Genomic DNA, 142636 nt, shown 5'->3' on the forward strand with positions numbered 1-142636 from the left:
AAGAAACCCTCAAGGACAGCGGGAGATGGCGGGGTGCATGTGTGGAACAGGGGGTGGCAGGATGCGTGTATGCAAATGAATGGGATGGCAGGATGTCTAGGACCAGGAGAGCTGCAGGCCCGGTGTGAAGGGGGTTGGGGAAACCATAAGCAGGTTACTTTCATTTTCCCAATGTGCATATGCACAACCGATGATAAAATTCTGCTTGAAGAAGACAAATAGGGCCCTTTAACTATAAAATGAAAACTCTAAGCCGTAAGGAAAAGCTGAACTTGCTTTCTTCGATTGGCCAAATCATTACCTTAGATGAAACATGTATTGATTAACTTCACAAAAATCATAATCCAAAGTGGACCTTCTCCATCAGGATATGAGGTGCAGGACAGAAGAAAACTGTAAAGTCACAAGTCTGGGGAATCTCAATAAAATTGCAGAATTGCATAGCTATAAAAACCTGTGGAGAAGTGTAGTAAAAATGCATATGCAAACGTACGTACTATGTAAACACAGATAAAAAGTGGAACAACATAAAAGGTGGATAAACCTGGAAACTGACGGCCGGGCTGCGTCTGCCCAGTCAGAGGCGTGCTGAGGGGCCACACAGCACTGTGAGGTCCGAGGAGGCCTTTCCCATCCGGGCCGCAGTAGCTCCTCACAGATGGAGCACAAAGCCCTCCGCGATCCCGGAGTCGCTCCTGGACTGCTCCTGGCTGGTGGACGCCAGCCTGGGCTCCCTTTCTGAGACCCTGCGTCCCCCAGCGGACAGCGCCTCAGACTTCTGGAAGTGTCCCTGACCGGCTGCCCGTGGACACCGCCGTGAGACAAGGGGTGAGGCCTCTTCCACTTGTCAAGCTTGGAAAGTACTATCTGGGCACAGTCCTAGATAGGGCGCCCCGATTCCTCCTCTAGGACCTCAGCCTGCATGTAAGACTTCAATGCCAGCCCCGCCAGACCAACACCAACTCCAGCCCCTGTCTTGGAGCGGGAGGAAAGGAGCAGGCGGGAGCGCCCTGGCCAGCCAGGCATGGAGGCGAGCAGAAACCCGGGCAAACTGCTGAATGTACGTCAGAGGGCATTTGTGCCCAGAGCCTCTGGCTGTGAGGAGAAGAGGCCGGTCTGCTTGGGGGCTGACAGCACCCTGCGGGCTCACATCAGTGCGTATAAAATCTGATGGCCCAGGGTACAGGCCCAATACTGCAGGAAAACCACCTGGTTTTGATGGACATGCACCTGTGGGCAAGTAAGTGTGAAGTATTAGGCACAACATGCCTGGCTTTGCAGAAGACCTGGTCTGAAAGCCGGGCCTGGACACACCTGGGCCGAGGCTGCACCTGGGGGACACCTTCTTCATTCCAGTAGCAGCAGGTGGCTTCAGAAGTGGCAAACTTGCCTGAGTAGTGGCCCGTCCCACCCTGCAGAGCATGCAGGACTACACTGCTGCCAGAAACTTGCTGGAGCCCCCGCTGTTCACTTCTTAGAAGAGATTTACTTGGACTCAGGCAGGCCACCCGGGGCTGGCGTAACAGCTCAGTGATGTCTCAGGCCCTCAGCTCTTCTAGCTTCCCACTCAGCCATCTCAGCCTGTCACTTTGGTCCTCATAGCCACAAAGTAGCTGCTGTCCCTCCCACCATCACACCTGATTCCCAGGGGCAAACGAGGAGGCGGCTCCAAAACTTCTCCCCAGGCTGTTCTGCCCACAGTGCTGTCTCACGGCCACCTGCCTGGAAGGTGTGTAAAGCCGAGCAGGGCAGCAGGCATCTGATCTGCCAACGGGAATGTTCTGTGCTGTTTAGAAACTGTAGGGTGAATCCTGAAGTTACAGTCAGCCCAGAGGTGAAGTCCGGGAACGAAGCCCCTCTCAGCCTCTCTCCACAGCAGCAGGCGCCCTGCAGGGTGGCTGGTCGTGGCCCAGTGGCTCTCCGGGCTGTGGAAGGCCCCAGAGAGGCAGTCAGTAACCATCGAAGGGGCTGTAGAAAGGGCACGGACAGAAGCATGAGGGGTAATTCACATGGAGCTGCACAGCCTACAGGGACACAGCAAGGGCTTCTCTGCGCCTGCCACCACCCTGTGCTCCAAGCGCGCCTGGGGCCTCGGCTCGTGTGTGTTCCGAGCTGTCCTGCGAGGTGGGGACTGCAGTCTGCCTGTGCGGATCCCATGGAAACTGGAGACCCAACTTCTCACAAGCGTGTGCATTGGGAGCATGTGGACAGCAGTGAGGCCAGCACGCAGCTCCCCATCTGTGCACTGGCCTCCCAACTGGTCTCTGTGTCCAGGGAATGTTCAGGAAGGTCTGCCTGCCTTCCATGTGTTCCCAAGTTCCCTTAGTGTCTGAAACTATGAGGCTTAAATCCTCGATGCAAAGGCCCTGCTCGTAAAACAGTATCACGATGAATAAGCAAAACAGTATCACGATGAATAAGTCTTTGGGGCAACCCCACCCCGCCCCCCACACAAGGTGAGGAGTGACCGGTAACGCCTCGGCCCCATCAGCGACAGTGGGCACCCTCAGTGTGTCTCACACCTGCCCCACCACACTGGGCCCAGGCGGGGCAGGGGCACACTGGAAGCAAATGGGCCTCTAGTCCTAAGGGGTGCCCTTTGGGGGCCTGCCTTGAATAATGTGGGGCACTGAGCATGAATTTCTTGGGCCACCACTCCAGATGCTGTTGGCCGACACCTGCCCACTGTTGGTGGGTTTGATGTCTTCACTGAGAAATCCATCTGATCGTGGGTTTCTCTGATTCCTGCTGGGCCCGTCAGGCTTGATTAGGACTAACAGGTCTCACGAGCTAGAAATTTGCACCTGATTACATGTTCCTGAATTACTCCAATACCTGAATAATAAAATCGAGCAAAGACCAGCTTTTTCCCCAGGGAAGTTACTACGATCAGAGTGTTGGAGTGGCATTTCCCTTAGTGCCAAAAAGGAGAAACTGTGTACAGCTGTTGATTAGGTTGAGGTGCCACCAAGTGAAATGAAGTGCTTGTGTGAACACAGGAGGGTGGCGATTGCACCTGCTGAGCCTGCCAGTTGCAGCACTGGGTGTCAGAAAGGCAAACATGCTTGTCCCAGCCGCCGGGTTGGTGTGGTCACACATTCAGGTCACCTGAGGCAGGTGTAGATGCTGGACAACCAAACACGGCTCGCAGGCAGCCCTTGGATTCCCAGCAAGCATGTGCCTCCTGCTGGGGCTGCGGGTCTGGTCCCACAGTGAAGGTCACCCACACAGCATCTTACCCAGCATGCACTGTGTGCTTGCTTGGGGCTGAGCACCAGGGGCTGGAACCTGCTGTCAGGTTTTGTGGGAGCTTTTGAGGTTAGTCTTCAGACAAGTTGCTGGGGGTAGGGGGTGGGGGGGCAGGAGATGGCCAGTGGGAGGCAAACACCAGTGGCGTGGGGTGGCCCCAGAGCCCCCAGCAGGGGAGGCAGTGAGCCCACAACACCCACACAGGACCTGGGGTGCAGATGGGAGGCAGAAAGGGAGAAGAATGTGGAGAAGAGAAGGGCTCACACCCCAGGGACGTGGCTGCAGGCTGGGGTCCGGGGCAGATGGCCAGGGAGAAGCCTGGGGTTGGGGGGGAGGACGGATGCTGTGGCTCCGGCTCAGTTGGGCACTGTTGCCTCGCTAGGGGTGGGGCCCAAGCACTGCCAGGACCAGAGGGGCAGAAGCCCCTTGGGAGAATTGGGACGTTGGTGCACCCTGATCCCCAGTGGCCACTGCACCCCCCTGAGGGCTTTGTCCCTCTGAAGCGTCTGCCAGCAGAAATTTAAGCCCGACTCCTGTGAGTTTTAGAAATTTATAAAGAAAGTAAACCAGACATTTGTTCCTCTTTATTGCAAGTAGATTCAAGTGTCCTGCTTAGATAATCTGCAGAGAAGTCCAATATGATTAATATTATCAAGTCATACTTTAGCTACAGAAACAAAAGTTAAAAACAGTAGCATATAAAATAAACTTTACAGAATTGTAAGATTTGGTTTAATTCACACTTTATTTTTTCAAAGCAGGTTAATGAATTATCAATTAAACATTAGTTAGGAGGCTGACTTACTATCTTAAATGCACTTACTATATTCAATAATTTAAAAATAAATTCCAGTATTTATGATGATGACAACTATGGGGACCACTCATGTTAAATACATTTTTGAAGATTCTCTTTCCTTACATTACATAATGAATGGACACTTTAAATGGCAATGCCAGATACAACATTATAACTTTAAGTCAGAGACAGTATACACATATTAAAATTCTGTATATTTCAACAAGATAAAAAATAAATCTATATAAACTGATTTTTCCTGCAAAAGTAGAATCACATCTTCCAACACATCTTCCCTAGAACTTCATTTACAGACAGAATAATTTTCATTCCCATTCACCTATCTTTGAGCTTAAAAAAAAAAAATGCATTTGCCAAATGATATTTTTCCTGTCTTTAAAGTTACAAAGGGGGGAAACTTCAAAACACAAGAACCTGCCTACCAAGCCGTCACACTGAGTTAATAAGTAACATTAATTCTAAAGATAAAATAGGCATGGTTACATGTGATCATTACATGCCTGTGCAAAACTGATGAACTTAGTGGTTTTAAAGAAAACGACTTGAGAAACTTGCTTTAGGCTGCACGGAACGTTTGGTTGACGGCCAACAATGTGAAAAAAGCTGTAACAGCAAGAATGAGACATTTATGTAGTTGGAGCTGCAAAATCTCATCAGGCCGAACTACAGCCCCACAAACCTGCTATGGCAGAAGCTGCCCGTCTCTGGCCTCCGCTCCCAGTCCCGTCTTGCAGGCCACACCTTCCCAGGCGTCTGGTCTGCTTCCCCCAAAGCACGTCAAATGGCACAGGAAGGGGCTGATTTGGGTTCCACAGGAGCTGCCACGGGAAGGACATCTCTCCTTCAGGATGTGTTCGGGGAGCTGGCAGCTGGGGGTGCAGGCGCTGCTTCCCGCCACCTGTCCTGAGGGTGGGGCTGCCAGCAGAGGCAGCTGGCCTTCCCGAGGAGACGGGGCGGGATCTGCCCCGCGCTGTGTCCAGCACCCCGTGTTAACCCCGGGCTGCCGCAGCGTCCTCAAGGCACAGACACAGAGGTGCCAGGGGCTCCCGGCAGGTCCCCTAGGTGCTCAGGGCCTGGGAAACAGCAGGTGTGTGTGCATGCCGGCTTGCATACGTGCACGTGGCTGTGAGCACACGGGGGTGAGAGCAAGGGGCTGCGACGTGACCAGAGCCCCATGTGCTCTACAGACGACCAGCTTCCCCAGGATGGAGCACACGGGTCAACGCAAGAGTCAGACCAACGCAGGAAAGGACGAATTAATTTAGTGACCATGTAGCCGTGAGCAAGATTTTCAGAGTGAAGAAAAATGCTTAAAGTTCATGTTACGTACTTTAAGATTAGCTTAAGGCAAGTAAATAGGAGCTACTGAGGGGTGGAATCAGCCCTGAGTCACACCTGGAATGTCATTCAGGGGGGCCCTTCTCTCCCCATCTTTCTTATCTCATGCCCCTCGTCTATTTCAAGTTATCAGCACAACCTCTGCTTTCCCAAACCATTTTTTAAGAGACATTACAGTGTTTAAAGGTTTAGTGACTTTTGCAACGAGACTTGAATTACCAGACACTAATGGGAGCTGCCCCAGTACAGGTGCAGGGAGGGTGCGAACCATCAAGCAAGAAGCTTCTATTTTAAGGCCGAAGGATGGAAATTACAAACAAAATAAAAAGCAGGTCAAATGGCAATGAACTGTGAGGAGTGAGCACAGACTGTCATGCACTGAACACGCCCTGCGACTTCAGCCGCCGCCAGGAACACGCAGCCGGCAGCCGTGGAGAGGAGACTCCATCTGAAAATTCACACTCATCAGATGCGGAGACATTCAGCCAAAACTGTCACCAGAATTTAAATATAAAGTGGCCAAAATGTCATCAACTTAAAAAACAAGCGCTTTAAAAACATATTTCAGAAGGTAGATATGGTAAGTTAACAAAGGAATCAAAGAGATATAAACAGGTATGAAAGTACTTCAGTGCAAAGGCAATTTAAGATTTCTAAAAAAATACATTACAAAGAATCTGTTAACTAAACATACAGAGAATCTGTCCCCCTACAGCTATTACATTTATACCCATTTTTGGTTCTTAAAAACAGCTGTAAAAATGTACACACTGTTGTTTTCAGGATCGAGCACGGACAAGGTGGCTGGGGCCCCATGCACAGAATGCGGGGTTGGGGGGGCGCGGCGAGGGGGGCCCGGGATGGAGCGCTGCCCTCCGCGCCCCGTCTGCTCCGGGCCAAATGCCTGTCACTCTAGTCTTTGGTATGGTGTTTATACCTCACCTTAGCTTCTCCAAACCACACCGTGTACATCATTCTTGCTGTTACTAACTCAGTTCAAAGCAGTGTTTGACAGGTGAAATTATACAATCAAGTTGTGAAATCTGAACTTTCAAAGGTACCTAACATCTCAGCCTCTCTGAAGCAGATTCACTCAGCAGCGCCCGCACCAGCCCCTGGCATGGACTCCTGCAGTGTGCAAGGTGCCTGCTTCTAGATGAAGCTTCTGGGGGACACTTTTCGAAAAAGGCATCGGCTTTAACACCTCAAGTTTGGATCTCAAACTGAAATGTCTTCTTGGCGGACCATTAAGGCTATGTCAGACAGGCTATTTCCACAAACAGGACACCAGTCCAGAAGCGGCAGGAACTGCACGACACGGCAGCCACGTGATGGCCTCCCCGCGCCAAATAAACACTGGACACAAAGCAGAGATCTGACAGAAACACGCAGGGCACAGCATGGTCGGACGTACAAGGTGGGCAGCAGTCTGGGACGGTGATATTGCTTCTTGGAGATCAGAGGCCCCTGTCGGCCTGGAAGGGTCCTGGAAGATGGACACAGGCCCTGGAGGCTGCCTCCCGAGGACACCGAAGGGGCTTGACCATCACAGGCAGGCGTGCACCCTAGACCCCGTGCTCCCCTTGAGGCCTGCGACACAACCGTTCCCCCAGAGCAGTGAACTGACGAGCTTGGCCACTGGGGGTGCGAAAATACCCCAAGACGTGTACAGAGGAAACCTTAATGGACGGTGCTCCCTATTCCTCGCCCACGAATACTCTTTGCAGAGGCAGCTGGGATCAGGAAAGGAGACAGGGAAACACCGACAGTCACCCGCCAACACAGGTGATGCCCCCTCAGAGGAGCGGACACCGAAGCAGACACGGGCCTAGACGTCAGCTTCACCACAGGGACGGTGCTGAACAGCAGGAGCAGAGTGGTCTACACGCTGATGGCAAAAGGACACACGATCAGGACGTCAGGCCCAGCCCAACCCAAAGCAGAGGTGGCGGGGGGCTCTGGAGGTCGGAGGGCAGAGGGATGCAGCTGGTCGTCCCCGGCGAGGGTGAGCCATGTCTGTGCTTACTGGTGGCCGTGGGGTGACTGCCTCCCACTCGAGCTGGACTGCCAGGCCCCACGCAGACCCTGTGCACGCCCTCCTTCCGGGAGCTCAACACATGACAAGGAAAGTGGTTCTCAAAGGCCTCAGCCAGCGGTCTGTCCATCAGCTGCCCCTGTGGGGCCCCGGAAGCAGGGTCTCCAGCTGGAAGGGTGCAGGTGGCTTGAGGGGCCAGTGATGGCAGGGAGGGCTGGCTGCTCCTCGGTGTCCCAGAACGTCAACATCACCTGTTTCGAGTGGGAGCCCCGCCACGCGGCTGAGGGGCAGGGGCTCTGCAGAGGCAAGAGGGGTGGGCTTTGAGAGGTGGTCCTGGCACCCCGTGCATGGGGCCTGTCAGACAGCAGAGAAGGCAGCTGGCCCAGGACCCTCCCCAGGCACCTGCGGCACTGCTCTGACACGGCTGCGGGGCCCAGACTCGGCTCCCCAGGTTTCCGGCCACCGTTCTAGGCAAGGGTCAGCGCATGCCCACCATCTGAGCCACAGCCACAGTGAATGCAGAGTGTTAAGTGTGTCCTGGTGGGAGGGCTGCCCTGCCGGCTCCATCGCCAGGCCACCGACGAGGTGTGCAAATGCACAAGCCTCCCTCCCAGAGGCCCAAGGCCCAAGTTTGATTCCTTTAATGCAGGAGTGGGAAACTACCCCGAGGCTGGGGCCACGCTGTGCCAACCTGGCGTGCCAGGCCCCCAGTTCTCCCTGTGCGCAGGCCAACATGGTCTGTGGGGGTTCATCCCAGCCCGAGGAGGCCGGCGATGTGTCTCAGACTTGCTAAGCCTGATGGGCAGGGAGGAGAATGGGCCCGCAGCACAGGAGGAACCTACGCTAAAGGAACAAACATCCCTGGAGTGCTTGTCCCCCTGGAAACCAAGCTCGGGATCCAGTGAGGCGGCCTCAGGCACGCAGCTCCACACCCAGCTGCTGGCCTGCTGGCCTGGCCGAGCCTCAGGGCAAGTCGTGCAACACTGCATTGTTTATTTCAAAACACGGTCTTTTCCTGACAGGCCTTTAGGACGAAGCCACTTCCACACCAAGGAAGATGGAGGAGGTTTGTTCAGGCAGACGGAGCACCCCGGGCAGGCGGCACCATGGGCATGCACCCATGTGGGGACGTGTGCCCACGCCCGTGCACACAGCACTCCACCACATGCGGCCCAGCCTGCTCAGCAGGTCACTTACCTGGGGCAGAAATACCCTTGTGTGTAAAAGGCATTTTTCTTATTGTGAGCCACTGTTCTGAAAAATGGCACAGCACAGCAAAACTTTGGAGGAAAAACAGTTTGGAAGGATCACAGCACACCCGGGAACCTGCCAGGCGGCACGGTGGACGCTGTTACCTATCCTGCTGCTAATTGCGCCTCGGCCGAAAGAGGTCCTTCAGAAGTGGCCTGTCCGTGCTGGGCGTGGCCTTGACCGATGCTTTGAGTCTCACGCTCTTCTGCAAGGCGAGGAAAGACACTGAGAGGGTTGCCCGGGGTCTGCTCTCTGGGTCGCTGTGCAGCCGGACCTGTTCCGGACCCCTCGGCATGAGGAGGACTTGCTGGGAAGTCTGTGCAAAACTCGGGGGTGGGGGTGGTGGGGTGGGCCCAGGGCAGTGGGTGTGGGAAGAGATGGCCATCCTATGAGAGCCCGCCTCCAGCAAAGGGCCAAGGGACGAGGACAGGAGGTCCCCAGGAAGAGCCTCGGGGCAGCGGTATGTTCAGAGCCCCGAGGCAGAACTGGTGGCTCGCCCAGAGGGGCCCTAGGTCCCTGTCCCTCCCTGTCTGTCTCTAGTCAAATAGCCGGTCCTGGCCTGAGGCCAGCATCCTGGAGGTCCAGGGTGTCGGGTGTCGCAGGTCACACGCTAAGGTGTTTGAGTCACACCCCCCAGCGCTCAGGAGCAAGAAGGGAATTTTAAGAGTCAAAGAACCACAAGCAGAATGTCTTCTGGCGAAGGGTGGAGAGAGGAGGGGGCAGGAGGTGCTGCTGGGTCCCCAGGGGGTCAGATATGAGAAACAAGTGTGACAGATACAGATACATATGAATACACATACGTGGCTTTATATGTATACATGTGCACATGTGTATAGGAAGCCTGGTACCTGTGAAGTTTTTTAATAGAACAGGTGAAAGGAAAGATATCCGTCCATTTAAAGTACAATATAGTCCGCATCAGGACCAGTCAAATGTTTATTCCTCCAGAGTTTTGCAGAGTCTGGGTGATTTTCCTGCCGCAGAGGTGGATGCCGTGCATGCTGGCTGCAGGGACTCTGGGGTGCAGCCCCGGGCCCCACGGGGCGCTCAGTGGCGACCTTCTCCCGGCAGCTGGAGCCCGGTCCCCACAAGGCCCAGGGGCAAGTCAACTCCTGATAAACTGCTCTCAGAGTTATTTTTAGCCCTGAGTTGGCATAATCAAATCACTTTCATAAGCATCGCCTGGGACTTATTAAAATATTTCTAATAATTTCATCCTAAATGTTTTCAAGTACATAAATAGTGAGATGAAATTATGTAATTTATTCTAACAAATTCTGATGGCACCAGATTAGAAAAATTGATTGCCAATGACTACTAGAACTTTAAAAAACGTGCCATCCTGTTAAAAAATAGTGTTTAAAATACATAGAAGAACTGTTGCTCAAAAAGGAAAAAAGCCTTTTTCTTGCTTTAAGCATTTTTCCCACCTAACAGGCTGCCTCTGTGAAGTAGTTTGACCAAACATGCGTTTTCAAAATGCCATTAATTTTGAGGCCCACGAATGCATATTCAGGTACAGGAGCAAACTGCTGGGAAGCAGACAGAAAACAGCCCCCAGACAACGCTTTGAATCTGAAATCCTGGCTCCGGATGACAGTCTCTGGTCCCAGGCAGTGCCCAGGGGAGAGGCTGTGCTGCTGAGAAATCAGCCATGGCACCCGTTTAAAACAAGGCCAAAGGCTTTTTCTAAAAACAATCAGATTTTTTTAAGTTAAAAGGGAATTTTGTAAAATATCTGATCCAAGCCCATCTCTTCTGCTTTGAGAACAGCCGTGAGGCTCGGCCAGCCCTGCCTCCCCTGAGTCACTCTGCAGGTCACGGGGCGCCACCGGGCGGCTGCAGGAAACTGTCTGCAGGATGGCCTCCCGGAGGGCAGTGCGAGCAGCCGGCCTCCGGGCTGCACAGAGAAGGCCTCCTGGAGGTCACCCTGCTCGCCCCTGGCCTGGGGACCCAGGAGCGGCCACCCCCCACCCCCAGCCTTTGTGTGACATCGGTCCCTGGCTGCGCCTGGGTAAAGATGCACGGGGGACCTGATACTTCCAATGGACGCCAAGAGAGACACTGGTTAATGGCACCAACGGAGAGCAGAGCACATGCGCTCCCCACACCTCCAGGTACAAGCCAGCCAGAACCCCCGATGCGGCGGCTCCACCGGGTGACAGGAAGCGAGGCTCTGGGCGGGACCAGCGAGCCCTCTGCAGTCCTGTGACCATAACCCCGACATGCAAGAAGACAGAAAGGCGTCACCTTGTTCCGTTAGAAACTCAGACCGCTGGAAGTCTGAGAGAGCATAAAGATGGTGGACTGCTCGACAGAAAGGCACTGGGTCTTGGCCTGCAGTCCCCGGAGGTTCAGGAGGGGCCACGCACATCGCCAAGCAAGGTGGTGGTGTTATTTAGGCAAAGAACCGGGGGACAGGGGCGTAGAGGGAAGAGAGAAACAGAGGCAGTGAGTCTGGTGTACACCCACCTGGCCCGGCACATCGCGCTGTCCTGCTCGGCACACACGGCGCTGTGACCGACCTCAAGGGCCACCCTCAGGCCTACCGCCCCGGCCCGCGGCAGAAGTCCCCTCCCGGACTGTTCCTGCCCTGCCACCGCCGCGTCAGGTACACCCGAGAAGTGGCGGCCTCGAACAGCTCGGGGAAAGTGTGCGCTCTCACTAACTCCGCGAGCTTGGCCGGCACTGAGGCAGGACCCACCAGGAACATCTTAAATTAGCACAAAGCTCTAAGAAAGCCCCCCTGCCAGCGTGAGTGGCAAATAGGAGGAGGCGGGGCCAATACAGGCCCCGTGAGACGTGGGGGCAGGGCTGCCTGCCCTCCATCCCAGACTGGCCAACAGCCCTTGGAGAGTGAGACCCCAGGGCCGTAAGTCTCACTGACTGACCCTCCGCTGGTCCTGGAATGTACAAACCATCTCTGCCCCGCACCCTCCCTCCCTACCCTCCACCTGCTCAGAAACGCCTCCCTGTGGCTGCCCTGCTGTGGCCCTCTGCCCGCTCACCAGGACCACCCCCTCCTTAGAGAGGCTCTGCTTTGCCAGGGGCAGATCACAGGGTTGGGGGTGGTGGGCGAGACCTCCCAGAGATCACAGGGTTGGGGGGTGTGCTCTCCCTGGGGGAGATCGCTGGGGGGGACAAACCCTCCCTGAGATTGCAGAGGGCAGTAGGGGCATGAATGACCTCCTGAGATCACGGGCAGGGGGCGAGTGGTTTTGGGAAACCCCAGTAACATGCAGCGATCTGCACTTTCACATCTCACATCCTGAATACAGAATCGATTTTTGGGAGTGTGGAAACCAGTAGTAACATAACTGCTAAAGTTTTGAGGCAAATTCACAATCTCTAAAAATAGTTAAGTTCACCTTAAAAGAAGTGATTCATTAAAAAAAGTATTTAGATTTACACAAAATGATTTGTCTTTCACACTGACTCGCTTGTCCCTTCCTAACTCTGCCCCCACTTCAGGGGCTGGCTGTTCAGGTCTGGATGCTGGTCGTCTGCGATTTGACCTGGGTCAATGTTTAAACCAGGAATCACCGTGGGCGTCATCAGGGACGCTGGGCCTGATCACCCTTCCCAGCCGGGACCTTTCCGCTGCCCTCCGACTATCACAGCCCCCCCTGAGCCCCGGGGCGGTGGCGCCACGCGGGCAGGTACCTGGGCCCTCTCGGTGGCACTGGGCCGCAGCTGTCTGCACAGGACTTTCCTGAGGACATCAGGAAGGAGGCCGGTGGTGACGAGCAGGATGATGGCCAGCCAGGCGGGGCCACTGGACAGCATCTGCATGAACACGTAGTACATCCTTTGATAATTGAGGATCGGCCTGGAGTGTGGAGGAGAGGAGACGACAGTCAGGCGGGGAGCCACGCGCGGCGGCCAGGCAGCCCTGCCCTCCGCTGCCCCGGCCTGCGCCAAGAGCTCTCTCGTCACGGCAGCTTTTACACTGTCGCCCCCATTCAGGCCGACTGCTTCGAATTGATTACATGGACAGTGGGATGCAGGACTTGCCCTGCCCGGCTGGGTGTTGTGAGTGGGAAAAGGAGGAAGGGATCCTGTGTAGTCAGACCCTCTGTTCAGTTTCACAATATCAAAAAAGATGTGAAAAGATGAACACAGTGATTGCTCTGTATCTCAGAAACACGGCCTGATCAACATCTATTAACAGGAGGAGATAAACACACATTTTGATAAGAACGTCTGGTTGACTACCTGAGCTCAAGCCATAAAAAAGCCTAACATTTTCTACACAATATGGGACATGAAATGACTTCCCTAGCAGGCAAATTATAATTCAAAGAAGCTGGTCTACTGGGCTTCATAACAGAAGCTGGGAAAGATGCGGCACTTAACAGTATGGGGGTGGCCCCTAGTTAGTTTCCTGAGTCCCCAACCACAGGCTCAGGAGCCAGTCACAAACTTTTCAGGATGAAGCCCAGGGAGTTCACGAGAAGCCGGGGTCCTGGGGGGCAGGTGTGGGAACCCGCAGGCCTCAAGGAGCATGCAGTGTGTGGCCTTGGCCACTAGAGGCTGCAGGGGACCATGTGCGGTGGCTGAGCCAAAAGTTGGGTGTGCAAATTGGGGGAACATTCCCCTGGCCTCCGTCTGGCCCAGGGCGAGGCCAGCATGCGAGCTGAAGGAGGCACTCTCAGGCCCTGCGCCGGCACCTCCCTTGTCCAGCCTTGGTCAGGGTGCGCTCTTCTCATGAGCTGGTGGGATGAATGTGGAAACTGCAGAAAACAGAGCTCGGCTGTGATGGGGGCAGGAACCCTGGCTGGGATGAGGTGGAGCTTCCCCATGGTGAGGTTCGAGGGCACACCAAAGAGGGCGATGAGCCACGGGGTTCTGAAGGATGAGTAAGAGCTCACCAGGCAGGCTGGCTGGAAAGGACATTCTTGACAGCATGGGCAAAGGATGCTTGCACACGAAGGTGTAAGAGCACCAGAACACAAGGCAAACACAGCCTCTTCTCCCTCGTCTGGAAGGACCCACTCCCTGCTCAGTGCAGGGCTGTGTAGCTGATCCTTGATGGCATCTGACAACAGGTCTGGGTCCTTCACGGCTCCAGGCCCGCTGTGGTCAGCTGGCTTGCCTCCAGCTGGACCTCCGTGGTCACAGAGGACTTAGTTCCACCAGGTCCCTGCCCCAGGGCTTTGGCACGTGCGGCCCCCTCCTTAGGAGCAGAGCTCTGCCCAACAGACACAGCCTTGGACCCAAGTCCAGCTCAGCCGGCAGCCCCTCAATCTGCCCTGTCACTGCTGGGTGGGGAACGTGGACTGAATGGGACACCGTGCAGTGAGCACTCTAGAACACGTTCATTAAATGTGACCTATTACGGGCTGGCCTTCTCCCAGGTTTCAGTTAAAATGAGACCTTTTGGGAAGCCTTTTCCGACCTGTGTTCTGAAATGGGTCCCTTGCTATAGTGTCTGGAGCTGCTCCTCACTTGACACGTGACTTACTACCAGCATCTGTCCCCCACCAAGGACATGGGGGCGAAGGAGCAGGGACCCCCCCAGGTGCCCAGGCCTGGTACGAGGCCTTGCACATGGGCATGAGGCTTACAGAATGCACTTTGAGCCCTTCTGGAAGGATAGTGCAGGACGCTGGGGGTGTAATACTCATATACCACTTGTCAAATTCATACCAGATTATTCCTCCCCAGAGGAGTGAAAAGACAATGTAGAACAGCAGGGACCCCCAGATGACGAAATGGTTTATCCACGTCCAGTAGTGGGTGTCCAGTGCCAGCTAAAAGAAAGAAGAGGGGATTAGCAGTGGCATTACTAGGAGCCTGGGAGTGAAAGCAGAGAGCAGCGCCAGAGACAGACCTCCACCGACCGAATCTCTGCGAAGCACCTATGTGAGACTGTGCAGGAAAAACGAAGCCACAGACTTTCAGTGGACGAAAAGGACATGACGCCATGGCTCTTCTACCCACGTTCCTAGAACCTCTCACCAGACCCTGGGAAATGTGCCCCAGAAGCCAAGGGGGCTCAGGGCAATGGTGCCAGCTGGTCGTGCTGCCCAGGCAGCTTCTCCTGGGTTTTCTTTGTGGTGCTTTTTAAGTCTCAGGTTGATAGGTGTTGGGACTCTCAAGATGTTGTATATAGAATTTCGCTTTGAAAGAGCTGAATTCCCCACGATACATTAGTTTTAATTTTATTGGGGGAGGGGCTGCTTGCCATTTAAGAATTACATCCTTGATGGCATCTGACAACCGGTCTCAGTCCTTCATGGCTCCAGGCCCGCTGTGGTCAGCCGGCTTGCCTCCAGCTGGACCTCCGTGGTCACAGAGGACTTAGTTCCACCAGGTCCCTGCCCCAGGGCTTTGGCACGTGCGGCCCCCTCCTTAGGAGCAGGGCTCTGCCCGACAGACACAGCCTTGGACCCAAGTGCGGCTCAGCCGGCAGCCCCTCAATCTGCCCTGTCACTGCTGGGTGGGGAACGTGGACTGAATGGGACACCGTGAGTGAGTTACTCTAGAACACGTTCATTAAATGTGACCTATTATGGCTGACCTTCTCCCAGGTTTCAGTTAAAATGAGACCTTTTGGGAAGCCTTCTCTGATTTCAATCTGCATCCCTTTATAAAGAAAAGGTTCCTTCCCTGACCAGCCTTGTGTGACCCTGGAAGCCTGTGTGTGGGGTCACGGGTGTGCAGTCTGCAGGGGGCCCATTTAGGTGGCGAGCAGATGACCCGAGGGAGGCCTGGGGCTCGTCGGGGCCGCGAGCAGTGGAGGCTCCCGGCCTCGGCGCTCACGGGCAGGGGGGCCCGCCGTGGCAGGGGCGCTGGCGGGAAGAGGAGGCACACCCAGGGGAGGGGTTACCTTCAGCGTGACCGTGAACACCATCACCGTGAACACCAGCGTGCCGAAGGTCCAGTTCCCGAATATCTGGGGGCAAAACAGTCCACGTCGTCACGTTAAGATGTGTTTTCCCTTCTTTACTCCCAAAACCATTAGAGATTCCGTCTCATTGCTCTCGCATGCTGACACTTCAGAACCCCCCGATTTGGGACTCTTACACCGTGGGGTGCCACCTCGAGGGCAGTGATGGGCTCAGAGCCCTCCTCGTGTGCACCTGGGACCGCCCGGCCCAGCCCCTAGAGCCCCCAAGAAGCATCAGTTCCAAGAGTGAGAACCGAGAGCAAAGCAGACGGCCAGGCTGGGGCGACAGGACTGACGCACCGCCTCTTCCGTCTCGTGCTCCGCAGGGCCACACAGTGTGGCTCCCCAGCCTGCTTAGTCCAAGACGAAGCCCAGGAGAGCTTGTGGCTCTCCTCCTTTGAACTCAAACCCCTGCCTGCTCCGGAAGAAAAACTGCTGTGGGGACGCTGTGCCACTGAGCAATTAGAGAAGGGCCATGCCATGTGTGGGTGACGCGATGGGGCTTTCCCCAGGAGAATCACAGGGAAGGGAGACGCCGACAGACGCACAAATGCACGAAGGCCACAGCCAGCCTGACGGCCGGAGCAACAACACACCCGCGGTCCCCGGAGGAGCCGCAGGGTGCAGGGGGGCGGCCACAAGGCGGAAGCACACACGAGTCACACCATGAGAAGAGCGCATCTCAGGACACACAGACACGGGCAGAGAAATACCTACTGCTCCCTTGGAGGGGAAATCCCAGCCATGGGATTCCACAGGAGCCATGTTCTTCAGGATTTCTAAGACCACCGAGAACTGGCCTATTTCTGGCTTGCCACGTGCTGTGAGCTGTGACTCTGAATGTTCCTAGTTCTTCTTTATGAGAAAGCAAAGCTTCATTTCACAAAGAATTAAAACGCTGGAAGGTGAATGGCCCTCTGCTATGGTCCGTTTTGAACCACAGACGTGCACGTAACTCAAATTAGGGGAGCATGTGGGCTGTATGTCTTCAGACATGCCTAGTGGTGCGGGAGCCTTCCTGTGGGAGTCCAGGAGAAAACCCTGCTTAGGGTGGGGGCAGTGCACACGTGGGCCCTATGGACGCTGTCCACACCCTTTTCTCTCACTTCATCACCACCCCAACTTGGCTTCTGCCTGCAGAACCACACGGCCCAGGACCCTCACCCGGAGGCGATCTGTGCCCTGGAGGACACCCGCAGTATGTGGACACGATTTTGGTTCTCATGACTGGTGGGAGGGGTGCTGTGTGCACTGGGCAGGCAGGGGCCAGGCTCCATGCAGGGACCCTTTGGCCCCAAACAGCCGCAGTGTCTGGGCTGGGCAACCTGGCATGCGCTCACCAGAGCACCCTTTGATGCTTAGGAAACTATAGGGCAGGGAATCTTTGTGACTCTGAGACCAGCTACAGCATGTCCACACCAGTGAAAGTGCTTGGCCAGGGGCCGCTGGAGAACAATGTGGCTGTTTTTCTCTCATTGGAAATCAGTTTTAACCAAACTAAACGCTGAGCCTGCAGGAAGGTGAGAGAACCCTGTGTGGGTGCATCTGTGGTCCTGGCAGCAGGGCCCTACACTGCCCACGCCCCACTGCCTCACATCCAGGCCCTGTGTTTGCCACCCCTGCTTGGTAGGCAACGTGGGAATCTTAAAAAAGTAATGTTAGATAACAGCAAAATGTGGGAAGGCAGCAGGCACAGCAGAGTGGTAGGGTATGACCCACAGCACCACGAACCAGGGACCAACTTCCAACCAGCTCCAAGGCCCTCATCCCTGCTTCTCCCAGGTGCTGCCAGGCTCCCCAGATTTGGTGGGTTACAGCAGACCTGGGAATACAAAGTGGGGCTCCCAATGCCTCGTGCAGTGAAGCGCACGGCCACAGCTGTCACTTCCACAGGTGCACAGCAACCAAGCACTCGGTCCCGAGGCAGAACTGGGGGTCTGGCTGTGAAGCCAGGGCAGCGCGGGCTGCTCTGCCGTCACCTGGCCCTCTGGTGGGCTGCTCTGGCTCACGGGGCGTGTGGTCATGTGAACCATGTAAACAGCCCTGTACCCTTCCCTATTTGCTTCAAGTGGGAACCCTGGGTGAAATTACTAATAGTCAATTTACTACTGAAATTGTTCGCCATCACTTCTGTGGGTTTTTGGAATGGGAGGTGGGATGGCTCAGGAGGCCTCCGGTCCACTTTCTGAAAGGGTTTGGGTGGCCCTTTCAGGAGATTCGGAAAAGCCCAGGGGCGGCCTTTCCCCGCAGGCCATCAGTCCTCCGGCCCCAGCGAGGCCTGCGTCTGGTTTCTAATGGGCGCTGGGCCTCCTGGGAGGGGCACCAGCTCGGGCACTCCAGCAGAATGTCCGCCAGGGCCCCCCCAGTGGGCCCAGGTCCGATCCCTGCCCCTCCTACTTGCCCTCCTCTGAGGATGAGTATCTGTAGAAAATATTTCTGCTCAAAAAAGTCCTCGAACCCAGATCAGGGTGATTTTTCTGTGTGAAAGTATTTCATCACAAATGTAAGTGTCCTCGCGGTCATAAACCAACGCTCCGCACGCCGGTGCTGCCCAGATCCCACCACACCTGTTGGGTCCGGGCACCGTTCATTCTGATTCCCAAACTTCACCTGTGCTTCTACTGTAACATGCTCCAAACTCTCAAGTGTTCATCTAGGAACAGACTGCTGTTCCACAATAATAAAATCATTATTGTTTATGGCATCAAAAAGGAGAAATAATTGTGCAGAAAATGCTCCATAAATGGCTTTCTCTTTTTAAAAAGTCACTGATGATTCTGCTGTTCCCTCAACACCATCCATCACCTATACAGTTCCTGTGGAATGACTTGGGTCCTGAAAACCTGGTCCTTCCCTCCTAAGGATCAACAGAATGGGGTGTCTGACCTGCTACCCCGGAACATACATTCTCACTCGGAAGGGGGAACTGCCTGCACGTGACACGCATCACAATCAGCAAACAGCCCTGCTGCCCACGAGCCGACGCTGCCACTGTCGTCCCGGGGCTGCCCCTTGATCCACAGGAGTTTTGCAGGTTTGCTCCAATTACTACAGAAGCAGCTACACTCCCACTTTCAGTTTCGTAAGCGACCCTAGAACACTTCCCTCCTCGACAAACGTGAACTGGAGAAGCAACGATCTAGGGTGGAGCAGCCCGTCCGGCAGCGCCCAGGCCCAGCGCCGGGCCCAGAGTCAGAACACCAGGCACTCGGCCTGGTCGCGCACTTGCCTGGCGTGGCCTGCGGTCGTCCCAGCCTTGTGGGGTGCCTGCCTGCCTAGTACACAGGATGAAGCGGTGCACGGTGTACCCCCGCTCCTCACACGGGGTTCCCCAGAGCCGCGGCTCTCACGGACGGTCCCCCCACAGCCGAGTCTGGGTTCTCCCGCTGACTGTCAGTGAGCCGCAGCCGATCTCTCCTCATAAGGGCCTAACTGTGTCACAGGACCAGAAGCCTTTCATGTCACAGGATGTGCGCTCAGTGTGTTGGACCTCTGTCCCCAGGCCAGCAAGCCCAGCAGAGCGACACCTGTCAAGGCCCTCGGCCCACGAGTGGCGAGGTGCCCCGGGCCTTTCTCAGCTGGAGCAGCGCAGGCAGCCTGCATTCTGTCTTGCTCAAATTCTAACTAGTGGTTTTGTTTCACAATGGCTGAGCAAAGGTGTGCAGGTGGTAGCGACAGGGGACACCGCAGAGCCACGGAACGTCATCCTTGAGTCAGCACTCAGGTTCTGCAGGAGCTCAAGGTGCCCTTGAGGACACGAGTGGGCGGGATGAGGGGCAGCAATCCCTGCACCCCATGGACCCGCAGCAGCCCGAGGCTGGACCAGGTCTGGCTGGACACGCACCACGGCTCCGGGCCCGGGCAGGAGGAGGTGCTGGCTGAGCAGCACCGGGAGGCCCCAGGGGCCTGCACCCCGTGCCCGCCATGCAGTCCGCCAGCACTCCCGCCGTCTGGGCGCCCCTTTCCCCGTGTAAGCCCACTTCAAAGGGGAGTTCTTGAGTGGAGCCCGTCACTTCACTGTGTGATACTGAGGTCACAGCGATCAAGAGCAGCACAGAGTGAACAGGTGCTGCAAACAGCACCCCGTGTCTCGGTTCTGACCAGCTGACCTTGTACAGGTCATATGATCCATCTGAGTTTCAGTCTCCTTGACTTTAACACCATGAAAACATCCGACTGAAAGAGCTATGGCAGTGAGAGAGGACGAGGGAGGGTACAGCCCGCCCACATGCCGGGTGAGGGACGCTCGCCGCGGTTCCACCACGGCACCGCGACCCTGGGGTCCGGCCTCCTCGCGACACATGCAAGGTGCTCATGGGAAGCCTGACCCACGAGGAAGCCGTGTAAAAGGTGCACATGAATGATAAGACTGTTCTCTTTAACTGCATTTACGGCCTGGTGGCGTCCAGGAATTATTCAGTTAAAATAAACTAACACTAAGAATAAATTCTAGAAAGTTGTAAAGTTTTAAAGAACCTAAAATAAATTCTCAGTTTAGCATGAGCTGACTGGTCATTATGATAGATTAACAGCACCTTTTAATGAGAAAGAGAATTAATCTGTGGGCAGACACACAGCATGGGGCTGAAGCAAAACTATGTTTCAATCTGACGCCGTGAAGGGAGAACAAGGTGGGAAGTAAGAAGGGGAGCAGAAGGGCATTCTGTTCGACAGGGAGCGGCACAACGCTGTTCACAAGTAGCCCTCGTCCACGCCAGTCGCCGTGCTTATCTACAAGGCCAGCGAGGTGCGGGGAGCAATCCCGAGGCACACTCTGTCCTCACGACGCCCCAGTCTGCCACCCGCAAGGCAGCGTCCCCACGGGGCCTCCCACGGCCCAGCATGTGGCCTCTTATTCAAGGTTACGGGATGTTCGAACATATCGATCCTGACACAGGAATTCAGAGAGAACACCACGGACACAGTGCGCACACACGTCTCTACCACGCGGCTAGTTCTAGAGGAGGGGCAGCACCAGTGACAGATGTCCACTGACAGACCACATACAAGCCACGTGTGAAAATATTTTCAAGAAATATTTTATTTATAAGCACTCCAAAAACAAGAAGGACAAATCCACACTCGTCTTACCGTGTGTGTGCTGGCAGTCACGATCTGGGTGGGAGGGTAGCGATTGGTGAAAAGGAAAAAGCAAGAAACAAATAAACCCCCAAAATCACACACACAACCAGAGCTGAGCATCTGTTAGAACTACAAACCGGCTCACTGCACGGGAAACAGAAGCTTAAGTACATGTGAAAAAATACTAAACTGCATTAAATATAAAATTAATTCCCATATCAGCAAGCCACAATCTGACTGAACCGCTGGGTAAAGCTAACGGTGGATTTAAGTCGTGCGCCTGAGGCCACTGTGGGGCCAGCACGTCCTCACGTGCAGCGTCCTTCACAGTGACTCGGCGGGCGGTGGCCACAGCACCAGGAGCCCTGGCCGTGCCCCCAGAAACACGCGGCCCTGCGGTCCCACGGGGTTCGGGGTTTGCTCCCACGTGGCCGACAGGACCCCATCCCGCACTGACCTGCCCCTTGCTGGTCACCGTCGTGTTCTCAAACATAAGGTAAGTCCCGAAGAAAAACACCAGGGCATCGAACACGCCTAAGGACGTCCAGTAAAGGAACACTCGCCAGCGGAGCAGAGCGTTCTTGGCGATGTCTCTGTGAGGGAAGAGGTGAGAACGCAGCGACTGAACTCCATCAAAAGCATCTGCGCATGTGGCTGACCACCCCCGCCTCCCCCAAGCTTTGCAGCAAGACCCCACCCGGAGGCGCCGGACTCGCGGCCCGAGCGGCTCCCTGACAACAGCTCAGCCACGTGGCGAAAGCGGGTCATGGAGAAACCCAGTCCGAGGCCCTGGACTGGACGGGTGCCCCACTCGGGGTCACCCCCACCCACGCAGAGCTCACTCCCTGGGGTTTGGGCCAGGGTGCTCCGATCCCACGGGGCCTCCTGGGCGGACCCCAGAGGGCCTCGGACTTTATCCCTCCCAGGGTGTCCCCCAGCGTCACACACTGACGCCCCCTGGCTGCCCACTCCAAGGCTGTCACTTTCCCGGTACCGCACCGGGTCCCCGAAAAGCCTTGGGCAGTAAGCACAGCAGAGCCCTCTTGGCAGGAATAGCCCTGTGGCGGCCCACAGGACGGGAGCAAGACGGGGGGCGGCCCCACAGACGAGGGGTGAACTGGACAGCGACGAGCCATCAGAGGCCGCAGCTCAGGAGGGGCGCATGCCCGACCAACCACAGCGACGACAAGGCGCAGGCTCGCCGCGCACCCCGACGGGACCTGTCACAGCTGCGAGCCTGCACCCATCAGCAGGGTGCCCTCCGACGGGCTTGCACACCTGCGTGCTCCTCAGTCTTCCTACACCTGTTCCTCTGCCGTCAGACGCACGGACAGGCTCTGCGCCTGCGGTGTCACCTGGGGTGACTGTCTGGGTCCCGCACGTCAGGACCCCCCAGAGTGGCTAAAATGCGGAGGAAGGCCGGCAGGCAGCCTAGGAAGGCCGGCAGGCAGCCTCGGCCTGTGTGTGCACTGGGACCACACATGCAAAGACCGCGCAGAACTGGCATGTGCACACACGGGCCAGCAAAGCTGCGAACCCCGAGTGAGGGCTGCAGGCCGTGCCTGGCGGTGGTGCCGCCCACATGGAGCGGCGGAGGTGGCCAGATAAAGGCTCACAGAACCTCTCTCTACCCTTACAGCTACACGCAGATCTAAAATTTTCTGAAATGAGAAGCTTAATTTAATAAGTCCCCAAACACAGTGACACACCGAGTGTGCCAGCAGTCCCGAGCTGGCTCTAAAACAGTGGGAGACATCTCTTCCTTATCACTTCCTTATCTCTTCCTTATTACTGGAAGATTTCAGCAGAACAGCACCAAGACCAGACCTGCTGACTCTTCTTTTTCTCCTCACTGAATAGAATACACTTGGGTCTTCAGGACAACCTCGCCATAAACCCCCTTCGGTGTGACACCCGTCCCGGGCCCTTTTGCAGCCAGACAAGCGAGGCTCAGCACGAACTGACAAGCACAACACAGGCCCTGGCCGAAGCCCGGAGTCCGTTCACTGAGCCCCCTCTCTGGTGGGGACGATACTGAAGGTTCGCGGCCGTCAGGCAGCTCGCAGGCTTCCGCGCCGGAGCCGGTTTTGGGGGCTCATACCTGTAGAGGGAAGGGTCCCTCCTGAGCGTGTCTATGCTGACATGCTGCTCCGTGAGGCTGTACAGGAGGATCGGCAGGGACGTGAAGCTGATGTTGTACAGCGTCAGGTAGGCGGTGTCGTACAAGGTCTGCAGGGGACAGCACCGCGTCCGCATAAACGTTTTCATGTTTTGCTTGGACACACACATCTCTAACTTGCAGAGACCTACAAGCACGGGTATTCTAAAAGGCATACAGGGCCGTCTTCCTACAGATGGAGGGGGACCAGCACACACTGCAGAGCCTCATGACGGCAACGGGTCAGGGTTACATGGTGGCCGACAGAGGGACCGACAGGGACCCGCCCCTTCAGCCACTGCAGACTCGCGATAGCGTAAAAGTCCCATCAAGGTCGCACTTCTCATCACCACCTTCAAGCTTCCACTTGCCCCAGTCCTGGTCCCCCGAGGGGCCTTCTCTCTTCTCCCCACTGGGGTGGGGCCAACCCTGAGGCTCCGGAGAGGATCTTAGATGTAGGGCCAAGCCTTCTGGCTACTGTCTGAGCCCGACACAGCTGCCCGGGGGCGGGGTGCACAAGGGCTCCCCGTGCAGGGCCTGGCCTGCACCCCACATGCCCGCCCCGCAGTGCAGCCACCGCATGCAGAACGTGGACACGGCTTGGCGGCTTCTGCCTTCTGGTGTCAGGACTTACCTGTTGTGAAAAGCCACAGAAGAACTGGTATAAAAACTGAGGGAAAATGAAGCAGACGTTCTGAAAGACAAGCCACAGCCCTGTTAGTTCAGGGGCACCCAGAGGGGGCGTCCAGCTCCCGGCTGTCCACGCGATGTCCCCTGAGCCGGGGAAGTGACCGTCCTGCGTGCTCACAGGGCAGGCTGCGGGCATGGACCCTGCCCGTGTGTTGGCGGCACGGTGATTCCACGTGAGCACGTTCTGCTTGCTCTGAGCACACGACCGAACGTGAAGTCGTTAAAGAGAAACGAGGCCGTGCAGGGGTTGGCACGGATGGGAGGGCCTCAGCCGTGGGGCGACTCAGGGGCGGCGTCAAGGAGTCCCGGACAAGGCCCCCCTCAGCTGCCCAGCTGCCATCTCCTGCTCCGTGTTAGGTCCTGGGCATGGGGTGGCTCTGGGGCTTCCTCTCAGGCTGGCCCGCGATGCCTTCCCAAGCTACTGTCCCAGCCCCAGGGTCCCCTCGCAGCAGACGCTGCACACCGAGGTGCGGGTCCTCAGGGCCTCCGTCGCCGTGCAATCGGGGCGCAGGGCGGGGACATGCTCCCTACCTTATAAAAGAAATACTGCACGAGCTCAGATATCCTAATGTAGTAAAAATGCCCGTGAACAAGCAGCATCTTCTTCAAATGCTTAAACTTCGGGATCGCGTAGTCACTGTTCCTTGCAGCCTGACGCCCTTCCTTCCCGATGACACCTGCGAGGGAGCGAACCCCTTCTCAACGCCGCGCACGCGCAAGTGGGGGGAGGCGGAGGGAGGCGCAGCCGGGCCACAGCCGGGAGGGTCCCAGGCGCCAACGCGCAGGCGCGCAGCGCCGCCCAAACGCCGGGTCTCGCCTCTCCGGATGTGCACGTGACCCCGACCACGCGGCTCACCGATGCCCACGTGGGCCTCCAAGATCATGCTGACGTCGTTCGCACCGTCACCGATCGCCAGCGTGATGGGGCGCTCTTTTGAAAGCTTGATTAATTTAACAATCTGGAAAAGAGACACATGCAGGATTTACCTTCTGTTTTCTTTTTGCTCAGGCTATTCACTAACGGGGTGGAAATAACACAGACGTGGTCAGTCAAGGAAAATGAAGAAATTACTCAGAGTGAGTTTTTTTGATCCTTGACAGATAAAATTTTTTTCATATTTAAAATAAAACAAAATAAGGCTAGAGCAGCTAAGGTATAATTATAATAAATTCAACTGAAAAGGGCTGGTATGCAAACTCTGAAGACAGATATGAATCATATGAAGTGGCTTCCAGTTACTGCTACACGCATGTGTGTGAGCACACGGGGGAGACGTGCAAACATACGGGGAAACTATCGGACACTTTATTCTGTTACAAAACACTGTTACTTCAAGCTATTTGACACTAAGCATCTAATTTTTGAAATAAGCTGTTCTTAATACTAACTTTCAGATTTGTCACATGTGCCAAGTCAAATCAAATCAAAATCTGACTGGACAATTGTACATTAATGATACCTAAATAAAAAATAATAAAAATAAAAATAAAAGAAAGAAACAAACAAAAATGTAACTGGACACAATTAATTTCCAAATGTTGAATCCATTTCTTTGAGATCTTTTTGCATTTATGCGCCTAAGCATAATGGTTCAAGATATGAAGACTGAAAAGATGAGGAAAAGAATGTGTGGACTGTTTTCATCTCAAGATAGGTCTCTTCTGATTTGTATAAAAATTCTCGAGTTAGGTAAGAACTTAAAAAAGCAAACAAGTAGGAGGGAGGGTGGGAGGGAGGCGTCTTTATCTCGGAATGTACACGGGTTCTGAGTCGGAGCTGCTTCTCCGAGAACTACGCCGGCCAGGTCCTGGTGGGACATTCCTAGTGACACTGTCATGTGGCAGATGAGTGCAGTACCCACGCAAGGGCACAGGGACAACCCCTTTGCACACGGTTTCCAGGCTTGTACTAAACCCCAAGGCCAGTGAGGAACTATGGGTCTCTCTGATGAACAATTCATGAGAAATCATCTTATGCGTCTGAAAAGTGGTTTCTCGAAGCTAGAACTGTTGTAGGAAAGACACCCTGTTCACAGCGGTTCCCGTACTGCTTTAAAAATGGGCAAAGGCACAGCTCCTGTGCGCTTGCACAAGGCCGAGCTTGGACTCTGGTGGCTGGGGGCCAGGTTCCAGATGAGTACCCTCCTGGGCACGTCACCCCACTTTCTGTTCTTACGCTTCCTCTGTGAAAGGGGCCGCACTCACCTCAGGGCGCTACCGTGACGGGCAGCTGGCTCCCGTCCGGGTCTGTGACACAGCTGGCACTCGGGGACGGAGCTGCCACCCTTCCCCATGACCAAGGACACCTCTAAGATACAGTCTCATTTTACAGAAGTCGCACAGGGACATCTCTCGGCCATTGCGCGGAAAGGGTCACCCATTTGACGGAGTCAGCTCTGACCAATCGTGACACGCACAGTGAGGTCCTGCCTGGCCTTAAACTATCACTTTTGCTGCTGTTTAAACAAAGCTGGTGCCTTGCTGGATTTCAGTAATGAGAGGCTGCAAGAACTAACTGGTGGTTTGGGGACCAAAACGCTGCCTGGCACTAGCGGACCCTGCGGGCTGGGCGCGGACCTGGGCCTTCTGCAGCGGGGCCATCCGGCAGCAGAGCACGGCGCTGCAGTTCCTGCACACCTCCAGGAAGAGCTCCCGGTAGTTGCCGGAGCTCCCATCTTCGCGGGGCTTCATTATCAAGGACAGAGCCGCTCCATCGATGATCAAGCCATAGTCCTGCATCTCTGCTGAGAGCCTGTCCGAGGACACAGACGGGAGGGATCACTCAGCTACCCTTTCAGAAGCTGATGTGCTTGTTTTGGGGTATCTACAGATGCCCCGAACCCAGGATTGAGAAGTTAGTATTTGTCTAGGTAAGCAGCGCACTGGATACAATGTCTTTGACGACGTTTTAAAGCCATGTTTCAATTAAACATTTTCATTTCACTCAGGCAAAGCAAACAGGGTTCCAACTGTGGGTCTGTGTGCAGGCGCCAGTCCTTCTCGGCAACAGTCACCTTGCGGCCTGAAGGGGTCAGTGCGCGTCCCTTCGTGGGCCAGGTATTCTGCCTGCATGGCCTGAGGTGCAAAGAACATGGTAATATTTTTCTTTGCTGGGTTTCAAAATTATAAGGACCATCACTAACACCCAAAAGGAATTCTGTGGATCAGGTGATGGGAAATATCTTTGGGCTACTTACAAGTAATTTAAAATGTGCTTATGATTAGAGAACAGCTCTTGCTGCCCTTACATTAATGAAAATCTAAAATGGTTCAAATGAAGTCTGGGCTTAGATCCTACACCGAACTCCAGTGAGGTCAGCAGCACTGATAAGATGCAAATAAACTGCTGAATATTCTTGGAAAAATCAACTCTTGGTCATCCACTGTGTTGCCTTGACAGACTAATGACCACGTATTTTTATTATTTCCCTCTGCCCTGGCAGATGCCGTGAGGAATCCAAAATTCAGCCTCTGAGTGTCTTAGAAGCAGATGAGAATTACCAAATTCACAACAGTTTGTACATTAATCAAGGAAGTCTTTCTCTATCGTTCAGCCAGAAGCTTGAACGTGACACACTCACACCTCTTATGCAGACACATCATGGCTGCTAAACAGGAGCAGCTTTGGGCATGCCCCGGAGTTTGCAGGGCACCCGCTGACGCCGTCACGGCTGCAGAGCACAGCCCTCACTCCCGGGGAGGGGGCGCCGGCTGAGGCAGCTGAGGGAGCGCGAGACCCTGAGGTGGTGGGGGGCACCTACCCTGAGAAGTTGTCCCTGGCCAGGCTCCCGCTGTGGTGCAGGACGGTCTTGCTCAGCTCAAACAGGACGTCGTGTAAGCTCTGCTCCTCGATCCTCTTGGTGGTCAGCTCGAGCAGCTGGGTGCTTCTGCGGAAAAGCTTGCAGGCATAGCAGGTGGCGGCTGCCGTCTCCATCTTGTCCCCTGTGAGGACCCAGACTTTGATCCCGGCCTTCTGCAGGGCCTCAACAGTGTCCGCGGCTTTCTCCTGGAGCCTAAGGAAACAGAGACAGGCCAGCACAAACATGCACAGTCAGAGCACTGGCAGGGCCTGGGGCCCGTGAAACACACTGGCCCCTCCGCACTAAGCAGCGGCGGCCCCGGCTGGCGATCGTGCCATACGGTACCCAGAGCTTTTACAGTCCAGAACAAAACCTAGTACCAATGGGTAGACATGGGTGATAACGAGGAAAATACACAAAATGGGGCTGTTTGGTGTAGCTGACGTCTGCCCAGCACGCAGTTTTCTGTCTCAGACTAGCTACTTGGGGAGGACTTCAGGCAATTATAATAGCTGTCATAGCCACAGACAAAAAGGGCTAAAGCAGGGAAAAACAGGGTCTGGAAAAAAGGTGTTCAGCATATTCATTATCTATTCTTTTGGCATAAACTGTCCTGATGCTGCCATGAATTGTGTGGAAGCTGGGGTCCTCTGAACAGCGCGACTACTGAGAATGCTGGTGGTGAGTCGCTGTCCGGGTGCCATGCACAGTGGCCTTCCAGCGGGCAAGGCGGAGCGTGGAGCACCCTTTACCAAGCCCAGGCGGGGCGCTGTTAGCACCTCCTCCCATGTGTGGACCAGCTCCTGTCCTTGGGACTTTGGCATGAAAACCACGGCTGCCTCATCTGGGGGCCTGGCATGCGCACCAGATTTTAGTCTTGGCTTCCGTCCGGCTTCTCCCGAAGGAAGGCTCCCTGCTTCTGCCAAGGTCTGAGTGGAAGGAACCGATTTGGGCTCTCACTGGGATGACTGGTTAGATTCTGGGATAGGCTTCCTAGGTGGAGACTCGAGACCATGTGTCATCACAGTATTCTAGAGAGAAAAGCACACCTCTAATCCCATTGTTATTTTTCTTTTAAAGGAAACAGGCCCAGTGCCGTCTGTGAGCATGCTGGTTCTAGAGTCAGAGGGACTTTTTGATCAAAAAGCACCACTCAAAGCCACTGGCCCCACATGCCCACGGGGGCTCCTCTAGACGTTTTGAGGTCCAAGTCCTGATGAGTGGCTGCACTCCCATGGCCCTTGAGGACGTCACGCCCCCCCCTCCACCTGGGCACACACATCCCACTGGACCACCCGCTCCTGCCCGGCACAGGGCCCCAGTAACCACCCTGTAGCTGCGGCTTCACATTCTAAGCCGCCCTGTGCACAGGCTGTGCTCCGTGTGTTTACACCTGGGTTCCTGGGGGCTGAGTTGGGAACGGGGCTTAAAGAAAAACAGGAACAAACCAAACACGGTGCCTGGGGTTGAGGACTCGGTAAATGCCTGTTCAAGATGCCGGGGACACGTAGGCTTGGAGATAAGGATTTAAATTTTGGATCAACAAACCACAAAGACTTTCAAACTTTATGGGAAAAGAATCCTCAGTACATTTCCTGAAGTCTGTTTCATCCCTTTAACTTGGGGTCTTTTTTATCATTTGTTTCAAAATAAAGTGCGACCCACTTCCCTCCCTGCGCTCTCAGGTCAGCGGCGGGCAGAGGACCATCCTCCGTCCTGCCGCGGGATGTGACGGGCAGCTCTCTTCCGAGTGACCTAAAATCTGTAGTTGGTATTTTACCAGTTGTTCATATTACTGGCTTTTTTCAATATTCTACTTTGTTATTTAGAATTTCTTCAATGAGTAAGTACAGAAACACTAAGTTTGTTAAGATCTAAATGTCACACCTATACTTGGGAAGAACTAGTGACAGATTTGTGAACAGAATTACACATTCATTCCATTCTAAAGAACAGTTTTGAACAGTCCGGTGTCCTGACTACACGCAATGTGACATGGCAATGCTGACAGTTCCCGGTGTCCGGGGGCGGGGGAGTGAGTTTCAGGCCACGTATGCATGGGGAGTGAAGCGCCACCCCATCTTGGCCTCCCGGGACATTACTGCACAGCACGCTGGACAGCTGCTGGTCCTGCCGCGTGACCACGTCCATGCTGGGCGCAGGGACGTCCCCCAGAGCAGCCCCCTGGAGCTCTGCCACATCACGTCGTGGCTGCTGGGGACAGGTGTGGCCTTCACTCACCGGTCCTCGACCGCGGTCGCGCCAAGCAGAATAAGGTCCTTCTCTATCTGCTCGTAGGCTTCTGCTAATTTCTTTTCTCGATCCTGAAGCGCCACCTTGGCAGCCTGCAGCAGTTTACAGATGGCTTCATACTCCTCGCAAACCAGCCTTTTGTAGGCGACACACAGGGTCCGAAGTCCCTCCTGAGGGACCACAAGGCAGTGTTCAATGGGGATTCAGGGACTAGAACGACTAACCAAGGAATATAAAACGACCAACCATCCAAGGGACAGGGCATCTACGGCTGAGTTGCACTCACATTAAACACATGTCATCACCACAGATCACACAGTTCTCAAACGAATAAGCATGGGATTAATAATACAAACCATGGGCCCCTAAACCTAAGGCTTTATCCATTTACTCTGACAAATGAGGAACTCAGCTTTTTCAGGGCACTCGCGGCACCTCACGGTAACTCTCACGTGCCAGTCAAGGAGCATGCTGTGCGTGGGGGGGTGCCAGCCCGTCTGCTGTAGCGCTCAGGGGGGAAGCTGCTCGGTGGCTCGCCAGCCCACCGGGGCCTCAGAAGGCGAGTCAGCATCTAAGGACCAACATGGCCCAGCTGCCACCGCAGGACGTGCTGGCCCACGAGGTGCAGCGGGCGGGCCTCTGGGAGCCCACGGGCCACACGGGGACACTGTTCTGCCAGTAAGTTCCCACTGCCACAAAGGTCTGACTTGGGATTTAAGGGGCTTCCCTCTTTGTTCCTTCAGGCCCGACTCCAGGCCTAAGGAGAAGCACCGCAGCCCTGCCATGTCACCGTCCGAATGCTGGGGTGACACTGGTTCTGAGGGGCTTAGAGAGCCTTCCCGACACGTGAGCTCACGTTTCCCACAGCCCTCAGGGAAGACCCCCCCGACTCCCCGGAAGAATCGGGGGACAAGCCCATCATGAAGTCTGGGAGCAGAGGAAGTTATGCACTCCAAGCCGAGACGCAGGAAGAAACCCGGCAGGAGGCCACGATGAACAGCGGTCTGGCTGCCTCTGAAGGGACCCTGAAGCCCTTTCTCCAACACAACAGTCACCACAAATGGGCTTGTCATTCGGACCCTCAGCATTGACCAACGGCCTGGCGCCTCAAAACGACCAGGTGCCAAGTTGGCTGGGGGGAGGTGCTGGGAGTGCCTGGGGCAGGGGTGCCCCGCCGAAGTCGCAGGGAGCTCCCCGCCCTGCACGAGCTGGCCCTGCGGACTCCAGGTGGGGCTGGGAGCCGAAGGTGGCCATGGCCAGGGTTCCCTTCTGGGCGTGCCGTGTGGTGCCCGCCCTGCCTGCGCCCGCTCACCACGGCGTTGCGCTCCACTCTGGATCGGATCTGATCAACCTTGCCTTCTATGACTTGGGGAAATATGGAAGAATCCGCTCCTTTGCAAAACAGGTAAATTTCCCCTATAAAATTAGAAAAAAAGATGTTTAATTACAATATGTGGAAGAATGAAGTATTTTTCAAATCACGTTTTCTGAGACTACTGTAAGATGACTTCAATGACCAGTTAACATGCATACTGGGGAAGAACAGTCCACGATCACCCCAAAGCCTAATTTTATTCCTACAACCCCAAATCTCAGGGAAGTCAGGAAATGAAAACATATGGCTCATGAGGGTGTGTAACATGCTGAAAAGCTGGCAGGCGAGCTCAGGGGCTCCTGTGCGACTCCCCAGACTGCCAGTCGTGCCCGGTGGCTTCACAGCCACTTGTGCTGTACATGCTTCTCCTCCCGTTAAGTATATGACAAAAGGGCCGGCTCAGCAGACTGGGCCCCGGGCAACGTCCTGTGCCCAGGCCTTGATCTGTCTTTAGACACAAAGCACAGACACTAAGCTCCCCGGCCCGGCAGATCCCCAGGAAGCAAGGGCCTGCAGGAGTCCGCGGGAGGCACGTCCAGGGGTGGGCTGGCTGTCCCACGGTGTCACCTGGCGGGGTCCACTCCTGGGGCACAGTCCCTCCCACAGGGGACCCCAGACAAGGGTCATAGCACCCAGGGCCTGCCTTGGCCTATCTCCTGGATGCCAGAAAGGACTAACTCATGTGGGGCACACACTGGCAACATCGAGAATGCAGCATGATTTATGCTCACGAAGCCTGCACGGGCCGCCTGTGGCCAGAGAGGATGGCACCGAGTGACGTGGAGTCCGGGCTTGGCGCTGGGCTGTGGCGGAGGAGGTTGGAGAGGAAGGGCCGGGCTGAGCAGCAGTCTGCCGCCCACTGGGGCGGGAAGCATGCCGAGCACAGCGGCACGTTGGTGACCCGGGCTCTTGGTCGCGAGCCATGCAAACACCAGCCGGATGTCAGAATCCATCCCAACTAACGGACATGGTGTCTAGTCAATGCCCACATGTGTCACCAGGTACAGTTCAGAACAGGAATTGTAACAATGATACATTTTTTTTCTAGTGAAACCAAGATGCCTCATGGTAATGGTTTGTGAATGCCGTGAATTTCCAAGTTTCAACTTATCACTTCTTGTTCAGCCACACTGACATGGGACATGTTCAGCCTTAAGAGTCGGTCATGGAGAGCCTTTAACGTCATGAGAGCATCACCTACAACCCTGCTTTTACAGCTCCATCAACCAGCAGAAAGTTGCTGACCCAGAGAGATGCCCACATGGTGGCATGACTGTTGCCTATGGTGGGACATGCTGCAGCCACTGCTCAACAGAGGCCCCTCAGACAGAAGCGTGGCTGGTTGCTAAGTGGCTGCAGCACTAGTCCAACGGCCACTGCCGTCCAGGCGCTAAAACTGGGGAAGCAGTTGCCTCCGGGGATGTAACTACTTATAGAACAACATGTCTAAATATTCAAGCTTCTCTTACAATGGATGGATGCAATGGCTGGTCCGGTAGCCCTTGGAAATGTGCGTCACCCCGTCCAGGGGAGGGATGTTCTAATGGCGTGGACACCTTGGACAGCCACTCCTGACCCGACCCAACTCCTTTGACAGCTTTTGTGACACCTTTTTTGACAGCAGATAACACTGTTTACAAAGCTGCCACAGTGTGTCAAGCCCTGTGACCACGGCTGTGCGGGGGACAGAGGACCATGTGCGGCAGTGGACATGTCCTCCAAGGCTTGCTGCTGCTGCAGGCCTGTGAGCTGTCTCCTGAGCATGGTTCACTCCCCGACTCCATGTCTGTATGGGGAGAAGACAAGACCAGCCTGGCCGCCTCTTCTGGATCCTTCAAGGGGCTGGCCTCTCAGGAAGCTTCCTGGCTTGGCCCACAAGCATGAGCTTGTGGACTCGTGCTCAGCCTGGAGGGTGTGGGGGTGTGTGTGGGGTGAAGATCCTCCACCCTGCTGATCCCAGTGGTGAAACCTCTGTTCTCCTGTGTCATGGGAACACTGACACTGTTGTCATTTCATGTCCTGGGCATGCAGGGCAAGCCTCAGGGGTGGAGACCACTCTGTGTGCCACGTCTGATGTCTGTCACGAGGGTCAGGGGCGAGGGAGCTGCGTGGTTAAGAGCCAGCTCACATGTGGCTAGCACGCTGCCAGGCAGCCACACGCCTTCCCTGGGCTCTCCGTCCAAAGCAACCTGACTCCGCGGAGAAGGACTCCCAGGTGCCGCTGAGGTGTGTGTCTGCAGCAGTCAGGTCTCACAAGGCCTGAGAAGGGGAAGCAAGGTGCTGCCGGCCTGCCAGTGGGGAGGGAGGGTGGCCGGGTGGAAGAGCTGCCCGCTCACGTCCCGTGGAAGCGCACTTCTCAACAGGAGGGTCAGGACATGCGGACGAAAAGCTCTCCGACATGCCTCCAGGTCACTATTTTACACTCCGTGTGCTCGCTTCCAGGGTAGTGGCCGCCTTTGGTCACTCACCAGGCAACTTTGCAAGCAGATAAACACAGCCTGATAATTACCTAGTTTTAAAGAACAAAAAGATCCCACATCCCTTGTAAGATGCCATCTTGAATTTGCATTAGCTGAACTGAACTCAGCCCTTAGCACATGGCGCTGCAGCCGCGGTGCATAAACCGCTGGGAATAGTACAGGTTCTGCACCTGACATACAGACAACCTAGCCATGTCTGAAGACAAACAGCACATCGACTGAGGCAACCAGGACAAGCTTCCTACAACGTGGCTGTTAAGCTGTCCTTGGGAAAGCGCAAATGAACCTGAGGGCCTCCAGGGGGGAAGCCCCCACCAGGTAGGGGTCCTCCAGGGGGGAAGCCCCCTCCAGGCTGAGAGGCTCTAGGTGGAAAATCCCCACAGAGCACGTGCGGTTGGGGGAGGCCTGAAAGGAAAGCTGGCAGGGGCAGGGCAGGAAGCAGATGTGAGACAGAGGAGAGGCCTCCTGACACAGGAGCACCCCGGGAGCCAGCAGGCACCTGAGCATGGGCGTCTCAGGAGGACTGAGAGGCAGAGACAACGGTGGGACCCCGGGCAGCAGGCTGCTGTGGTCGCCCAGTGGTGGGTGAGGCCACCCAGTGGGGACAGACTCTGTAGGATGTGTCCATGGGGAGCCTACGGGGCTTGGGGGCACTGAGGGCCGCGGCCAGGGGTGGTGTGGCCTGCAGGCGGTTCAAGTGTTCGACCTGTAAAGTGCCTATGGAGTGTGCGTGTCAGGATAAAGCAACCACGTGTAACATGGAGATCAAGGAAAGGCCTGCCTACCTGCAGCCGACTTCACAATTACACTCATTCGCCTTCTTACTGAGTCAAAGCTCAGAATTTCCAGCAGTTCAAACCTGAAAAAGATAAAAACTGCTTTTCATATCCAGCCATCTGGTGTACCCTGGAATCTGGGTGATTACCGACCTTTCCCAGGGGACTGTCCTGGGTAGCCCCCTCCCCACAGCTGCCCACCCCACAGGCCTTGCTGCCAAGCCATGCGTCCAAGGAGGAATCCAGATATTGGGTGGCTCCCTCCAGCGACAGATGGGGAATCCGTGCTCCTGCCACCTGGACCTTTGGGGCTGAGGGCAGTGAGGCCAGGACCCTTGCCACCCAACGGCTGCTCCGCCGCCCCACCCTCACCCAGGTCCCAGGAGCTCAGGGGCTCGGCTCGCCAAACAAACTCCCTTCCCTACGCTGATCCACGTTCCTAAATTCTGCTGAACACAGGCACACAGGTTGTACCAGAGCTTATGGCCCCTGAGACTGAACCGGTGTCTTTTAAGTTGATAAAATTTTGTTAAAAAAGGCAGAGAGACTGGTATTTAATCAGTATGTATACGCTCATGAACAGGAGACTCATGTCTATCTGGCATTTAAGATACTGAAAATGGTTCAGTGTCCAGGACATGACCTCTGAAAAGTCCTGAGGGTCTGGACCCCAGCCGGCCAGCTGCTCGGGGACCACGAAATGCTGGCCATGCAGGCCCTGGGGGCAGGCGAGAAGGCCCCCCAGAGCATCTCAGTGGCACTGTGGAGCGTCACCATGAGCACGCCCGCCTCTTCAGGTGGGAGCTAGACGCCTGAAGGCCGGAGTCCCTGCGCCCCCCGGGGTGACCCTGCAGCCCAGCTGTCAGGGACCTGGCTATGCCAGTCTGGGACCCACATTTAGCTCCAGACTCGGGCTCACTGGTCCCACTAACCAGCGAGTTCATTTTTCTAAAGATGGAGATTTAAAAATGCAGGTTTTTTTGAAGTCATAACCACCAAGTCGTATGCCCCTTAGACCTGTATCCTTTTATTGCTATTTATGTTTACTTATAAAGAACAGGACTACCCAATCTCCGAGTCAAGATGGGCCACCCGCCTCTGGGACTGGCGATTCCAGCCTGAGACAGCTCGTAAAAGCGGAAGGAGGCGGGTCCTACAGACACGGAGAGTGGGCGCACGCGAGGCCCTGCTGGCCGTTCGAGAGGGGCGCTTGCTCAGGCTTTCTGCAGACGCTGTGTCCCACGCCTGGGGGCTGGTGCTCGCAAGCGAGGGGCTCCTGGAGAAGGCGCATGCTTCTTCCCCACTGGGCAGGGTCAGAACATACCAGAAGGTGGGAGAACTCTGCAGTGGAACCCGCCGCAGACGGTTCAGCCCAACACCTGCCTGACGCTCCGCCCCCAGCCTGACGCTCCGCCCCCAGCTGCTCTCACTGCCTGGCTCCTAAATCCTCCAGACGTTCTGGGCACAGTCCCGGAGCTTTACAGGGGAGGGGGCAGGGTACGGCATCCGGGTTTCCCGGGGGAGGCCTCGCAAGGGGAATGCTTTGCTAAGCGTGCGGCACCCTACCTCTCAAGGTCGTTGTCCCGGTTTAAAATCTCCATGTGGTTGTCCTTCAGCCTCAGGTACGTAAAACCAAGCCTGGGAAGGGGAAGGCAGGTCCAGGGGTTGTTTGAAGCTCTGACATTCGTCTCGCACAGAATATTTGTTTTACACTGGGGTAGGGCTTTCTTTTAGAGGAAGAAATGCTTGTGGTAAAACAGCCGGCAGCAGGCCCGTGGGCAGGTCCCTGAGTGCTGGCTCCTGTCACCGGTCATGGGCTGTTCCACAGAGGCCACCCTGTCAGCACGGGAAGGACCCTGAGACTGGCAGTCTCTAAGCCAGCATCTCACTTCACCAATGAGGAACTAGCCCCTGGGCAGGAGGCCAGGCAACACCCGTCCCCAGAGCACTTGCTTTGTGACACCCTGACAGCACTTCTGAGGGCCGCGTGCACATCGGGTGCTGTGCAGGGACGCTGGGGCGCGGAGGCGTGGCTTCTGGCAAGAGCTCACAGATGGGAGAAGGAACGTGTTTCTCACACAGCCAGCAGCCACACGGTAGGAAGGCGCTGTGGCGCCATGGGGACAGGCAGGAGCTGCCGGGCTGAAGAAAAGCTGCTTGGACGGCACATGTACGATCAGGGGCGGGAAGGGCCTGTCCTGGCTACTAAGCATGCAGCTTGAGTTCTGAACACTTGTCCAGGAGACGACTAGCTTTGAGAAATCTAAGTGCGTGTGGACACCTGCACTTTGATAGAGGCCCATGGGAATACATACCTGAGGTCACCTCCCACACTGCACGGGAAAAACATGCTACCTAGGTCAACAAAAAACACTGTTCTACTTGGGTGACACACTCATCGCCCACTCATTCATGGCAGCAGAGAGGGAAGCCCACTTCCTTTAGTCAGATCTGAGTTGAAAACTGAGAACTGGAAACACATTTCCGTGACTTGAAATCGTGCCTCAAATCTGGAATAGCCAGAGTATTTTTCCAGGTGTTGTTTGCTTAAAATGTCATGTCATGCGGCAGCGAGGACTCCCAATAAAGACCTGAGGGAGAGGGTGGACGGCACACAGAGAAAGAGAAGCCGACAGGAAGAAAGCCGAAGCAGCCAGTTGAACTTTCCGGCACGCTGTGTGACTTTGAGGGGGTTTCCTGACATCTCTGGAAATCAATTTTTTGGATGGACAAGGAAGACGTGTTCTAAAGGGTGAATAGGACTGTTCATGCGGTCAAAAGCCTGGGATCACCTGGAGTGGCCTTTAGCTGACTTATCGCGGAGTTAGGAGGGGGCCTCCCGGGACACAGCAGGCACCCTGAGCTGAGGGGCCGACGGCCACCCAGCTGGGCCTGCGGGCGGGCCTGCCGGCACAGCCCTGCCTCTGGCCTACCTCTGGACGCCCTCGACCAGGGCCAGCTCGTCAGGGGAGGAGGATATGTACACACAGGGTCTCCCCGAGGCCGGCGCCTTCCTGGGTCCGTCCGCCTCCTCTTCGTCCTTCACCTGGATGGTGTGGCACAGACAGAGGGCTCGGAAAAACAGCTCTTCTCGTTCCTGTGAAAACAAGCACAAGACCCACATGCCTGTGGCCGTCAGCTCGCGGCAGAAGGAAAGCAAGCGCAGGCAGGACGCGGCGTTCCAGGCATCAGGAGGCGGGGCGAACTGGCTTCCGCACGTGCGAGCACTCCGGCCTTGTGCTGCCCGTCACTGTGAGAGGCCAGAGAGGCGGAGTGATGGGGCGAGGTCACAAGAGCGGGCACGGCAGGGCCAAGTCTCAGACCAGCTGAGGTGCGTGGCCGAGCCTGGGCTCCCCGGGGACTCCCGAGTGCCTCGCCAGGGTCCTGGGTGCTGCCCTGGGAGAGGCCGTGAAAGGCTGGGCTCGCCCCCCACGCGCCAGGTAGAGGGAGTCCCTGCAGGGGCCCGAGGGTGCAATGCCTGCAGGCTCCTCACGGTGGCCCACACCAGCCCCTTGGCCACCACCTGAGGCCCACGTGGTGGCACATCCAGTGCACCTGGTCATGGCAGAGCCCACCAAGGGGCCCCACACAGGTCTCTGCAGTCACCAAGCTCTCTGGAATGGTCTCCTGGCGACTACTGATGAGGGCCCAGCCCTCCAGGAGATGCTGAGTTCTGGAGCCACAGCACTTGAGTGTGCACACATGTGCAGGGCATATGTCTGTCTGTGTGCATGAGGGCAGTATGTGTGCACATGTGCACACAAGTGCGAGGGGCATGTGTCTGTGTGTGTGCCTCTATGTGCATGAGGGCACTGTGTGTGGCATGTGTCTGTGCATGCGTGCGCATGTGCACTCAAGTGTGGACACGTGTAAGCACTGGCACATGTGGTGTGCGTCTCAAGCTGTTCCCACCCCGGATGTGACTGTCCAGTTCCCTGGGGGGGAAGGAACCTCACGGTTCTCACTCAAGTTGCTGGGTGGCCCCATCTTCCCTGGATCCCAGAATGAGAGGTAACACTAGTGTATCCTGGGAGCAGGGCCCTAGAACACGTGGCAGTGACCCTCTGGAGGGCCAGCACCCGCGGAGCGAGCGGCCACCTACCCTCCCGCTGACACCCGGGGAGGAGTCAATCATGTCGATGCCAGAGGCGTCCGGGAGGACCTGCCCATTGCAGATGACGTGTGGCACATAGACGTGGCCTTCGACGCAGCACTCCTTGAACTGCATGTCGTTCTCTGTGAGGGTGCCGGTTTTGTCTGTGAAGATGTATTCCACCTGCGGACACAGGGCTGGCTGGGTGGCGCTGGCCGGGGATTGGCGCCCTTCTGGAAGGGGAGAGGGGCTGACTCTGTCGCGGAGCGGCCGTGTGCCTGACATCAAGGCTGTCCATGGGAATTCAGGCCACACAAGCTGCTGCACCGGGCTGAATGGTGAGCACGCAGGACTGTCCACCCCCAGAGCTCTGCTGCTGTCTTTCACCAGTAACAGGCTTGGAACAGGCCTGTGCATGAATCAGAATGGAAAAGTATCCTTGGGTATCCAGGACTTGCCCACACAGTACGGGTTCTTTCGAATCTAGATACCTGGGAACATAAAAGGGAGGGACTCGATCTCAACAAATCACAGAAGACCATTCCGAAGCCACCTACCTGTCCTAATTCTTCATTTAAGTCTGAGGTGTTGACGAGCGGCCCCTCCCCAGTCTCCTCATCGAACATCTCCTCGTCCCAGGTGATGAAGTAGGAACCCAGGAACTTCTGCATCTCCACCGTGACGTACATGGACACGGGGATGATGTAGTTGAAGAGGACCATGAAGGCCAGGAAGTCCGTGAACGCCCTGAGAAACTGAGAGGGCCCCACATCACCTCCGGTCTGCCAGCCAGCAGCACCGGGGTGGGAGGCCGAGGCTGGCACACGCCACACGACGCACTCCCAGACCCAAACACAAGGCTCATTTGGGGTGGCAGCTGTCACCCTGCTCGCCCGTCACCTGATCTGAGCCTGGCGGTGGCCCCAGGCTGGGAGCAGGCCAGCGTGCCTCCCTGCCGTGGGGGGGCAAGTCCCCGCCACCGAGAGAAGCCACAGTCGGGAGACAGGAGGCCCCTCCACCTGGCAGCCGGCAGGGCACTTGACAGTCAGAGATTTCCAAGTTTCCTTAGACACTGGGACACGTTAACAAACCTACGTGGTGACGACCTGGGATGCTGAAAAAGTAACTGCAGGAAAAACTATTTTTTCTTACAGTTTTGTTCACATCTCTGAACCATTCAGTTTCGTGGGAGGCCCAGTGGAACCCAGGATATGCAGGGAGCCTAGTCTGGGCCTGCACACAGCCCCTGTGCTGCACCCGGGGGACCCTGGTCTGATCTGCATGTAGCTCAGGTCGGCTTCTGGCCAGAAAATGGTACTGTTTTAAGTAGAGGAGGTTCAATAAGATTATTTTAACATACTGGGTTGGGGACAAATACGTTGGATAAACATGAGCCACTGAGCTAAAACTAAGGAAAAATGAAATTCTTACCATAATTTCCTATTATTGAGACTCTCCTTTGTCTATATTCTTACCAGGGGCACCATTTCCCTCACGATTGTTAGCAGGCACTCTGAGTGCCTACTACACACAGGGCAGTGCCCGGGACCTGCACAGGCTGCGTGCGGCGCTGTCTTGTGAATCTGCTTGGGAACCAGAACATTCCAGACCTGAAGAGTCAGAGGCCCAGGGACTGAGAGTGATCAGTGTCTACAGCTGGGGGGCACTGGACACCTGTGCCATGGATGGGCCCCGTTACTAACCCAACCAATCAAGGCCTGTCCGTGGCTGGGGCCACTCTCGTAATGACGGCCCCGCGCGGCATGTGCGCTTTCCATACCAGGTTCCTCTGTCTTTCCGATTCGGTTTTCTGATTGTACCACGGCTCATCTCGGAAGGGCTCGCTCTGCCACACGTATTTCAGGACGGTATTTATCAGAGCTTTGCTGATTAGAATGCACAGGTACACGATGAGGAACACATTCATGGACCTAAAACAGAGACTGCGGTTACGTAGCCACTCCTGGAGCCGCATGGTGCCCTTCCCACGAAGACAGACGAGCACATCACGAAGAAAACAGCAGAACAGCTCAGGAGCATGTCCTAAAGGGTCCCTGCTGTCCGCCGACACTGTGAAAATCAAAACACACACATCTACTCGAAGTGAACGGTGGCCCCTGTCTGGGATCCAGGGGCCCCAAGGGGGGTGCTCGGTAAAGGGAAGGTTTTGCAGGCAGGACCCAGACATGCCAGTCACACCGCCGCAAGGTGCTGCACCGTCTGGGGTTCTACCATTTAAAAAACATCCAGAAATCAATTAGCACTAAGCATCCACCCAGCAGCTCCACACGCAGATTCCACGGTGGGGGAGGCGGGCAGGGGGGAATGCCGAGTCCTTAGCCAATGTCTCAGCAGAACTTGGAAAGGTCTGATGTTTCAGCGTCTATTTCTGAAACCTGTTGTCAATGCAGACACCCAGGAGCAGAGCATCCTTGCTTACTAAGACCCAGATCTCCACTTGCATGTCTGGTGCAGCCAGACGGACAGGGACCAGGAGTGCACTCTGAGATCAGGTTACGAAGAGCAGGCATGAGGCTCTGACCGTCTCCGCAAAGCTGTGGACTGGCACACAGCCCGTCGTTAAACAACCTGAAACTGTCGTCCACTTTCAGCCAAGGACACGCCTTCACAGTCCCAGGCCAGTTTCCTACGAATCCAGCTCTCTCCTTGAGCCATCATCATGCACATTTTGCTATTTAATGAACAGAAAGCTAATGTTTTCCTCAGTAAAACATGGGGATTACTACTCCCCAAAGCTAGAAGTGACCCTACTTTGTCATTTTCATGGCTTGGTGACGGGAGTCGTGGGCACCGGCACGAACCTGGAACCGGGACCTCAGGTGTCCACACAAGCGAGCCTCTAGAAGCGGGCTGAAGGGTGGGGCCATTTATGTCCTCACAAGGTACGACAGTCCATATAAATAATCAACTCTACAGTCTGTCTAGACACCACGAAGGTATTGCTAACAGGCTTCACATCTATGGTGGTTTACGGTAGTTCTAAGTCACGATTTTTATGCAGTTCAAACAACCAGGTACTGAACCTTACTTTTCTACGGCTGATCGTTTCTGGGATTTTGACTGGTAATTTAATGCCATCTTGGTTTCCATGCCCGTGTAAATAGCAACACCTGTAAAGGAGATTAAATGTTAGAAAGTAACAATTATACCTTGACTTTACATAAAAGATTACCCACAGCTACAGTTAAAATGGAATTTGGGACAAAACAAATAATATTTTAAATTCCTCTATGCAACCTAGCTGTTCAGAAAAAGTTACACAACAGGACTCTTCTGACTAAAGAAACACTTTTTGTTCCTGCATAGAAAGCAACCTACATTTTTTTCTGTAAGTCCCAAAGGCAGTATGTTGGGTTTCTACTTTACACACTTGTGTAACTTTAAGTTGTCTCACTTAATCAAAATATAAAAAAATAAAATCGCCAGAAGTGGGATATACTAGCAAAGGAATGCAGCCATTATAAGCAATTTCCTGCAGAACTGTATTGTCTGAATTTCTTCAGGGGCCTAACTTTATGTTTCCACACCAAAAACCACAGGCACTTAATATGTAAGCAATACCCTCAGATGCTTTGCTTCATGGATTGTGGTCACACATCAATACTGGTTTCCTGGTGAGGCCAGATTGCAGATGCATAAAGGGCAGAGCATCTCCGAGCACAGAGGGAATGCTTTCATGGCACCATGGATGTTAGCTGCCTAACATACTCTTAAGTTTCAGAGGCCATTACTAATAATTCACTAATTAAAATATTTACCAAAGATTTTCTCAGTGTTCTTCAGCGTGGCTCCTCGAAGAAGCAAGCTTTCCGATCCTAATGGCCTGAAAAGACAAGGATGACCAGACACAGGGCATCGGAGTGAACAGGAAGGCACTCCGCATGCGGACAGTCAATCCATTCGCCTAACGTGCATCTGAGACCCGGTTAACCACAGAACTGCTTGTACTGGACTGTGAAGGGCAGCTCAGGTCCAATAAGACACGTGGTCACCACTGTGGGGGAAGGCCTCTGCCCACGGGGTCCAGCTTGGGGCGGATGCTCCTTAGGAATGCAGCTGAGCCTGTAGGTGAGGGTGGCGGACCCACACGTGGGGCCGCCACACCAATGCCACCAGCAGCCCCTGGGAACTTTGAGGTGCCACCCTGAACCAGAAACCTGCTCCTAACGGGCCTCGCACTCAAGGACTGCTGGACCGGGACCCCCGGATGCGCTGGAAATTGAGCGGTGATGGTGCCTGTCACTTGTGTGGCCTCAGTGGTGTCTGCAGCGTTGTCTGGGAGGCCCGGCCAGTCTCAGGTGACACAGTGAACCTCTGTGTGCCTTCACAGTCAAGTCCAAAGACTCGAATGCAGGCGGCCTATGCATCCGGAACGGTGGAGCACTGCTGGGGGAGAACTGGCAGCCATCAAGGACCTTAGAAATCCTGTAGGAACAAGACGGCCTGGGCACTCAGGGCTCAGTGGCGAGCAAGGGACGGGACCGCTGCCTTCAGGAACTCCCTGCTCTAGTGGCTGCCTGGTGGGTGGGTTACCAGCTCTTCATTTCCCAGAAGCGAGGGGGCAATATGAACACCAAGTACAATCCAACTTTATAAATGTTCCTATTCTCAGCATTTTAATGGTTTTCTTTGGAGGAAGGGGTTTGCTTCGCTTTTTCAGTCCATCCCTTGTACTGTGGGAGCCGAGCTCCTACGCACATCATAACCTCAGACACAGCTCAGGGCAGCGCCCGGCAGAGGACCAGAGAGAGGGGGGCGCTCAGAGGGGGCCGTGTGGACACCCATCCCTCAGCCGCAGCCACGAAGGCTGAGCTGCCGCCTGTGAGCGACACGCTCACGGTGCCATGTGGACTGGGCTACGAAAACAAATGGCCCTTTCAGAAAGTGTCTCCGGGAGTCTAAAAATAATTTACTTTAAAAGTGCTTTGCATCTTGTTTGGACAGGAAGATGAGGAAATATCGCTGAGTGGACTGAGGACTTTGATAAACAATTCATAAGTGTCCACACCGAATTTATGAACATCTTGAAATGCCCAAGTATTAAAAAGCCTGCTGAATAGTATTAATACTTAAAGGCTAAACCAGAATGAAAACACAAAATGCCACCGGTCGCCTTCCCAGGAGTGTGAAGCCGAGAAGCCGGCAGCTCACTGTCCTGGGCCCGTCCCACTGGCGATGTGAGTGGATCTGGATCTACTCACCTGTTCCAACACTAGGTCTCTCAAGACACAGAAATAAAGGCTACTTCTCCAAGAAACTAGGAATTAATTGTGGGTGGTAATCATTTAGGAAAGACGGCAGCGATGTCTCCGTAACCCCCAATCAGCACTGCCAGCTGGCTGATGGCTAATGATGCCAAACCGCACAAGAGGCACACAGGTTGCGTCCTTCGGGCAGATGATTCCAGGAGCCTCACAAGGAGACGGCCCCAGGGGCTCACCCTCCAGTAACTGTTTACTTTGCAGCCGTTCCCACTGAGTATATTTCTATTTGTGGGCAACTGTTTGCTTCAACACACAAGATTGTATGTACTAGGGTACCGCCAATCCAGAGATGGCTTACACTGAAGGAAAATAGTAGCAAGTGGGGTTTATGGAAAAGGTCAAGTTCAAAACCCACTTACAGTCAGTCTCCTAAACTAGATCTTGAATACCTCGGCAGCAAAGAACAGCTGGGACCTTGGAACAGTGTTCGGATGAAACACCCAAGCCTGTGTCCCCTGCGCTGGGAGGCGGACGCAGCACAGACCCGAGATCGTGCCTTATCGGGGCCACAGGCTGTTCTGGGGAGCTGCCGCCTTGGGGTCACATCTCATGGCATCTCACTGCTCTGCAGGTGTGATGATGAAGCGGGTGATTGCACCCCCCTGGGCCTACCCTCCTGCCAGCCCACCCCCGGGCAGCAGGCTCCACAGCCCCAGGTGACACAGGCCCTTTCCACCCAGACGTGACCTAGGTCAGACCGTGCCCCTTTACCACCACGAGTGACCACGCGTTGTGACAAAACAGCCCGTCAGAGATCTTATCTGTGTGGTGGCAGACACACTGGTCTAAACTGTGAGGTGTTTCTAGCAGGGGCCTGGCTCCTTCCGTGCTGGGGACCGTCAGGCGGGTGCCTGGCATCGTGTGGACACGTTCACGGGCACCTCCAGTTCGCTGACATGAGCGGCTGCGTCCGCAGCATAACCAGAAGGAAGGCACACCTGGCCCCGGGCCACAGGCATAACGGGGAACCCAGCCAACAGCCCCGTCAGCAAGGGTCCCCGTTTTCTCTGGTAACGGGGACAACACGGCCAAGGTGCTGGGCATGCCTCTCACCTCACCACGGGGTCGGTCAGGTCGTTGTAAATGTTCATGCGGCCCACGAACCTGGGGACAGAGAACGGCGGCGTCTGAGGGGGCAGCGGCTGGGCTCTCCCCTCTCCTTGGCTGATGGTTTCCGCCGTCTTCCTCAAGCACCGGTTTCTGTCCACAGATTGGTCTTCACTTCTGTACATTTATACTTCACATCTGTATAAATAGCTATGATTTGAATGTCGCTGGACTATAAAAATACTTAAGTAACGTTTCTGACTTGGTTTTAACTTTTAAGCAGTGAACTACATTTTCTTCCCAAACAACAGGGCCGCTGGGTGGCTGGGCAGCGCAGGGGACACAGGCTTGGGGATGGCGTCTGGGGGCGTGTGGGGGCCCAGGGGTGCTTACTTGTACAGGTCCGGCTGGGGTTGCTCACACTCGATGGTGGCGTGCAGGCCATCCACGTCCTCTTCAGTACGAAATCCCTTTGTGTCTTGAACGGCATGATGAGTCTGCAGATAGACGAGAAATGTGACTTCTCACCAGATGATGAACACGAACGCAGCAGCCGTGCCCACAGGCCCAGCTGCACACAGGGCCAGGGGCCGCACGAGCACGCACCTCCACTGCAGGCTCTGTCAGCCGCCAGAGGGCCCGTCCATTCCTGCCCAGAGGGTCCCGCTATTCCTACCGGCGTCCCCAGTGTAAAACCAATGGAACAATCACCATGGGGATTCGCCGTCAACGCGGGACACCTGGGTGTGTCTGCCGTGGTGCCGGCCATCAGTCAGGGAGCCCATTCAGAGCGGCCACCCCTGCTGTCCGTGTGATGCTGGCTCCTCAGAGAGCCCTAGTGCAGCTCCTAGTGGGTGCAGGCTCCCTGCAGGCCCCAGAATGCCCTGCAGAGCTCGGAGGGCCCCGACCTGGAGTGTCTGATGCCCGGATCTGGGGGGCCGAGGGCTGCCTTTCTAACATGATCCCAGATATTGCCTGGGGCCATTTTGAGGACACTGGTGTGCACAGCACGAGCATGGACGGCTGCGCCTGCCCGGGGAGGAGCATTGCAGGGAGGGGCCTTGTGGGGAGGACCCTGTGCGGGGAGGGGCCCCCAAGTCTCCTTGTGCTTTCCCCTCCAACAATCAATCGCAGGACAGGGAAGGTGTGTGACGAGGCAGAAGAGAAGCGATGGGCGTGGCATCAGCAGCACTGTGACATTCGGGGCACGTGCATGCCCAGCACCTTGGGAGATGCTCTATTTTCTCAAGAGCGTCCGGAAGCCGACTGTGCCCCTTTGCAGATGTGGAGAGGCCCACAGGCCCGAGGTCATACATGCAGGGAACGTGAGTGTCGCCAGACCCCCCCCACATCTCCCTCTGCCTTTAAGGAATGGGCCCGGATAATGCCAGCACCCGAGCCAGTGGGCACACACACAGAGGCCGAGGCAGAACACGGACCCTCACCCCTGCCCGGCCTGGGCTGGGTGGCTGCCACGACATTTCATCTTGAAACATGTGCATCTGAAGCCCGCAGCGTCCGTTTGGAGTGAAGCTGGGCCGTGTTTGGGCAGGACACCCCTCCCGTGGTATGGGGGGTGGAGGGAGGCCCACCACCAGCAGCAGGGTAGGCATGACTCACCCGTGTTGGGGGTGGGACACAACCTCCCGCACCCACAGACAGCGGGGTCACACTGACTCCGGAACTACCCAGGGACCCCCACCCCAGTATCTGCTGCTGACAGGTCAGGCTACCGTGTTCACCCCCTTGGGATGTACGACATAAAAGGGGAGGAAGGAAATGACGAAAAACCACCAGGCTCTGCCCATATTAGTGGATATTAGCATATCCTTTTGCAAAGAAATGATCGCTCCCATCATAGAAATTGCCTAAATCCAGAGGAACTGTTTAAATACCATTAGAGCTGCCATTTTAGGAGGCAAAGCCTTAGAAATGGCCGAGTCCACTGGGCCATCTCACTTTGACAAACTCTTTGGAAGTTTCCAGCTTTTTAAATTAATGAAATCCTTGAAATTAGTAGTGATAGGTCTTATCCTTTTGTGACTGTTAATTAAAATTACGGAGCCCCGGCTGCCAGTGCCGGATTCCAGACTGAGTGTAAGAAATTAATTACACTTTCAAAAAATCCTTATTAAAATACTTCAATAAAAAGGCACTCACTGAAGTGGCAGTCGGGCAAAATCTCAGCTCCTGTGTGACTTCTCACGTACCTGCAGTCTAGTAAGGACACTAGTTTTGACTCATAAAATGAATTCTCAAAAGCCACCAATCTATTCCTCACACCTGCCAGGCCTGGGCTGGGTGGCTGCCACGACATTTCGTCTTGGAACGTGTGCCCCTGAAGCCCGCAGAGCCCGTTTGGGCAGGACACCCCTCCCGTGGGACGGGGCACGGCTCCACTGAATGCAGCGGCTGCATGAATGCCGCGACCCTGAGTGTGGACAGAAAACAGTGGGAAATGGGGAGACAGGGGAGCGAGGACGCAACAAGCCACACGACGGGCCAGGCCTTCACCGGGGACCCCGAGCGCGCCGACGGCTCCCACGCAATGTCGCCTCTGGCCGCACTCACAGCCGGGGGTGCAAGGGAAGGCCCGGGGGGGTGTCCTTGCCTTGTGACTCGATTCTCCATCCAGGCTGGCGGTGGTCACGTGGCACGTCCCATCTCCGCGGCTGCTGGAGAGGAAGACCAGGTCGCAGGGGAAGGTCTCGTCCTCCTTGACCATGACAATGTCCCCAACCTGCCGGACAGAGGGACACTAACTGAGACCCGCCTCCGCAGGGCTCCCTCCCTCGCTGCCGGTCGGTGCGCGCAGACACCGTCGGGGCCCGTCCGCCGGGAGGTGCGTGGACGCTGACGTGGCTCTTGGGGAAGGCGTCTCCCTGGCCCCCGTGCCCACACCGGGGGAAGACCAGCGAGGTTCTGGTGAACCAATGTCAGACCTGTGAAGTGTCAAGCGCGTGGTGACAGGTATTTTGCAATGAGAACGAATGTCCACGATGGGAGGGTGCTGGATTTGGCCCAAGTGCACGAGCTCGGCTTTGCTAAGGTGTCTGGTGGGCTTATTCCTGCAGGAAGGTGCTGACCTCAAGCGAGGAGCTCCCATGGTCACGGCCTCACCACGCAGCCGTCCAGCGCACCCAGGCTGCAGGCAGAGTGTCCGTCGGGCGGGTTTCTGATGAGATACCATCACCCCAGCCACAGCGACCACACCAAGGAAGGTATCCAAATGACGGCCCAGAAGAGCCCTTGGCCCGCCCATGGCTCTGGACCGGGTCTGGAGGCGAATGGCCACCGCACCCTCCTGAAGGAGCACGTCTCCCTGACTCCGTCTGTACCTGCGGCGGGCTTCCCAGCCACACCACGTGACAGTCCCTGTGCACACAGAGCTGCTCTCCCTGCAAACAGGCCCTGGCTTTAATGACATTCCTATCAAAATTGCAGCAAGGATTTCTGCAGCCACAGAGGAGCTTATTCTAAAACTCACGTGGATAAAGAGTATACAGGCCCTTTAGGGTGAAGCTGGGGATTCCCTGCGCCTGGCACACAGCCGCAGCTTTTGGGCCCCAGGGGCGCTGGCAGAGGGATGGCCAGCAACCCAATTAACAGCGCGGAGAACCCAGAAGCAGACCCACGTGACCACGAGTAGCTGACCTCTGATCCTGGAGTGGAGGCGGCCCTGCACTCTATGGGTGGGCCGGCCCTTCCCACAGGGGAAGGTGGAACACGTGGGCAGCTGGAGGCAGGAAAAGGGGCTTCAACCCGAACCACACACCTGCGGTGCGAATTAACTCAAAGTGGATAATGAACGCAGTGTAAACCATAAACCTATAGACTTTGTAGGAGAAAACACAGCAGAGAACCTCTGGGCTGCAGGGCTGGGCAGGGCCCCGAGTCCTAACACTAAGGCCAATGGAAAACACCTGCACACTGGTCATCCTCGGAATTACAAGTGGCCGCTTTGTGAAATGCCACGGGGATATTGCCAGCAAGCGCAAGTATCTAGCGCACACAAACTCCCAAAATTCTACAGTAGAAACCCTCCAACAGTCCAACTAGAAAACGGGTTGATGCCACGGGAGCTTCTCCTGAGAGAGGACGTCCAGCTGGTAAGCACGGAGACGTGCCCTGCGGCTGACCCTTAGGGCAACAGGTATAAGCCACACAGAGGGGTCAGCGAGAGATGCTGGCCGGGCACGGGGAAACCCCCGCGGTGCCCGCGGGAACGTAAAATGCTGCAGACGCTCCGTGAACTGAACAACTACACCTGGATCTGCTGATGGCCGAGGGCCGGGCTCTCAGGCGCCCCAGCCAGTCCGGACAGCGCTCAGACACACCTCCAGAAAGCGTGCCTTCTGGAGAGATGGGCCACAGTGGTGCCGACGCCACGAGCAGATGCGCGTGGGGACAGGGACAGGCCCCCATAAAGACTGCATTTTAGTTTCTCCTTTTCCAATGAATTATTAGTGTAACTGACATATCTGTACACTTAAATGTGAGTTTAGATTAAGTGGATTATTCTCAGACCTCCTCTAGCAACCCAGAGGCAGCTGCCGCGCCACAGGTGGGTGGCTCCCAAGGCCTCGCCCGCAGTGCTCAGCGAGCCGGGGTGCAGCACGGCCACCCTCCGCCTCCTCCCTCCTCCCGCCGCCGCCCTCCCACCTCGCCCTCTGCGCTGCCTTGGTGGGGAGCCCGGTGTGTCGGGAACCAGGTGCTCACGGAAACTCTACCTCTCACTCCACTTTGCTGTGACCCCAAAATTGCTCTAAAAATAAAGTTTGTTAAAACTTCAAAAATGAGCAAATAAAAATAAAAGTAAAAAAAAGTGTCAGGTGCTTGCCTGCAGTGAGCAGGGCTTGGGGAAGGGGCGGGACCCCCACCTGAAGACAAGGAGCCACAGGGGCCCTGAGGCAGGTACTCACTCTCAGCTTCCGGCTCTGCTTCCGCACCAGCTTGCCGTGCTGGATGAAGTGGACGGCGCACTGGTTCATGGCGTTGTCAGCTTTGTGGCGGAGCCAGTCCTCGTAGCCCTGAGGAGGAGGCATGAACCCCGTGGGGCGGGACGGAAGAACCATGGTGGGCCCTCAGCGGCACAGGCCCTTCTGCAGCCCCTGGTCAGCAGCGTAGCAGTAGATCCAGTAGCCCCTGAGCAATTCAGAGGCTCCACCCTGGGCACCACGCTGCCCCTGCAGTGCACACGGCTGCCTGGTGTCTGCCTCCCTCCCCGGAATGTTTGCAGTTTACCACTGTCATCTCTGGGGCCTAGAAGAAGGCTCAGTACATGGCAGAAGCTCAAAAAAGCATCAGCTGAATAACTGAATAAGGAGCATGCGCAACACTGGGAATCTAACGTGCCCTGCCTGGTGCCCCCTGTGATTCTGGACCTTTGGCTGATTCCCTCTTCTCCACTCTGCAGTCACGTGCAGGATGCATTTTTGAAACAAACGCATGACATAAATAAAAGATGCAAAAATAACTCCTCACAAGTTTTTACCTTCTCTATTATAAAACATTATATGGTCTTCAGACATTTAGAAAATATGAAAAGAAATTGAAAATGTCCTAATCCTATCACTCAGGAGAAATTTTTGTCAACATGTATTTTTCCATTATAGTTTTTATATATTAATAACTTATAATTCTAGCCCATGGGGTTGAATTTTTTCAAAATTAGTAACCGTGTGGCGCCATTCCACATGCTGCATCCCAGAGCCCGAAACGTGTCATCCTCATTGCCACCATCATCCAGGGTGGGGCTGGTACCATGTGTCATGTGAAACATATGTCTTAGCCTTTTTTTTTCACGTATTTATGTTTACTTTTTGTTATTAATTAACTTATTTTTATGGAAGTATCATTGATATTCAATCTTATGTTGGTTTCAAATGCACACCACAATGGTTCAACAGTTACCCATATTATTGAATTCTCACCTCGTCTAGTGCAGTTACTATCTATCAGCATAGAAAGATGTCACAGAATCACTGACTATATTCTCTATGCTTTACTACCATCCCTGTGACCGACTTACATTGTGATTGAGAATTACTGTGCCCCTTTATCTCCTTCACCCTCACCCCAACCCACCCCAACCTCTCCCCACTTGGTAACCACAAGTCACTTCTCAGTGTCTGTGAGTCTACTGCTGTTCTGATGTCTTAGCTGTTTTATTTTTTATTTAAAGACATGAGTTTGAATGTGCGGTGCTGAATGCCCCACGCCAGAAAAGCATGACTTTGTCAGCAAGAATCTGACCAAGTATATAACCAGAAGCTGTATTTTGCAAATTATCAGATTTGACCAATCTACACAGAAATGCAAAAATCAGGCTCCAACGTTTGCAGCAGGTAAGGGACTTGAATCCAGGACATAGAAAGAATTCTTAGAGTTCACTGATAAAAAGACAAATGATCCAATTTAAAAACGGGTAAAGGACGTGAAGGCACTTCTCTGAAGAAGACAAGCGAGTGGCCGGCGAGCACACGAAGACGCTCCTCGGGCATCGAGAAGCCATGGCCCCAGCCAAGATGAGACGCACGTACCCACCAGGATGGTGGGCCAGAAAGATGGCCAATGACCGTGTCAACAAGAAGGCGGGGAGACTGGACCCCTGATGGGAAGTGATGCTGCAGCCACCCTGAAACACACTCTGGCAGGTCTCAAAAACATCAGAGCAGTTCTACTCCGACAGACACCCGAGAGTTGAAAACCTACGTCCCCCCAAAACCTGCATGTGAATGTCTGTAACAGCATCACTCATGATAGCCGAAAAGCAGACACCCCCCAAAGGTCCCCCGGTGATGGACGGATGGACTGAATGTGGTCTGTCCACAACATGGAATATCCCTCAGCCATAAATAGGGACATGATGTGGTGGCACATGTACAACACAGACACACCTTGAAAACATGCTAAGTGAACTAAGTCAGACACAAAAGGTCCCACGGTATAGGATTCTGTTCATATAAAATGTCCAGAATAGGCAAATTCAGTGGTAGGAAGTCTACCTGCCGGGGGTTGCGGGGGCAGGGGTGTGGGAGGTGGGTGAGTGCTCCTGGGCACAGGGTTTCTCCTCTGGAGCCAGACAGCAGGGGCTGGTGGCCTTAAACTGGCTAAGTGGGTAGCAGGCACACTTCTCCCTATTATGCCTGGGCTTTCGATGTCAGCACCCGACAGGGCAACTGGACTCATGCGGTGAGCCCAGAGCTGCTGTGCTCTGTTACACAGCCACATCCCAGGCCCTCCGTACGTACAGATCCTCGTGGGCAAGGCAGTCAGGAACACACAGGCTCAGCAGCTCACCTAAAATCAGGTGCCATCTAGAATGCAGAAACTATGGTTCCCTTCTCCAATTCACAGGGCACCTGGCCAGCTACTGAGTTACAAACCTCTAACTCAAGTATCATTCACGAACAGTCACAAAAACGGATTTCTGGAACTCAGTTAAACGCACACCAGGCTGCTCTGGCAGTAGGTGAGGCCGTATAACAAGGACCAGGGCCGTCCTCCCGTCTGTCAAGTCCTTACCTGTTTGACAGCAGTGACGGTGATGACAAAGAACAGGGGGAGTCCACTGGTGACGGGGCTCGTGGGCGTGTCGATGATTAGCTGCCAGGAAACGAGAACTGGTCACTCACTTTCAGAAACGCGGGTTAGTCACCAGCAGTCCCCGGGGAGCCCTGTAAACCGCCCCCTCCACTGGCTTCACTGAAACCCGCTGTCTCCCCTGAGATCAGTCAGGTAAGGGACTTGCCCTACTTCGCCATAGGACAGAGGTGCTCTCTTTAGTTTAGGGGTGTGCACAGCCCTGAAAGGGCAGCGGTGTGATTCCCACCACGCATATTCTCACGTTCTACTCTGCTCCGGTGCCACACAGTAATGACACTGTTTGAATAATTTAATGTTGCAGAAATTTAAAAAATCTCCCAATGCTATTTTGTATGATTGAGGGAACTTTGCTGTTCTTACAACACAGCAGACCTACTGTCCGCAGTCCACACCAGACTCTGGATTCCTCTCTTCCTCTCGCCCGCTGTTTTCTCTGAGTGTCAGCGCACACGTAGGGAAAACAGAACCTCAATCCAGCTTAGCTCAGCTGGTGAACTTCTCCCAAAGACTAGGAAGCCCCTGATGGCCCTGCACTGCTGGAAGGCAGCAGAGCCGACTCAAACGTGGGCGCCTGTGTGTTTTAGCCACAGGCCTCTCCTAGCCTACACGTCTGTCCCTAAGGAGAGCGCCCGAAAGGAGGCGTAGGGCCGACTCCTCAGTAACCGCCCGAGAATAAACTATTACATGTGAGGTGGCAGACAAGGAGGCAGGCCTCACCTGTACCAGAAATATGATCAGGAAATAAAAGTTGGCTATTCTTCGGAATTGTTCAAATAAGTTCTTAGGTATGAAGTTCCAAAATGTGTACTGTATTAAAGAAAAATAAAAAGTGTCACTTTGATCCCATTTCACTGCCTGTGGTGTTATTCTACACGATCAGGAGCAAAACTCTTAACGCATTATTTACAGTATTTAGACACCTCATCCATTTGCTGACCGTAGAAGAGCTGCTGACATGGAACGTGTACCCCAAAGCAGGTACCTGGGGGCCTCCCGACTCCAGGCGATTCAAGGTGATGCCCAGCAGCCGAACCGAAGAGCCACTCATAAAATAGAAGCCTTTGATCGTTAACACAAAACACACATGCTCACGTTTTGCCTGGATTGTAATTTCTTTGTAAACCTGTTCTGTGGCAGTGCACTAGGTGGTGACAGAAAGCTAACCAGAAGCCCACTTTACTGGTGGTTCTGACCAGTGTGGCGCTGATTCCCACACTGGGCAGGCACCACGCACACGGGCGGCCTCCCCGCACCCAGAGCAAGGGAGGCAAGCAGCGGGGGGTCCAGCTGCCACCCGTTCTCCAAGCTTTCCATTTCTGCCTCAGGAGGAGAGCTGTCGTCACTCTTGTGCTGAAAATGACAATGTCCAGGTGTCATCAACTCACCACCAACACTGAGCCGGGACACTGTTCGTGATATTCCACTGGACGTTTCTGCTTTTAATGCAGACGGGCTACTGGGGTGTGGGAAGGTCCTCTGCCCACCTGGTGTGGTGACCCTCCCCTCCTTGGGCATCTCACCCAGTTTTGCCTCTCCTGAGTTCCTGAGGACAGCGAGAACAAAGGGGACTCCGCGCCCCAGGCCCGTCACAGGCGCGCACTCAGTTCCCGTGTCAGGGCGGACGCAACAGGTCAGGCCCGAGGCGCTCCAGAGGGTCGGAGAAGAAACACGCCCTCTGGGCCCCCCCAGGCCCCCCCATCCCCGCACCCAGACGCCCTGACCTCCTCGGCGTCACTGGACACCAGCCCTTCTCGGGTTTTGCAGATGTTTTCCTGCGGTTCGTGGCTCGTCTTTCAGTCCTCTCAATAGTGTCTTCTGAAGAGCAGACATTTTAATTCTAGCGAAGTCAACGTACTAGTTTTCCCTTTCGTGGTTAGCGCTTTTAGTGTTGATCTAAGAACCCGTTACCAAGGCCAAGGTCACCTGGATTTTCTCCTGTTACCATCCAGGACTTTTGCGTTTCACGTGTCGGTGCCTGACCCGCTCTGATTAACGTCTGTGAGGCTGTGAGGTCTGTGTCCAGGCTCACGTGCAGGGGGAGGCCCACCGGTCCAGCGCCATTTGTTGAGAGACTCTTTGCTCCTCTTAAAGGTCAGTGACCATGTTGTCTGGGCCTGTTTCTGGGCTCTGTTCTGTTCCACGGATCTATTTGTCTGTTCTTTTGGCAACACCGGGCTGTCTTGATTGATGTGGTTTTACAATGAGTCTTGAAGTCTGTCTTCCAACTTTGTTCTCCTTCAGTATCTTGTTGGCTATTCCGGGTCTTTATCTCTCCACATAAACTTCAAATAATCAGTTTGCTGATATCCACAAAATAACCTCCAGTGATTCTGACTGGGATTGCAGTGAATCTATAGATCAAGTTGGGAAGAACTGACATTCTCACAACACTGAATCTTCCTATCTATGAACATGGAATGTCTGTCCATTTACTTAAATCTCCTTAGATTTCTTTCATCGAAGTTTTCTAGTCTTCTTTATATAGATCTTGTACATATTTTGTCAGTTTTACACATAAGTATGCATATACTTATTTTTCCTTTTTTTCATGCTAATGTAAATTGTTTTCTTTTAGTCTCAAATTCCAGTTGTTCACTGCTGACATACAGGAATGAAATTGACTTTTGTATCCTGCAACCTTGCTTCTAAGTTCCAGGAGGTTTTGTTGATTTTGGGGTATTTTCTACCTACACCATCATGTTACTTGTAAATAAAGATAGTTCTGATCCTTCCTTCCCAGTTTTTCTATCTTTCATGCCCTTCCCTTTCATTCTGTGTTAGTAGGACATTTAGTGACACATCAAGTGAGATGGTGAGAGGGCCCTTCACCTTGTTCTCAGCTTAGTGTGAAAGCACCTAGTGTTCCCCCACTCAGCACAATTAGCTGTGGGTTTTTTAACAGATGTTCTTATCCAGTTGAGGAAATTCTCCTTCATCCCTAGCTTATTGAGAGTTTTTATCATGAACGGGTGTTGCACACTAGATTTTCTCCATTTGAGTGCAACCACATTGAGAACCAAAGAGCAGCTGTCCTGGAGAGAAACGTTCCTGAGAGTAGACAGCACGTACCTGGATCTTTACTTCTGTTTCTCAATCAGAAAAAAAAAAAAAATCGAAAAAAACTAAAAGCAAAACAAAAAGCACTGACTGCCAGTAAAATACAGGCACTTTTTTCCCTGAAAACAAAACAAAACCATGATCTGAATTCTTAATTTCCTACCCCTACCTCAGGACAATTTGGCTACTATATGGAACTCTGAAAACATTTACTCTGTTATGCTGAAAAACATGAACTTTGGAGTCAGCCCTTCATTAAACACTGGTCCTGGCATCTGAAAATCGGCTAAGATTTAGCAAATAGCGTAACAGCTGACTTCCAGCTTTCTCATTGTGAGAGCAGTGTGACAGTATGTCCCCTGGGGGACTGGGCTGAGGATCGAAGTTCTGGCACTAAGGAAATGACGAAGACATAGAAATTCTATAGCCTGACAAACAGCACAAACGAATCAGTCTTTTTTAAGTTTTAAGATAATTTTCTCTTAAATGGGCCACAGTGGAAAGTCAGTTATTTCTACCAACTTTTAAAAGGAAATATTGAATTTTCAAATGGATGAATTATTCCTGAACAAAATGTCTAGTGCACTGGGTATAAACAGGCTCCTTATCAAAATGATAATAAAAAAATAAAAGGAAATCTTGAAAGAAATGTAGAAGTTGTTGATGTAACCACAGCATTTATGCCTCACTTCTGTGACCAACCGTGGATCGTCTTTTATTATTCTTCATATGTTTCTTTTCTAAGAGATGCTGATCCCAAAATGGAGCTGTCTTAAGGCCTTACCCCAGGAAGTCAACCTTGTTTCAAGGCACCAGGCCAGCATATTTACCACCCATTAGGTAATCGAAACATTTCCACAAATACCTGTAATACATTACTCAGTACAAAGTCGCGTTAACGGAAAAAATCCCTCCCTAAAAGCCCTTCTTCTACCCACTGAAATACTTACAGATGCAAATCACACGCTGCCTAGGATTTGCTTCAAATGCACGGAACAACATGGGGCGCTGAGACACCAGCCGCCTGCTGCTCGAGGCCGGGGAGGTTTGCTATGTGCTCTTTTTATATCTGTGAGAGATTCTATACAAAAGCTCTCAATATATACATGCAAAATGAAATAGGATGCCATCTTCTGCAATCCTTCCAAACGGGGAGCTTAATCAAGCCCAGAACTCTAAATGAATGACAAGTCTGTCTCTATTTCACTGTTACCTGTTCCCTTTCAGGTTCCCAAATTCTCGTCTCCCAGGAAACCAGCACAGATTTGGAATTTAAAGCCACTTAACTGATTACTTTTTTTCTCAGGTACAGAAGGCCAGGCTGCAGTTTGGACACTACGTCTGCTAATCCCCAAAATCACTGGAATACATTATTACTGGTTGTTAATGTGGCCAAAAGACGGTTATTAATTCCTGATGGTACGTGAAAACCCAACGAGATAATTTAAACATTCCTGACAGACCAGTACCATCGGATGCAATAAAATAAAAATTATGCCCAAATTCTGGATTACCAGTGTTAGAGAATGACTGCATGTTATCATGGACTGGCGAGTGAGGCAGGCTGGCACTGCAGACCCGGTTCTGGGCTCTGGGTCTGACGTGGGGCTCTGGGTCGGCTCGTCCCCTTTGTTCTGAGGCTCTGTCTCCTGGAACAGGCTGGGTTCAATAAGCAATAGGGCCTCTTGTGTTGTCAGAGCTCAGACGGCAGGGTGCACATGGGGTCTACTCATACATGGAGGTAGTTATGTGTCAGTAACTTTCCCTTGCTGATCATCAAAAGCAATTTCTTGAAGGTATGGAGTGACAGAATAGCCCGAGTCTAATGTGTAATTCTGTGGCGTCCTGAGGGTACAGCTGGGGCCACAGTCCTCTGCACCCGAGTACCGTCTGTGGAATTGGTGGGCCGCGCTCCACCATCCCCTCTCCAGGACTTGCCCACACAGTGGCTCCGGCAGGCCCAGGAGGGGCCCTGCATGTGGTCAGGATAAAGGAAGGGGTCGTGATGGACAGTAATTTCTTGTTTTTCCTTCCTTACCAGACCTTTGCCCAGTGTGTCTCCCCAAAAGGAAACAAAACTCAAATTCCTTCACTTATCACCGGTTACAGCACTTCTGTGGAACAGGTCAGGAGTCTGAGATAATGGGATGGGAACCTTCCCCACTGGTGCAGCTGTCACAGGGTCAGTGCCTCGGAGCCTCTGGTTTAATGAAATCAAACTTCCTGAGCACAGGCTTCTGTGCACGTAAGTCAGTTGCTGTCTTTTAAGGTAGAAATAAAATTCACTTCCCAAGAAAACAGATACATTACCACAAACATATTCTCCAAACTGTTTGCAAACTGATGTTTGACAAATAAAATTGTATTTTTCATACATCCTGAGCTGCTATTCATTAAATCTAAGCATTACATGCTCCAGATTTGCATTCCAGGTGGTGTAAAATCGATGCCATCGGCTCAGAGTGCATCCTCAACCTTCTGGGGGCCTCCACTCCAAACCCGATTGATTAGCAAGAGGCGAGGCTGTGCGCGGTTCTTCCTTGATCACATGCCATCATCGTCTGGGTCAGACACTGAGCCACTGACCCACCTTCCCGAGTAATGATTGTCTGGCACAAACAAGCTGGCACGGATGGTGCCTGTCCTGCTCAGAGCCAAGTCAGGAGTAGCTGAGCCCTTGACCTGGCACTTGACCCTGTTCTGTGCGCACCCGGTTCCGCCGCCTCCAGGCAGGATGTGGACTGAATGCTGTTGGTGCCCCTCCAGAGCTTCCTGCTGGGAAGGAGCAGCCAGGAGAGGCAGTTTGGGGAAGGCCCCCACCCCTACCGCTGTGTACACAGGGGTTCCTGGTCAGAGACCCCGGAGGCTTCTGGGCTCCGGTTTACCTGGACATCTGGGGACAGGAAGGTGCCTCTGCAGGGAGAGAAAGGTCTGCAGACCAGGGAAGAGAAAGGTGGTGGTTTGCAGAAGGAGGAGGTAGGACAAGGCATCTCTGGATCGCTGCTGGCTAGGGGTGCGGAAATATTTGAGAGAAAAATATGAAAATTATAAATTGGCCCTAAAACCTGGGTCAGAGAACAAAGAGATCAGGAGTGGGATTTAGAAACCAGGCTATCAGTTCTCTCTCCCAAAACGTCAATGGGGCTTTTAAAAACACAAGACACCCACAGCTTCCACTTTATTCTGCCAAACGCACAGGAGGCACTTGCGTTCCCGGCACCGATCCTCCCGGAGCTGCAGAGGCTTCCTCGCACAGCCCCGCGCAGAGCTGCGCACACAGCCCGCTGAGACTCCTCTTCTGGGCACACGGTGGGCTGGCGGAGTGCACAGCGGCACTGACCCTCCTCGGTGAGCTCTGATGACTGTCGGGTTACATGTTACACTGCAAAGACCTGCTTGGTTTATGTCTCCCTTTGCTTATCTGTCTGTGAGCAGGTTCCATGCTTACATAGCTGGGATTCTGTTTACAGGCAATTTGCTTACCCACATAGTTTTCCTGAAAGTTAAGTTATTGCTATTATTATCTTACATTGTAGTTTTAAAATAAAACAATTCCATTAAAAAACTGCCTTGAAAAGCAGAGCTTTTCTCTTCTCAAGTATTCTCAAGAAGCGGGCTGCTGCCTGACAGCTCATGAAGAATTCAGTAGGTCTACTGCCCCATCCAGACAGAGCACGCCGGCCGGGGCTCTAGCCTAATGCACATCTATACGCCAAGGGCACTAGGCATGCGTGCAAACCTTCGTGGACACACACGTGCACCTAACAGGAGTTCTCCATACTCTGCAAAGCCAGCTGCTAATTCTCACCCTACGCTCAAGACCTGCTCACCAGGTCACTCTGCGCAGAACAGGCCTGCGTTCTGCTCTCCAGCCAACAGAAACGAGGCTTTTCCTCCTCCTGCCCTGAACTGACTGACCGACACGCTCTCGGTGTTTATGTTTTACAAGGTGGCTGCACACAAGTCTCCTTTCACCAGTCACGTCTAGATTTGTCTTCATTTTACGGAGGAGCAAACTGGCTGGGGGTGGCTCACGACTGGCACACAGCCAGACAGCAGATAAGCACGGGGCAGTGGAAGGATGTGACCGTCCTAGGCTTCAAGTTGACACTACCTCCATGATGTGATTAAAATGTGAAGAACATGTGTGTGACATCCTGGCAAGTCTTAACAGCACCAGGACACCCAGAGGCATGCTGGGCGCACCAGCCCCATGAGAACAGCTGCCACGGCCCTCGGCCTACACAGTGGTTCCGGGACCCGCCCTGGTGCAGCCATCAGCGCTTTCCAGGGGCATCTGAATGGGCATCAACAAACAGACAGGTTACCTTGGAGGAGACGATTCTGTTGTCGGGGTACCTCTGTGGGATGTAGGCCTCAGCACCCGGCGGGGGTTCCCTGTGTCCCACGTAGATGGTCCGGCTGTCCACCCAGTTCTCCTCTCCGGCACACTGCGGCCGACAGGATGCGGTCAGTGGAGGCAGCACAGACCCGGGTTGAAAGCCCTCCCTGCGGTGTTGGCTGTAAAGCTTCTGCAGATTGACTGGCCGTGCCCGGCCAAGGGGACACCCTCCTGGGCTGAGTCCTCCCAACTCCCACCAGTCCCCAAGGAGATGGTCCGGGCGGCTGTCTGCAGCCCAGCGAGAGCTGCCAGTGTAGCCGGGACAGGGGACAGCACGGGGACAGCAGAGGGGTCTCACACAAACAGCAGCCAGTCTTCAGGCTGCCCAAGAGAATGGGCAACAATGGGCAGGAGGGTGGGGAACGGCCCTCAGTGAGAGGAGGGCGTAAGCTGAGTCCAGAGCTGAGCTGCTCACCCCGTCAGCCTCGCCCTCAACAAGCTTCCCGGAGGGCAGGAGGCTCAGGTCTGACTCGTGTTTGTACTGTTCACGAGAACTAAGATCTGAGGCATCGAGCAGGCTCTTCTCACTACAAGAATCTCTCAGCCAGACCCGATGCTGTTGGCACTGAGGGCTCAAGACTTGGCAGCTACTGGCCAGAGGCTAAGAGCTCCAGCAGTGGCCCTGCCCCGGGGCCCCTGCCTCCCCGACTGACGTCCTGACCCGGGGGCCCCACCTCCCCGGCTGACATCCTGACCCCCCACCCACGAGACTGGCACCCTGACCTGGGGTCCTGGTCCCTTGGGGGAGCAGCCCCAGCCCAGGGTCCCACCTCTGCCCCGGCTCCTGGGCGGGACCTCTGGAGGTGGTGGCTTGTCTAGGAGATGAGCAGGTGACTGAAACCCTCAGTGGAGATAAGTTGGAGGCCCGGGGAGGAGGGCTGACCCAACACCCGGCTCACGGTCGTGAGTGGCCCGGCCAGTCTGAGCCCCAGCTGTGCAGCACTGAGCGGGCTCCCAGCAGCTCCCCCAGCATCACCGGGGCCAAAGGAGGCGATGCAGGCAAGCACGGCAGGACGCCAGCCGGGGGCTCGTCTCCTACCGCCCCGCGTCCACCTCCGCGGCTCAGGCCCCTGGCCCTCTGAGCCAGGTGGGCAGGGGGACACAGCCATATGGCGACCCTATCTGAGGCCACGCCATCCCGGCTCCACTCATCTGCAGGGCAGGGGCACACGTCCTTCCGGGTGTGCCCACTCCACGTCGCCTGCAGCAGCTGCCGGGCGTCAGTTCTTAGAAAGGCCCCTCCTGCCCTCGATCAGGGCCCCTCTGCACACCGTGCAGGCCCACACAGTCTCTGTCGCCACCGTGTTTTCGGGGACGTGTGGGGAGGTGGAAAGGGCACGAGAGCCCTGATAGAGCAGGTGTGGCAGCTGCCAGCCCGGGTGTGGGCAGGGGACTTCCTCCCGCCATGGAGCTGAGATGCGGCCCTCGGGGGCTGCTGCCCATAGAGTAGGGTGACCCTGCAGGACAGGCCACCACCCCTGCCCTCACCACCCTGGCGCCCTCCCTGCCACCTTCCCAGCATGGGTGAGCCTGCCAGGATGGGATGTTGACTTTAAAACTTGAAGAGCTTCCCAAACAAATATCTCAGCGTGAAAGTTAAGAAAATAGAAAAGATCCCTGGTTTCCCTTCATTTCTCAGAACACAGCCAGACGGGCGCTTCTCATTCCTGCGGATTCAGGGAGTTACGCGGAGAACAATACATGCTAAATGAGCCGGATAAGGAAAGAAAAGCATAAAATACAATGTTCAATACAAAAGTGAAAACTGTGAAAACCCTTCTCTTAAATTTCAAAGCCAGCAGCTGGCTGTCAGCCCCAACACGACTCCAGAAGCACACATCTTCCTATGAGCCACTGCCAGCCAGGGACAGAGTGGACCCATCCCTGACCTTGACCCTGACCCTGACCCAGAGAGGGACAGAGTGGACCTGTCTTGACCCTGACCCTAACCCAGCCAGGGACAGAGTGGACCTGTCTTGACCCTGACCCTGACATAGCCGGGGACAGAGAGGATGTCCCTGACCTTGACCCTGACCCTGATCCAGCTGGGGACAGAGAGGACCCACCCCTGACCTTGGCCCTGACCCTGACCCAGCGAGGGACAGAGTGGGCCTGTCTTGACCCTGACCCTGACCCAGCTGGGGACAGAGAGGACCTGTCCCTGACCCGACCCTCAGCACTGCCTCCTGGATGCTTGTTGTCCTCACATGACCACTGACACCCCAAACACTCCACAGCACCGGGCCTGGGGCAGGTCCAAGCACTGCTCAGGCCTGGGACAAGGTCCGAAAATGAGCTTAGCACCTGCCTGCAGCGGGACCTGCCCGGGCCACCACGGGACATTGCTTCGGGGTGAGCCACTGCCCGGAGGAAGGCTACCCTTAGGCTGTTCCCTGGGGGAGAGATGGAAGCACCTGCCACGCGTTTCCAAAAGGCTCTGTTCCTGCTGACCAGTCAGCTCGCTGCACAGACACCACAAGTTATGCCTCCACCTGACTGTGCTCACCACTCAGCCGGGACAGGGGACTTGGTTACTGGCAACCGCAGGTTAAGACCACGTGAGCCAGTGTCTTATTCTCTGCACAAATGTTTGATTCTAATGAGGCTAAAAGCAAGCGTCCCACAGGTGTGGGCATACAACAAGCAGGTCAGCCCCGGAGAACGTGGGCATCACTGGAGTGATTGCAGTCATGCCCACACAGCCACACGCCAGTCCTACTCTGCAACGTAGACGAGCAACTGGACGTTTCTGTGTCAACTTCTTTAGAATAATGGGGAGGCATTAGTTTAGATACAGTTCATGATCCTCCCAGCTCTGTACACTCAGCAATAAAACAAACTCACTAGCTCCAGCTGCACAGTTTCTTTACCCAGCCAGTCCTGACCCACAAGTCAGCTGTACAGATTCAGACCAAAGGGAAGTTATGCCACATGGAGCTCTAAGAACAACGCTGTGGGCTTCACAAAATCTCTGGAGGGCAGGGGACGGACACTAGCCTCTAGCCTCTCTTCCTTGGTATCCTAGGACCGGTAACACTGCCAAGCAGCCTGTGACTGCACCCTGGGGCCAGAGACCCTCAGCAGCAGGCAGAGCAAGCGCGGAGCCTCTGTCCACCCCTTCCAGAAACTCTACTGAAAGTTCAAGGAAGTGCATCAGTTACAGGGCGCCGAGGGCACAGCCTGAGAGAAAGGTTTTCTGAGGAAGACAGACAAAGCCCTGAGACACACAGCCCCTGATCCTGTCCCCGCGCCGACCCGGGGAAGGAAGCAGGCCCACGGGGCTGGGAGCTGCCTAGTGAGAGGGCACAAGTGCAGGAGGAGGCCCACCCGCCATCTCCTCCCGGACGACGGAGGGACAGGCATCGCCACTCAGGTCTGGCCTCAACCCCGCGTGCTCCCCGTGCAGTTAAGGAATGGAGACTCCTGAACACAAGGCCCAGTGGCCCCAAGTCCTCAGCTAAACCTCCTGGGACATCCCCATGGCAGCCCCACGCCCCTCATTCCGGGAAAACAATCACGGAGAGTGAATGATCCCAATGGGACCCCAGCACGACTGGTCAGACTTGTCTCTCTGAGAACGGAGTGCGGGGACATCACCAGTTTCTGGGGCTGGAAGGGACCCCATGGTCCACACAGCGCCCACTACACATTCCAGAGCAGGAATCCGGCAGCGGGCCCGAGGGCAAGCTCACCTCCGACCCAGCCCCTGTCCCACCACACCGGCTCTTCCATGTCGCCAGAGGGGCCTCCTTCCTGTCACCCTTACAAATCTGTCAGCTCCGGGTACAGACCGTGGGAAGGCATCCCCAGAGGCCAATGGCTAAGAATGCTGAAGGACACTGTACCCCAGCGGGGGCTTCCCCACAACACCCCTTCTGGCTGGTCTAGTAGTTCCTGGTACAAATGAAGCTCCGAGGCTCCGGGACTGCCAGGACTCGGCATGCACGTCAAGGACCTGCCCTGAAACAAGTCTGTAGGTGGAGAAACCGAGTCATGACTCAGGTCTGCAAGTCCGCTGGGAGTGAAGACTCACCTCGGAAGGGCCCTCTCCGAGCTCTGCTCCCAGATGCCCAAGAGGGCCCGCGCGCCCAGCTTCCCTGGAGCACCGAGATCCTGAGCCCCGAACTTCTCGCTGCCGTGCAGCCCTCGAGAGGGAAGAAGTCGGAAATGGCTGTTCATCTCCCAGCGCCTCACGCACCAGTCAGTTTTCAGCGGACTCGGTAGAGCTGAACGTTGTCTGGTGTCTGACAGGCCCAGAGTTGTGCCAAGAAAAGGTTTAAACTACAGAGAAAAGGCCATGGGCAAGCCTAGTGCTCTGCACACAAGGAAGGGGCCCCCAGGGTGGGCCCGTGTGTCCCGTGCCCAAGACGCAGGCGCCGTGCAGTGCAGCCCAGGCAGGGGATAGGGTCCTGGGCATCCACGGCGCTCCCCCACGTCCGCTGCTGCACCAGGACAGCAGTGCCCATGTTTGGGGTTCCACCAGAAAGCGGCCGGCCGGCCGGCAGCGAATCACACATCTACCAGCTGTGCCTCAGCTCTGCTAGGATTTGAGGTGTGGCAGCCTGATGTTAAGGTCAGAAAGCACACAAGGACCAAAGAGATTCTTAAAAATATGTGAAAATCAGTTTCAGCCAGTGTTAGCCACCTACTGGAAGTTTTGACTGTCAGCTGAAACAACGCCTATTCGCTGAATCATAACCGTGGCCTGAACACGGGCATGGGGCCTAGCTGCTCACTCCCAGGTCAAGGCTTAGCAGCGGTTCCTCCAAGACCATTTTTCAAATTTATGGGGATCCAGTGACACAGCATTTCCTCGTTCTGGTGTCTATTTACAGCTTTAAAGGCATTTCCTGCTGCATGGGCGAGAGAAGCCCAGGGCCTCGGGGTCTCTGCACACAGCATCTTCCTGGCGTGCGCTCCTGTGAGGTGACGGGGCGCTGGCCCCTGTCCTTGACGCCCATCCCGGGGTCTGCAAGGCGGCATCTGCGCCTGCTCCTGTCGGCCCTGCTCAGGCACAGTGGTTAACACAGTGCCCCCCGACGCACCAGGCTTCTGGGCGGCCCACCGTCGGGGCTGACCTCGAGGCTCTGAGGTCTCCAGGGGAACCCCAGATGCCCTCTGCACCGGCGGGGGCTCCCCATCTCCCGTCACAGGCAGCGGCATGCCTGGCTTCACCTCCCCAGACAAGCTGGGCCTCTGCAAGGCTCTCATGGCATCTTTTTGTCATAAACATATTTTTAAAGCAAAACCATTCGGATCACCCAGTACCACAGATGGACCACACCATCTGGAAAATGCTGACGACCAGCTGACCTAAACCGTAATTTACTGGATCCAGAGTCAAATAAAAATATAAATTCTAAGCACACATGACTTCTGGCCTGCTCTCAACTCACCTAACTCAGACAGTTCCAGGCAGCAGAAAGACACTCAGGGCTTCGTCAAGAGCTCATGGCGTGGTGTGCAGAGGCACAGGGTGCTCCCCCGAAGGCCGGACATGCAGGGTGGGGAGGAAGCACTGACCTGCATCCTGGTTCTTGGGGACACGATGCAGCATGACCCCAAGGGCGAGGGTAAGCAGCATCCGGGACACGGGCGGGCAGGAAGGCGGCACTTGGCGTGGGGAGTCAGTCGGCAGCAGAGACGCTCCAAGAATCAGGGGCCACACCCAGCTCTTCAGGAGGCCGCAAGAACCACCACCAGGCAGGTGGCCACACGACGGCCACAGGACTTCATACTGATATCCTGCTGTGGTGCCTCCCCTTGAGAAGAACTGGCCAGAAAGCCGAGCAAACTTCCCCAATTCACTAACAGAAACATGCTGGTACACAGGCAGGCTTTTAACAGCTGAAATTATACACCTTCAGCAGCAGTGTGGGCACATTTTCTAAATATTGATACATTTCTAATGAAGGCAGTGCATGGCTGAGTCAGGAATTAGAGCGTGGTGTTTAGTGCAAACACTGACAAACCGGGTAACAACACAGCTTCAGCAATCACGGGGTGGCCGGCCGGCCCCAGCCTGCAGGCGGGCTGTCTGAGACCCGGCACCAGTCTCTGAAGCCCTGATGCAAAGATGCTGTCGTGGGGGGAAAACTGCTCTGCAAAATGAGGCCTATGCCCGAGGCCTGGGCCTTGGGGCTGGGAGGGTGACCAGGACAGGCCTCTGCAGCCCTGAGACGAGGCTGAGCAGCGGGCACAGGAACCAGAAGGGGGTCTGGGCACGCAGTGGGGAACAGGCCCCCGTGGGGCAGAGACGGTGCCCAGGGCCAGAGGGCAGGGAAGGCGCCGCCCTTCAGGACAGAGCCTCAGAGGGCAGCCTGCCTCAGCCCCAGCCCCAGCTAACAGCGAGCCGAAGGGCAGAGGTCAGGCGGAGTCACAGCGAACCTCAGCCAGAGTCCTTGTTCATCCTGGCGCTGCAGCGGCGTGGAAACACTTCCAGGCTGAGATTTCCCCAAGTCCTCCTAGATACTGACAAGATACACCCCTCTCCAAAGCCACCCCGGCCTCACCCAGGGGTGGTTCCCTGCGTGTGCTGCTCCTCGCTGCGCACCTTACGACCCTGCTGCCGCATGATCTAACTTTCCTACTTGAGACACCGTCCAGGACATGTGACTTAGCCAATTCCAGGAAGGAAAGGTGCCCCCTTGTCCCTCTCTCACTCCTGTACCCCGACTCAGAAGATGGAGGAGAGTCTGGCAGTTGTGATGAAATCTGTCTGGGGACCGGCTCAGGGTTGGGGGACATGATGTGGGGCGTCTGCTTTGCTGTGGGTGCTCCCTGCCCACTGGCTCATGGGGACACAAGGGGCCTGCCTGGACACCCCATGTGCCCAGGTGTCCCATAAAAGGGACACCAGCCCAGGCTGCGAGGACACCAGGGCGCTCCCAGAGGGCCCAGCCCCTCAGAGCTGCTCCTGCAAGGACGGGTAGGTGCCCCTGGATGTTTCCTGCTGGAGGAAATCACAGGAACCTGAGCATGGAATCCAGCGCCCAACCTGGGTGCGAACGAGCCAGGCACTTGTCCACGAATTCACCTCTGGTTTACAGCAGTGAAACATGCTTCTTAGGAAATGTTTTGACTAATACAGCCAGTACCACCTCAAGATGAGAATCATGCGGTAGGCAGAAGGGCTTCTGCCGCTGTTTGTAACAAATATGAAGATGTGTCAAAACAGTATGCTGCCGTCCGGAAACACACACAGGAGCGTGGCTGGCGAAAAGCAGCCTGGACAGATGACTGGAGGGAGACCCTCGCCCCGTCCTCCCCAAGCAACTCGGCCTGAGCGCTGGTCCAGAGCGGCGGCAGAGCAGAACAGGGCCCACCGGAGGGAGGGGAGGGGAGCCACACAGCCCACAGCCACTGGTCAGTCGCAAGTGTGGGGCTGGCACCCACCCGTTGCTGCTCCTGTTCCTAAGTGATTCTCATGATTTGGTTCTCACATTTAACTTACAACTCCCCGAGTGAGTGGCTGGCTGTGTCTCCTAATTTTTGGCGTCTCCCCAACGATGATGATATGGTTTCCACAATACACACCTTACATTTAAAAGTACACAGACTCTGCTGAATCATTTTTTTTGCTGTGTGCAGAATGGCTGCTGAAGTTGTCACTATAAAATGGTGCATAATGAAGAATGATTTCATCTCTCTCTTAAGAAGCTACCGAAGTGGGGACTCGACAGAGATTGGTGGTGCCACCTCTTTCCAACTCCCAGTTCGCAAGCAGCTCATGCTGGTGAGGATGGAAATCGTGCAGTCTGTCATTCTGCGATTCCAAACCCGACCGTCCCCTCTGTGAGCTGCGAGACTATGCCTGGAACGGGAGCCCAGCTGGGATGCGATGGAAAAACACAGGGAAAACACCTCATAAGAGCTCAGACTCTCCCAAGAACCAGGCCTTTGATGGTGTTGCCAGTCTCGGCAAGGGAGGGCTGCAGGTGGGCGAGCTGAGAGCGGGTGACGACGGGGTCCGGGCTAAATCAGGGACCTGCTTCCTCCCAGGCTGCCAAGTGTCACACCGTGAGCATTTGTAAACAAACACTTCCTGCTCCCGGTATTTTGAGTTTTATGATCTGAAGCAAATCATTCCAGGGAATCTGCCAGTTGAGCAAAAATGGGTGTGACGGTCACCGCCCACATGTTCTACAGACAAGGACAAAGATAAGTCAGACCCACCTTATCCCACAGGTTATACCCACAGAAACCTGTTCTGGTCTCCTCTTATCTTCAGGTAACCGAACTGCTGAACGGCATCCCAGAGGCTTCATCCCAATCACCCGGAACCAGAGCTAAGCCTGAGGACCCCACCGGAGGCGTGCCGGCTCTGTGCAGGGTGGCGTGGTGGCCTGTCGCAGGGCGGGTCCCTCCGCCCTCACCAAGGACAGCCCTCCAACCCACAAATGCAGAAAGTGCCCCTTGGCTTCAGCAACAGCGAGAGAAAGCCCCCCGGAGGAGGGGGCGGGGCCACACCTCTGCAGCGGCGTGTCAGCCCCACACGCACAGTAACCCACCAGGGCCCGCAAGGTTCGCACGCATTTACTTTTTATGGTCATACTTTCTTTAAATGAAGGAGAGTTCCTAGGAGCACATGATAAACTCCCACATCTCTGCACGTGTCTGAGGGTCGTGACTGCGCGGTCCTGGAGGAGGACCCTCACAGCCCCGTCCTTCCCTGACTGGCAGACTTGGCAGCAATCCTGAACTCGGGCTTCATGTCATCTGCCCATTTATTCTGTCAGGTTCTCTTTTTCCAACAGACCCATAGAAGTGCCCCATGGGGGAGGGCACCGGGGCGGGTAAGGTGGGGCATGCTCCTCGTCAGTCAGACGCCCCGTCAGTATTCAGTGTCTTATCACAGAGTTCTGCACACCTGGTACACCTTTACCAATCCTTCCAAAAACACACCTCCACCTTGATGTTTTTAAAGGAAATGCCACTTGACTTCAGCCCCTAAGCAGATTAAGCGTATGATTGACCAGAGAGGGTGACGACCCCACCCCCTGATTTGACAGAGGAAGATACAGTCCCAGCAAGACAAAGGGACCTGCCCAAGCCAGGGCTCTGGTGCCTGGCCTCAGTGGTCAGAACCCTGGTGGAGGGTCAGGCGTGCAGGGCCAGCTGGTCAGGACCAGCAGCCCTGACATCAGATTCCAAGGAGTCAAGCTGTGGATGAATAAATAATCAGGGGAGAATGAAAAGGTTTGTAAGTGTCAGTTTTCATGACGTCCTGATCACAGGATCAAATTCAGTGCTGGTCTCTATCTTCCTTCCTGGTCAGAAACGCAAATACCCACAGGGCCGGGCAGGCCACTGTGGGAAACAGAGGGTGGGTCCACTGCGGGCAGCCATGCCAGGTGAGGGGTGAGGAGGGGGCTCTAGGAACAGGCTCCCATCCACGCCACAGGGCCACTAGCTGGGCCGAAGGGTCTCAGGGCTGTTCTCAAAGCCCAGCTTGAATGAGCCCGCACACCTGGTCTGTGGGCCACACCTGGCTGACAAGCCAGCTGTTCGAGCAATGCGTGCGATGTATGGGACCACTCCAGAACGAAAGCTACTAAGAAGACCCTGTGGGATGAACAAATAAAACATCTGCTACATAAAAAATTAACGTTCATACTTCCCAGGCCAGCACATTTTAAACCTCAACTTGATTTTATCCTATTTGTATCACAGCAATATTTACTGGTAGTGCTGTGGACACTCTGATCAAAACTATCTTTTTTAAATAGAATAATTGGCATAAGATATTGTATTGGTTCGGGGTATACAACAGTGATTTGATGTTTATACACGTTACAAATCTCCCACCAGTGCAGTGACCATCACCACCCATGGTGTCACCCGTTACTGGCTCTGTCCCCTGTGCTGTGCTTTTCATCCCCATGACCGACTTCCTCCCCCTGACCTCCTGACTCCCCCCCCCATGCCCCCTTCCCACTGTCTTAGCAAACGTGACTCAGCGCCCTGGAGCTCGGAATCCCTGAGCAGGAGGTGGGTCCATCCCAGCTCTGAAAGTGTTATTTAATCTCTGCGTGAACTGAAAAAATTAGGCAAGTATGTTTACGTTTTGATAGGATGTTTGAAGAGGCGATACTGGAAGGGCAGCTTGCAGCCTCGCCGTGAAACAGCACTGGCGCCACGTGTGCACATTTCTACCTGAAAAGCCCTTTCTATCCACATCACCAAGAGCTCTGGGGACAATGAGCTGTGCCGCTGGCAGCGTGGAGTCCACCGGCCGCGTCCACCACCCCAGTCGGTGCCCAGCACGCCGTGGACCAAGATCCCCACGTGGGATGAATGGGAGCACAGGGGCAGACCCGAGTCACCTTCTCTGATGTGACTCTCCAGAGTTCTAGGTAATTAGGGAAGTGACCTTTGTCCCCACCTTTTGGACTGTGTCCATGGAAGAGGCTAAGAAATGAAACGGCTCGTGCTCTGGTCTCTAAACATGCAAAACAGTCGGGCATGGGGACAACACACGGCCCTTCCTCACAGTGAATGTGTGCGCCCCGCCCTCAAACCCAGGCCACGTCTGTCACTGAGGCCGTGGACGAGGCTCAAGGCTGCTCCCACCGAGCTGATGGCAGCAGGAACAGGGACAGTGTATCCGCCGCACAAGGGCTGTTTTCTGTTGTCTGCACCCTTTTAAGTGAAAAGCAACTCACATGAAAAATGCATATCCTGTTACAAAGCAGGTTCTCTAAGGGAATAAGGTCGTTTCTTCAATTACCGTGCCACCATTTGAGTAAGAATTTGCCATTTTGGATTGACGCCATCTGTCTGCTTGGCAAAACAGGAACAAAATGAAGTCACCCTATAAAAAAATAAGATGAAAGCTTCCAAGACAGGCTCCAGATAATGCAGGAAGCACCATTAACAGAGCAAAGACAATGCCCGACTCTGACTCGCACATCTGCAACGACAGTAGGTGGCTGAGCTGCTCACGAGCACAAAGACACGACTGGTGTGTAAGTCCAGTGAACTGGTAACATGGCCGGAGGCCGGCGTCCTGGCTGGAACCTGTCTTACCTGTCAGGAATCAGGGGCACACACCTGCAGGAGGGGCACAAAAGCTCAGGCGGCCTTTAGAGCTTTCTCGGCCCGGGAGGTGTGGACCTTCCCTGGGCAGGGCACTGCCCCGCCTGCAGGTGGTGGCTTCCCTGCCCTGCACCCTCATGGTGCCAAGAGCACCCCACCCGCTGTGACATCCAAAACTGCCCCGGACATCCTGTATGTCGGGGGACAAACGGCTCCCAAGCGGAAGGCCCAACTCCACCAGGCAGGGGGTGGTGGATGTGAGAAGGTGGCCCCAGGGACCCCAGATGAGGGTGAATCTGCTCTAGCTGCACACTGTTGGCAATCAGCCACCCAAGGATAACCGTGGGGAGTGGAGGGAACTCCTGCAAAGTGCAGGCCTCTGTCCTGCCCGGCAAGGAGGGGGCTGTCCACTGTCACTGCCGAGGAGGAGCTTCACCTCTCGGGTAGTGAGCAGGGCTCCCCTAGAGCGAGTCTTGTCCAAAGGGTCATCACATTTCCTACATGCAACTCTGTGCTCTCCACATCATCACACCTATGGATGGTAATTTAAATAGGTATAATTTATATACATTAAAATTGGAATTTCAACAATTGTAATACACGTTTGCTATCAGTTTACTGTGGGTCCTGTGAGTCCACTGTCAGAAGGGGCTCCAGGGAGACCCCTTCACGCCGGCTGTCACAGAAAAGGTCAGGTGTTGGCAGGGATGTGGGAAAACTGGAGGCCCCACTTGGACGAGAGAAGGTGAACAGGGGTGGCCGCTTTGGAAAAGTCTGGCAGTTCCTTAAGAAGCTAAACACAAAACACGACTCCTAAGTTACCACATGACCCAGCAACTGTACTGCCTAACATGCCAGAACTGACACGTGTGTAGGCACGAAAACTTGGCCGCACTCCCACACTGCTCACGGTAGTGAAACACGGAAGCCTCTCAACGGGCTGTCCTGACAGATGGACAAAAGGACCGTCCACGCAGGAGAGCACGTCCAGCCCCGGGGGCGAAGCACGCGCCACCACAGGGGTGAGCCCGAAGACACCCCGTGAGAGCCAGACACGGAACGCCGTGCACGGTGCCGGACCGCGCCTACAGAAAGGTGCGGTGAGGCGAAGGGACCAGGAAGGAGCTGGTTGGTGGCAGGGGCTGGGGGTGCGGGGAGGACTAACGGGTGTGTGGCTTCTTTTCGGGATGACGGAGACGTCTGAAATTAGTGGTGGCTGCTGCACAACTCTGAGAATGGACTAGGAACGCACACTTGGCGTCCTTTCAAAGGTGCATGGTCCACCCTGAATTATCTCGATGAAGCCTGTCTTCATATTAAAGAAGTCCATGAACTGTACTTTCTGTGATGGAAATGAAAACCCATTCTTGTTTTTTGCGATCTATCCAAGTTCAACATGTATGTAAGCCTCAGGGCCCTGTACTGCTTTTGAACTTTGAAGAATGACCAGACATTTAGGCACAGAGGAGGACACAACACACGGGGCTCTTCTGAGGACAGCACTGCATGCCCCTCAAAGCAAACAGGGAGGCCTCCCCTCCCCGGCTCGCAGCCCCCAGGACACCTGCCCCCAGGCTGCCGGGCCCTCTGCGCTGAGGTCCACCCTGCACCTCTGCCCCACAGCCCGTCACCCTCCCAGGTGACTCTAACCCGGAGCAGGACCCGGGTCTCATTCTGGAGCAAGGGCTCAGCTCCCCCTCAGGCCCTGGCTCAGGGCAGGAAGGAACCGAAAGAGCAAAAGACGGAAAAAATTCGCAGTCTCCACAGGAAGAGGATTTGAAACTATGTTTACCGGAGTCCAGACCTAGCATAAACGGTGGCTGGATCTTTGGAAGGAATGATTTGGTCAATGACTTTTGCATTTTAGCTGATAGTTCTGAGCCTTCCACTAAGGGGCCAGCCTTGCATGAGAGTCTGAAGGAAAAAGGACCGGGAAGGAGAGAGGAAGGGAAAAAGAAGAGCTCATGTGCGGGACGAGGGCCTGCGGCATCAGGGACAGCAGCGCCCGCCTGGGGACGCCCAGCCTCAGCCCCCGAGCTGACACCTGCGGCCCACCCTACTTGCACACAGGTGCCGGCGTCCTGCGCCATCCGGACGGACGGCCTGTGAAAACCGCAGAGAGCTTTCCCTTTGTCGGACTACCCCACGATAAGCGACAGGCGGGTGACCTGTCGCCGCAGCCCAGGCCACGCACGTCAGGCCCCCGTTTCATGAACCTGCTCCATTGTCACTGCCATCCATTTTGGTCAGATGCCCACCAGTACTAACAGCTGAAAATCGACCTGTCTATAATTTCATGTTTTATGGGTTAAATTATACTTAGTTTGTATATTGGTTCTGGTTTTATGGAATAAGTATAATTTAATATTGTCAACATAAGTATATCATGATAGAAATGGGTCAAGACTAGGGCTCTCAAAACTTCTCCAAGTTTATGCTGCTCTGGTCAATGCTTCCATTGGGGAGGCCGTTGGGGGGACGCTGTTCTGTCAGCTTCGGTGCCAGTGACAGGATTGATCTCCAGGAAGGCAGGACCTGCAGCTTGTACATTTTTAATCCATGCACTTAAAATAAAAAAAGGAGTCGTGCAGTAGGGATGGGCTGAGTAGGTAAGGGAGCCTGGCAGGGAGCCTGGTGCCTGGGATGTCCCGTAATCAGTCTGAGCAAATAAACACACATTCGCCTCAGCACAGAGGAAGCAGGACTTAAACTACGTGGGGCAGCGGCCCCGTGGTGGGGCTGGAGTACTCGGGGTGCCTGGGGTCTTACAGGAGGTGTCCCCACTGCTGACATTAACGATGGTTCTGCCAGACATATACGGAATGTGTCACAGCATCTGGGCCACACCCACATTCAATGCCAACTGCCAGGACCTCGGAATGTGACCTTATTTAGAAATGGGGTCTCTGAAGGGCGATGAGTTCAGATCAGGCCACGCTGGTTTACAGTTGGCCTTACATCAGTGACTAGTTTCTTTACAAGAGAAAGGAGGCTTGGATGCAGACACATGGACACACGCAGTGCAGGGCAGACGCCAGGGTGGCGGTCGGCAGCGGAGGACTGCCTGAAGTGCCAGGGGTGTGCCAGGGGCGAGATGAGGTGGGAGGACCCTCCCCAGAGCCAGCGGGGTCAGAAGCGCGGCCAGGCCGCCCCCTGATTTCTGAGTCTGGCCCTGGAATTCCAGCAGGGCGGATCTCCTCGCCTTCGGTCCCCACCCTGGGGCACCCTCACAGTGCCCTCTGTTTGGTCCCAGCATCTGAGATGACCACAATAGCTGTCTGACTCAATTTTACACTTGGGTTTCTTCACATGAACACTTCTGTCTCTATTCTAACTGCTGTGAGATCCGCCGCTCGCATTTAATTCAACAGCAGTAAAACAACAAACCACATCAAAACGGACTTCAAAACCTAAGACCTTTCCTGCCGAGCTGACTGTCCGAGCAGGCCTGTCAGCCTCTGCACTGGGGTCATCTTGGCCTGGACAAGCCGGTCGTGGGCCGTTGTGCACCGTGGACCTCTGCCCACGGCACGCCAGGGGCACCACCAATGCTGACACCCCAAACGCAGGCCCCCGGGGCTCAACCGCCCCCCCCAGGCACCATGGTGCCAACCAGGCATGAGAAGTTTTAGACGACGGGCCGTGTCATCTACACGTTCAACCCTACTTCTCACTTACTTTTCAACCTTTGGTTCAAAAATGCCATCCACACTGAATGAATTAGTCATTTTCCTAAAGCATTTCCGTCTCCGGAGTCACACATTTACTGACTGTAGTTCCCTTTGTTTCTACACTGATGACCGAGCTTCCTGTTGCCCAGGAAGATCGGGAACTTGTTGACTGACACCCAATACTGGCAGCACGATTCAACCTCAGGTCTGTTGTGTCGGGGGGCTCCATCCTCATCAGCTCACTGTCGGCTGCAGAAGCCACAGCCCTTCTCCAAACAAGTTCTACAAAGTAAGTTAATTTGGAGATAAAACAGTGAAGGTATTAAAATTATGAGTTTTGCTGAACTCTATTGCACAGCCTATTTGTTTGTGGCCCAGAAAATATTTTTCAAGGCTGCCATTCAAATTCGCCCTGTCCTGACGTGACTGCCCACAAAAAGGGAATGTTCATTTGCGGCTGCTGGTCTGTGAGGACTTCCCGGTCCTGGGGAAGTGAGCCCGCACGCTCGCAATCTTCCTGGTGAGTCAAGGGCACGCAGCCCCCCAGTGCCCCTCCGTGGGCAGCCACCAGACCGTGGCCGGAGCCCACCGAGGACCCCAGTCACACGGCCCTGGAAGTTCCTGGAGTTCCACTGGCCTGCCCACAGCCTCTCTTCAGCAGATTTAGGATGGCAGGAACATGCCGTTTATCTGTGATGGAAAGTGAGTCGCTGGCACTCCACCTTTCCTCCAGGCTATTAAGCCACATTAGGGTACTTTGGTAGAAATGTGTTGTTTATTCCACTTAGAAGGCAATTAAGTTTGTACAGACAGAACCTCTCTGACTAAAATTCCCCATTAATTTTCTCGCATAGAAATCACCCTCAGTCAGCCTGGAGCTGTGTTTAATGCCACAGAAGATGCCTGGAGGCCAGGGGACTGAAGGGGTGGGAGGGCACATGCTCAGGCACACACCGCTCTGTCCCCGGGGCGGGCTCCGGCCTGGCAGGCTTTGCCAAACCCCCACCTCCTCCCCTCAGTATCACATCGCTCCATTTTTTTCATAGTATTTATCACTGCCTAAAATTGCTCTCTTTGTTCATTTATTCATTAAGCTCCATGGGAGTGTAGGAGCTCTTATCTGGCTTCTTCACCTTTGAATTGTGCCCAGCACACAGTAGGTGTTCAGAAATCTTGGTTGTTTTAGAAATGCAGACAAAATGCTTGCTGTTTCCCTTCTTCAGAACCAGCTTTAGAAACTACGTGGTACCCTTGTCCAGGGCCTGAAGACTACATGCCCCAGCCGGGAACCTTCCTAAGGTGGCTAAAGGGCTGGCTCCTTGTTACCATTGGGGTCTCCGCGCAGGCCGCCTGCCACCCACCCCCACCCCGACACTGGGTGGCTGGCTGCCCCCCACCTGGCCACCCTACCACCCCGCCTCATCTCCCCCTCGCCAACCCCATCGCCCCATCCTTCCCTCGTGCCTGGCACAGCAGGAGGGGCCACCAGCTATTCTTAAACTCCAGGTATACACTACATATACTCTTTTTTATGTGTGATCTATTTCATGATAAACTGTTTACAATCCCTTTCCCCAAAGTGCTAAAAAGTAAAAGATTTTTGTTTTTTGGTTTTTTTTAGAAAGATGTGGCAACAGAAATTGAAGGCTGGGGACAGTGATGACAAATGCCAACTTGCTGTGAACCTGGTACTGCTGGGCTGAAGTGCAGAGATGGTGCGGACACACCACGCAGGCCATGTGGCATGCCCCCGGTCCGTGGGGCCCCAGCTCCATCCCACCTGGCCTCACGGACTCACCAGGGGCCCTGCCAACATCACCACTCCGCATGCATCCTGTGACAGGGTGGGGGTGGGGGTGCTGTCTTTAACAAATCTGAGGTGTTAAAAACACACAGTCTGAAGCTCTTCTAGCCATTAGGGCCGACCACATGCTGAAATTTTAATGGTGCAAGTACTGGAGATACTGATCCAGGAGCAGCATTTTCTGCCTGATAATATGGATTTAGACATTTTTAACATTTTTATCTACAGGTGACTAGCTGACAACACAATTGCTTATTCAGATGAACAAAAAAAGCGTAAATTCCCATAATTAAAAAATTGCATTCGTGTTTATGATTACTTCTCAGAATAAATGTCTACTATATGACCACCAGCATTAAAAGGTGTCAGGAAGACCCACCTTGTGCGGGGCCCTGTAATGGCCCCCGGCTTCTGCCTTGATGCCCAGCCCTTGCGTTTCAGATCCCCCTCTTTCTGCACACAGTCCTACATGACCTTTTCCTTTTTCTTTTTTGCAAGAAGCTGCAAAGAACCTATGAGATGTGAGCATAATGCACTCTCTAAGAAAAGCACTGGTTCTTTGAAACAGGGCCAAAAAAACTATTTAGCGTCTGCAGGATCTCAGCATAATTGTCCCACCTGCTGAGCGGAGTGAGTCCTTTGCCCATCAATGGCTGGGCTCCAGGACGCGGGGCTTAGCTGTCGGCCGGACGGGCACTGCGCACACGCTTCGCCGCCACCATCCCCCTTGGCGCCCCCTTCTCTGATGGGCCCCGAGTTGGGGCTGCACGTCAGCAGTGCCTTCCCTGGCTCCCTCTGTGATCCATGTGCTCCCGCACCTTACACGTCACCTTAGTGACCCACCCCATGTCCAACTGCCAGCGCTGACTGAGCCGAGCACCATTTGCCAACTGCCCCGCCAGTTCACCCGGCAGCTGCCATCTACCGCCATCAACCGTCCCCACTCGGGAGAGTCTCCCCTGCAGCCCCTTCCACACACACGGCTGTGCCTGGGGCTGGTACATCAGCTCCACGTAGGGAGCTTTAAACACGCGGCAGGACCGCTCCACAACACAAACCAGCCAAACAAAAACGGGCCCTGGGCTCGAACAGACATTTCCTCAGAGAAGCTCTGCAGATGGCCAGACAGCACATGAAAAGATGCTTCACACCATTAATCATTAGGGAAACACAGATCAAATCCACAAGGAGATACCGCCTCACTGGAAAACCAGAAAATAACAAGTGTCCGCGAGGATGTAGAGAAGCTGGCCATGTGTAGAGAAACAGAATGTAAACTGTTGCAGCCGCCATGGAAAATAGCGTAGAGGTTCCTCAGAAACTTCAACACAGAACTCCTGCAACCCAGCAACCTGGCTTCTGGGTATCTACTAAAAAGAACCGAAAGCAGGGTCTCCAAGACATTGGTACACCCGTGTTCACAGCTGCGTCACTCACAACAGACAAGATCTGAAACCCAAATGTCCACCAGTGGCCGAGTGGGCAGAGAAGGGTGGCCCATCCACGGTGGAACAGTGCTCAGCCCCGAAAAGGAGGAGACGACAGTGCCTGCTGAGTGGGGTATGCCAGGCCTGGAAGGTGAGGCATGTCACAGACAGAATGTGGACAGCGGGGCTGGGCCCGGGGCAGGGGGAGGAGGAATTCAGGGGGTGCAGAGCTTCCTTTCTGCAGGGTGAAAAGTCCTGGGGGCTGTTGCATGCCACTGTGACGACATTAGCTGTGCACTGTACACTTAAAGAAGATGGTGGATTTCATGCTGTGTGTTCCTGACTACAACTTAGAAATTATTAAAAGGAAATAAATGTCTGGGCCCTGCCTCTCAGAGCCTCTAATTCACCAGGGTGGGCAGGGGGAGAAGGGGTCCGGGCCTCTTTTCAGTTTAAAGCTTTCCGATGATCCCAACGTGCAGCCATGACTCGGAACATGCATAGATTGTAAGTGAAAATAAAAAATATCTTTGTAAACGAGCAACATGTATTCACTGTATATATTTTTATCCCCTGCATATGGGGGGCACGGTGTGTGCTCAGTACGCAGGAAACATTCACCTAACTGCCGACAGTAAAAGACTGAAAATGTATTTTAAACATGGGGCTAAAGTCATAAGTAGCTAAACTCTGCTGTGAATTCTGTTGCCAATTTACCAGACCAACAGGGGTGTCGGCTGCCCAGTGAGCAGTCTCCCCACGGGCAAGCAGCGGCGTGGACCTGTCACTGCGGCTGGGCACAAATTCAGCACATCTGGGGTACTCCTCACACCCTTTAACTTGGGTCCTGGAGCAGCTGAGGAGCAGTCGGGGAAAGAGGAGCAGACGCCAGCCAAGCCGGCGCCACACACAGCTCGTTTCTTTCCTTCCTTTTAGCTAAGGAGGAAAACGTGAACTGATGGACACGTGCAATTTGCTCTGTATTCTCGAGCTGTGTGTCCAGACTGAGGGCGGCTGCCCTCCTGAAGAACATAACAGATGCAGCCAGTTGGGTGCGCAGTTCAGAAGGAGAGACAGCCTCCGACGCGCTGATGGGCAGCTGGGCTGTGCAGAGCCTTGTGGGCACAGGGCTGCTGGCATGGGGCGGGCACGGTGGCTCTGCAGGCCAGGGTCGTGCACTGTGATGCCGCCGGGGGCACTTACCCATTGTAAACAGCTTGACAACCTCAGATATAAAGGCCACCTGCAAAATGCACCTGAAGCCCACGGGCGGTCTTCTGATGAGGCATCCTACCCCATCTCATGGGGTGAGTGCGGCAATTCCACATCTAAGCACAATGTCAAGAGCCAGTTTGCACCCTCATGGCCTCTTCGCGTACTTGGCCCTCTGAGCACTGTGAGCGGGAGAAGAACCGGGCAGGGAAGGCAGGCAAGCCGGGTGCTGCGTGGCTGTGTCCCTCCAGCTGCAGCCGCAGCCCTCCTGGATCAAGCTGCCTCCTTGCCGCCCAGCCAATGTCCACGGGCAGTGTTAGCTTGCACTCTTTTCACTTGGTCTGAAACACCCCAATTTTGAGTGACATTTTCAGACATAATTTTGCTTATTTAAAAAAAATTTACTATAGACTCTCCTTAAGCTAAAGCTGATTCAACATGATGGAATTCACGTTAATGCAACTGTGGATAAAGTGAAGGTTCCTGTGGCCAGGATTCTCACCTGGCCCTGGCTGGCTGGCTCACTACACACGTGTGGGCAATATGTTGCTATTGACTCTATAGTGAGCTCCGCCCAGGGCTCTCAGTGACACGGTGGCACGGCTGTAAGGCTGCAGGAGAGCAGAGCAGAGGCTGGAGTGGTGGCAGCACCAAGGACAGACTGAGACGGCTGTGTGGGCAGAGGGGCCCAGAGGCAGAGACCGGCTTGCTGCCTGCAGACTTGCTCTGAGTGGACGGGATTCTAGTGACTGACCCACCACCTGGGAATAAAGTTGGATGTAACCCTTTCACCCCAAAAATGTTCTACTGTCATTTCTTTGCTCACAGTGAATCCACAGTGAACTTGTCTGGGATTGAAAACCATTGGAAGACAGCACGCAGCACCAGCCTGTCCCCTGGGGGTGCGTCTAAAGCTGCAGGCATACTTGGAGAAGGACCGCATAGCCTTTGATTTCCAGGGTCATGGTTTGCAGGGCTTAAATTCAAAATGGTTCCCAATGTTTTCTTTAACATAGTCAATCTCTGAGCACAGCTGTGGGCAGGAGGGACACACCCCCGGCACTTTACGCGCCAGAACGGGGACTCAGGGTCAGCCTGCTGGGACAGTGCAGCAGAGGCCCACTCCCAGCAGGAACACCCGTGCTGGGGAGGTGGGAGGGGCTGCGGCAGTGGGCCTCGCAGGCACCGGGCGGCGGAGGAGAGGCTGGCGAGTGCCCTCGGCCCATTGATAACCGAGGAAAGCCCGCCCACTCTGAAGACTCTACTCGGGGTCACCACATGGGGGCATGGAGAGGGCCTTTATGTCTGAGGGGGACAAAAAACTACCCCGAGGAGATATCTAAGCTGGCCTGTGCATACAGTAAAACAACAAATTTGACTGGATCTATACTGTTGGAACTCAACCAAGAATCAGGAGAAGTGCAAGTTGCAGCGCTCCAAAATCTTACAACTACAGACTATCTACTGTTAAAAGAACATATGGGATGTGAACAGTTCCCAGGAATGTGTTGTTTTAATTTGTCTGATTTTTCTCAAAATATTCAAATTCAGTTAGACAATATCCATCATATCATTGATAAGTTTTCACAAATGCCTAGGGTGCCTAACTGGTTTTCTTGGTTTCACTGGAAATGGCTGGTAATTGTAGGTCTGCTTTGGTTATGTAGCTGTATTCCTATTATGTTAATGTGTGTGCGCAATTTAATTAGTAATTTAAAACCTATACACGTTTATGTTACTCTACAAGAAGATATGTCAAAGAAATAATCAATCTTCCCATGTTTTCTTCCGTCTGCTACTTCTATAGCTTCTCTTCTTCCTTCATGATTACAACCCCTAAGTAGAATTCGTGCCTCATATCGAATTTACCGAGTATCATAATTCCTCCAAGTGGTAAAGATACCTCAAGACAAATGCTGGGCATAGAAGCCACAGGGCATAAATCTGCAAAGAAGTAAAAAGCTAACCTTTTCAAACAATATGGCTTCTCTCTCACTTACCAACTTTACATCTCCCTGTATGGCCCTGGAAGATGACTGGTTAGCCAGAGACGGGTAAGATTCCTCAAGGGAGGAACAACCTAAGACAGGCACAGTCGCAGGGGGGCCATCAGGTGAGAAACTGGGGATCAACAGAGGTGAGGCTCAGAACCTCACCGCCCCCGTGTTGAGAGAAATCTTCTGCATCCGTGGATGTTTTATTGCCCGTGTCTAGCTCGGATTAGCACATAGTCTACAGGCACACACCTGATCATCTACAATTGCCCTCTTACAGCACTAAACTATGTTTTCTACCTTTATCTTGCATCTACCTACCACTTCAGCATTTTATTAAAAATAATAATAATAATAATAATAATAATAAGGGAGAAATGTGGGATTCACATATAAATCAAGTATAAAAATCAAACGAATAATCATAATTGACCTGATTGTGTATAGTTCATGATGCGTGATCAAAACCGAAAGTTTCTGTGATGACTGCCCTTGTACTGTTCACCATGTAAGAACTTATTCACTATGTAAGAACTTGGTCACCAGGTAAGAACTTGTTCGTTATGCTTCAGAAGATTGGAGACTGTTGAGAATTAGGCTTGGGGTTGATTAATGATTGTGCATTGAGTCCCCTATACAGAATTTTACTGTTGTTAATAATCATATGATCAATAAATATGAGAGATGCCCTCTCAAAAACAAACAAAACAAACAAACTACCCCAAAACCACCACTCAGGGAAAGTGCAACAAATCGACACACAGAAGATGTTCACGCCCCACCCTTCCAGGTCACCCCAAACCTGGTAAGGGATACTTCCTGGGTCTGTCATCAACTCTTTGCCAACTGACACACTGCCTAAAAGGTGGGCATTTCTCAGCAGCAAATTCACCCTATATGGAGATGGTGCAGTTCCAGTGGGATTATGCTACAATGACGTTTCACCTATCACAGAATGTTTTAAAATGTGCAAGTGGTAACACCTGGAACGCGCACCACTGGGGTACTCGTAACCGAACACCACACAAACCCACCTCCCCTTTCTCTTTCAGACACCTGCAGAGTCCCGGGCAAGTCCCTGACATCCTGAGAAGCCCTCCAGAGGGCCAACGTTCTGTTTTTGACCTCCAGGGGCCACACGCAGAGACCACAGGAGAAACGCGACTGCTCACTTTTCCCTTGAACTATACGTGTCAGCTTAGACTTGTTCTCATGCCCCCTCAGCTGCAGATTCTGGGCAGAGGCTCTCCAGAGCCATTCCCAGGTGCTCACTGCTAATCGGCACACCGAACTCCCACCTCTGTAACACTGCAGTCTCTCCACGAGGCAGACGCCCCACGAAACCGACACACCGCACCTCGGTCAGCCGACCAGAGGGCATCGCCACCACGGTGCCGCTCTGAGCCTCCCCCACGGGCGCAGAGCAGGCCGCCGACCAGGCTTCTCAGACACGCTCTGCACCTGTACCGACGCCAGCAGCCCCTGCAGCACACCGTCAGCTTCTACGTTACATTTGTAGAACTTTGGGGCTTTTCTTTCCGTCTCCTGTATATGCAAGAAAGGACTGAAAAACGCATGTTCTGTGAGTGGAAAGCCACACCTCTGAAGGGTCAGAATCCAAAAAGTACCTTGAGTGGGAGAACTGCACATGCCGTGGCCAGCTGCACACACGGAACACGCAGTGGGCATAAAAGAAAAGTAGGTGCGCCTGGTAGCTTGTGAGGAAGACAGCTGCTGTGCCCCGTGGGTACCTGGCCCATGGCCTCATGTAAGTCATTGTAATTAGCATCTCCACCCTGATCCAGTCACCAAGTGGGGGGTGCCGGCAATCTCTAAATGGGCCTGAACATCTCTTAGAAATCTCCCAGAACAGCCTCGGGGACAGGACACTCTGGTTTTAGCTCTGAAAGCTCAGACACTGCCCTCCAGCCTCTGGGGCAGGACCAACCCACAGGAGGCTGGGTGCAAGCAGGGCTGGCAGAAAAGTCGCCCAAGCACGGCTGTAAAGTCAACACACGGCCACTGGCGATGGCCAGAGAGGGTCAGGCTGGAAGGGCGGACAAGGAGCATGGGGGTGGGGGCACACCGGAGAGCCTGCCCGCCTGGCGGGAACCAGCCACCTGCCCCCCACCTGGCACCTGCAGCCAGGCCCTTGGCTCCCGGGCCATCCACCCTGCACTACAGCCCTGGGGCTCTCCTTCCCAGACCCCACCCCTGAAACTCCCCGAATCTGTGGAAACGTGGCTGCTGTTTGCTGTGACTTCATGTCCTAAAACTGACCTAAACAGAAAGACAAGAGTCCCATGTAAAGTCATCCCTATGGTCGCCACCTTTTCCTCACCGGATCTCCAGCAACCACAGACTCAGAACACAACACCCTAAAAATGCACCTGCGCCATCTGACAGCTGAATTTCATCCTTAGTGGCAGCAGAGGAGCATGGTACCAGTGGCTGGGCAGCATCACCCTCAACGCGGCATGTGAGGCCATGGCGGCTGCTGCTCGTGGCTCATCTGCCACAACCAAGGGGTCGCCTGGGCTGCAGGGCAGGGGTCCCGCGTGTCATGTGGTGACAGGAGGCCATCCTGGGTGGCATATGGGGACAGGGAGACTGGCGGTGATGAGGTAACCCAGTTATGCTGAAAAATGAGTTCCCAGCAAGCAAGGCCCACCTGCTGAGACGCACGGAACGACTGTCTCCGGTGGACACCTTCCTCTGCAGCCCTGGGCTGTGACCCATTTTTAAAGCTCCTTCTAAAAGGGTACCAAATGCACAGCTGCGCAAAGGAGGACATGATTTTACCCTAACCCTACAGGTGACGCTGCGGAGGCCAGAGACAACTCAGGGAAGAGTCACTTCAAAAGGTAGTCTTACCTGATGTTATTCAAGCCGAAATTTATTCTAATGCACTTTCCCACAAATCTGCATTTCCATGATAAACAATGAGCTTTGCTCAGAAGCCTGGCGTGGAGAGTGCTGGGACGGGAGGCTCCGTGAGCGTGGCTCAGCCTCACTGTTCAACACTCTGCTCAGCGCACTTAGTTTTCATGGCAGCTCTGTAAGGTTTTATTAGTTATTATTGCTATCAGGCTATTCTTGAGAGAGACGCACGTGAGGCATCTGAAAGATAGTAGGTTTAACTCGAGCAAGAATCTGCCGGCACAGCCCCTACCTCTGACCACTCAGCTTTCAGATTATTTTTATGAAGATAATCAAGTCACGGCAAATCCAGATAAGAAAGGAAATGGCCCCTAATGCCCTACTAACAGGCATTCTCTTCACATTCGCATATTCTGCCTCGGACCACGCATGAATGCAATACACAGAACGTATAAATGCACTTTCGCATCCCAGCTCGTTAATGCCTCAGTTTCGGGATGAACCGCACAGCAAACTGGAGGGTGGTAAAAATGCCCAGTTCAGTGCTGCCTGGAAACGGACGGTCTGCCCAGCGGGTTTTAGCCGCGGTCCCCGTCCCTGGTACTCATGCCGGTCCCACAGCTGCAGATTCACGCAGGGCATGTGTTCACCTGCTGAACCTGATCCTTCCGTTGCAAAGAACACGGTCAGACCCTTGCAGTGTGTGATGAACCCTAGTTCTTCTCTGGAAGAGTTCCCACAGTGAATGTGATGTTATTTTAATCCTAAAAATCCCCCTCCTGTGGATTTTCCAAGAAAATGAAGTATTATCTAACAAAAAGGCCGAATGTTCAATAAAGCTAATTACAGGTAACTACAAAGCACGCACCCGACCAGGAAGTCCCTAGGGACACACTTGCATGCTTAAGCCATGCACACCTCACAGTTCTTCCGACGAGATGCTTCTGCAGGGAGGCCAGCCTTAAAAGACAACAACTTTCCTACACTGGCCGGGAGCAGAAACCTTCCCTCCAGCTCGGCCAGGCCCAGAGCTGTGCTCGACGTGAGGGGGCACCCAGTGCGGCGTCTGACCCACCTCCTTCCTCTCCCCAGGCCTAGGGGAGCTGCAGCCCAAGGCTGAGCCTGGCCCCCAGACGCGCCGACTGACTTCCAAGTCATGCCCAACTGTCCTGCCCACCCCGAAACTGCCCCCAGGGTGGCCTCTGGGTCGTCCTCGAAGCCCTCCTGCCAGCAGCGGTGGACAACACCGCCACCGTGGTGCTGAGTCCCCTGTGCCACCCTTGATGTGAGTACCACATGTCTGCCGGATACTCAGCACTCCAAGGACCACCTGCCCTTCTGACCGCTCATGCTTTCAGTCACGTGATCTGAGCTATGACCTTCCCTGGCCAGCGCTGCGGAAGGCTGGCGTTGTAAAGCTACAGGAGTCTTCCAGAGGACAGCATGGTGCCGGGAAGAGGGGATGTTGACAGTGAGTGTCTTTGAGGCCATTAAATGGCTGCAGGTGGCCCACTGCGGCCCCTCAGAAGGCTCTGGTGGCCGTGAACTGAGAAGCTGCTCAGGAGGACGCCAGACCCCACAGCCATTCTCAGCAACCAGAGTGGACAGTGTTTATAGGACACCTCACTTCCCTCCTCCCCCTGGACCCCCAGGTTTCCCACAGCAAAAGCTGTCCCTGGCCCGGGACCCCACCCAGTGGCTCCCTGCTGGGGCACACCACCCTCCCGCTATGCCACCCCTCACGTCGAGCACAGCTCTGGGCCTGGCCGAGCTGGAGGGAAGGTTTCTGCTCCCGGCCAGTGTAGGAAAGTTGTCGTCTTTTAAGGCTGGCCTCTCTGCAGAAGCATCTCGTCGGAAGAACTGTGAGGCTTTTGCAGGTATCAGCCTTGCAGGGACCCCTGCCTGGACAGGCACAGGGCCCTCAGGCCTCCCCACACATGTGGGCTCCGTGTTCACAAGTGCAGGCTCAGTTCAGCGCCCACCCACTGGAGGCTGCCCCACAGCGCTGACCACTCGGGACTCTATACTTCAATGCACATGCCACTGAAAAGTAATTTAGGTTCCAAAGCGTCCACCCCAGACGAGCAGCTCAGGCTCCACCTGGGCACCCAGATGCCGTCAAGGGACACCACCACTTCTGCCCTGAGAAGCCCCTGCTGCCGATCCCAGCAACTCCAGCCAGGGGGTCATCACCGTGACCTCAGAGCCTCGTCTGAATGGCGTGTGCATGGAATGGTATAATTTGTGCTTTTTCTGTCCGGCTTCTTTGCTCAATACCAGTCTGAGAGTCACAGGTGCTGCTCGTTCCTCTCACTCCACGCGCACTACGTCACAGTATGAACACGATGTTTTTTCTACCGTTGACATATGAGTGGGTTGTTTCCAGATGCATGTATTTAACTTCACTGGTATCACCAGCTGTCTGAAGTGGCTCCTGGCTGAACTCTGCCCGGCCATCCGGACGAGTTCCTGTGGCTGGCTCTGCACGCCTGCCAGCACTTGGTACAGCCCACTATGTAATCTCAGCATTTCGCTTACATCCAGTCTAGAACGGACACTATCATCTGTACACCATTAGGGCACAGATTTTCAAAACACGTTTCAAGTATCGGTCAAGCTGTGTGAAAAGAAAACCTGTCACTCAAATGCATCATCAGCATTAGTTTTACATGCTACAAACTACCCTAATTTCCATTTGTGCACTCAGGTTAATACAACTTTTCCTGTGCAAACCTCAGAATTTTTCCTGTTGTTTACAGCTCCATACTGATTTTGTTTCTGGCTCCCAAGCAGGCTGCCTCATATTCTTCTTGGAAGCGGACAGACAGAAACCCTAATGAGCTGCTCTTCTTCCTGACAACCTGACCCCCGTAGCTGAGGGCGCTGGCGGCTTGGATTACACTATTTTTTAGAAATAGAGGCATATGTAAAAAGCTGTTCATATGCGGGGACTGCTAGCTCAGAGAAGCTGGCCTTCCATCTCCACTGGGTTGGCCACCCCATGCAGCACCTGGGCGTTGCTCCCCGCGCAGGACAAAGGGCCTCTTTGTCCTGTCATGACGCAGACACAGTTCCTCCTGCTGCTGCCTTGACAACACACCTAGTGACGAGACTGCAAAGGAGAAATGTGCAAGTACCGGGTCTCATTTGTGACTGGCATTCGTCTTATCAGTTTGTTTACTTTTCATCCAGTACTGCCAGGTTTTGGCTGTTTAAACAGTGTGAAGTGGGACTCAGGTTTCTGGGCACCTGAAACCTCATATTTGCCCAGATGCAGTTTTTTAGTTTGCAGACTATTTAAGACAAATTTTACTTTCATCTTAAACTTCTGGCTACTGCAAATTCTTTGAAGACAAACCTACTGCAGTTGTGTGTGTGTGTGTGTGTGTGTGTGTGTGTGCGCGCACGCACATGGCGTGTGTATAAAATAACATATAAATACACAGCCATGAGTATAATTAACATATGCATATATACACCATCGTCTCTCCTGGATTGTCACCTGCAGAGAGTCCATCTCAAAGGACAAGAACGCCAGAGGCCCAGGCAGACCCGTGCACAGAGGCGTGGCTGTGAGCATTGGTATCAGGAGATGGAGACGCTTCACGAGCAGTTCGATCATCACGACGTCCCATCTGAGATGCAGACCATGTCCCCCAACACACGGGGTGTATCAGAAGGGCACCCAGCATGGCTGGCATCCAGCAAGTACACCGGGAAGGCAGCCATAAGGAGGCCACTGGGTACGTGAGCCCAGGACTAACGTGGGTCTGTGCATTCCTGCTCCGGCGTTTACATCACACTCGCCCCCTGCTACGTATGGCTGCTGCCTGCCACCTAGGTTGTCAAGCCCCTGCAGCCTTGAAGAAGGGGGCAGCCAGCTCTGTCCCACACCCGTCAGCACTTCCTCCATGATCTCAGGGAGGCGCCTGGCCACTGAGAAATACGCATGGGAGTCCTGGAAGAGCATTTGCAGGCACAGCTAATGCTGAGGACAGCACTGTGCTTCCAAAGCTCAATTACAACACTGTATTTTGAGAAGAAAAATGCGTACAAAATATAAATAACTTGTAAAGAAGCTGTCCATCGCTTCAGCATCTGTCACCGAAATTAAACAGAAGTCCTAATTAAACTGAAGGAATCTGTGCCCGTAAGGGGATGCTCCCAGACTGGCATCCCTCTGGCTTCCCCACCAAGGGCAGAAGAGGAAGGCAGAGGGCACGGAGGAAGAAGATCGCGCCCAGATCCGCAGGACTCCAACCTGCAACACACAAGTCTTTTCAATTTGTTCATTCCAACATTTTTATGCAAAGTTTTCACACTGTTGTACAACAAACCAGAATTTGTTTTAATTTTAAAACACTTTAAGTTGCCTACCTCTGAACAAAATGATGCCCCAGCAGATGCATGGGAGGCCCTGTGGTTCTCCTGCCCTGACCCTGGCAAACGCAGGAGCCTGGGGGCGGGGGGCACAATCACACATGCCCACCATCCCTGCTGAGGGGGTGCGCACGGAACTCCAGACCAACTTCCTGGACAGGAGGCTCTGCCTGAGCCTTTATAACCACTCAGGGTTGGAGGCAGGCACAGGCCCAGAACATTCTCAGCCGGCCACCTTCTCAACTGGGCAGCCACACCTCCATGTGACTGCCATGGTGCTGCGTCCCCAAGTGCGCTCCTGACCCCACACTTCACTGACAGGCTTCACCTGTCTGCGCAGCCCATCCTGCCCTCCTACAGGCTTCCCCCCCTCCTCTGACCAGACCCTACCTGCCCTTTGCACGGGCCCCTGAGTCTGGCACAGAGGCCTCACCTATTGTCCCCTATTTTCTCCCCTCCCCACTTCTCAGGGGACACACATGCCAGGCCAAGCAGTCAGCAAACAGATGCAAATCAGACTCTACCACGTGGAGCCAATTTCCACTTACAGCATCACACTTACAACTCACCTGACAGAAAACAGGAAACCAATAAGCACAGTGCAGTCGATGAACCACGGAGGTGGCCTGGGGTGCTGGACGCCGTGGCTCTGAGCCGCTGCCTAGGAAAAAGCTGCGTGGCTAAACAAGTAAACGTGTTGTCCTGTCTCAGCAAGAGCTCTGAGACCCAGCGTTCATGCTCAGATGGCATTTCTTCATTTAGAAAGAAAGTATCTTTATCCAAATCAGAAAAGGCTGTGGTGCCAGCGGTCCCTACGTAGCCCTGCAGGTGCTCCTGAGCTCCTGCTCCCAGTAATCCTCACCATCTGACCTATTAGAATTTTTCTCAAAGAATTCCGCTCTTTGGGAGATGCAGAGACCCCAAGTGTCTCTAGTATCACACAGACTCTGCAGAGAGGGTGGTCTGTGAGTAGCTAACGACCCTCGTGAAAATCTGTGCAAACGAACCAGGAAACACCTATTAACTTCTACTTGGATATTTTACAGCAATTCCCCTCCAAGTATTTGACAACACCCTAAAAGCTTCACCTTACAGAATCATTGACAAATACATGATTTGACCCAAGCCACGCTCACCTGCTGGGTCAGGCAGCTCTGTGTATTGGGAAGACTGCAGCCCCCAGGTGGGAGGCATGCACTGATTTTTCCCTCCGGGAGCCCCTGCACCCCCACTGTTGAGCCCCCTGTTCCCTGCTCTGAGCCCCCTCTGTATCCACCTGCCAGTGTCCCACGTGTCTGACTCTGGGGGAGGGTGGGTGCCCCCTGCCCTATGACTTTATTACTGGAGAACAGGGACGTATGCATGTCAGTTCCTGCAGCTCTCGAGGAGGTAAGGGACATGTCACAGTAGAAAATTCCTTCTACTTTTCCTGGGAAAAGCGGGAAAAGCACGGTCTCTGCGGTGGCCCAGTCACTCACAGCACTGCTCAGCCAAAGCGTCTCCTCCAGATTCTTCGGACAGATTTTAACCTAGCGAGGAGGCCAATTCTTACTTTTATTGTCTGGTTTCTTTGTTTTCCCAGAAGCTAGCACGCCTGGCCCACGGTGGGTGCTCAGTGATTACAGGCTGGAGGAAGGGACGCCAAGTCACATCAATGAACTCAGGGGACACAGACAAGAATTTTAAAGTTGCATATTAAACAAAAAGCTTGCAAGATCTTCCCACGTCCCGCGGCTTTAGACTCGAGGCTGTGAGAAAGAGCAGCCACGGAGGGCGGGCGCCTTTCCTTCCGACGGGACCTCTCTCTTCTTAGCCTGAGCTCTTTAAACTTCAGGTGTGCATGTGAAGGTACACAACTTATAACAACACAAACCGCTGCTGATTTCTGCTCCTCTGAGCCCTTGCAGAATGCCAAGAGGTGGGGCTTTCCTTCCCGTCTGCAACGCTCCCGGCCGCGCAGCATCAGCGCACACCGGCGGCAGGGACCTGAGCGTCGCACGCTGGGGACCGTTCACGCTGGGCTCGGTCCCTGGGCGGTGGAGCTACTGCTGAGCGGTCCCCGCCGGCAGCGCACGCCCCCTCCGCAGTGGCCCCGCCCCTCCCGCGGCCCCGGGCGGCATCTCCTCCGGCGCCCGCCTGTCCTGAAGACGCCTGCTTCCCTCTCCCCTGGCATGGCCGCCCTGGCACCGCAGGCACCCCACGTGCACAGGAGAGTCTCGCTCCCCGGGCGCCCCCCGCGCCCGCCCCGTCCTCCCGTCGCCAGCTTCCCGGGTCGGCGTCTCCAGGCCACAGGGCGCTCCTCCCCCCGGCACCTCGCGGGGTGGAGTCGGAAGGAGTTCCCGGCACTGGGCCTGAAGCCCTCGGAGCGTCCGGGGTGGAGACAGCCGAGAGCCGAGGGCCGGAAAGGTGCCCCTTCTCACTGAGGCGGCAGCATGGGAAGCCAGCTGATGTGGCCGGTTGCCTGGCACCGGCTACGTGATTGGCGGGCTGGAATTTTGGGTCACGCCTCTGGGGAGGGGTGAGGCCTGAGGCTGGGCCCTGCCAGCGGCCGGCCGGTGAGTCCGTCCATACACCCCCCGTGTCCTGGAGCCCAAGAAAACCCCAGGGACGACCCCGGGGCCTCCAGGGTGGCCGCGCTCTGGGAGGGCATGCCGCCCCCTCCCCACGCCCGGCCTCTCTCCTTGTGCCCTTTTATAATGAACCCGTGACCCGGGGGTGCCCAAGAGGGGCTCCGTCAAATCCACCAGGCCGTGGAGCCCCGATCCACCGCCAGTCGGAAGCCCAGCGACCACCTGAAGGCCCTGTGGGCTCTGAGGCCGTCTCCGGGTGGGTGGTGTCAGAACCCAGCTGAGTAGCAGGGCACCCGGCCCGTGTCTGAGCATTGCCGGATGTGGCGATACCCCCAGTGGGACTGGGTCCCAAACCAAATTTACCCTGTACCTGAGCTGTTTGGTTACTACATCACTGCATTCTAATTTTATGCAGGGGGCCACCTGCTCTCCGTCATTACACACTGGGCAGTTCTTGCATGCAAAGTATTCTGAGGCTGCTAGGTAAACCGAGGCACTTGTAGCTGCAGCTGGCCACCTTGGGCTGGCACATGAGGGGCATGTGAAGGGCAGAGAGAAGGAAAGAAACAGGAGGTGACTGTGTCGAGGTGGGGGCCTGGGTGCTCCCCACAGCCTGAGAAAGCGGGGCCGTTCTAGGTCCTGGGGGCCGTGAGAGGCGAGGTGAGAAACAGCTGCCAGACGGGGTCTCTCCCTGCCAGCCTTTCCCACCTGTTCCTGTGGCTGGAAGCATTTGGCACTCCCTTTGATCTACTGGAAGCGCGGAGGCACCTGGCTGCCACCCCAGCAGTGGGCCAGCTCCCGGGGTGGGCGTCCAGGTCTTCTGTAACAGTCACTGGGTGGAAGCAGAGGAGGGGAGTTCAAACCGTCCACCAGGAACCCACGGCCACTGCCTGGTAGGGACACCAACCATCAGCAGCAGACCAACCAAGCATCTGTCCGACTCAGCCAGGCCGCAGGCGGCAGCGTGAGAGAAAGGAACGCAAGTAACTTGGACACAGATGGATTCAGACCCTGGCTCTGGGGGACGTGTCCAGCCTGGCCTGGTTCCTGGCATCAAGCTTCAGAAGCCCGGGAACCTGCTGTGCGGCAGGAGGTCTGTTCTTCACAAGGAGACCTTTACACCACAGCTGCTCTGGAGACTTGGGGGGCCCCTGGACAGTGTCAGGTGGGGACTAGCCACATACTGACTGCAGGGTCGGCACTGAGACCACTCAGCCCCCCGAGGGGCATGGGGAGCTTCTGGGGGACGGCGGGCAGGCAGGGGGTTGTAGCGCCCACACCCGCCATGTACCATTTGCTGAGTCGTGTCCTTTGTAGCAAACCTGGATTGTAAGGACTGTGCTTCCAGTGAGTTCTGGGAGCTGTTCTAGTAAAAGGTGGAGCCCCGGGCCTGGTGGCAACCCTGAATGGTGCCCCATCAGAGGACAGACGGCCCCAAGACTTGGGGCTGGCATCCACAGTGGGGCAGTCTTGGGGGCTGAGCCCTAACCAGGGGGCTCAGCATATTAAACAAAGCATATTAAACAAAAAGCTTGCAAGATCTTTCCACGTCCCGTGGCTTTAGACTCGAGGCTGTGAGGAAGAGCAGCCACGGAGGGCGGGCGCACATCAGGGTACTTGGTGTCAGAATTGAACTGCAGAAACCCCCCCGAGACCCCACTGGTGTTGGGGACCTGGTGTCAGACAGGCTTCCCTGGGTGTGATACCATGTGGATGACTCGGGAGGTGCAGTCTATTCTCTGAGCCTCATTTTCCTCATTTGAAACCTGGGCCACACCACGTGGGCCACAGGACAGGCTTCTCACTGTATCCAGTGGCATGACCCCACAAAAGTCCAAGCTGGCACCTTGGAAGCAGAGGGTCCTGGCAGCCCCTCAGAGGTGTGTGCCTGACCGGCCACTCAGATGGTCAGCCACCTGGGCTTTTCAACACCCCAGACTTCCGGGTCACGCTGTCTCAGACATCTGAATTAAAATTATTCAAACTCTGCCCCATGTGGCCTGTCAGGGCTGAGCCAGGGGTGGGTACAGCACCTCTCCCGGCTGCCCGCACACCCGAGATCTCTGCTGACTGCTGCCTCTGACCCCTGGCTCCTGCCCAGTCACACGGCAACACACTTGGGGATCCAGAGACGAGGGCGGGCAGAGGGGTCTGTGCAAGTGCACCAGGCGCCCACTTCCCAGCGTCCTTGGCAACAGCTGAGTGTGGAGTCTGCGTGGCCACCTCTGCCCCTCAGCCGTCTGCTAGACGTCCCTCCACGCCCTCCGCCCCTGCGACCCCGGTTCTCAGGTCACACTCCGTCTGTCTGCCTCTGACTTCAAGTCCAAGGACACGGAAAGCGGTATTACTGTTTAACCAGTGACGGTTGTGACAGCCAGGGTGAATGCAGCCATGACCACCACCTTTACCCCCAGCCTCCCAGTGTGTCCAGGTGCAAGGTGATAACGCTGTCCCCTGCCGCAGCTCAACTCCAGACAAACGTCCTTTCCACTGCCTCCCTTGCGGAGACTTTCAGCGCATCTTTCAGCTGTTATGGGAGGAGGCTGGGCGGGGGAGGAGGACGCTGCTGGGGAACGAGGCTGTCAGAGGCCCTCCAGGTCGGACTGCCTGTCCTCTTACTAGTGACAGCAGCACAGTGGGCAGGGCCTTGACCAGCACAGGGCGACCGAGAACCAGCTGGCTTCCCCAAAACTGGGTCACCACCACACGTGGGCAGCTTTCCCTTCTAAGTGTTTGCTTCTTATAATAACTAATAATGTGCTGAGCTGTGTAACACGTTCTGATTTAATGGTAAAACCATAATTCCTTTTTCTGACTATAAAAGCAATACACCACCATTCAGCACAGGCAGAGAAACAAAGAGAAAATAACAGTATCCCATAACCTTGACATCTACCACTGGCTTTTGGTGTGTATCCTCCCATATTTTTCTATGCATATATTTTATGAATCCATACAAAGACCTACACTAAAAATGGGATGTTATATGCAGTTTGTAATACACTCTTTTCACCCACCATAGTATAAGCTTCTGTGCCCATCATTAAAGCTGAATCTACACAACCCTTTTAAAGCCCTGCTAGTAATCCTTTGCATGAATTTTCAGTAAGGTGTGGAAGCAATTTCCTGTGGACAGAGATCTGAGTCGCTTTCATTGCTATAGTGGACTATGTAAGGGAAATTTTAATTAGATCATTTTTGTACACTTGGACCATGATTTCCTGAGGTTAATTCCTAGAGCTGGAATGGGAATATTCACCCTGCACCAAGGACATATTTTTGATTAGGACACATCCTTTTGATTACATAAATGGGATTATTAGCCAAGCCTGCATGTTAATTAACCTTAGATTTTAACAGTGTTTCAAACCAGGTAATAAAACAGGGAAATTAATAAGAAAACAATAAGAGGTGATCTTTATACACCTGAAGCAAATGATCATAAAATTACCTGGCCAAGCATCGAAAGGATGCTCAGGCCACCTGGCCTGCAGGCCCCTCTGACCGCTCGGCCAGCGAACACATCCAAAACTTCGTGCACACAGTTCACACAGGCTCAGGCTCTCACACAATGTCCTTTTTCTGTTAAAACAATCGTGTCAGTTTTGAGCCTCCCTTGTTTAATATTCTAAAAGACCAGCTTTAATCACATGCCTGCTGAGTGCCGACTCACAGCCCAGGAACAGGGCCTCCTCGGGGACCCCTCCTTGGGGTCAGCAGACAAACCTCAGACCTTCACAGATGGCAGCTGGGTCACGATCCCCCCGTCTCCTGAAGGCCCACCTTCAGCCTGGAGTAGGACCCGGCTAAAGGCAGCTCCCACTCCCGTGGGGTTTCAGACGCTTGGCCTCGTCCCCTTGGCTGGGATGTATGCAGAACATGCGCAGTTATAAAACTGTTAACTGGAAACACTCATTTTGGCTAGCTAACGAAGAAAAGTTTATGAGCATCAACAAAAAGCAAAATGAACATTGAGAAAATTAATTTGCAATTGTTAAAGCTTCAAAAAAAATCTATGGGATTCTGTAACTCACACTGCTGTTTGCAGTGGCAAGAGCAACGGGCTGCTTCTTACAAGAAAGGCCAAGATGAAGGCCAGCAACCATCACGGGGTCTGCACATGCCTCCAGGGAGGCCAGGGGGCTGTTTTAACACTTGCTGTATTGTCAAAAATCGCAACATCATGTCACATGATATGCACTGCTTTGTCTCCAGTGTTCATGAATTCAGTGTCATCAGGTGCCTCACAGGCAGTGCAGGGAGGCTGAAAATAAGTCAATAAGTAAAACCTAAAACTGGCGAACCTATCACAGTGTGTGTAACACAGGTGCCCATAAAGGTGCATGAGCAGAGAGTGGCGCCAGGTGAACATTTACCCCAAGAGTCCCTGGGGGAATTTATTCTCAAACCCAAGTATGTTTGGCTATAAAACGCTGACTTCTAAAACTGTGTTTTTCCAAAGAAGCCCATGTGCCCTCCTTGTCGGTTCCCCTCAGGAGGCACGTGTGCCAAGCAACAACCAAACACAGCAGAAGTGGCCAAACAGGTTGGCTGTGACTCAGGAGACAGGCTGGTTATTTCAACCTTGGGCTGTCTGTGCACTTTGCTCAGCAAGCAGCCTTTTCTTACAGGTAAAAGAGATCATGTCTGCATGTTACATTCTGTCCCCATGATTCAGTTCTTTACGCCTGTTTTCTCCCCAGCAGAGGACCTCTGCCTCATCCCCCTTCTCACTCGCACAGGAGCCTGGCAGAAAGTCTCCCCCTGCTCCGCACAGGCCTTGGTCACTGCTGCCGTGAGGCTCCTGGCCGCCGGGCCTGCCCGTGCACCGGCTGGGCTCACCGCCACCACTGCCCCATCTCCCCAACATCACGGAGCTGCTGGGAAGCACCAACACCATCACACGGCTCACTGTGCGTGGGGCAGGCCCACGGCTTGGGGGTCACAGAGGTCCCCCGCCCGACAGGATATAAGCTGGACTCCAGGCTGACTGGCCAGAGCAGGCTTTGGCCATAGAGGGCAAGGGAGAGAGTCACCCACACCGAGGGGCCTGATCCTGGCCCCTCCATCCCCAGGGGGCAGAGGTGGTGCCTGCATGTGACCAGGTGTCCCTCTGGAGCTGTCAGCCCCAAGGACCCCCGGCAGTGTCCCCAAGCTGCGTTGGAGCCAAAGCAGGCAATTGCTGTGGGTGCGAACCCGGTGACCTCCCACCCAACACAGAGCCAGCAGGGGGTTCGGGGGTAACCTGAAAATGGCAGGACCCTGGGGAACATGTGGGCCTGCAGGATGCTCAGGCCCCACCTGCGCCTGCCCGGCAGGCTGTTACCCAGGGGACAGCCACGTCGGCTCCGCCAAATCATTTCCTGAAGGGGTCAGGCACTCGGAGCATCCCGGAGGCTGGAGAACCAGGCTCTGAAAGCAGAACCTGTGGGGAGTTCTGGCCAGGCGCCCTCAGAATAGTCAAGGTCCGAAGGAACAGTCACAGGCCTCCGCCAGGACTCAGCCTGCGCCAAGGCTGCCTGGGAGCAAAACACCTGAGCACCCAACACCCAGCCGTCCAGCTCACAGCCTGCGGTCCGGCGGGCATGGGGCAGGAGCAGCGTTTCTAAGGAAGAGGCGCTCTCCCACACTCCCAAGGGGTAAGGTCCAGGCCACGCCCAGCCCAGGGACCAGGGACTTTCCAGCCCCTTGGGCACCACCCCGGAGTTACTCAGGAATACCCTCAAAGCAGCAGAGAACGGGCTGCGTGCAGGTCAACATGGGCAAAGCGGTGTGCGTACAGGGTGCATGCGGGAGAGATTTGTAAGAGTTCCCAGGGAAAGGGCGATTTTAATCAACTGCAGGAAGAACACATGGGGCTGGAGGCAGCAGCCGCACCCTTTACAAAGTCCGAACCACACGGGCAGGCTCCTCTCCAGGCTCAGCCAGGTTGTGCTTGGTCCTCTGGGGGCTGGGGGTCCATAAACACGGCTGCAGGAAACCCGAGTGTCCTCTGGCCATAAGTAGATAACAGATGTGTGGTATACAAACCATCATTTGGCTTCCAAAGGGGGTAAAATCTGGCACAAGCTGCCACAGGGATGGGCCTTGAGAACACTGTGTGGGAAAGCCGGACACACACATGCCAGGGTCTGGTATGGCTCCCTGGATAAGAGGCCCTTTGGCTGGTCAAAATCCTGGAGACAGGAGCAGAATGGGGCTTACGGGGCCAGGGAGCTGGGGTGCAGTGGGGAGACAGTGTGTTTTGCAGGATGAGCTCCCGACACGGACGGGTGTGAGGGTGGCAGGGTGACGTGGATGTGCTTAATGCCACTGGTTTTATCTCACAATGCAGCTAAGGTGGTCAATTTTGTTTTATGTATTTTGCCACAATAATGGAATCGCTGCATAATTACCTCAGCCATCTACAGAGACCACGGACACACAGCTGTGGTCAGCGGCGCCACCCATTCACATCCTGTGTGGGCCGGAGCTTCATCACACCTGCGGGTCACGTCAGAGAAGCCCACCGATGCAGAGGACGCGCGGCCAGGAAAGGGGCGCACCTAAGGGGGCAGCCAGACGTGGCCCACCGCCACCCGCACCACAGCAGCTCACGCAGCCTCGGCCGTACCCATTGGCCTGGGAATCCACCGGCACTCCTGGTGAGCTCACTCCCGGTCAGGTGTCCAGGCTCCGGGGGTGGCCCCTCAGCAGGAAGGGCAGGAAGCAGGGGAAGGAGGGGCCGCCACAGCCACACAGCTCCCTGCGCCCCTGAAGCGGGGTCGGCACCGCCTGGTGTCTGCTCCCACCCCACCCTTCCCAGAGGCTAGCTGTCCGCGGAAGATCGGGCGGCCAGAACGCGATCTCCCCGAAAACTGAGTGGGGAATGAAATCTCCATTCCGCCTGAAACAGCCACAGCCTTCAACATGAATCAAAAACCCACTGAGATCTTCTAAACACAGGCATGGTGTGCTTAAATACTACAAAACGGTCATTTATGCAGTGTAGGATTTTTTTTTTGAATATGTTCAATAATAAGAACTCATATCCACAAGAACCATGAAATCATCTCACAGACATTCATACAACTCTGAACTGTCACATCCTATGCAGAATATTAAAGTACATGGATGACGGATCCCTAACCATTAAAGCCACTGAGAGCCAGGTGGACGCATTTTAAGTTTTCAAGCCTCTGCTTGAAACCAACCACGTCGTGCTCAAGTACCCCAAGGCCAACCCTAGTCTATCCGGGTGCTGAGCCCCGGGGTGGCTGCTGGAAAAACCCCCTAGTCCTGAATGCCTGGTGGCATCACCTCTCCTTGGGGGTGTGCACAGCACAGAAACCTCACAGAGGACTTGGTAAGGAGCACCTCACTTTGTCTGGCGGCCGTAAGAAAGACAGAAGCAGGCACCTCTGGCCACAGAGCAGCTGCCTACAACAGGCTTTTGATCTCAGCTGGACGGAGCTGATCCTGGAGGGGCTCCATGGAGAGGAGGGACTGGCGCTGTGGCCGCCAGTCGGAGTACAGCTCTCTCCCCTCCTGCTCCTGCTGGGCCAACCCGCTGGAAAGGCCTGCACAGGCCGGCCTCGGGCCTTGCCCGTGTGTGACCTGGGCTGGAGGCCCACATGTTCTGGGCCGCCCTCTCAGCCACCGGAAGCTGGACCTCATTAGCTCTTTCCCTCTGGGTTTTTATTTTGAATAAGTAAGTGACTCAGGACAACCTGCCCCTTGACTCCTTCAAGTCATTTTTGTAAACTGCAACGTTATACAGTGGACACTGAATTCTAAGTCACAGCAGAACTGGAAAAGAAAGGGTCAGAGTTCATGAGACTTGGGCCGCCACCCCCACGCATCCTTGGTCACCTGCGTGGTCAGTGAGCACCAGAGCCAGGCTGGCCACCCTGGCCTCCCGCCACCTGCTCGGACACCTGGAGGGCAAATGGACGGCCCCAGTGTGGGCCCCTCTGTTTTGCGTCCCTGGCCACCTGTGCTCTCGTGAAGTGACCAACATGCATGGGCAGCTCACCTGTTGGGTCTCCTCCTTCCCCCAAATACCAACCTTGCAGGATCCCTTTCCATTTCACCAGCCACAATTGACCTCTGACCCTGGCACTGTGAGAATGTGCCTGTTTCAGCATGGGAGCTGATGCACCTCTGCTTTGGGGACTCCTCCTGCACCCTGGGCCATTCACTGCCCAGCACCCTGTTTTGGGACCCGCTGGCCACAGTGGCTAATCCCAATCACTGTGGGGTTTGGGGTTTGTGCACAGGCAGGACGCACGCTCCAGGAGGGAGGTGTCCTTCCCCCAGGAGCACAGTGACAGCGATGCGCAGGGCACGTGTCTGACTCCGTCACAGCATGTGCGGTCAGCGGCCCACGTGGACCCCATGGCAGAGCTCCCGGGGAACGACCACACCCCACTCCCACCCAGGCCTTCCCGCCTCATGCACCCGATCCCCAGTAAGCCCTGGGCAGCCTGACCTCACTTTGAGGGTCTGCTCTGCCCGGGCCTTCAAAAACAACATAAAGCAGACTCATATCCACATGACCCGAAATTCTGGACAAGAACCCCACCCTTTGAGTTCATGACTAAAGGGAGCTGCATGGTCTGCTGAGAAAGTGACCAAGAAGGCCCCCAGAATGTCCGCAGCAGGGCTGGGACCCAACATGCGCACTCTGCCCCGCCGCGCAAAGGCCTCCCTGTGGGAGGATCGAGGCTCCTGTTTGCTGTTTACTTTCCTGTCGACTCCCAAGACCGCCTGGCAGCAGGGTCCAAACAAGTCACTGTTACAACTGTGGTTTTGAATGAGCAAAACTATTTAAGAGATATAATTACTCAGCTTTACAACTAAGATTCTTATTAATAAACCAAGTACTAACAAAAGGGGATCCAGAGCTTTGGAAACCAAGTCGTTCTATAAAAAGCAACAGAACAACTTATGAAATCAAAGAATTATCTCATTTTAAGAGCAAAAAACCTCTATCACCTTTGGAGTAGAAATAACAGGACGCTGCTTCTCACAGAACCAACAACTTTACAGAAAAACTTTCTCAGATGTAATTCTAAATGTAACTACTCTTTGCATTTTTCAGATAGTAGAAGAATGTTACAGATTAACTGAATTAGAAAACTTGCTCAAACCAAACAATCAGCAGAATAGAGTTTCTAAAAGGTAATTTCAGATAAAATGCGTTCACCCCTATTTCTTAAAAATGACTCATGAAGCACTGTGACTTCCTAACAGCATTAAACCCACCGTTATAAGCTGTGTCATTCAAATGTACTTCTGACTGAACATGACTTTTAAGACATTCTGTCTCTTATTTAAGAATTACTCCTGGACAAACATCAGATTTTCTTCTCTGGAACAATAACTGCAACTCTTGCTTATGTCAGACAAATATTAAGCAAAAGAAAACTCAAATGAATCCTCACAAGCAAATATTTACCTTAAAATAAAATGTATCATCACCAATTGTCCAAAAGAAAAAAAAACCCTTCTAACTGGATACTTTTCCATTAAAATTTAATTGGTGCTTACATTTTAAAACATTTTCTCCTCTGATTAAGATCTTTTTCATTGATTAAAAAAAAGTGTTTCCAAAAATGCAAGATATACAATATCAAACATAGAATAAACTACTTAAATTGCCCATAAATCAGTTTCTGTTTGGGATGATGAAAAAGTGCTGGAAATGGAGTGGTGATGGCTGCAGGACAATGTGAATACACTGAGTACCACTGAATTTTACACCTAAAAATGGTTAAATGGTAAATTTTATGCTATGTTTTACCACAATCAAAAAAAACTGCTCATAAGCCAACCTAAGTATATTCATTCAATAAACCAATGCATCTTCACAATGTTAAAAATCATCCTAATTTATCTATTACTTAACATTTTCTTCGTTTGGCCATATAATATTAAAACAAATTTAAAAGTCTGATTAAAAAGCAGCACATAAGACATACTCCAAATTTTAGGCTATGATATCTGAGTGGTGGCTGTGCGTTCCCATTAAATGAAGTGGAAGCCACATGCTAACCCTCTGTTCCCAGGTCCCACATCAGTACCACTCCAGGCAGGCTTGTGTGGGCTGGCCTCTGGCCTCCTCCACCGGACCTCAGATTTCCTGTGCCCTGCACACCCCAACCCCAGGGGACCTGGCTCCTGTCTCCCTCCCAGGGAAGCCGGCCCAGCCTTCCTCCAGTTGCCCCTGCCACACCCACAACCCCAGACCTCTCTTTGCATGTCTTTTTTCTGCACAGCACTTCCTATTACCTAGTGCCATGTGCTCAGTTACGTTCTGCCATCTACCACTGAAATGGGTGTCTGTGCATTTTGCTTCCCACTGAATCCTCAGTGCATACAGCAGGTGCTCAATAAATATTTGATGAACATCAAACGCCAAGTACCCAGTGTGGACTAAGCACCCCACACACTTTTCTTTATGAGAATCGCAATGGGCTCACCTGCACACATTCCCCGATGCTGGGACCTTGCACCCACACTCCCGCTTGGCATGAGAGTACCAATGCGCTCGGCAATATCGGAGGACCCGAAGAAGCTCCAGCCTAGTGACGACCACTCCAGCTTGCTTTTCATGCATGTTGCTTTTAGATTTATACCAAAGTCAGTAATCACTGAAAAAAAGTGCCTGAATGCACTTCATGGTCATCTAGTACTCCCATGGCTCACCTATATTAATGTGAATCAAAGCAACTACTTCCAAATATTTCTAATGAGGTCATTCAAATCATCCACGTGCACATACAGCTGACCTTGAGCAGTGTGGTGGTAGGGGCACCGACCACCCCACCCCATGCAGTAGAACACCCACGTGGAACTTGTGACTCCCGGAACGCTTCACAGCTTACTGCTGACCAGAACACCTTGCTGATAACATACAGTTGACTAACACATATTTTGTATGTTATATGCATTATATACTGCATTCTTAAAATAAACTAAGCTAGAGAAAAGAATGCTTTTTTCAGATTATCTCAATTTTTCAAAATTTTCCAATATATTTACTGGAAAAAGAATCTGTAAATGAACCAGTGCAGTTCAAACCCGTGTTGTTCAAGGGTCAGCTCTAATTTGTCGGTTAGATATTTTACCTGAAAGTGACAGATAATCTAGGTCTGATTTGCCCTCAAACACATATCTTCCCAGCAATGATGACTGCATGATTTTATTCTGTGGAATGACTTTAATTCCATAATTTTAAATCACGTGTTTCGGTGGGTAATTTCTGAGACCTTTTTGAAAAAAATCACACAAAAATCTAGATGACACTCTAATGGTCAAACCTCACTGTCCCTAATCCTTTGCTGAAAATAGGTTGGAGGAAATCCTCTTCTCTCTGAAGGAGGGAGATTATATGATGCTCCAGGCAGCCGCCAGGTCTAGGTCTGCCCAGAGAGGGGAGCCCCTCTGGGGCTGGAGCTGGTACAGGACGGAGGCCTCCCACACGCCAGCCTCCCGCTGCCCCGAACAGGAACCTGAGGTCTTGGGGCCTCCTTCAGCATAGACAGCCTGGGTGAGGCAGGGTGTGAGCTGGTCGGACCTGTGGGGTCCCGACACCTGTCACGGCACCACGGCTTCCAGAGAACGCTGCAGCCCTCAGCCCGGCACTCTGCAAGGTGCCCAGGACACTTCCAACCGCTAGAGGCCATCGCAACTCCCTAGCGGAAGATGGGCAGCACTCTGTACCCACCCGGCTCAGCTCACAACAGCGCGAGTGCACAAGGACTCGCTGAGAGGGAATCAGGCTGCGGTTATAAAACCAAGAAGGGGGAGGCAGCACCTGTTGGGGACTTCCAGACTGACCAGGGAGGCAACGACCCTGTGGGGTCAGTGTGACCCCTGTGTTGGGTCCACACCTGCAGAGAGGTGCGGAGATAACACACCCCCTCACTCAAACCTGTATTTCAGCTTCGATTGCGTCTCACTTTCCAATTCCGCCCAAGGTAAACGCAGTGCAGGCCAAGGGCAGGCGAACAGACGGAGAGCCCTAAAGGCAATTCCCGCTACTGGAAGACCTGGGCCACTACGAGCCGCCTCCAGCCTCCAATCCAGTTACGAGGCTCCCTCTGACATCTGTCCTATCAACAAGCCAGACGCCTCGCACTTAGATTATTACACAGAACCCAGAACAATGCCTCATGGCCTTGCCTTAATATGGCCCACATGTGCCTACCAGCCCCCCTGTAGGTGGGCAGACAGAGACACACAGGAACACACGACCTCAGGGCCCAGAACCAGGACACTGGTCTGTTCCTCCTAAATCTGTTTCTCCATTGAAAAAAAAAAACCCTTTCCTACTAAATATTGATTTAATTTTGTCTTTCTGATTTCATGGACCAGTTACTTCTGTATTTATTTGACAAAACAGTAAGTAAGGTTAATGTTGCCTACATTCTCAGACTCGCCTGACATCCCCCATCTGAGTATCCAGGACCTAAATGGAAGGTCAGCCCACTTTCCTGCGGGACTGAACTGCATCCCCCAGCCCACGAGCAGAAGCCCTGGCCCTCACAGGGGTCTACCTGGAATCAGGGATTTTAGGAGGTAATTAAGGTGATGATGTCATAGGGGGGTTCCAATCGGACAGGACCTGTGGCCTTACAAGAGGGGAGAGGCCCTCCCTCCCTCTCTGTCCACAGTCACAGAGGAAAGGCCATGTGAGGGCCATGCAGGACACGGCGAGAAGACAGCCTTTCCACAAGCCAGGAGGGGTTCCTCAGCAGAACCCACCCCTGCAGGCACCCTGGTCTGGGCGTCCAGCCTCTACACGTGAGGGATGAATGTCTCATTTATGCCATGGGCAGGCAGTGTTTGCTACGGCGGCCTAAGGGGACAGTCATGCACACTCAGTGGCCCCCTCAGCTTCACGTGTGACGATGCCGGTGCCTAAATGACGCGGGCATGCAAGCGCAGAGACCCGGCAACAAGCACCTCAGATAGTGACATCATGAACAGCAACACCATTTCCCACCAGGAAAACGGGTCCTTCCTTGCCTCATTCTGAGCACCCTGTCCTGTGTATGTGGTATCACCAACCATTCCAGAAACGTGCTGCTGCTCGCTTCACCTAAGCAGGTGCAGGAAGCGCAACAAGACAGAAGCCAGGTGCAGGCACAGGCTGGACCTGCCTCAGGGTCACTGGGAAGCCCCCCAACCCACGGCCAGGGCCCCACCCGGTGCCACAGACACGCCACGTGAGAGGGAACGGAGGCTGCCCCTGGGTGTCTGCCTGGAGGGAGGCCCTCCCGAGAGTCCCCTGCCCCCTGCCGTACCACAGGAAGAAGCTGAAGCATGTGTGCTGGGGCAGGTGTGCCCTGCTACCAGCTGGATGGCTGGTGCCATGGCCACAGTGCTCCACTGACGCATAGACAGACAGCAGTCCTGGGGGCAGGTGGCTCGCCTGGCCCACAGCTGGGGCTGCAGAGGGCTTCCTTGGGGGGTGCACACTGGAGGGACCTAAAGGCCACGGTCCCCCAAGTCCTAATAGGAGCGGAGGCAGGTCAGATGCCATCAGTGAACTTGAAAATCCATCTGAGAGGCCTGCTTTAGGTACGTCAAGCGTCTGCCCAAACCAGAAGAGCCTGTATCCTGGGGGAGGGGCAGACCCAAAGAGCAGAGCTGGCCAGCGGCTCGCACAGTGGCCGGTCCATGAGAGGAAGCCCAATGGCCAGCCTCTGGGTGGGCCACTCACACCAGCCCTTGACACGGAGACGCGGTGCAGCTAATCACACTGTTTCTGAGGAAGTGGGGAGCCTGGATATTTATGTGCATTCACCCATATCTAAAGTTGGCAGGAAATCCAAATAGTTCTGAAGCCACCAAGCGGCCAACACAGCCACATCAAAGGGCGAGCTTCCTACCCTGTCCTCGGACAAGGGCCCTCAACCTTAGGACAGGCATGCTCTGGGAGGCCAGACACAGGAGGTCCCGCCCGGGAACAAAAGGCGCATGCAGAAGGCTGTGCATTGTTTCACGGGAGTTCGGGGCCCATGAGAGGCCATAGGAAGGCTTGTTCTTGACCAGGCTGGGGGTGAGGGGACGCTGGCTCAAGGCCAATGCGGGAGGAGGAAGAGCCCTAGGGCCCAGCCAGAGGGCCAAGGCCTGCAGCCACGGGCACCTGTTGCCATCTGCCCTGTCTGCTGGGTGCTGATAGGAGGGGTGGGCCCAGGGGCCTCCCCTGCCCACACCCACATTTTTATGACTATGAAAACATACCAAGAACGCAGAAAGTGTGGGGCAACAGTAACTTGATTTGAGAAGCTTGTCACTAACCACTCAGGTTGGTGGAAGGGCCAGGAAAGTCCCCTCAGGGGCATGGAGACAATGTCACAGTCCCTAAGGGTGGAAAGCAGTGGGTCTTCCCTTCAGCTGAGGTGGCAGAGAGCCCACCCCAGGCCCCTGGCGCTGCCCAGATGGGAGGAGGTGTGGGCTCCACATACACAGAGCAGGGCCTCGGGTCTCTGCCCGGGCCGGGTGCCCCAGAGAAGGCAGGGGGGAGAGCGGATGGACCCGCTAGGGGGCCTCTGACGGGGCTGCGGCCTTGCTCTGCCTGAGACACACCTGCTGGGCACCCGAATGGCCGTGCCTGCCCCCTCCAGCTGCTCGGTGTGGCCTGCCGCCCTGCCTCACACCCCACTCCCACCCGAGTTCCCAGCGCGTGTTGCCCTCTGCATGCCGACGGTCGTCTCTGGGGTCGGTCTCTGCCTGCTCTCCCCTCTGCAAAGGCTAAGGGCCACTGGGACGCGGATTTGGGTGTCTGCTTCCTACCTGGCTCACGATGTGTTAATGAACACACAGAATGCTCACCGAATGCACACCGGGCATGCAGAGAACACACAGGGCCTGGAAGGGGAGCAGGGGCCGCTGCCGCTGGCGGGGCCTGGGCGGGAGGAGGAGCCTGGGAGGAAGGGATGTGGGCGCTGCACGTGTCTGGCTGCAAAGGGGGCAGACGTGGGGGGTGGCCAGGGACACAGGTCAGGAAGCCCGCTTCTGCGGGAGGACAGCGGAATGGCTGACGGCCTGCCCAGGACTGAGAAGGACACGGGATGGCTTGGGTTGGGGGCGTGGGGGTGGGAACCAAGTGTGGTCCGGCAGGCCAGGTCCCTGCCCCACCCGGGGACTTGGGTACACACAGGACAGGCAAGTGCCTGAGAGGGGGGGCCTGACAGCCACTGCATCCTCCCTGGAGGCTCAGGCCGGGTCTCAGGCTCTTGACCACCAGAGTTTGTGGCTGAGGCTCCTGGGAGGCCGGGAGGCCACCTCCTGGAGAGAGCAGGCTGTCTGTGCACCTACCTGGGCAGACAGGCTCTGCCCTGCCCACCGGAGGCCCTGCAGCACAGCGTGAGCAGCTGTGGAGGGGGCTGCCTGCCTGCCCGGTGCTCCAGGGGCCCGGTGGGGCCTGACCCAAGTCTGTCAGGCTCTGAGGCTGAACTCTGGGCCTCCACAATCTACCACTTTGCTTTTCTCAGATACCAGCATCCAACTAAAGGCAGAAGCAATCCTTGCTCAATCTTGTTGAATGTCTAGTGTTGTAAAAATTGCTTTCCATCAAATAAATAGCATTTTTGCCTGCATTTAACTTGATTAGTCTGGGGCCTGGGACCCAACCATCTTTCATTAACCCGGCTTCTACCGGGGCACGCGGTCCATGCTCCACGGAACAGATCATACCTAGGTTTGAGCAAACAGGACTCCCTGGTCAGGTGAGCAATGGGTGGGCTTGTCAGGGGTCAGCGCACCTTTGACCAACTGTAAACCGAGGACAGCGCTCTGACCTGAGGGACGTAAACCGATGCACCAAACCCAACAGCACAACCCTTTTCCCTGTGGTATTAAATTCATCCTGGGCAGCAAATGAAGGCATCGCAAGATAACTGGTTCCGAATAAGCAGACGTTAAACAGGCTGAACAATGGAGGATACTTAACAGCTGGGGCATAAAGGTGAACCATACACCTAGGCAGATGCTGTAAAATTCCTCATTGCAACACACAAGCCCCTGACAAGAAGCACAGGGCTCGGCCAAGTGCGCGCAAACACTCGCCAGGGCCGTGTGGCAGCCTCTCTCACACTCCCGGGCACAGCGGCAAGCGTCTGGGGGAGGGCCCACCGGTCGATTACCTCGGCCCTGGTCAGAGCACCTGCGCTCGGTCAGCAGGAAAGCCCCACTGAGTCATCCAAGCCGGCCTAGGAAAGAAACATGCGAACAAAGGCTGGAGTCCAATGGGAGGTCGGCCTGGGGAACAGGCAGTCTGGCAGGTGAGCATGACACTCCTGTCGCAAATTTTCAGGTAACAAAGAGTAAAAAGAGCAGACACATGCTTATGAATGGTTGGACATATTAGAGCTCAAAGCACTCTAATGCAGCCATGCTTAAAGTTCTCCAGGGACCAAAAATATTTATTTTTCCCATGTAAAGAAGATCGTAATGTGACAGTCTGTTTCAAAAACAACTAATGTCAGCAAAGAAAACCTTCAGATTTTTCAGAATGTAAGAAATATCCTAGAAAACAAAAACAATTAGGAACTTTGACAAACAGCGTACCAGTACTAATAAACAATCTCCAAGCTGAAGTACTAAAGACATTCTACAGACAACAAAATTACACTCTTGATCTGCTGAATTAAAGCCAAACCTGAAGTGCAGCAGAGAGAAGGAAGCGCCGTTCCCGGGAGCCCCTGACTGGGACGCGCTCCCCGGAATAAACGTTGTGGCCAAATGTGGCTGGTGGCCTTCTTCGTGGACTTGGTGGCTGCAGTATTTTGCACACCTTGTTTTAAAGTCTTCTGTTCCGCCGGAGTCCTGCACACTGCCTGCAGCAGGGCCCCTGCCGGCTGCCACGGGCACCGGAGGCAGGCAGTGGCAGGACTGCTAGCTCGCCCGGCTGCCCACCCAGCTGAGCGATGCTGCCGGCGGGCAGGAGGAACCTCGGAGCCGGCGCCGTCCTGAGCTGCTGGCCTGGGCCGCCTTGACGGGTCCTCGAGACCGCCCTGTGAATGGGCGCCGCTGTGAGTCTCCAACGGGAAACTGACATGGGGAAAAGGGAAGCAGCCATCCGGAGGGCACCCAGTGTAAAGCGGGCAGGCCAGGCTCAAGCAGACACCTGTGGAATCTGCAGGTGACCCAGGAGGCTACACCGGCTTCTCAGAATTCCAAGTACCTGGATCTGTCACTCATCTCACTTCCCGGAAGAGGAGGGAGCACTAGCTCTCCACCCACTCTGCTGGAAACCGTGTTTTGAGTAGATACCTGACCACGCACGAACCACGGGCACGCATTTCTTCGTGGCTTCTATCCATCCAGCCACCTGTACTCGAGCTTCGGCGTTCACGTGACCTTACCCAGAACCGGACTCTCCCATCTGCCTACTCCATCTCTCCAGAATTAACCCAGAATAAAACCCCTATAGCCATGTTTTCCGCATCAGAAGAAGTGGAAAAGTTTTCTTTGTCCCAGGATTTCTGACTACAGGAAAACTAGAAGCAACCAGGGTATATGCAACGTATTCATTTCCATAAAATTAGTCGCATGAGGAAACCATGAAGAAATATAAATATTCAATCTCGACTTTTTTGTTTTCTGTAGCAGAAGAAATATAATTTGGTCCTGTGAGTAGAGAGAGAACCATGTTACAAAAAAACAGATCATGACCATTTCTGAAAAAAGTCAATTTAGTACATGAGCTTAGTGTGTGTATGTGTGTGAGTGAAAAAGTCAATTTAGTACATGAGGTGTGTGTGTGTGTGTGTGTGTGTGTGTGTGTGTGTGTTGAAAAAACCCAAATGACCAGGCTGCAGCAGCAGAGATGTGGGATGGGAAACAGAAATGGTGACCATGTCCCGGAACTTGCATTCCAAAGACATCACCAAACAATGCACATGCTAGAAAAGCTCACTAAGGAATATTCACACTTAAGTGTGAGACAAGACTTGACTTTCATAAGTCTAGTAGCAAAAGACAATTTAAAAATGTAAACTTTTTAAATTTACTGCAGGGCTGAGTAAGACAGTACAAAACCGGACATATGCCTGCCCCACACCTGGAACAAAGGGCTCAGGGCCCCAGGGAAGGTCAGGTCCCCCCGGCAGTGAGCCCCAGTCCAGGCGGAGGGGAGCAGCAGAGAGGCGGCGCGGCCACCCACCCCTCCAGAAAGCAGATTGCACCTTACTGGTCACAAGGTAACTCTTCTTTTCACCAGGAAGCTTAAACTGGAAGAGAATGGAAATCAACGTGAACAGCAGGGTAACTTGAATACGTTTCAGGTAAATGGTAGCGGCACCCTTCCTTCTCCTATTTCGCCTTTGAGGAAACAGGCAGGGAAACCAGCGGCCCAGGGAGTCCCGGGGGTGGCGCGGCTAAGAAGGGAATGCCCCTGCCCACAAAGCGCTTCTCTGACATCCTGGCGCCCTTCGTCACACTGTCACTGTCACTGTCACTGTTGGTGGTTTTTCCAGAACCCACTACTCCTGCGAGAAACAAAGGGGTCGCCGGAGGCTTGCCGCTCACGGTGTGACACGGACGCCACGGGCCCGAGATTCGGCGGGGGCATCCCACGAGCCTCCCAGGGCCTCGGCCTTGCCCGGAGCCGAAGAAGCTCCCCACGCAGGGCCGCGGATGCGCGGACTGACCTTCCGCGAGCAGCTACCTAGGGGGGGGCACACGCGCTGCCGCGGCCCTGGGCCCCTCCGGGGAGAGAATAAATTCAGGGGAAAACGGATTTGGCGTCCCCCGGGGTGAAAAGAAACACTTTCATCTTCGGCCAAGCTTATAAATATGAAAACTGCCTAAGGTGATTCCTACATCAGGGAAAACAAAGTTGCCACACACACAAAAGCGCGCTCAGCACTCGGCCCCGCGCGTCTCGGACCGCTGCGCGCGGCCGGCCGGCGCCGGGGACAATGCGCCTCTGTTGAGGACAGCGGCGCGGACACCCCCCGGCGGCCGCCTTCTGCGCAGACACCCCCTTCGCCCCACGCGGAGCCACCTCTCCGACCTCAGCGGCCGGCGCCACGCGCACAGACTCCGGAAAGCCCTCCGACATCCCGGCCTCGGATCCCGGCGGTCCCTCCGGAGTAAAGAGCCCAAACTTCACTCCCGCGTCCCCCGCGGAGTTACAAAGCAAACAAGTCACCGCCTGTTTCTGGAGAGGGTCCGGTCTCCAAATCCCGAGCAGACTAGCAGGAGGAAGGCGGACCCGAGCCCCTGCCAGCCCGGGGCCCTGCGCGGAGCTGGCAGGTCTGCGCCGGGGCAGCTCCGTCCCGCGCCCACCCGGGGCGGGGCGCGGCCGCCGGGCAGGTGGCGCCCTGGCCCGCACGTGCGCACCGGGACCATCCGGAGCCTCAGCAGCAAACTCCGCGGCCCAGCCCGGCACCCGCTCGTCCCCCGGGGCGGCCGGCGTCATGAGCGGGACCGCAGGGCCCCAGGCGCGGCGCTGTAGGGTCGGCGCTGTCCCCAGGGCCTCCCGCCCGCCCGCGACACTCACGAATCTGTGCACGAGCGTCCGCACGCGGCTGCAGTCCATGGCTCCTCCGGCCGCGCCCGCCGCACTCAGCGCCCCCGCGCCCGGCTCCGCGCGCCCATGGGCCCGGGCCCCAGTGCGGCCGTGCGCCCCGCCCCAGTCACTGTCCGGGCGCGCAGTGCGGTGCGGGAGGCGGCCGCGGCCCCTCCGCGCTCATGCCCAGCCCGGCCCCAGGTGGCCGGCGCCGGGTGGCCGCTCGGCGGGATGGTCGCCGACCCCGGCTGCCGGCGGCGGGGCTGCGGGCCGGGAGCGCGGCGGCCGGGCGCGTCTCCCGCGCCGCTCCTCTCGGCTCGGCTCTGCGCGCTGCTCCACTCGGCCGTCCGGCAGGTCCTCGCCCGCGGCCGCTCTCAGCCCGCCTGCGGCCGCCCGGGCCCCGCGCACGTCACGAGCGCGTGCGAGCATGCGCCCCGCGGCCCGCGCCCCCGCCCGCGCCGAGGGCCTCGCACACTTAAGCCTGCGCGCGCCCCCTGCCCGCCCCGCCTCCGGCCCCGCCCCCGCCCCGCCCCCGGAGCCGGTAGAGATGCACCCCGGGGCGCAGGGCGGAGGCCCGCGGGCGGGGCGGCTCCCTGTTGCTTCCGCCTCGGGGCGGGGCATGTACGCTCGGGGCCGGTACGGGGGCGGGGCCCTCTGCGGCGGGGGCCGGGGGCGGGGGGACTGTGCGCCCTGCGCCGGGAGCCGGGGCGCGGGGACTGAGCATTATTCCCGGGCGGGGGTGCGGGGACTGTGCGCCCAGCTAAAGCCTCGGTCTGACTCCGGCCGGAAACTTCTACCCCCTAGTAAGGCCCGATGGCTGGTGCGGGGTCGCAGGGGTCGGGGAGGACGCCGTGGGGCGCAGGAGCAGGGATGCCGGATCTCGGAGCGGGCCGCGGGGTCTGGTTGGGCTGGAGACCCGCTAACCGGGTCTGGGTCGCGTCCTCGTGCGAGGCCAACCCGCCGCCCCGCGTGTCCCCTTCCGCCTTGCGGGGGACAGGGGACAGGGGACAGGGGAATGCCTCAGGTGGCTGCGCTGGGGCGGAGGTGAGCATAGGGTCTGTCGCCCGGGACTCGTGCTCCTGTCTGAAGCCCGGCTGGCTCCCTAGCCTTCGCTCCCTGCCCCAGGCGAGGACAGTCCTGCGCGGGGAGGGGGTTGAATGCACCTTTAACCTGTTACACCGCCGCCTGCCGGGGCGCCGCCCTCTCGCGGTCCGGTAGGTCCAGCTCCTGCCTCCGCCTCCGGCCGCCAGGAGGCCAAGTCCCTCCGCGGGGAAGGAGCTTCAGGCTCGCCGGCCTTTGGGTCCCCGTGGTGCCCTTGGCGCTGCTTAGCCCCGACCCGGACAGGACTGTCCCACTGCGCGGACACCGTGATTCCAGTCCCGGGGAATGCTTCCGTCTCCCCATCGGGAAGGCCCTGGCTCCGCAGTCCGCCTTGTTAATTATGTGCTTCGTCTCAGCTTCTCTGGCAGCCACTGTGTCACCCGCTGTGGAGCCGGAGAGGCCTGGCCACCGCCTTCCGCCGCCCGTCGTCCCCGCCCTGGGTGCGGAGCGGGAGGCGGTGAATGCGCTCCTGACCGTGGAGGAGAGGCAGACCTGGGCACTGATCTGGACCCATGATAGAGATGAGGACCAGTGAACGGCAATGCGGACAAAACCATCTGCATTCTGAACTTTTCCCCTGTAAAACGCTGCAGTTTTTGTCAGCCGTCTCACCTATGTCCAGTTTCCATCCAGATCCAGTCTCTGCCCGTCCCTGTCCACTCTGTGCCTGGGAACTGATGGCCATCCTCAGTGGAGATGGGAGGGCTGGGCCTCGCCTCTCTTCCTGCCGTCCAGGCCGCCCGGCGGGCGGTGTCCCAGCCTCTGTGAAGAGGACTTGCCAGACCCCCTGTCCCAGTGCATGGCGCACCAGGCCCAAGGGCCAGCCTCTCACCAGGCCTCTCAGGGCCAGGCAGTGGCATCAGCCGCCCGCGCTGTGGCTGGTCCCTGGTAGCAGTGCCCTTTGACGGGTAGTGGGACCACGGCCGAACCCAGCAAATGGCCCCGCCTCGCACTCTGCAGATCCCCCGAGAATGCCTTCTGCTTCCTGTGAGGACCATGAATGCTGGAGCCAAATTCTGACGAGCCTTCTACCCTGTGACCTGTGACACTGGGTGGGGGCATGAGGACGCGGCAGAGGGCAGGTGCCACTGCAGAAAGGCCGCTGCTCCGTTCTATGGCAAATGCTGACTTCGCATTGCAGTAGGCACTGGGATCGCCCGTGCAGCAGCCATGCCCCCGTCCTCACTGGCAGAAACCCACCTTGGCCCAGGTGTCCACCTCTACATGGTGGGGGAGCTCCAGTGCACGTGCACCAATCTTGGTAATGCATGCCTTACCCATGTGGTTTAAAGCAAGGTGAAGCCACTGAATCCTGCTGTTGGACAAGTGTCTTCACTCTTAAAGAGGCACAGAAACAGGAGATGCTCCTTGTTTCCTGCTAGGTGTCTGGATGTGAGGTGAGGTGTTTTGGGACATTCTTGTGTCTGTGACAGGAGAGAGCCTGGGGGCCCTTATCACACTGGGGATGGCAGTGTGGAAAGACAGGAAGAGCCAGTCCCAGCTGCCTCCACCGGCCATTAGCAATACTGCTGTTGCTGTAACTTGGAATCTCATGTGAGAGAGAATAAATGACCTGATTGAATTGGATTTTCTGTTACTAGCAGCTGACGGCATCTTAATTTAAAACCAATGGAAACGAATCAGGACACTGTTGTAGTAACAGAAAACCAGCTCACCCTGTGAGTCATGTACTTATTTCTGTATAACAAGCCACCAGAAACTCGAGAGTTTCAACAGCAAGAAGCGACTGTTCCCAAGACTCCATGACTGGTACAAGAGCTCCACGCAGGGCTGGCAGGCAGCTCTCGCATCTGCACCCCTACAGGGGCTCGACTAGGTGGGTGGACGCTGGGAACAGGTTGGCCTCTCTCTCCATATGGTTTCTCAACCCTGGTGGCCTGGCCTGGGGTTCTTACCCAGCAGCTGGAACCCAAGAAGGTCAAAGTGGACACTGCCCAGCCCCTCAAAGCTTGGAATCAGAAGTCCTGGAACAACGCCGGCACAGATTCAAGGGACATGGCATAATTGATTTCACTTCCTAATGGTAGGAGGTCCTCTTATACCCCCTAAAAAGGGATGGGAGAACTCATGAGTGGTCATCTTTGGAGATAAACCCACCATGGACAGGTTTAGACAGTAATGGAATGTGTTAGCCCAACACTGGAATATCTTGCTGTCTTGCCAATGGGTTTTAGCCCCGGGCAAGTTCACTATGGATTCAGTGTGACCAAAGAAATGACAGTAGAACGCTCTTAGGGTGAAAGGGTTATACCCAACTTTATTTCCAGGTGGCAGGTCAGTCACTAAAATCCCATTCACTCAGAGTGAGTCTGCATGCAGCAAGCCGGTCTCTGCCTCTCAGCCACGACTACCACACGACTACCTCTGGGCCTCTGTCGTCGGCGCTGCCACCACTCCAGCCTCTGCTCTGCTCTCCTGCAGTCTTGCAGCTGTGCCACTCTGTCACCCAGAGCACTGAGCAGAGCTCTTCATACAGAGTCAATAATGACATATTGCCCACTCGTGTGTGGTGGGCTAGCCAGCCAGGGCCAGGTGAGAATCCTGGCCACAGGAACCTTCACTTTATCCACACTTGTCAACAGTAACAGTTAAGTTCAAAGTGAAGTGGCTGGCAGAAACTCCAGGCCTACAGTTTCTTCATTCACATCCAAGGGGAAAGAGAATCTTCCCTCTGATTGGGTCAGCTAAGCCCTGTGCCAGTCCTGCACAATCGAGGGCGGTGGGTGCCATCAGAAGCCAGCTCGGGCCTGGGTTAAGTGTAATTCCTGACCAGGGTGTATTGGGGAATGGGATGATTTTAATCAGCTTTAGGTCATCGGGCCTGCCCCAGCCCACTGCCGGTATGGCTCCTTCATCCTGACAGGTGACCGGGGAGGAGGCAGCCTGGAGGATGTGAACCCTGCTACGTAAATCAGACAGTGGGTTGGCAGCTGGGTGCCCAGGCGCTGTGCGCCACCCCCCGTGCACAGACTTGGACCACCTGCCTCCCTTCCTCTGCCTCAGAAGGGACTAGGGCAGAAGCCTGGAATCTTGGGTTCATTGACTTCTAAGTGACTTTTGGGAAATAAGGGGGTGTAAAAGTATTTCTAAACCTAGTTTAGATTAAAATCCCTCAGGGAATTATTTTAATAGTTATTCACTTGGAACCCCTCCCCTCAGCCCAGACATTTTGATTCCATTGGTCTGGAGTGTTTGCTAAAAGCTTCTGGGGCAGCAAGTTTGAGACCAGCTAGTCAAGTATGGGTCTCCTTTCCAAGTGTGAACTTGTGGACGATGACCTGGATTACGGGTCCCTTTTCACAGCCCAGGGCAAGTTCGCTATGGATTCAATGTGACCAAAGGAATCGACAGCAAAGCCTTCTTGGGGTGAAAGGGTTTATTACCTAGCTTGTTCTCCCGCGTAGGTCCAGCACTAGCATCTCTACCCCCTGCCCATAGTACTGGGCCGAGCTCTCTATATAGCACAATAATAGCTTATTGCCTAAAGGTGTGGAAGCGGTAGCCTAGCAACAGGCCAGTTACATCACCAGGTGGTTTAAGTTCAGTGAGGAACCTGGTGGTAGGAGCCCTGGCTGACCAGAGGATCCCTGGCTTGACTGCATTTCTTGGGGAGGCTGGGACTGCTACTGAAATGGGTTTGAAGCCCCGTTTGGTGACTTGGCCAAGCAGAAGTGACCCCATGTTGGGCCTGCAAGTTTCTTTTTAACAGTTCTCACCACCAAGTTCTATACGTTTCCCACCCCTTGGCAGCCAGCTCTGAGGAAACCGTAAACTCCTCCTGTGAACTCGGCTACACACCTGTCCTCACGCTTCACCTCGCCGAGCCTGGGGCGTGCTCCCACCCCTCTCACCATCTCGCCATGTCTCCTCTCTCAGTTTCTTTATTTTGGTGGAATTTATTCTCCAGTAGCTGCCTAGGAAAGAGTGAGTGGAAAATAAATGTTTCGAAAACATTTTTCTCGGATATTAATTATACGTGAGGGATAATGTGGCTGGGTATGTAGTCATACCTGTAGGTAGGAAATACTCATCTCAGAAATGCTGAAGGTAGAAGATGATGGTGGAATAGTTTTTGGTCTTTCCGAATCCCAAATTAAAGCAGAACAGCTGGATAGCTGAACCCAGAGCACGTACGCAGCAAAACCAGGTGCCCAGGCGCCCGCATGAGCCGGGACGCGGGAGGCGTGTGGGGGGCTCTGAGGGGAGCCCCTCATGGCCCGCCAGGAGCTCTGGGGCCTTTTAGATTAGCTATTAAGTGAACAACTGCAAGAAAACCAGCGAACAGGCTGTGGAAATTTCTTTTTTTACTTGGGGAACCATGTTTTAACTAAAAAAAAAAACCGTCATTACAAATAGCAAGTATATTTAGTTTAAACCAGTTTTCACTATAAATAATTTTCTAAAGATTGTCTCCCATTTTTTAACCTAAGCTATAAATGGAAAGAGCCTTTCTAGTGTCGGGGTGCAATGATCGATCTCCGGGCAGCGGAGCAGGAGGCATACGGCTGCCATGCCTTTATTGGGCTGTCTCTTAGCAGGCACTGTGGCTGCCTGGAGGGGTCGGCACAGAGGACGGGGGTCCTTCTGTTGCCAGACAGCTGCGTCTGGGGAGGCCTCCCCTGTGCACGAGGTCAAGGACTAGGTGAAACCTCAACCTGGACGGGGGAGGGTTCTTGACTCTGCCCAAGAAAGAATTCTCAAGCAGGTGGGACGAGTGTAGATAAGGGTGGAATTCATTAAAATGAGAGCAGCAGCGAACGGCAGCAGCCGAGCCGGCAGCAGAGAGCCCGGAAGAGCCGAGGGAGGAGAGGGAAGCTCGTTGAACTCCTGCTTGGCACAGGGCAGACCCCTTGCCAGCTCCTGAAGCCAGGGTCACCTGGTGTCCAGTGTCCACTTGAATCCACACCAAGTGGGAGCTAAGCCCCCACCACCCCAGGATTTGGGGGAGCCACAGAGCGCTGGATGGACTGAGATGATGTTTTGAGAATTTCCAAGGGCAAAGAAAGAAGATTTTGGGGCAGGCTACTAAAAGTAGGATTGCACAGCTGCAGTGCTGACCGGGTCACCTGGGCGACGGGAACTTGAAGGCCCAAATCAGAGCTCTCAGCAGCCCCTCCCTACTTATCTGAGTAGGACAGAGACTTGTACTTAAGTCTGGAAAACAGAATGAAATCACAAAGTGACAAAGACACCACTGGAAGAGCGCAGAGACGAAATGCAGTAAGTTGAGCAGTGAGAGGAATTAAGGCAGAAAGTACACACTGGAAGAAAGGGGAGTGCAGGCACCCTCAGAGAGGGGGTGCACTTGGCCTAGGATTCTGTCTTTTAAGGCTTTCAAGAATGGGGCAAAGTAGAGTGGGGGGTGTAGGCTTGACATGTGGTGTCATGATGTCTGTCTGGTGAGAGACATTATGCTACCATCTCTAGATATTCTGCAAGATAAACTTAACAGGGAATTTCTTGATCCTGTTTTTCTCCAAGGGAGTGGTTCCCCTCAGGCAGTGGGGACAGATCATTTAGGACTGCTTGACCCACCTTATGATAGGGTCAGTTATTGTCTGATCACCATAAAATATGTGAGGAATCTTACCTCCGAACTTCCTGGTTTTTAAAGTGGAATCTTAGGCTTAAGATGGAGTCCCTCCTGTTCTTACCATATTATTTATATTGCAGCATTTTTAGGAAAATTAATCGTGAAGCTTGTCCCATGTCTGTGCCCTTCCTCACACCTACTTCGGAAGCCTCCGGGAAATGAGCCACTGCGTAAACATCTTCATCAGGAGCGCAGGCTCCGCAGCAAACCCTGCTGCAGGCTGTGGACCTGGTGCAGTTTCAGGCTTTGAAGATACACAGTTCCTTTTGTCCCCCGCCTGATAAAATTAGAAACGTGATTAAAATGCCATCAAGTACAACCACAAGTCCCACATACTCAGTTGAAAATGTCATGCATAATGATAACTTAGCACCCACATGGATTCCCATCCTCAAACCCTTTATAAACATGGGAACTTTTGCCAAGTGGGAAAGGCAGGGCAGGAACGGACCCCCAGGCTGCCTGTGACTGGCAGGAACAGCCGCTGTCTGGTGGGTGGCGCCCGAGTCTCTGTAGGAGCTTGTGGGGCACCTGCCTCTATGAGCCCAGTGTGCCGGGGATTCCGCACCTGCCCGCAGGGCCGCAATGCACCTGCTTGGTGACCTGTCTGGGCTCTGGTTTTCCATTGTTCAGAATTCCATTAAGAACAGAAAGAGAAAAACAAAAACAAATTAACTTGTTGCTTTTATTCTTAAGGATATGGAAACTTCATGGGGACAGACAAGAGCCAGAGCAAGCCATGAAACCTCTCGTCTGCAATGAGGGGTGAGCAGCCCCTGGGCCCGTCCTGGGCCCCGCAGGGAGCCGACACGGCTTTCTCACTTTCTCACGGCTTTTCTCCCCCCTCACTCCCTGCCCCCACGCCCCTGTGCCCAAGGCAGCTGGCGAGCCGGGAGGGCTCTGGGAACCGACCCCATTCAGTGCCATCAGGTGAGTGTTTGGGGGGTGGCAGAGGGGAGGTCCCCTTTGTTCCCCTTGAGACCTGCTGCGTACAAATCAAGACTTAGAATGACAGATAAGGGAAACACAAACACCTGTGGCTTTCTGGTCCAGCTGAGTCTTAAGTGACTGCCTAGGGCTTATTTTTTTTCTCTCTTTTTTTCATTGAAGTGTCGTTGATATACAATCTTACATTGGTTTCAGATGTACAACACAGTGGTTCTCTAGTTACCCATACTATTAAATCCTTATGCCCTCTAGTGCAGTTACTATCTAGCAACATAGAAAGATGTCACAGATTCATTGACTATATTCTCCATGCTGAAATACCATTGTGACCAACTTACATTGTGATTGGGAATTTTTGTGCCCCTTTATCCCCTTCCCACTTTGCCACCATCCACCCCACTCCTCCCCCTTGGTGACCACCAGTCACTCCTCAGTGTCTATGAGTCTGCCATTGCTTTGTTCCTTCTGTTTTGCTTTGTGTTTATATTCCACAAATAAGTGAAATCGTATGGTATTTGTCTTTCTGCACCTGACTTATTTCATTGAGCATAATATCTTCTAGATCCATTCATACTGTTGCAAATGGCAGGATAATATCCCTTTTTATGGCTGAGTAGTATTCCACTGTGCATACCTATCATGTATTAGATGGACTCTTAGGTTGCTTCCATATCTTGGCTATTGCAAATAATGTGGCAATAAACACAGGGATGCATGTCTTTCCGAATCAGGGATTTTGTTTTCTTCAGGTGAATTCCTAAAAGTGAAATTACTGAATCTATTTTTAGTCTTTTGAGAAACTTCTGTACTGCTTTCCACAGCCGTTGCACCAATTTATATTACCACCAATGGTATATGGTAACAGAGGGTTCCCATTTCTCTACATCCTCACCAACATTTGTTATTTTTTTGTCTTTTGGACAGTGGCCATTCTAACTGGTGTGAGGTGATACCTCACTGTGGCTTTGATTTGCATTTCCCTGATGATGAGTGATGTGGAGCATCTTTCCATATGCCTGTTGTCATCTGTATTTCATCTTTGGAAAGTGTCTGTTCAGGTTATCTGCTCAGATTTTAATCGGTTTATTTGCTTTTTGGGTGTTGAGGCATATGTGTTCTGTATATATTTTGGATGTTAATCCCTTATTAAATAAATCATTTATGAATATATTCTCCCATACTGTAGGATGCTTTTTTGTTCTGCTGATGGTGTCCTTTGCTGTACAGAAGCTTTTTAGTTTGATATAGTTCCATTTGTTCATATTTTATTTTGTTTCCCTTGCCTAAGGAGATGTGTCCAGAAAAAAATTGCTCATAGTTGTGTTCAAGAGATTTTTGCCTATGTGTTCTTATAAGAGTTTTATGGTTTCATGTCTTAGATTCAGGTCTTTGATCCATTTTGAGTTTAATTTTATGTATGGAGTTAGACAATAATCCAGTTTCAGTCTCTTGCATGCAACTATCCAGTTTTGCCAACACCAGCTGTTGAAGAGGCTGTCATTCCCCCATTGTATGTCCACGGCTCCTTTATCATATATTAATTGACCATATATGCATGGGTTTATATCTGGGCTCTCTATTCTGTTCCATTGATCTAGGCTTATTTTTAAACCCTGTTAATTGTTACAATTATGGAATAATTTTACTTCTGTGAATTTTACTATAGAGAATTTGATCCTACTGCCCAATTTATGGTTGTTACATTAACAATTACGGGTTGATTAGACCCGATTGCTCTTCACTGAATGAAAGCTCAGTCATCCATCTAGTTTGCATGGCCCTAAGAATGGCTGATCCGGGCCCTGGTTAGCCATTTTCTTCCTGTCACTGGCATTGTCCTTCCATCCCTCTGGGGTGCTGCCCTTCCTCCTGTGTGCTGGAACATCCCCCAGCTGGCATCTGCTCCTTCCTCTGAGGCTGCCAGGGCAGAATTCCAGGACTGTCTGCAGCCCCTGTCTCAGTGGGGAGAGCCCGTGACTGTGGCCCCGACTGTGCTGGGATGCTCCCGGGTATGTCGTATTGTATGGCAGGGCGAGGGGTCTGCCGGAGTGATTAAGGTCGCTGATCATTGACTTTGCTTTAGTCCAAAGGAGACTTTCCTGGTGGGCTATGAGAGAGGCTTCCGCCATCCCACTGCCCTGCCCCATTTCAATTATCTGCTCATCTGCAGCTCTCTCCCTCTCAGGGCCTTTCCGAGGTCCTGCAGGGAAGGGTGTCACTGCGGCTCTCGCAGTAGCGCCTGGGTCCCCCCGAGTGTGCGTCTGAGCCTTGAAGGACCAGCCCCAACAGGTCTCCTGGTGTCCTCCTCTCCCTGGCTTGCCCCCTATTCTGCTCCTCCCTGCTGGGCTAGCTCAGACTCCCCGGCAGGGAGCCCCTGCAGGGCCGCTTGGCCAGTTTGGGGCCGTGCACCATCACCACAGGCCCCCGCCGGTCCTCATCTCCTGCTGGGAGCATCCTCTGGAGCGTAGCCTCGGACGGACGGTAATTCCCCGAACTCCTCCAGGTGAGAGGCTCTTCTCTATACCTCATTCCCGCTACCGCTCCTGGTGTGGACGAGCCTAGCCTCATGACCACAGGAGAACAGAGTAGGGCTTCCCTCCCTCTGCCCCCTGCTGCAGCCAGTGGGAGGTGTTCCACCTCCACTCCTGACCTTTATCCTTGAACAAACAGCCAAAGGCAAAGGGTGTGTTTGCAGGTGGGACTCCTTGCAGAGGAGCGCCCTGCTGGTCTGCCTGGGCTGTGACCGCACAAGGTCCCCGCCCAGCCCCCGGGGTGATTTTCTGAGCCAGGCCTTGAAGCCTCCTCCGTTTCTGTGGGCCTGTGTCCCTCCAGTGAATTCCCATTGTCATGTAAGATACCCGATTCCTACAGAGAGGCACCGAGGAGACACCCTCCCCAGCTGTACGGCCACCCCTGCAGGGTCACGCTGTGAACAGGAACTCTGGAGCCAGACCGTTGGGCTCACAACCTGGGTCGGCCACTCGCTGACCCGGAGGCCTCGGCAGGCTGTGTTGCTCTCTGGGCTGGTCTGTGGAGGGGGGCTGACAGCCATTCCTACTGCGTGGATTGTCACGGGATCCGTGAATTGACACACGCAAAGCTCTTGAAACGGTGCCGGTGTGTGTGTGCTCTTGCTGCATCCACTCCGCGGGACTCTGAATGATGCTGTTTTATGTGTCATTCTCACTGCCCTCGGGTGGCAGCTTCTTTATTACCGTGCCTTCCAAGCACCAAGCATGGAGGGGGTACACGGCAGGTGTCCGGCCCCATGACCACAGATGCTTCCCAACCAGCCTACAGCGCTGCCCCACCGGCCCCTGAAGCCCTTCGGGGTGGCCTTTAGGCAAGCTGCCTATGCGACAAGTGCCCCGTGCACGCCTTATTCTTTCTGAGAAGGTTCTGGATTCTCGTGATTCCAACTTGTGTGTTTAATGTACCCCCACAGGGAGCCACTGAAGCCGGGTTATCCCTGCTGCCCCATCCCTTCCCACCCCCAGGTCATCCCTCGAAGCCTGGGGGAAACAGCTTCTGCTCCTCCTCACAACACAGGCATCCGGTCTTATAGCTTTCCTATTGAACCTGTTAATCTATCAAGACTACATTTGGGGACAATATTTACCAATTAATACAGCCGGAGAGAGACTCAAAATCCCGACCAGCAGAATGATACCAGCACGGGCGCCTGGTGGGCAGCTTTGGAGCGGCCAGGGCGCGTTGGCAGCATTGGCTCTGAAAACCACACCTGCAGCCAGAGAGAGCAGGGAAGTGAAAGGACTGCAAATGACTGACTGTAAACTTAGGGTAATAAAGGAATAAAACAGTGAAATAGGTGCTTTGAAAGAGAGAAGGCTCTTGTCGTCGAAGGCTGGCTGATGTCGTCGAAGAAAAGGATGGGATGCGGGAGGAGTTGGGGGCATCCACACCTGGCATGCAACTCGGGGAGCATCAAGCAGGTAATATTCTGCTGTCTTTTCCTGTCATACCACTTATTTGGGATACAAAAAATATTGATGCATTATTAACAAACCGAGGACCTGCAGAGCGCAGATGGCTGGAGTGTTAAGAACCACGTGCATTAATCATGAAGCATTTTTAATCCTCTGGTGCTCACTCAGTGACGGTACAAGTTTTTTTTCCTGGGAAACTTACTATATACTGTAAGTGAAATAAATCTTCAGTGACAATTTCTGAGGCAGAACTTTCAAATTCAAGCCAGTTTAATAAAATAAATACAACAAATGAGAATTTTCTATTTTAAGTTGCTGTTGAATGTCCAATTTTATAAATAAGTAAACACAAAAATTACACCATGGTATAAAAAAGGGACTAATGATCATTCTAGTTTGTGGAATTCTACTTCGATAAAAACATGAACTGATCAGAAAGATGTGACTGAACAGAAGTGATAAGCAGATGGATCATAAAACAGAAATAATTTAAGTGCCTGAATTTGATGTACTTTACAAAAAGACACTGAAAATGAAAAATTTCAAGTTTTTATATTATAATGTCTGAAATAGTGATGGACAAGGCATTGGTTGGTTTATCTATTCACTCACCCATTCTCACACTCACTCAGCACCCTTGTACTTGTCACCTGCGGTGCCAGGCGCCAACCAGGGCCCAGACGGGTCCAGACCTTGTGCTGCAGTCCAGTGTGGGGACAGGCAGTGCTCACCAAATGCTATAAGAACAAGTACAAAGTGAAAACCCAGGTTAAAGGCTCTGAAGGGAAGCGACTGTCCTCCATGTGCCCATCCAGCCTGGAAGGGCCAGGAAGTCACTTAGGAGGAGAATGGCATGTGAGCTGAGCTCTTGGAGCCGATTCTGTCAATTATAGGTTGATTAGATAAAAAGGAGAGGGGATGAATTTGTGAGTCACTCATAAGATAGAGTGGCTTGGACAAAATGGAAATAACATAGATCTTGATAAAGGTGTTTGTCTTAGGTGTGAACTACCACGCTTAATAAAATCATAAAGATGCCCACCAGCCATCTTGTGATAGACCTGGAGCATAAAGAGCAGTGGGTCTGGCTTGTGTAGAGTCACCCAAGGGTGCAGACCCTAATGATGCTGCACTCCCCTGGGACTGAGCGCCTCGGGAAGGACAGGGGAAAGGCGTCGTCCTTCAAATGTTCTTGTCCCCCTTTGTTTTAAGAAAATCTCTAGGAATATTTACCATCTTTTAGAAAAAGTCCTCCAGTGTTAACAACAGTTCATATTTTTAAAAATCTTTATTATCCAAAATGTTAAACATATATAAAATGAAAGAAAATATGTGCCCATCAGCCAACTTCATTATCAACTCCTGGTTAGTGTTCCCTGTTCGCGCCTGTACCTGCCCATCTGGGAACCAGAATTTCAAGTGGATGTGATCACAGACACCTTTTTGTTCCTTCCGGGGGCTGATTGCTGTAACTAGAACTGCTCTAAGCTGAATGCAAGTGGCAAGCGTAGACTCCGGTCTTGCCCCAGCTCTGTGGGTGCTTGAAGGGGTATGTTAGCTGTGGGTTTTCACAGAAGCCTGTATCGGGCTGAGGACGTTTCCTTATGTTTCTAGTGTGTTAACCGCTGGGGTTTTTTTTTAAATCATGAAAGGGTGTTGGATTTTGTCAAATGCTTTTTCTGTGTCATTGAGATGACCATGTAGTTTTTGTCTTTTATTTTATTCAAGTGATGTGTTCACATCCACTGACTCTTGCACACCGAGCACTCCTGCGTTCCTGGGCGGAGCCCCACTCGGTCGCGCTGTGCGACCCTCTGTGCTGCTGGACTTGGTGCTGGGACTTCGTGGGGGATTCTCGTCTGTATCCCTGCAGGATCGATATCCTTCTGGTCCATATTTTCCTTTTCTTGTGCTCACAGTGCTAGCTGGTTTTGGTGTCAGAGCAATACTGGCCTTGTGGGATGAGTTAGGAAGTGTGTTGCCACTTCTGTTTTTGGGGAAAAGAATTTGGAAAGATTGGTATTGATTTTTCATTAAACATTTGGTAGAATTCTCCAGTGAAGCCATCTGAGCCTGAGCTTGTGCTGGTAGAAAACCTTTTATTCACTAATTAAATCTCATTGGTTGTTATGAGTCCACTCAGATTTTCCATGACATCTTGAGTCATTTTCAGTAGTTTCTGTTTTTCCAGGGATTTGTCCATTTCGTTGGCATTACCTGATTTGTCGGCAGAAACGTCCGTCTTCCCTGACTCCATCTGTCATTTCACAGGCAGCTGTCCTCTGAGACCACCTCCTCCTGTCCCCTCTCTTCCCGGGACCTTCCCATGCTTTGCCTCAAGTCTCTGTCCAGCCGGGTTTGAGTGCCCCCCTCATCCCAGCTCAGGGCTCTGCTGCCCAAGAGGAGACTCAGACCTGCTCCTTCAGGTTTAGCCAGTCACACGGCACCACCTGGAATTGGGAACCGCAGACCTGACCCCGTCGGGGTGTCTGCTGTTTGTCTCACTGTGACTTTCAGTTGGGACCCAGGCCACTTTAAGTCTGTTCTCAAGGCCACCAGGTATCCTGCTGATTTCCCGCCGCTGTTTTAAGCTCAGGTGGCGCTGTGTGGATTTTCTGGTTGTTGGTGACCGATTCTCAATTGTCACATTTTGAGGGATGTGGAAACACCTTGTCCTTCATCATAGAGGTTGTCTGTGGGTCTGCAGGTGAGTCATTTCACTTTGACCTCTTTAAGCCTTTACTTCCTTCCTGTAAAATGGGGTCATATAAAAATGAGGCGACTGTAAGAAATGCCTAGTGCACGGAATGTACTTATATTATTGCACTAACTTCTCATTTAGTGTGGAAACACTACAGTTTAAACATGACATGATTAAATTTTACATTACATTAGTGGTAAGATATTTTTGAATAAACTGAAAATATGTATAGGTACAAGTTAAGTATAAGATTTTTTTAAGGTAATAAAATTTGGAAAATGCAAAACTACACCACATGTTTTACTAGCTGACACGTGACTTTTTCTGATATAATCCAAGACAACATTAAGTACATCTCTTGGCTTAATTTTGAGTATAGATCAAATTTTTAAATTGGAGCTATAAATTTTTAACTCTGACAAATTATCCATTTGCTTTTTAATAAGAAAAGTAAATCAATTAAATTCGAATCACATAAGCTAGTGATTATCTCTCTTTAGTAGATTTATTTATATTGGCTACCTGACTGGCTGTGATAAATTATTCTGATAGTTTCTTAAGGAACCAAATATCACATTTTAATCTTCAGTCTGATGATATCGATCAAACCCGAGCATCCTTTAACCTTAAGTACCAAGAAGGCATAAGCATGGGGCACAGGCTTCACAGACACTTGTACTGGGTTCGCCATGTGCAAGTTTAGGATTGCTTCGGACTGACTTTAAGGAAAACATGGGTTAATGTTTTAAAAACGTTGGCTCATATTAGTTCGTTTCACTGTCACGGTCACACTGGAAAATAAGAAATGGAGTGTTTTGTGCGAGGATGGGTGGCAGATGGCTACATGGAGCCCACGTGACTCCTTACTTTCACTGGCAAGAACGTTCCCACAGGCAGCCACTGTGGTCTGGGCTCTTCCCAGCGATGCTCAGGGGTTGGTGGTCAGCCATGCCAGGATGCTGCCGATCCACCGGAGAGCTGAGGACGTGACCTTCGCGGGTCTTCCAGCCTTGACAGTCTTCATTTTAAGTTGAATCAGAATGGCAGGCAAGGCTGCTCGGGGAAATGCCTATTCTCGAGGCCTCTGCAAATAACCAGCATTTGTGAGGCCTTCAGCTTCCGGAGCGCCGTCCTGGACGTCATTTCCTCACGTCTGAAGCCATCGGGTTCCAGCTGGGTCCCAGTGGATGGAAGCCACGGAAGAGGAGCTTGGAAGAAAGAGGCCTGAGCAGATGAGATGCAGGGAGTGGGTGGGTGCGGGTGGGACGCAGACACGGAGAGGCACCCTGTGCAGCCCCGGCTTCTGTGTTCCCCATAAGCCTGTTTGTTTGGAAATTCACATTTTAAAGACTTGAGCCTTAGGTGGACAGACCAAAGTACAGAAGAATAATTTATAGCTCTACTGTTATGAGCAGTAAATCACAAGATGAGGTTTTATTTACTAAGATTCTTCAGAAGAACACGTTTTCGGAAATACTTGGAGCCGCTGCTGGAGGCGCCGTACCCAAGCAGCTGGAGGTGGTGCCCAGCTGCTCTGCGCGGGAAGGGAAAGGGGCTCGCTGCTCCCGAGGGACACACCACCACTCCGCTCAGCGCCGTGTCATTCGTCCCTGCTCTGGGCACAGAACGCGGGACAAGACAGGAGCCCCGTTTTTTAACCAATGGAGCATTTTAAGCAAATTATCAAGGTTTCTTTCCACCAAGGGCAGAAGGAGAGGAGGCTGTCACTGAGCTCCTGGCTGCCGTGGGCTCCTGCGGACACTTGGGCAGGGGCTCTGGAGGCCCGGGGCTCTGCGTCCAGGGGCGCCTGGCTGCTGCTGTCTCAGCCCCTGAGGGGCACTTTTTGGCCTTTCCCATCTGATTCCCCCACAGTCTTTTTCTGTGGAGGAGAAAGACATGAAGGGATGGGAGGCGGCTGCAGCATCGGTCATTACTTTTAAAGACAGCGAATGGAAGACAGCACCTGAGATACGTGCAGCTTCCCCTTTTGGGGGCAGTGACCACGCGGAGCTGCGCTGGGGGAAGCAAAGGGCACTGGCATGATCAAGGTGCCCTCGGAGGCTTCCTGGGGCTGCGCGTCCCATGGATCCCCTCCCGGGCCTGCCCATGCCGCTGTGTGTCCTTCACCAGCTGCGCTGAGCCGCCGGCTGGGCCTTCCTTCTCCTGGTCCGGCCAGCTGTGCAGGCGGGACGTCCAGGGGCACCGTGTGAGCCTGCGACTCTGGGTGTCCCAACGCCGGCCGCCCGGGGCCCGAAGGCCATCATGGACGGTCACACAGTTGCAAAGCCTCTTCTGTTCTCTCATTTTACATATGAGCCCTGTGTCCTTTTGCGTGGTCTCAACGCACAAACTGTACATGTGCTTTTAAAATTCTCCTGCTCACTCATACCATCGTCTTGCCCTCCCTCTTCCTTTTTAAAAATTGACACTAATGTATCAAGTGCAAGCATCTAACCGCTTCCCTGTGTTTCTTACTGTAATTGTGCCTGAGAATTTATGTCTTTAAATATGTTGCTGCATTATAAATTTCTCTCGGTCTCTCCTTTCATGTCTGTGAGCAGTAACTTGGGCACCAGATAGCATTTTAAAAATTGCATGTGTGTGAGTTGCGGCTCAGGACCGTGGTGGTGCCACTGGAGACACTTGCGGGTCTGAAAGGGCCGAGAACTGCTGGCCCAGCTCCCGGTGCCCCTGCTTCCTCAGCTGCCCGCACAGCCTGCCTGAGAAGTCGGGGAGGGGTGGTGGCGCAGGGACAAAAAGGGAGAGAGATTATTAGCACAACTCAACATTTGTCCTTTTATTACCTTCACATGTGTATGTAGCCACTTGTAGACAAAATATCGGTGAACTACCGCCCACTCCATTGTCTGGATTGCTTCCAGGTATGAAATTTATTGTCTCAAACTGGTGAATCTGGTCCCACATGGCTCCCAGTGTCTCCATATCTGTCACGTGCTAAGGGAATTTGAATGTACGTATAATACATAATATGAAGCTACTTAGACATTGTCTCCCTCCCTCCCTGTCTCTGTCTTGCTTTCTTTCCTACAGGGCTGCAAGTATCCAATTTCCACTTCATTTCCTGCAACCAACTCTAAGTGATTTCCGCCAGGCTACCTGAAGGAAAGCCATTAATTGAGGGGAGAGGAAAGCCTGAAAGCTTATCCCTTTTAACTTTATTCTTTTAAACCGAAGTAAAACAACAACAAAATAAAACAACTAAGGACCTAAACACATTGGCATTTGCAAATATAACTTGAGCTGCTTGCCAGGGCCCTGAATTATTCACCATGTGGGCTCAGACCTTCACACAGAAGCCTGGGAGGTCGGGTCCACAGGCACTGCTCAGTCAGTGGCGAGCCTGCCAGCGTTTGAGCCCGGCTAATGCACATTCCAAGAAGCACTTACCGCTATAAATACCCCGAACCACAGAGGGCTTGGCAGGCCCTTTCAGGCCGGTGGCATGAATCTCAGTGGACAGTCCCCTGCCCCCATCGGAAGGACGTGGAGGAGGCAGTTGCAGATGGTGATATTGCCCCCCGTTTAGCTGGAGTCGGCCCAGGGCCCCTCGGAGGGACTTGAGGGTCATGTGTCGGAACCCTGAGCTCGGGTGACCAGTCCTCCTGGCTTCCCAGGACCTCACCTGTTTAAGGCCCCCACCCCAGGAAGGCCCTTAGCTTGGGGCAGGCAGGCAGATGCCCTTGGAGACGTAAGGCCTGTCCCAGGCCCTCCCTGCCTCCCCCCACAGTGTCTACGGACGGCAGCTTGTTCTGCCTCCATTGGTCACGCCTGGGAGGCTGCCTGGGCTGGCAAGAGCCTGGGGTCTCTGCCCAGGGCAGGGTTTTAGAGGGGGAGCAGGGCGCTGGTGTACTGTGAGGACTGGGGGTGTGGGGAGCAAGGACCAGGGGCAGGGGGCGTGGGGTTGGGTGGAGATGGAACTCCTGTCAGCGCGCAGACGCTGTGGGTGCCATGACCAGGCGCCTATTCCCTCTCCTTCAATGCGGGGACGGTCCACCTTCAGGCCCAGATGGTTTCTGTGACCGTGAAGGGAGGTAACACGTGGACGGCGCTTACCTCCCTGCCAGCACACAGGGTGCTCGGGACCTGCCGTCCCAGCGCTGTCCTTCCAGTGCAGCCCAAGGGGGCCTGTGTCCTGCACACCCACCTGCCCCAGCCTCTGTGTGCACCTGCTGCTCCTGGCCTCCGTGTGGCCGTTGGAGCGGAGAACTGACGGGTGTGCTCTCCCGCCCGCCGTGGTCCATGAGGACCAACGTGCCTCAGATGGGCCGGGAGCCCTGCTTCTCCTAATGGTGAAGGAAGACCTCCTTGTCCTTGGCAACAGAGAGCACCCCCACCCGACACTGGATGGTGGGGGGGCCACAGCAAAAGTGCGGCCGGGACCTCTCGGAGGCCCTGTTCCCTGCAGGGTGGCACTGCTGCCGGAGGGGGCTGCTGTGGGACTGGCCTCTGGAGCTCCTGGACCTGAACAGCCTCCCCTCCAGCAGCTGGTCTGCCCTCAAGACTGAGCTGAAGCCGATGTGAGCAGCAGGGTGTGACCACCGCCTTGTCTCATCAGGTAAAAACGTGCCAGCACCCTCCACACGACCAGCGTGCACACACCGACTCACAAAGGCAGGGCTGTGCGGGGCAGCACCTCGTAGGAGACGCGGAGGTCCTTCCCCAGGCCTTGGCCCTCGGGTCTTTTAGAGAATAGGAATTTACTATGATGAGTGTAGGAAACCTCTTGATTTCAGGAAAATGTTTAAAATACATCTATTAACATTTCTCTGGCACTTAATCACACAGGGTTACGGCCTGTATCTTCAAGCTCAAACCTCGGCAGCAGTAAGTCTGTGTTTCCGTGTAGATGTTTACCGAGTCCTGTCCCCTGAGTGTTTGAGTTCCTACAAATGCCTGCAAACCGCCCTGCTGGAAAGGGTCCGCCCTCTCTGTCCTGCTCTGGGAGACAACTCGGTCCCCATGGTTAGTGGCAGGTCTGTGGCCGCCTCCCCTGTCCGCCACCCCCTGGGTGTGGGACCGACAGTGCAGCAACTCGAGCCCCAGGAACCTGCCCTCTCGCCGCCCAGGAGGGGCCAGTCGGGTGGCAGCTGCTTAGGTGGGCATCTGAGAGCCTTGTGTCCACCTCTGGATGGCTAACCTGACTTTGGCAAAACCACCTAGTCTTGAGCTTTCTGTTAATATGGAAATATGGGTATAATTTATAGGATTCTTGGGAAGGACAGCTAAGGAAATAGATTTGGGAAGTATTTTTGGCGTGTAAAGGGCTTCATAAAGGTATCTGAGCACAGAATTTAGTTTCGTGCACAGAAAGGTGATAAATCTCTGTAAATGGTTCTGGTCGGTGATGTATTGAGGTCACTTCAAGTCTGAGTTGCTAGTGATCCACAAATAGCTCTCCTTCAAAGACAGAAAGGGACACGCGTGGAGTCGGGTGCCCCATGTGTGCCGTCTCTTCCTGCCACAAGGACCACCCTGGTGTTTTCAGTTTTCTCACAGAAATTCAAGGTGGAAGCTGGTCACTACTTACAAAGTGCCTGATTCAAGTTGGCTGCATCCTGCTGCGTATTAATGAAAAAAGCCTCTGGTCCTGCAAAGCTTGCAGGTAGGGCGCAGCACTCTCCAGCTGGCTCATCGGGGGCACAGCCTGATGCTCTGCGGCAGAGGCACCGGGTGCAGGCCCTGGCGGGGACCCAGGTCCGCTGGACCCCTGAGCAAAAAACTAAAAAAAAAGTTTATATTTAGACTTTGGGGTTCCCTTTTCCCTTCGTTTTATCCAAATAGCATATGTTTCCCAGAGATTGAGAAAATCATTACAGGGCAAGAAGATAGCAGAAGGCAAAAACCGTTTATCCCATAGGGAAGGGGACACATTCAGTCCTGTTCAGAATGAGGGGTACACGGAGGCCTGAGCCGCCGCCGTCCCCGAGCCCCACACGGAACAGTCAGGTGGCTGCTGTGGTCGCCCTGGGGCTGACGTCTCCTGGCCAGTGACTCACCCTGTGTATGCCCAGGGTGCAGCGTGAGACGCGAGGGCCTGGGGAGCTGAGGGACCGGGCGGCTGTCCTGAGAGGTCCCTGTCCCCCTGGGAGACGAGCATAGGAATCTGCAAACCCACTCTTAGCGTGTGGACAACGTTGACCTGTGGCCGTGCCAGCTGTGCCCGCTGCCCTAAGGACCAGGGTGAGGCCGCTGCCCCGATTCCCTCCGCGGGCCAGGCATGTCTCTGGAGCCCCTGGGGCTCAGTCAGCGGCTCTCGTCTGGCCTCAGGCCAAGCCAGGGGCCTTGGAGGCCGGCGGGGACTTCGTCCGGAGCCTACCGGAGAGCGCGCCTCCAGCGCTATGTCGGCCCCAGGCTGTCCAGGGCCACCCTGCAGAGTGGGGGGCCTCAGGGGGCCTTCTTTTTTTGGCTTAAACAACAGAAGTTTATTTTCTCAAGATTCTGGAGGCTGGAAGCCTGAGATCAGGTGTTGGCAGGGCTGGTCTCATTCTGAAGCCTCTCTTCTGGGCGGCTTCCAGGCAGCCCCCTTCTGCTCCATCGTCACGCGGTCTTCCCAGTGTGTGCATGTGTGTCTTACCTCCTTTGTGTGTGTGTGTGTTTTATTAAGGTATCATTGATATACACTCTTATGAAGGTTTCACAAGAAAACAATGTGGTTTCTACATTCACCCTTATTATCAAGTCCACCCCCATTGCAGGCACTGTCCATCAGTGTAGTGAGAGGCCACAGAGTCACTACTTGTCTTCTCTGAGCTACACTGTCTTCCCCGTGACCCCCGACACCATGTGCACCAATCATGATACCCCACAATCCCCTTCTCCCTCCCTCCCCACCCGCCCTCCCCCACCCTCCCCTTTGGTAACCACTAGGCCCTTCTTGGAGTCTGTGAATCTGCTGCTGTTTTGTTCCTTCAGGTTTGCTTCCTTGTTACACTCCACAAATGAGGGAAATCATTTGGTATTTGTCTTTCTCTGCCTTATTTCTCTGAGCATAATACCCTCCAGCTCCATCCATGTTGCTGCAAATGGTAGGATTTGTTTTCTTCTTATGGCTGAATAATATTCCATTGTGTACATGTACCACATCTTTATCTATTCATCTACTGATGGACACTTAGGTTGCTTCCGTATCTTGGCTATTGTAAATAGTGCTGCGATGAACATAGGGGTGCATCTGTCTTTCTGAATCTGAGAACTTGTATTCTTTGGGTAAATTCCTGGGAGTGGAATTCCTGGGTCAAATGGTATTTCTACTTTTAGTTTTTTGAGGAACCTCCATACTGCTTTCCACAATGGTTGAACTAGCTTACATTCCCACCAGCAGTGTAGCAGGGTTCCCCTTTCTCCGCATCCTCGCCAGCATTTGTTGTTCCTAGTCTTTTTGATGCTGGCCATCCTAACTGGTGGGAGGTGATATCTCATTGTGGTTTTAATTTGCATTTCCCTGATAATTAGTGATGTGGAGCATCTTTTCATGTGCTTGTTGGCCATCTGAATTTCTTCTTTGGAGAAGTGTCTGTTCATATCATCCGCCCATTTTTTAATTGGGTTATTTGCTTTTTGATTGTTAAGGCATGTGAGTTCTTTATATATTTTGGATGTTAACCTCAAGGGGTCTTCTAAGACCACACCCACTCCTTCATGTCACCAGGGGGCCCGGGGACCCACCCGGTCAGCTGTTGGCAGAGACAAGAAGGGGATCTCCTGTGCCAAGCCCCACTCCTTCCTGGGCTGTGACATTCTGCATTGACAGGAGGGCCCCGAGGAGAGGACTGGACTCGCATCCTCTGCAGGGGTCACAGAAGAGCTGCTGGGGGACTGAATGAGCGGAAACAAAGCCAAGGTAATTGAGGCAGAGAAGGCAGAGATTCTCCTCCTAAACAGGAGGCCCTCCTGTAGACGAGCTCCATGAGCTTCCTCTGGCAGGACCGCAGGTTTGGAGTCCTCCCACCTGTGAGGGCGCCGTGGGGTCCGCGCGCTCCGGCCGCCTGGCTCACTCCCATTTCCCCTGGAAGCCTGGGGATGGATCCTGGCACCCCCTCCCCTCCATGCCTAGCTGGGGTGTGGACCCCCGTGCCACCTCCAGAGCAACACAGGAAATAACCAGCTTACTGTGGAAATCCTGGCTCCCTTACCCTGGCCGACGGCTGCAAAGCAGGACATTTTGGTGGGGCTGTTTTCATGGGAAAGGAATGGAAAATACTTACTAACTAGTATGCCATTATCAGAGACATTTGTGTGTTAAGAATGAAAGCAATACCAAAGGCATCGAGGGAGATAGGAGGCTGCTCCTGCATAGCTGGTCTCTCCCGGGGCCCCGATCCCACGGCCCGATGTCTGAGCACACGTGAGCCCTTGGGCGTCTCCGTGATATTCGGTAACTCGTTCCACCACGTAAAGCATCTCAGACGTTCTCCACATCCACGTGCCTGACATCTTCCTTCCCACATGGCTGTATTGAGTTTCATTCGGCAGCTGTATGGTGTGCGTCTCTCCAGCTTGTTGATGGCAGGTGCCCACACTCGATTCATTTTCTGTCATCACAGACCTTTCCAGAGGGAACCTGTGTCTGTGTCTGCGGCCCCCAGGCTAAGGTGTGCATGACACATTGGATTTGTACTGACAGGTTTCTCCCCAGAATATTGCATCGCTTTATAGTTCCGCCTGCAGCGGGGGAGAGGACGCATTTCTGTCACACCCCCTCAAGTGCTGGAGGGCTCGGCGGGCGAGAAGTCCCCCTTAGAAACCATGTCAGTGGCACTTTCCTGATCTGTGAAGCCGACCGACTGGCCGTTTCATTTGTTTCTTTCTGTGTATTCGCACGTTTTGCGGCTGTTTGTTTTTGTAAAGCGTCCTGTGTCCCGACGCTGGCTTCTGGTCACATGTGTTGCGGACGTCTTCACAGCCTGACACGTGTCCCGTCATTTCCATATTCTTTGCTCCTACTGCTTAGAAATGTTAAGTTTCTTTATCAGTCTTTTTCCTCTTTGACTTTTGGGTTTATTGCGATCCTTGAAAATGTCTTCTCCTGTCCAAAGCGATGCACCCTTGTTTTCTTCTAATGTTTTTATGGTTCTTTTTAAAATTTTACTTCATCTTGTGTTCACGAGGACAAGTGGGATGACGCAGGCTGCCGCACCACCAGGGACTGTAAAGGCCCTTTGCCGAACAACCCACTTATTCTTCATTGACCTGAAATGGTGCTTGTGTCCGAGTAAATGGACACGTCCATCTGGGTTTGTGTTTGGACTCTTTTCGGTGCAGTGACCTGCCTGCACCCACGGCGAGGTCAGACTGTCTCGAGCCCTGTGGGGCCGACGGCCCTTGTCCGCTGCCCTGGCTCCCTGCAGACGGCCGAGTGGCTGCTGCCACTGACACGTGTGTCCTAGAGGGATTGTGATCTAGAGGGATTGGTGTCTGCAGATTTCACATCAAAATCGTGCTAACCACCGCCTGGCAGTGCAGTTGCTAAGGGGGTAAAGAGGGACTAGATGTAAAATCTTCCCAGAATGATAGGCTGAGCCATCCATCCCTGCATGGCAGCCCTAGCTGTGCAGTTAATAATTACCCTGAAGGATGACCCCTCCGGGCAAGTGATCAGTGGGTAGGAGGCCAGGACGGTGACTCCCTCTGCCTCTCCCCGGGCACAGCCTTCAGCCTGCCCACCTGCACAGCCAGCTGCGCTGGGGCCGGGCTCCCCAGGCCCCATGGCTCAACACCGTCCATTGCCAGAGCTCCTATGGTGGGTGGCTGGAGCCACCATCTCCCTCACTTCCGGGTCAGTCGGGCCAAAGCACGTGGTCAGTGCGTCTGTAAGTAGCCTGTGTACAGCAGAAGCAAGTCAAGTTGCATTTTTTCATAACCCAAATGTCTTGGACAAAAAGATTCTAGAGCTGAGATTGAAGCGTGTGACATTGTCCACACACCAAATGGTCTCCCTCTGTTCCCAAAGCAGAGAGCAAACAGCTCTATGAGATCATAAAACACTCTTTGGCCCTACTATTGATATGAGCTAATAAGGAATAATGTTAACTCCAACCCTTAAAACATGTCCTAAGTGACGATAGTCTAATAAAGCAACATCGAGTCAAAGACAAAGAACGACATCACGACATGCCCCCCCACCCCCACCGCGGCAGGCGCCTTGTCATGAGGGGGTGTGACCGGAAGGCCGTCTGCACGGCGACAGGCTGGGTGCACTTTGGTCAACAGTTCAGGATGTCCTCCCGGTGACACGACAAAAAATACCAGCAGCATGATTTTGTGGAACTTTATTTTCTGCAATTTACATAATGAAATTATCGTTGCTTTCTTTTCTTCCACAGATATAAACTTTTGAATTGAGTATCTAACAAAAAAAATTTGTATTAATGTATAATTCCAATACACAATACTTACTCATCATGTAAAGCATACAGTTCAGTGGCTTTAATGTATTCACACAGTTGTGCGACCATTACCACCAAGTGGAGAATGTTCTCGTCACCCCCCGATTAGAACCCCCTACCCGTTAACTGCCCCCTGCTGCAGACTGGGGCATCCCCGATCTGCTTTCTGTCTGTGAGGATTTGCCCATTCTGGGCGTGTCATGCAAGAGGCGTCATGCCCTGGGGGCTCTGGGACTGGCTTCTTTCCCGCAGAAATGTTTTCCTCGTTGCAGTGTGTCGGTGCTCCATTCCTTTTATGGCTGAATGATAGTCCATGGTAACAACACACCACATTTTATGCCCCCATTTGGCAGTGGATGGACTTTAGGGTTGTTTCTACTTTTTGGATATTATGAATAATGGTTTTACAAACACTCGTGTACAAGTTTTTGGGTGGACAGGTGCTCTCATTTCTCTTGGGAACGTGGCTGGATGTGAGATGGCTGGCGCACGTGGTCGCAGAATGTTTACCGTTTTGGGGAACCATCAAGTGTCGTGCACAGAGGCTGCACACTTCACGTTCACACCAGAAACGTACAAAGGTTCCAATTTGCCTGCAACCTTGGAAAATTTGCTGTTATCTGTCTTTTTTATTACATCCTTCCCAGTGGGTGTGAGGCGGTGTCTTATTGTGACTTGGATTTCAGTTTCCTGGATGACCATAATGATGCCTGGACCTGCTCTGGCCCTTGGAGAAATGTCCATTTCCTTTTAAAATATGAATCGTCTTTTTATGGTTGAATTGTAGGGGCTCTTTATACATTTCAGATGTGAGTTTCTCATCAAATATATGAGTCGCAAATATTTTCTTCCATTACAGGGGCTTTCCACTTTCTTAGGGTATTTGCAATACAAAGTTTTCAGTTCAGATGGAGTCCAGTTAATTTTTTTGTTGGTCACTTAACTTTTTGGCGTCACATCTCAGAAACCACAGGTCATGGAGGGTCAGAGGGCAGAGGTGATGTCTTTGTCACTATCCTCAAACTTAGCAGGGCCTAGCACACAGTAGGGCCCCAAAAGTACTTGTGTGAACACAGTGTGGCAGAGCCCATGTGTCCCGGGGCTGCTGTCTGGGCAAAAGCTCCCACCCTGACTGGCCCCACTCACAGCTCAGTGTCTGAGGTCTGAGACACTGCTTGCAGCGAGGACACCTGTGGTAGTGGGCTCCGTCCTCCCACAGGCGAGCTGGACGACCCTGACTGGGCTGGACCCATGAGCTGGGCCACAGCTGCCCCTGAGCTGCGTTTTGGGTTGAGCCATGTGAAACCACATCCATTTGACCCATTTCACCCACGAAAATGGAAGTCATATATAGTTTACCATAAAAAATTTGATTAGGTTCAACTTAAGAAGATTGAAATGAATCAAATTAAACGTTTTTGTCTGAAACCTTGGAACTCCCCTTCTCCCACCTTGTGCTCTGAGGTTCTCTCTTTTCCTCTCCCTCGCAGAGAGAGGGTGCATCCTAGTTGTGGCCCTATGCACCCAGGGGTCAGGGCTGCCCACGGGCACATGGCTCTGGCTCTGCCTGTCACCTCCTTCCTCTCTGTCCATTGTCACCTGTCCTCCAATTCTAGCACCCTCTGCTCCTCCCCAGGTGGTCAGGGGCCCAGGCTGCCCCGAGAGCCACTGAGGCCTGCTTGGGGCTGGGACAGCCATGGGGCAGCAGGCTTCTGTCCGTGCCCGTCTCCAGGGCCTGCGCTGCCCACCAAGGCCTGCTGCCTTGCTCACGGGGCTCCCACAGCCTCCAATCATCCCATGCAGATGGCAAATATTGAGTTTCCGGAGCAGTTTCCTTGGTCTACCAGACTCTTCGAAGTTCCCTGACTGTTTCCTGCAGGAGAATTTTACCAGACAGAGCAAAGAGAGCATACAGGGCCCATGAGCACCTGGTGACAGCCAGGGACCAAGGGCAGGAGGGCAGGGGAACATTTCACACACAGCAAACTGGTGTCATTAAATGCAGCTTCTGTGTAAATGGTGATGTGTTTTTCTACACACATACTAAAGACTGAGAAGAGGGGTTTCTCTTGCTCAGTTTTTTAAGGGCTTATAATGCTTTGCTATTATTGCAGATCTTGAGTCCTGGAATGATGTAGTTTTTCCTTTCCTTTTTATTTCACTAAAATGTACTCTAAGTTGAACTTGGTAAGCATCTTGGATAGTATATGATGCATTATTCATAAAGAGCTGGTTGAAGTAAGAAAATTTAAGCCATCCACTTTTATTTAGCAATTCTACTTATAGTACAAAGTTGGAGGTCTCCTTGCTGAAGGGGCACCTTCACGAATGAGGCTAGAGAGTCAAGGCAGATGTTTTGCAACAGTTTTTATGTTTATTTTTGCTCTTTGATTCTCTCTTCATAATGGCTGTGCTTTCGTGGTGGACCTTACAAGGTCCAAGACTCCAGAAGGACAGTAAAGCTTTACAAAGAGGCTGTGTGACAACACACTTCAAAGCCCAGTGTGAAAACTGGAGGTCATTTGAGGCTTTGGAGAGCAAAGCGCCAGTCATTGTTCTAGGCGCTCTCAAGCCCTTGTCTGCCTGACAGGCATAAAAATCAGGGCTGGCAAAACTACTGTGTGGCGAGTCCTGGGCATCCACGAGCATTTCGTGGCCCTGAAGTCCCGGGGCTTCCCGAAGGTGCCCACAGTTAGCAGAGGCCGGGCTCCCAGTCCGACCGGCCACACCAGCCGTCGGATCCGGGCCGTGCCGGGTTCCCACTTTTCCTGCCGTGACACAGCACCCCCCCCTTCGAGGGCAGCGCCTCCCCATGCTGATGGCCGAGCGGCCGCTCTGAGGGGCTCTGCACCCACAAAGGGTTATTGTTACTATCTCTGAGTTCCGAGAATCGTTCTCTGTATTTCAAAGCAGTTGGAGAAACACCTCGGATTCGTTTGCCAGGCTCAGGCGCTGGCTCCGGCCATCGCTGTCGGATCTGTGTCAGCACAGCAGGGCGGCGCTCCCCCGCCCGGCCCTCTCCAGGCGGAGCGCTAAGCCAGCGAGCTCGCGCAGACTGGACGCACAAGCCAACAGAAAACAACCACAGACGTGCTGGCGCCCCGCTGCCCAGCCTGTGCCCCAGGAAGGGGGGAGGATGAGGGTCAGAGGAAAGGGCATCGGCCCCCTGGAGAGACCAGACAGCTGGTCGTGGACAGGAGGACCACCTGTGCTGAGCAGAGGGAGAAAGTCCTTAGCCTGACAGGCGGGGCTTCGTTCGCTGGACCTGGGGGCAGGCCTGGGGCCAAAGCCTGCCCCTGCTCGGCTGCCTCCGCACTGGAGCCGGCACGTCGCAGGAGTTCAGCCTCTCAACCAGTTTCTTCAAGCAGAGGACGCAGAGCCCGAAGGACTTACTCCACCAGCGAGGGGCCCCAGCCGGCGCCATGGTGCTGTTCGGTGAGATGTGGCCTTCGCGCGTCTCTCCGCATAGTGGCGACTCCCCCTGTGGAGGGCCCGGGCTGCTCAGGTCACAGAGAACCAGGGGTTACCAGCCCACCTTCTTCCTATGGATGAAGCCAAGGCCCAGGAGGGCGAGTGCCCCGGTCAGCGGCACCGGGAGAGGCCGCGGGGAAGCCTGAGCAGCCCAGAGAGTTTGCCCGGCCACACTCCGGAGCAGACCTGCCTTAGCAATCGTGTCCCACCCTGGACACTTCTGGGCTTGCTGGCTTTTCTTACTTGGAACGCCCCTGTGGCCTGCGATGGGTGGGGTGTGGCTGAGCCCCGGAGGACAGTCAGGAAGCACAGCAGAGGGCCCCTGGCGTCGGTCGGGCTTCGGTTTGGCTGGAGAGGGCAGAGCAGCGAGCCCAGAGGGAGGAGAGGAGGCCCTGCAGAGGGGATGGGCGAGAGCCGGAGGGGGAACGTGCTGCCGAGGTCTCTGCCCTGTGAGGCCCGTGTGGGTCTGCACCCCATTAAATCTGTGAAAGTGGTTCTCGTGAAGGGGCTTGGGGTATTTACAGGGAAGGCGAGATGCCCAGGGGAGCTGAGGGCCCCTGGGATGCAGCTGGCATCCCTCCTGTCACTCCTGGGAGGCGGCATCTCCAGGCCAGGCCTGCCTGGTCCCAGGGCTTCCCCAGAACTTCAGCTGCTGGTGGGGTTCGAGTTCCCTGGCTGGGTGAAGGCATCTCTACCTGCAGGTGAGGCTGGGTTAAGATCCTGCTTGGGGCCCAGTGAGCCCATGTGCAGAGTCTGCTCAGCACCGACCCCTCCAGGCCCAGGGCTCTGTGCGGAGCTTGCCTCCTGGTCGATGCTGGGGAAATAGTTACGGGATGCATGAAATGAGTGGAAATATCAAGTGTGGCCTTCCTTGGTCTCCTGGTCTCACCCGCTCTATATTCCACTTGCACAAACTCCAGAGTCCCAGGGAGTCCACATAGTGATGACTCCCCATGTGGAGGGCCCGGGCTGCTCGGGTCAGGGAGAACCAGGGGTTACCAGCCCACCTTCTTCCTATGGACAAGGAAGCCAGGGAGGCCAGATTTGAATATCTATATACTCAAATCCTGAAGCTCACAAATTTCAGGAGGCAGGCCATCCCATGGAGCTGCGTGCCTGGTGTGGCCCAGGTTAAGGCCTGCAGGCCCAGCTCTGCTCCCTGGGGCCGCTGTGGTCTGCCGGCCACTAAGGCTCCCTGCAGCCTGGGTCCCAGATCCTGGCTCTTTCCCACGCCTCTGGATTAGTCTAAGTCCCTGGGATAAGCCTGGCCTTGAGCACCGCCCTCTCCACAGGCCTTTTGTTGACTGTGCAGGATCCCCGTGGGAGCGGGGCCTGTCCCTGCTGTCCCCGCCCGCGGCGGGACTGCCTGGGGCCTGGCGTGTTCACTGCGAGACCCGGTAACACAGGACGGGAGCTGAGCCATCCCCGCCCGGGGCGGAACGAGGACACAAAGCAGCGAGGAATGATCCGGAGCCCTTCCTGGTGGCAGGATTATTTTCGCAAGTTAGCTGTTAAATTCGAAACTTGATCAGGCGTCGTCTGCGTTAGGTAAGACCCCGGAAGCAGAGCCCTGCGTGACCCTGCCACCTCCCAAGCGCTGTGGGAGGCCTTTCCCCGCAGACCCTCAGTGTGAAGCTCTGGCCGGACATGCGTCGCAGCTCAGGTCTCTGGGGAGGCGGAAGCGAGACAAGTGTTTCTGGATCGGCTCCCGTGGGGATGGTGTCCGGCGTGGGGCACACGTGTCCTGGCTGGACTTCCACTGGCTTCCATGAGAACCAGACACCACAGTCCGGAGTCCCCTTGGGGACCCACGGGCTGACTCTGTAGGGTCTGAGGTGGGGGCTCACGTGGCTTCAGAGGAACCTCTGGCCTCACTGAAATGCACTTCCCACCCTAAATGACACTACCCCTGGCGTGGGACTGGGACAATTGCCATGACAACGGCTGGAAGGAGCCCTGAGAGGACAGAAGAAAGGCCGTGTTTCGGTTTCGAGCTCTCCCATCCCAGTAAAGCACATGGACGTTCCTCCCCTTGCGTTAGGTGCAGGGCCCCTCGTTAGGTCTGCCCCGTGACCTGCACTCCCACTCCTGGGGCTGAGCTGGCCTGCGAGCCGCGCCCCGTGTCCCCAGTCCAGCCACCGCGCAGGGCCTGCACCGCTGGGCGCTCACTTTGTTTCATACGCTGGCTTTGAGACGCCAAACAGGGCAGGACCCCTTCTTTGGGGACCCACTTCATCACGACGGGTGACTGTGAGCAGGTGGTGGGCACCCAGCACGATTCTACAAGTGGCTTCCGAGCTGAATTCACTGCCCTTGAACGATGTTCCAAACACTAATCAGGTTGAAGCAAGGCCCCCCAAGTCAGCCACAGGTCATCACTGTGCCCTGTTAGGTATTCACTCCATGCTCTTATGAGGCAGGAAAGGCCCAGTAGCAGACTCTGTCTGAAATAATCCTGGATTTGTCCTCTCTTTTGCCCTAAGACCAGGTGCGCTCAGGAGCCCACTGTGCTGAGCACGAAGTGGGGCCGGAGGTCAGCGTTGCATCCCCTGCCCACGGGCACCTGCTTGGAGGCGGGAACCCCAGGTGCAGGCCCCTCGGGTGCGGGTGGTGCTGAGGGAAAGGGGACTGTGGCCTTCAAGCCCGTTCAAGCCGAGCTGCGGGAATGAATTATTAAGCAGCCTGGCCCGATCAATGCACCATTGCTGGTGTGTTTCCTTGTAGATATTTCGGGAGTTTGTTTCAATATTTAATTCAACCCCAAACTGTAGGTCATTAGAAAATGTATATTCCAGGTTATCGCAAGATCCCGCTGGCATTATATGGTCACTGGGCAGGCTGAAATCCTGGCTGCAGACTTTGGGCTGAAAAACCTCCTACATGAAGGGGAGGAGGCCCTTTTCTTTCCTGTCTTTAAATGTAAACACAGGTGGGGTCCCTGTTGAAGATCCCGAGAAAGGAACCATCAGGGTCCAAGTGCCAAGGCGGGAGCTTCTGGTTCTGAGCGTGTGAAGCAGTGCAGGGGCTGAAGGAGGGGCGATTCTGCCCGGGGTCCAGGGCTTGGCGAGCTGCCGGTGGGAGGGCAGTTTGCTTGGCCTGAGAAGGCAGAATCCCCCACTCAACTCCCCTCCTTTAGCATTCACTGGGCCAGGTTGTCCTGTGATTGAGCGACCTGCCTGCTCCTGGCGGGAGGCGGGGAGGCAGGGCCCGGGGCGGGGCTGCTGTGCATGCGGCCTGGAAATCAGAGATGGTGAGGTCACCATTGCACCTGCCGCTTTTGACTCCGCCGCTCAGAAGGGGGACATCAGACGTCTCTGCTTTGAAACGCACAGATCAGAGCAGCGTCCCCGACGCCCTTCACTCTGCGGTGTCACGGGCGGCCCCCCAGGAAGGCCCTCCTTCTGCGTCACCTTCCTCCCCTCTCGGCTGCGTCGCTGATCCACCCGCTTCCCCTTCTGAGGAGCCTCTGACTGTGGAGACCAGGACAGGGTGGCTGAGCCCAGAAAAGAAATGCCTTTGCAAGCCCACATCTCGACCCCGCACCTTCTGGCCCAGAGGAGGATGAGCACACCGGGTGGGGCCGCCCTGCCCGGGGGCTCAGGGGTGAGAACCAGAGAAGCTGCTCCAAGCCCCACCTGACGGGCTACATGTTCACGGCCATGGTTGTAGACAACACAGCCGAAAAGGATAACGTTTTACTAATTTTAAATTGGATTACTTATTTTTTAATGAAGAATGGGCTTGTATTTTAGCTTTTTGCAAGATGTAAATGTGTTAATGAAAGCAAATTCCAGTTTTCGATGAAGTATGGTGACATTCAAAGAATTAATAATTCAAATAATAAAACTATATTTCCTCGTGAATGCAAGATCTGTTTCTAGTTCTGAAACAGGCTACATGAAGGAGGCATTAAGTTACTTTTGATAAAATCCAATCGAATTTCAAGAGTAAGTTATCTTCAGCAGTGACGGACACCCTGCGGGAGAGATATGAGCGGCCACAACCCGTGACCCTCAGCCCCGCGAGATCAGCGCCTGCGAATGACTGTCCCTTTCCCAGCTGTTTGCGGGTCTAGAGTCAGAAATAATGAGAAAGCGGAGCCACTGTTTCCAATGAGACAAACAACAGGAAAAAAATCTCTCTTTTATAAAAGACAGAATATCCCAGGAATGCTCTCTTGTACTTGTTAGTGAAATGAGGCGAGCTTGTCGTGAACGCCCTGGCCCCTCTTCCAGCCAGAATTGGTGGCTCACACGCGGGGTGGACACATGC

The 142636-nt window shown here is 54.2% G+C and overlaps 1 protein-coding gene across 7 annotated transcripts; it reads right to left on the bottom strand.

The window, feature by feature from the left end:
* Nucleotides 1-3975: 3975 nt before the first annotated feature.
* On the bottom strand, nucleotides 3976-110590 carry ATP11A (ATPase phospholipid transporting 11A). Of its 7 annotated transcripts, none has more exons than XM_037024792.2 (31): nucleotides 110168-110589; nucleotides 59618-59740; nucleotides 52950-53039; nucleotides 52152-52232; nucleotides 49547-49654; nucleotides 47236-47364; nucleotides 45018-45121; nucleotides 44631-44681; nucleotides 42072-42136; nucleotides 41342-41423; nucleotides 40073-40223; nucleotides 38850-39047; nucleotides 38302-38475; nucleotides 37133-37296; nucleotides 35766-35837; nucleotides 34209-34282; nucleotides 30881-30984; nucleotides 29557-29738; nucleotides 27277-27528; nucleotides 26093-26267; nucleotides 24372-24474; nucleotides 24047-24192; nucleotides 23460-23519; nucleotides 22769-22896; nucleotides 21125-21260; nucleotides 20677-20700; nucleotides 15526-15591; nucleotides 14343-14446; nucleotides 12357-12522; nucleotides 10944-11030; nucleotides 7596-8898 (listed from the first exon to the last, which is right to left on the bottom strand). In XM_037024792.2, exons 1-30 carry the CDS (start codon nucleotides 110204-110206, stop codon nucleotides 10953-10955), a joined length of 3429 nt encoding a protein of 1142 aa, XP_036880687.2. In that variant the 5' UTR covers nucleotides 110207-110589; the 3' UTR covers nucleotides 7596-8898; nucleotides 10944-10952. The 7 variants fall into 7 exon arrangements, with proteins under 7 accessions (XP_036880684.2, XP_036880685.2, XP_036880687.2 ...); XM_037024791.2 differs by having other exon boundaries at nucleotides 7600-7738; XM_037024789.2 differs by lacking the exon at nucleotides 10944-11030 and having other exon boundaries at nucleotides 3976-7738.
* Nucleotides 110591-142636: the final 32046 nt, after the last annotated feature.

Source organism: Manis javanica, chromosome 9, assembly GCF_040802235.1.
Source record: "Manis javanica isolate MJ-LG chromosome 9, MJ_LKY, whole genome shotgun sequence".
Taxonomy (NCBI): domain Eukaryota; kingdom Metazoa; phylum Chordata; class Mammalia; order Pholidota; family Manidae; genus Manis; species Manis javanica.

Bases quoted from the DNA above. Each gene is read 5' to 3' on its own strand.
- ATP11A (XM_037024789.2), bottom strand. From the start codon at position 110,206: ATGGACTGCAGCCGCGTGCGGACGCTCGTGCACAGATTC. The intron at 29,739-30,880 runs GTGAGCGGGCGC...GTGGTCCCTCAG, and splicing joins GAGTGGAGCGCAACGCCGTG to GAGGGACTTCGGACCCTGTG. The intron at 23,520-24,046 runs GTAGGGAGCATG...CTTGTCTTTCAG, and splicing joins TGCAGTATTTCTTTTATAAG to AACGTCTGCTTCATTTTCCC.